At 40.2% G+C, this 144,179-nt stretch overlaps 1 protein-coding gene and 1 pseudogene across 1 annotated transcript; one reads left to right on the top strand and one right to left on the bottom strand.

Moving 5' to 3' along the window:
- Window positions 1-23,336: 23,336 nt before the first annotated feature.
- Window positions 23,337-116,891, bottom strand: LOC100684056 (annotated as a pseudogene).
- Window positions 69,704-72,666, top strand: LOC612247 (probable G-protein coupled receptor 173). Its single transcript, XM_038588472.1, is given in 3 exon segments — window positions 69,704-70,008; window positions 70,235-71,144; window positions 71,147-72,666. Coding segments are annotated over 2 exon segments (1,113 nt in total). The 5' UTR covers window positions 69,704-70,008; window positions 70,235-70,423; the 3' UTR covers window positions 71,539-72,666.
- Window positions 116,892-144,179: the final 27,288 nt, after the last annotated feature.

The raw sequence follows: 144,179 nt of genomic DNA, 5'->3' as shown, positions 1-144,179 counted from the left end.
AACAGATGGATTTTACAGATATATTCAGAACATTCCATCCTGAAACAGCAAAATACACAGTCTTTTGAAGTGCACATGGAACATTCTCCAGAATAGATCACGTATTAGTCCATAAAACAAGCCTCAACAAATTCAAGATCAAAGTCATACCATGCATCTTTTCTGACCACAAAACTATGAAACTAGAAGTTAACCACAAGAAAAAATCTGGAAAGTCCACAAATACATGGAGGTTAAAGGACAGGCTACTAAACAATGCACAGGTCAACCATAAACAAAAGAAATAAAAAAGTATATGGAAACAAATGAAAGTGAGAACACAATGGTCCAAAACCTTTGCGATGTAGCAAAAGTGGTTCTAAGAGGGAAGTTTGTAGCAATACAGGCCTACCTCAAGAAGCAAGAAAAATCTCAACCTAACCTTACAACTAAAGGAGCTGGAAAAAGAACAGCAAATGAAGCCCCAAGCAAGCAAAAGGAAGGAAATGATAAAGATTACAGCAGAAATAAATGACATAGAAACTTAAAAAGCAATAGATTAATGAAACCAGGAGCTGGTTCTTTGAAAAAAAATCAATAAAATTGATAAACCTCTAGCCAGACTTACCAAGGAAAAGGGAAAGGACTCAAATGAAATCACAAATGAGAGAGAAGTAATGACCAATACCACAGAAATACAAACAATTAGGAGAGAATATTATGAAAAACTATATTTTAACAAACTGGACAACCTAGAAGGAATGGATAAGTTCCTAGAGACATATAAACTACCAAAACTGGAACAGGAAGAAATAGAAAATTTGAACAGACTGATAACCAGCAACGAAATTGAATCAGAAATCAAAAATCCCCAAACAAACAAAAGTCCAGGACCAGATGTTTTCAAAGGGGGAAATCTACCAAATATTTAAAGAGGAGTTAAGACCTATTCTTCTCAAACTATTCCGAAGAATAGAAGAGAAAGGAAAACTTACAAATTCATTCTATGAGACCAGCATTACCCTGATACCTAAACCAGATAAAGACCTCTCTATAAAAGAAAACTACAGGCCAATATCCCTGATGTACATAGATGCAAAAATCCTCAACAAATCACTAGCAAACAAAATTCAATAATGCATTACAAAAGTCACTCACCATGATCAAATGGGATTTATTCCTGGGTTGCCAGGATGATTCAATATTCACAAATCAATCAACGTGATATATTTGACAAAGTATAACACCCATTCATGATAAAAAAAAAAAAAACCCTCAATAGGGCAGCCTGGGTGGCTCGGCGGTTTAGTGCCACCTTCAGCCCAGGGCATGATCCTGGAGTCCAGGGATCGAGTCCCACTTCAGGCTCCCTGCATGGAGCCTGCTTCTCCCTCCGCCTGTGTCTCTGCATCTCTGTGTCTCTCATAAATAAATCAAGTCTTAAAAAAAACCCTCAATAAAGTAGGATTAGAGGGAACATACCTCAACATAATAAAGGCCATATATGAAAAACCCACAGCTCACATCATCCTCAGTGGGGAAAACCCAAGAGCTTTTTCCCTAAGGTGAGGAACAAGACAAGGATGTTCACTCTCACCAATCTTACTCAACTTAGTACTGGAGTCCTGGCCACGGCAATCAGACAATAACTAAAAGTCATCCAAATTGGTAAGGAAGAAACAAAACTTTCATGATATGCAGATGACATGATACTCTATGTGGAAAACCTGAAAGACTCTACCAGACTACTGCCAGAATTTTTTTTTATATTTAATTTTTTTTATTTTTATTTATTTATGATAGTCACAGAGAGAGAGAGAGAGAGAGAGAGGCAGAGACATAGGCAGAGGGAGAAGCAGGCTCCATGCACCGGGAGCCCGACGTGGGATTCGATCCCGGGTCTCCAGGATCGCACCCTGGGCCAAAGGCAGGCGCTAAACCGCTGCGCCACCCAGGGATCCCAGAATTTATAAACAAATTCAGTAAAGTTACAGGATAAAAAATCAATGGCCAGAAATCTGTTGCATTTCTATGCACCAATGATGAAGCAGCAGAAAGAGAAATTAAGAAAACAATGTTTATAATTACACTAAAAATAATAAGATGCATAGGAATAAACCTAACCAAAGAGGTGAAAGATTTGTTCTCTGAAAACTACAAAATGCTGATCAAAGAAATTGAAGAGGACACAAAGAAATAGAAAGACATTTCATGCTCAGGGATTGGAAGAAAAAATGTTAAAATGTCTGTATTATCCAAAGCAATCTACACATTTATTCCAATCCCTATCAAAATAAGAACAGCATTTATAAAATAGAACTAGAGGGACGCCTGGTGGCTCAGTGGTTAAGTGCCTGCCTCTGGCCCAGGGCATGATCCTGGAGTCCTGGGATCGAGTCCCACATCGGGCTCCCTGCATGGGGCCTGCTTCTCTCTCTGCCTGTGTCTCTGCCTCTCTCTCTCTGTGTCTTCATGAACAAATAAATAAATCTTAAAAACATAACATCAAACAATCCTAAAATTTGTATGTAACCACAAAAGACCCAAAAAGCCAAAGAAATCTTGAAAAGAAAAGAAAAGAAAAAAGCTGGAGGCATCACAGTTCCAGTCTTCAAGTTATATTGGGAATCTGTAGTAATCAAGACAATGTGATACTGGCACAAAAACAGACACATAGAACAATGGAACAGAATAGAAAACCCAGAAATGGACCCATAACTCTCTGGTCAATTAATCTTTGACAAAGCAGGAAAAATCATCCAATGGAAAAAAGACAGTCTCTTCACCAAATGGTGTTGGGAAAACTAGACAGCAAGATGTAAAAGAATGAAACTGGGCCACTTTCTTACGCCACACACAAAAATAAATTCAAATTGGATGAAAGACCTAAATGTGAGATCTAAGATCATAAAAATCTTAGAAGAGAACACAGGCAATAACTTCTTTGACATTGGCTGTAGCAGCTTCTTTCATGATATGTCTCCTGAGGTAAGGGAAACAAAAGCAAAAATAAACTACTGAAACTACACCAAAATAAAAAGCTTCTGCACAGTTAAGGAAGCAATAAAAACTAAAAGAACCTATGAAATGGGAGAAGATATTTGCAAATGACATATCCAATAAAGGGCTAGTATCCAAAATATATAAAGAACTTCTAAAACTCAGCAACAAAAAAATAACACCACAAATAATCCAAATTAAGAAATGAGCTGAAGTCATGAACAGACATTTCTCCAAGGAGGACGTCCAGATGGCCAACAGATACATGAAAAGATGCTCAATATCACTCATTATGAGGGAAATACAAATCAAAACTACAATATCACCTCTCACCTCTCGGAATGGATAAAATTAACAACTCCGGAAACAACAGATATTGATGAGGATGTGGAGAAAGGGGAACCCTCTTATATTGTTGATGAGAATGCAAACTGTTGCAGCCACTCTGAGAAACAGTGTGGAGGTTCCTCATAAAGTAAAAAATAGAGCTACCTTACAACCTAGTAAGTACAGTGCTGGGTATTTACCTAAAAAATACAGGAACACTAATTCAAAGGGATATGTGCATCATTATTTACAATAGCCAAGATATGGAAGCAGCCCAAGTGTCCATCGATTGATGTTTATATATTTATATACACAATGGAATATTACTCAGCTATCAAAAAGAATGAAATCTTGCAAATGGTGGGTATTTGTCGTTTCTAATGGTCTCATTCATTTGGGGAATATAAAAAATAGTGAAAGGGAATAAAGGGGAAAGGAGAAAAAATGAGTGGGAAATATCAGAGAGGGAGATAGAACACGAGAGACTCCTAACTCTGGGAAACGAACTAGGGGTGGTGGAAGGGGAGGTGGGTGGGGGGTGGGGGGTAACGGTGATGGGCACTGATGGGGGCACTTGATGGGATGAGCACTGGGTGTTATTCTATATGTTGGCAAATTGAACACCAATAAAAAATAAATTTAAAAAAAATGAAATCTTGCTGTTTGCAATAACGTGGATGGAGTAGAGAGTATGAAGCTAAGTGAAATAAGTCAGAGAAAGACAAATACCACATGATTTAAATCCTATGTAGACTTTAAGAAACAAAACAAGCAAAGGGAAGGAGAGAGAGAGAGAAATCATGAAACAGACTCTATACAGCACAAACTGGTGTTTACCAGAGGGGAGGCTGGTGAGGGGATGAGTGAAGTAGGTGATGGAGATTAAGGGGTGCGCTTGTTGTGATGAGCACCAGGTATCATATGGAAGTCGTGGATCACTATATGGTATGCCTGAAACTAATATAACAGTGTAACTTAATTAACTGGAATTAAAATTAAAACTTAAAGAAAGATGTCCAAGTCAGACGTGTGAAGGAAGTCAGACGGGACCTGGTGGAAGAGAAGCTGCAGTTCTCTCCTCCAGAGCTCAGAGAAGAGTGTGCCCATAGGCACAGGGAAAAGGTATAATTAGAAAAACAAAAAACTTCAGAAAACTGAATCTTGACTGAGCCCCTGCCCCCGAGCCAGATTGCTGCTGGAAGCAGGTGCTGATTGGACATGCAAAATGAGGACTGCTAGTATTACTGGCCCCTAGAAAAGGGTTAATCTAAAGCAGTTAAATTCCTGAAGAATACATTACTGGCCTTGGTCCCATCCAACTTTGAGTAGGAATTTCAACCCCTAGTTAGCCTGTTATGGGTCTGGCAAAAGCATACTCCACACTTGGGTCTCCTGTGGGTTATATTCACTAGATTGCTTGGAAGGAATGGACTTTGCCATTTATCACTATGTTGATCATGAGCTAACCACAGAGTGCAAAATTGGGCTATTTTGTCTCTTTGGGTTGTTTTTATTATTGGAGAGTAATTTACATAAAGCACAATGTACTCTTTTCAACAGTATGGTTCTAGGAGTTTTAACAAACAGTTACAGTTGTATAATGGCAGCCTTCTCACACACAGCCCCTGACAACCACTCTAATCTGTTTTCTTTCTCTACAGATTTATCCTTTCTAGAATGTCATATTAATATATTCATATGTAGCCTTTTCAGTCTGGATTTTTGCACTTTGCAAAATGCATTTGAAATTCATCTGTGAGGGACCTGGTTGCTCAGTGGTTGAGCTTCTGCCTTTGCCTCAAGTCATGATCCCCGGGGTCCTGGGATCAAGTTCTGCCTGGGATTCCCTGTGGGGAGCTTGCTTCTGCCTCTGTCTATGTCTCTGCCTCTCTGTGTCTCTCATGAATAAATAAATAAAATCTTTTTTAAAAAATGAAATTCATTTATGTAGTTGCATGTATTAGTGGTCCTATACTTTGTATTGCTAAGTAGTATTACATGTTGTGCATACGTACATGTACCATAGTTTGTTCATCCATTTGCTATTTGGAGGCCATTTGTGTTGTTTCCTGTTTTGGGAGATTATGAATAAACATGATATAAACATTTGTGTGGAGGTACTTGTGTGAATACAAATTTTTGTTTCTCTCAAGTAAATAACCAGGAGTGGGATTCCTGGGTCATATAGGTTAAGTGTGTACTTATGTTTATAAGAAATTGCCGGCCTCTTTTCAAAAGTGGCTGTACTATTTCACATTTCAACCAGCAGTGCAAACAACTCGCTCAGAATTTTTGCTGGCACTTAGTATTGTTATTAAAAAAAAAAAAAGCTGTTCTAGGGTGACTCAGTGGTTTAGCGTCTGCCTTCAGCCCAGGGTGTGATCCTGGAGTCCCGGGATCAAGTCCCACGTCAGGCTCCCTGCATTGAGCCTGCTTCTCCCTCTGCCTGTGTCTCCACTGCCCCTTTCTTTCTGTGTCTTTCATGAATAAGTAAATTTTTTTAAAAAGCTGTTCTAATAGGTGTGTAGTGATATCACAGTTGGGTTTTAATTTGTACTTCCATGATGAGTAGTCAAATTAAGTTCATGTGCTTATTATTCATTCATATATGGGCTGGGTTGGAGACTTTCTAAATTATTCACTGGCTTTTTTGGTAAATTACTTAAAAATCTTTTGTTCATTTAAAAAATAAGCCTGTTTCTTTTTTTTTTTTAATTTTTATTTATTTATGATAGTCACAGAGAGAGAGAGAGACAAGCAGAGACATAGGCAGAGGGAGAAGCAGGCTCCATGCACCGGTAGCCTGATGTGGGATTCGATCCTGGGGCTCCAGGATCATGCCCTGGGCCAAAGGCAGGCGCCAAACCGCTGCGCCACCCAGGGATCCCCAATAAGCCTGTTTCTTTTATTATTCTGGATCCATGTCCTTTGTTACATAAGCGTTTTGCAAAATTTTCTCCCAGTCTGTAGCTTGTCTTTTCGTTATTTTAATGTGTCTTTTGAAGAGCAGTAATTTTTAACTTTGATGAAGTCCAACTTATTTATTTATTCTTATAGATTGTGCTTTGTGTGTTCTACCTAAAAAACTTTTCTTGGGCCAAAGTGGTAAAGCTTTTTTCCTATGTTATCTTCTAGAAGTTTTATAGTTTCAGCTTTTAGGTTTAGGTCCATAATCCACTTCAGTTTAACTTTTGTATGAGGTGGGAGGTATGGGTTGTGTTTCACTTTCTTTTCAAATAGGTATCAATTCCCACCAACAGTGCAGGAGGGTTCCCCTTTCTCCACATCCTCTCCAACATTTGTGGTTTCCTGCTTTGTTAATTTTCCCCGGTGGGAATGTGAACTGGTGCAGCCACTCTGGAAAACTGTGTGGAGGTTCCTCAAAGACTTAAAAATAGATCTGCCCTATGAGCCAGCAATTGCACTGCTGGGGATTTACCCCAAAGATACAGATGCAATGAAACGCCGGGACACCTGCACCCCCATGTTTATAGCAGCAATGTCCACAATAGCCAAACTGTGGAAGGAGCCTCGGTGTCCATCGAAAGATGAATGGATAAAGAAGCTGTGGTCTATGTATACAGTGGAATATTCCTCAGCCGTTAGAAACGACAAATACCCACCATTTGCTTCGACGTGGATGGAACTGGAGGGTATTATGCTGAGTGAAGTAAGTCAATCAGAGAAGGACAAACATTATATGGTCTCATTCACTTGGGGAATATAAAAAATTGTGAAAGGGAATAAAGGGGAAAGGAGAAAAATGAGTGGGAAATATCAGAAAGGGAGACAGAACATGAAAGACTCCTAACTCTGGGAAACGAACTAGGGGTGGTGGAAGGGGAGGAAAAAGGGGGGTGGGGGTGACTGGGTGATGGGCACTGAGGTGGGCACTTGACGGGATGAGCACTGGGTGTTATTCTATATGTTGGCAAATTGAACACCAATAAAAAATAAGTTTATATAAAAAAAACAAATAGGTATCAAATTGTTTTAACACCACATGTAGGGCTCAGGCTGCAAGATGGGAAATGAGTGGAAATAAGGCCTTTTAAAAGATAGAGGGGGGTTGGGTAGAGCAAAAGTATTTGAAATATTTCATCTTACTGGCATGGAGAAGAATGGGGGAGGAAATGGAGCATTTTGATATTTTGTTTTAGTGATATTTTTTAGAGGGGATGGAGAGGGAGGAGGAGAAAGAATCTTAAGCAGGTTTCACACCCAGCACGGAACCTGACATGGGGCTCAATCTCATGACTCTGAGATCATGACCCAAGCCAAAATCATGAGTCAGAGACTTAATGGACTTAGCCACCCAGGCACCCCTTAATATCTTATTTTAAATAAATAGTAACAAAATATGTGTATTAGAGGAAAGGAAAAACTAGCAAACAGCAATACATGATAAATAGTAAATATAGAGCAGATGCAAAACACAAAAACAAAAAACCAAGGACATCAGACTTCACGTTATATTTGAATAGACTGATTTCTTCCAGTAAAATACAGAGACTGTCAAATATACTTAGGGTCACCTGAATGGCTTAGTCAGTTAAGGATCCTGGGATCCTGACCTGAGCCAAGGCAGATGCTTAACCAACTGAAGCCACCCAGGTGTCCCTCAACTTAGATATTTAAAAACACATTTTAAAATAATCCTAGGATCAAAGAAAAAAAGAAAATTGGAAACTATTTAGAAAGGAATGGGGGAAAAAAGAAAGGAATGGGAGTAATTAATATGTATTTTCATAGGAAAACTCATGGCCTTAAATATTTTCTTTAAAAAAAAAAAGATTTTATTTATTTATTCATGAGAGACACAGGCAGAGGGAGAAGCAGGCTCCATGCAGGAAGCCCGACATGGGACTCCATCCTGGGTCTCCAGGATCAGGCCCTGGGCTGAAGGCGGCACTAAACTGCTGAGCCACCTGGGCTGCCCAACATTTTCATTTTAAAAAAGAATGATGAGAAATAAGGAAACTAAGAACTCAATATTTTTTTTAGAAAAAGCATAACGAAAGAAACTAGGAGAACTATGAAAAAATAATCAAGAAAAACAAAAGGTAGAATTAATAAATTAGGAAACAAATAGGGTAGTACATAGGATAAAAATCCCAAAACTTGTTATTTGAAAATACCTATAAATTAGATAAATCCTTTTGCTTGACTGATTAAGGGAAACAAGCAGAAAAAACTGAATCTGGTAAAATTTATAAGCAGAAAGAAGACAAACTCATGTAACATAGTGATAGAACTATAAGTCAATATTATATACAGATCTTTGACAGCAGATCTGAAAGCAGAGGGATTTTACTGATTTCTTTGTAGTATGTGATGACCAAAAAAGAAGAGTAGAAAAACTGGGAAAGAGTAATCTCATAAAAGAGATTGGAAGAGTGATTTAAGATCTACTGTGTCAAAATCCACCCTAGAATGTTGGACAAACTATTACAAGCATCCTTTGAAAAGCATATCTTTCAAAAGAAAGTAAGGGCAGTTCCTGGGGAATAGGTCAAATGGAGCTGAAAACCAGAGGGGTAACTGGAGAATGGGGCTGCATCTATCACTATTATGCATGCCAATCTCAGTAACAAAAGGTTTAGAATGTGTGACCAAGGCAGAACAGGAGATAAGCCCAGGGGACTGCATAACATGTAGAGTTGAACGGAGACCCCTACATAAAGCTAAGTGAGGCAGTCTAAATGAAAAGTGAACTAGAAAAATTTCATCTTCCAGGAAATGGGGAGAGTAAGAAAACATCTGTCTGCCAGGGCTCTGGGTGGTGCATGCACCTGTATACTCCTTCCCTCTTCCATCTTTGTGCCTTCCCATGAGGTAGCTATTACCCTGAAGTTTGTGTTTGTATAACTCTGCTTATTTTTGAGCTTTGTAAAAATGAAATACTACAGTAGTGTCTCTTTTTTCACTCCATATTGTCTTCATAAAATTCATGTTGCTGCATGTAGTTATAGTGAATTCATTTTCCCTGCTATATAATATTTCAGTGTCTGAATTTACCCCCATTTGTCTATATTCACCTGTTGTTGAATGTTTGATTTTTACCCTTTTTTTTTTTTGCTGTTGTAAACAGTGTAGGTATAAGCTTGGTGCTTATATACAAGACTATCTAGGCCATATTCCTAAGAGTAGAATTGCTGTTTTCAGTTTTTGAATTTCAATTTTATAACAGAGTGCCAAATTGTTTTCTAAAGTGTTTTTACCTGTTTGTACTTATACCAGGAGCTCTCAGTGATCTTCATCCTGACATTTGATGTTAACAGATTTCTTAATTTTTCACAACCTAGGGGATATGAAATGATATCCAATTGTGTTATAATTTGTATTTCTCTGATGATTAATGAGTTGAGATATCTTTTTATGTGGTGATGTGCTATTTATTTTTCTTCTGTGAAGTGTTGGTTCATGTCTTTTGCCCAATTTTCTGTTTGGCTGTTTTTCTTATTGATTTGTAAGGGATTTTTTGTATCCTACATGTTAATATTTTGTTAGGCATATTTGTGGCAAATATCTTCTGCTAGATTATCACTTATTTTCTTTCTTTGTTGATGAATAAAAGTTAATAACTTTAACAGAGTCAAATTTATCAATATTTTCTTTAATTGTCATTGCTTTGTGTGTCATTTTAAAGAAATATTTCCTTTGAGTTTATAAAGATATCCTCCTATACTGTTTCAAATTTTTTAAATTTATTTTTTCATATTAAAGTTTTAATCCAAAAAAAAAAAAATAAAAAAAAAAATAAAAAAAAAAATAAATAAATAAAGTTTTAATCCATCAGCAACTGATTTGTGAGTATGGCATATGGTAGCATATCCAGTTGTCTCAGCATCATTTGTTGAATAATCTATTCTGTCACTGTAATACTACTCTTGGCATTTATCATTTCTATATATTCATGGATCTCTTTCTCCACACTCTGTTCTGTTTTTTTTTTTTTTTTTTTTTTTTTTTTGTCAGTTCCCTATCCCTATACCAATGTTACATTAACATTGGTTTATAATAATTTTTGACATATGATACAGCAAAAGCAAACCTTGGATATTCTAAAGCATATAAATTTCAGAATGTACCTATTGAGTACTTTTAAAAATGTGTTGAGATTCTAGTTGCAATTATACAGAATTATAAAAAAAAAAAATACAGAATTATAGGTCACTTGACCATGAACAAGGCATCCCTTTTTTTTGTTTAAGATTTTCATAATTAACTTCAAGAGTTCAAGACAATGACAGCAGACCATTAAACCAAGCACTTAGTGCTTCTCGGCTCCTGTGTGATTGCACAGGTCGCATACCTAGGAAGCCAGCTCTGTCCACATTCCACCTTCTATACTGTCAATATTGCCTATATTTACATTCTGTCCAAGAGATACAATCAAAAGTTGATGGAAGTAGAAATAGAGCTTTAAGTACAGTATTTAAAGTTACCAAGGTAACCAGAGAGAGACTAAAAATAACAAAGATCAACAATCGGAGAGATGAGAAAGGGCCAGAGGGATCTTGTGAGTTAAGTGCTTCTTTAATTTCAGGGCTATCAGTGATTCAACAGATACAAATCAAGCAATAGATGTCTAAGAAGATCACCCATACTTCCAGAAAGCTAAAAGCAGAATTAGGAAAAATGGATTGCTTTTAAGAAGTAGGTTTAGGGTTGGGGAACTGTGTGGTGGGAGATCTGTAGGCTTTTGTCCTAGGATTTTCTGTACCCTTTGGTTTGTTACCATTTACATTCATTACTTTGATAAAATAAAAACAATGACAAAGAATGCTGCTTTTTTGTTATGTGTTGTGATAAGCTAATATGCATGAATTACCATAATTTACTCTTAGCTGATTGTGGACAGAGTATATTTGATTGCTTTTTGAATATGAAAATGCAGAGTTTATAATGATTAATTAGACCCAGATGTTTTCTTATTCTCATGAATTGGGTATTTATAACAATGAAATTTCCTTATATTTTACATTCTTGAAAATGGTTTGATCTGAATAAATGTTTACCGAATAGAAGAAGATTTTATTTTATTAGGTGGCTGATATTTCAACTTCTATATTAAAAGAGGCTTTCTTTCAGACAGGATGAAGTAAGATTTTTTTCTGACTCATCAGCTGTTTCCAGGGGACATTTTCTTTTTTTTTAATAATAAATTAATTTTTTATTGTTGTTCAATTTGCCAACATACAGAATAACACCCAGTGCTCATCCCGTCAAGCGCCCCCCCTTAGTGCCTGCCACCCAGTCACCCCCACCCCCTGCCCTCCTCCCCTTTCACCACCCCTAGTTCGTTTCCCAGAGTTAGGGGTCTCTCATGTTCTGTCTCCCTTTCTGATATTTCCCACTCCAGGGGACATTTTCAAGCCAGCTCTGAATTGTAGGCACTAGAGAGAGGTGGTTAAGATTATGGGACCATAGTGCTGGGAGTTCAGAAGTTGGTCATTCTATTTATTAGTTGTCAAACCTCTGGCAAGTTCATAACTTTATTTCTCTGTTTCCTCCATTCTAAAATGCATACAGTGATAGTTCTCCCCACATAGGATTTTGTGGCTTTTAAATGTGATAAAATATGTAAAATACTTAAGCAGTGTTAGAGACAAAAGGACTGTCTAGTTTCTATAGGTCATAGGGAAAATGTGCTTTCAAATATCTTCTTTTTTATCCAAAAAATGGTGACAGAACCAATGATTTCATGTATTTTACCTGTTTTGAAAGTCAATTCCAAAGAGTCATAGTCTAGTGATTAGAATATTGTTTGGTTTTTAACTTTCCTGAAAATCCGATTTGACTCTATCTATATATCCTCCATGGTGAGTAGCAGATAGGCAAAACCAAAAATCTGGATCAAGTGTTCAGATGACTCTAAATCCACTTAAACTGATATCACACGTGTCTAGTAATACATGGTTTGTTTGATTCTTCATTCTGGAAACAGTATTACCTTAAACTGCAAAAGTAAAGTTAATTGATTCTGGAACTTTCTTTCCTCTGAGTTACTGTAGTTGGGAATTGCATACCCTGAGTTACTATTTGTTTATACAAACTTAAGAACACATCTGTTTGGAAACCAGGCTTGATAGAATTACAATTATGCAAAACTCTCCTGCCTTGTATTTTTACACCCCAAAATTTTAAATTGTTTTTAATTAACTTTTCAAATTCTCCCTATTCTTTCCTTTCTCTTTCTCTCCTTCTCTTCCTTCCTCCTCCTCTCTATCCTTCCTTCCTTCTTTCCCCTTTTCTTTCTTTTTTTAAAAAGATTTATTTATTTATTTATTTATTCATGATAGACAGAGAGAGAGAGAGGCAGAGACACAGGAGGAGGTAGAAGCAGGCTCCATGCCGGGAGCCCGACGCCGGACTCGATCCCGGGACTCTAGGATCGTGCCCTGGGCCAAAGGGAAGCGCTAAACTGCTGAGCCACCCGGAAATCCCTCTTTCCCCTTTTCTATACCAAAATAGAATCTCACACTAATCTGAGTCCCACATAAACTCATTGTTTGCCAACAGTGCTTGAAAATGTCTTTCTCTTTTAATTTTGAAAATATACCCTGAAGAGAATATATATATGTATATACATATTATGATTATAACAGTTATACAATATACAATAATGTTTGAAAAATTTAAGAGATTTCAAAGGATTTGTGATACTTAGCAGATCAGAATTATAACCACCTTTTTAAATGTCTTCATCTGTACCATATATCTTAGAGTTCACCTTTAGGATATATGCCATTTCTGAAAATAACACTACCTTTAAAAAAATTAACTTGTTTACACACGTCACTCATGTTGTATTATAAATACAAAATTACTTGATTCTGGACCACTCTCTATTAACTTAAAAGATCTCATTGACGGGAATCCCTGGGTGGCTCAGCGGTTTGGCGCCTGCCTTTGGCCCAGGGCGCGATCCTGGAGTCCCGGGATGGAGTCCCGGGTCGGGCTCCCGGTGCATGGAGCCTGCTTCTCCCTCCTCCTGTGTCTCTGCCTCTCTCTCTCTCTCTCTCTCTATGTCTATCATAAATAAATAAATCTTTAAAAAAAAAGATCTCATTGAAACATGAGTGAATCCTGGGGGCAAAAGCTTTTATAGTTGTTACTTGAATTTCTTGAGTGAGCTAGGAATGCTTGCTACTATTGGAATCTACCCTTGGGAAACAGACAAAGTTAGCATATTCTGGTGATTACCCTCTCATATGGTTATTCTCCTCTGAAATACCAATGCAGTGAGTTATTGAATTTGTCAAGACTCTTGGTTTTAAGTGATAGAAACTTATCTCAAATGAGCTTAAGCCAAAAATGGGATTTGTTGGCTTACATAACCTTGAATGGCCAAGAGTAGAGCTAGTTCTAGGCGTTCAAACAATATCATTTCAATTCTATTTTTCTCTTTCAATATCTTGGCTCTACTTCCCTTAGTGTTGGCTTCATCCTCAAACAGGCCTCTTAGACTTGGCTGCAAAGACAGCCCTTGGCAGCTCTAGGCTTACATTGTTTCTGGTGCTTACAATCTCAGAAGAGGCCCTTTCATAACCAATGTCTATATCAGTCCCTGAAAAAGAGCTGGACTTGGCTTTATTTGTGAAATGTGTCCATCCCTGAACCAATCAGCATGTTCAGGAATATGAGGTTTATTGATTGACCTGAGGCAAGTGTCTTCTCCTGAGGTAGGGGAAGCAGAATTCTGTGCTGATAGATAATCTCCCTAGTAGAGTAGTGGAAGGTTACAACAAAAAAGGATATAGGGCAGTTGAAAAACTAAGAGAAGCTTGTAGGATCTTCTCTTTGACTTCAATGTTCTGAAACTTCTCAATGAGAGGACTTACTGTGGTTCTATTTTCATCTACTAGATTGGGCACCTTTCAAGTTGGAAAGGCATATCCTGCAGTTCTGGAAAATGTTCTTGTATTTTGATTTTTTTTTGAAGTTTTTCTCCTGTGGGGAAGATTGTATTTTCCAAAGATGGTGATGCCTATATAGCTCTCATTTACATACTCTATTAACAATATGACCTTGACATTCCTTCAAGGAGTGGTAGAGTCCATGTTCCCTCCCCTTGAGCAAGAGTAGACCTTTGTAACTGCCTCAAACCAATAGAATGTGGCAGGAATAAAACTGTGCAACTTCCAAGGCTAGGTCATAAAATGAAATATGATTTCTGCCTGGGTGTGTCCTATCTTTTTCTCTCTCTCTCCTTCTCTCTTTCTCCTTCCCCCTCCTTCCCTCCATCTCCCTCTTTCTCCTTCTCTCCTCTCCTTTCTTTCCTCTCTCCTCTCTCTTCTCTTTTTTCCCTCTCTCTCTCTCAGAACACTTATTCTTAGAATTCAGCCACCACATTGTGAGAAAGCCCAGCCCACATGGGTGTGCCACTTGACAGCCTCAACTAGACCTTCAGTCAACAGCCAGCATCAACCACTAGACATATGAATGAGCCTTCAGATTATTCCAGTCTCCAGCCTTGGAGCCTTCCAGCTAAGGCCCAGACATTGTGGAGTACAAACAAACAGTCCCTGCTATGCCCTGTTTGAATTCCTGTCCCATAGAAACCACAAGAGATAGTGATTATTGTTGTTTAAGCCACTGAGTTTTGGGAGAATTTGTTATGCAGCAGTAGATAACTAATACACTTTCCCTCTTTTTTCTCTACTGTCTCTATTACACTACCATTATAATTCTGGGCTGTATTTCTTGAACTGGTTCCCTAATTCTCTTAACCATTTTCCCTGTCATTTTGTTTCTTTTTGCTGTACTTTCTGGAAGATTTTCTCAATTTTATATTCCTTTCCTTATATCAAATTAAAAAATTTTACTGTAATGTGATTTAATTTCTAGGAGCTCTTTTTATGAAATTTATTTATTTATTTTAGAGAGAGAGCACAAGTGGGAGAGGCAGAGGGACAGGGAGGGGAAAGAATCTCAAGTAGACTCTCTGATGAACTCAGAACCCATGTGGGCCAATGAGACCCCACAACACCACCCAGGCACCCACCCTTTTAAAGTATACAATTCAATGGTTTTTAGTATATTCACAGAATTGGGTAATCATCATCTAATTCCAGAACATTTTCATGACTCCACCCCAAAACTCTATGCCCATTGGCAGTCTCTCCTTATTCCTTCCTCCTCTCATCTCCTGGCAACCACTAATCTACTTTCCTATCTCTATGAGTTTGCCCATTTCTGATTTTCATAGAAACAAACACTTATATTATGTGGCCTTTTGTGTCTGGCTCCTTTCACTTTGCATAACATTCTCAAAGTTTATCCATGTTATAGTGTTGATCAGTACCTTAGAAGTGTTTTTTTCCCATTCATGAATAGTTCCTGCTTTCTCTAAATCTTTTTTGTTTTGTTTCTTGTCTGTTTACTTTGGATTCTATCTTTCATGTTAAATGGGCTCCATGGATGTCTGAAAATCCTTGGATGTCTGCTAATGTTTAAGAGTGTGGGACCAAAAGTTGATTGAAAGCTCTGAGAGTGTGGGTGGGCTTTGCCAACCTTGAGTTTCACTGCAGGATGGTATAGCTGGGCCATTTGGGAGGAATTCTGGTACAGTACTATTTTAGTTTGTTGCTGTAACAAAGTAGCACAGACTATGGGTGACTTAAACAACAGAAATTTTTGCTCCCCAACTCTGAAGGCTGGAAGTTCAAGACAAGTTGTCAGCATGGTTGGTTTCTTTGGAGGCCTCCCTCCTTGGCTTGTAGATGGCCACTTTCTCCCTTTGACTTCACAGAGTCAATGTGTGTCTGTGTCCAAATTTACTTATAAGGACATCAATCAGATTGGATTAGGGCCTGTGCCAATGACCACATTTTTACTTCATTACCTCTTTAAGACCTGTCTCCAAGTACAGTCACATTCTGAGGTAGTGGGTGTAGGACTTCACATGGGAACTGAGTAGAAGAGAGCTGGACATTTGGCATTTCCTGAGGCCTCAGCCCACCACTATGTCCAATGCCCCCTGTCCAGAGACCTGCTGTTTTATTCTCTCCAGAAAATAAACTTTCAGCTCCAGCTGGGGTGAGAGAAGGGACCTGGAGTTTTAACTGCATTTTGAGTACACTTTCAAGTGACATTTCCTTTCATCCTGCCAGAGGTATCTGCTTCCCCTGATTAGTTTATCACCAGGGGTAGGGGTTCCACATTATAAATTGGGTTACTTTTTAGCTTTCCCTACTGTCAGTTCAGGATTTGGCTTTCTTGGTTCTACTAAGTCACCACTCAGATGCTTTCTAGCTTCCAAAATTGTGTTGCTGTTTTCTCTTCTCCCATTATTTTTTCCTTGTCAGTTTGGACCTTTTAAAAATCTTTTATTGTTGTTTTAGTGGCATTTTAGGAAGAAGTAAAAGCAAATGTGGGTGTGTAATCCATCATCTTTACTCAGAAGTCCCACACATTTATATTTTTAAATGAGCTCATGCTATACAGACTGTTCTATAATCTACTTTTATCATGAAAGAAATTCTAGTGAATATTTATGTTGTATCCATGTCAATAAATAGAAATCTACATCAGTGGTTCCTAAGCTTGGCTGCACAGTGGGATCTCAGGGAGGGGTCAGGGTGGGGGGAGCCTTATAGAGTACTGATGTCTGGGTCCCAACTCCAGAAGTCCTAATGGAATGGACATGAGTTATTGTGGCCCTGGGAATTATAAAATCTCCCCCAAGGTAGTTCAAATATGCAGCAAAGTTTAAGAGCCACTGACCTACATTATTGTTCATCGTGCCAATACAGTATTCTGTGGAAGGGATGGACAGCAATATGTTGAAACAAATCCCTTTCTCAATGCATACCTTATTTCAAATGGTTTGATACTCTAAAAAAAATGCTATTATGAATATCTTTGGACTTAAAACATTATTTTTCTTATATTTTATTGGCTCAATTCCTGGAAGTTGGATCACTGTGCCAAAGTATATGAATATGTATAAGATTTGGGGGTACAGTTTACCTTAGTTCCTCTAAAGTGGCTTGGCCAATTCAGACTCCCAACAGTAGTAGCATATGAAAATCCTTGTTTCCCCACACTCATAAATACTGTGTACCATCATTAACAAAATTTAAAAAAACACTTAAATTTAGTTTTTAAAATTGAAAAATACTATTGCATTGCTATTTTATTTTTTCTGATTTTATTGTATTTTTTACTATCATAAAATAGGCATAACATAAAATTTACCATTTTAACCATCTTAAGTATATATAGTTCAGTGTCATTAAGTATGTTCATATTGTTGTTCAACCATCACCAACATCAGGTTCCAGAACTTTCTCATCTTTTTCACCTGGAACTCTGGTTCACTAAATACTCCCATTCTCCCCTTTCTCTCTCCTCAGCCCTGGAAACCACCATTTCACTGTCTGTCTCTGAATTTCATTATTCTAGGGACCTCCTATAAAGAAATTCATAAGATATGTGTCCTTTTGTGACCAGCTGGTTTCATTTAGCATAATGTGTTCAAGGTTGCTATTTTTATTTTTAATATATCTTATTGTTTGTGAATTGGAACAGTGTTTATGCTTTTTGTCTATCTTACCTGTTCGGTATGATTTGCTTAATCATATGAGGAACATCAATGAGGAATGTTTTTGGCTCAAAGGATCTGGAGCCCTCATTAACAGTGGCTTAAATTCATAAGGATTCATTTTTTTCTTGACACAAACAGGAGTCTGGAGGTCTTGGTTCAGGAGCTCAGTGATATAGTATTTGCAAGATGACTGCCCCATCCTTGCCCAAAGCAGGAAGAATGAGGTAAGGAATATGGGTGACAGCTGTACTTTTAATCAAGAAAACAAATTTTCCTAGAAATGTCACTCTCTTTCAGCAGATACTTGCTTGCAAGATTGTGTCACAGTTCCTACCCCTGGTTGCCAGTGACACGGGCAAGAGATGGGTGGTGGGGCTGAGAATAGACAACAGTACAGGGTCCCTTGCCTATTTATCCATCAGAATGCTTACCTCTTCTCATTGATTTATAAAAGTTCTTTGTATATTAACAATATTAACCCCTTTCTGTGTATGTCACATTTGTTTGGCAAATATATTTTCCAGCTTCTTGTTTGCAGTTTAATTTTGTTTCATCACACAGAAGGTTGATGTTTTTTAAATGTTAGGTCTATATATCTTTTATGGTTTCTTCTTTTGTTCTTGTGCTTACAAAGGCCTAGTCCCTTTGAAGAAAAGATGAATATTCTTTCATATTTTCTTCTTGATCTTTTGTGGTTTTGTTATGATTTTAAAAAGCTGAAATGGTACCTTGTTTGACTTCTTAGGAGGAAACATTTAATCTACTACCACTGAACATGGACAAAACAACCCAGTCCTGCCAACTGTACAAGACAGCATCTCATGTTACAGTGTTGAGTGGTAGGCAGTGGTGGCAGCTGAATAAGGTAGATTCTTGGGGGCATATTTAAAAGCAAGACATGGGGGACACCTGGGTTTCTCAGCGGTTGGGCACCTTCCTTCAGCTCGGGTCGTGATCCCAGGATCCAGGATCAAGTCCCACATCTGACTCCCTGCAAAGAGCCTGGTTCTCCCTCTGCCTGTGTCTCTGCCAATCTGTCTCAGTTTGTGTCTCACATGAATAAATAAATAAATCTTTTAAAAAAATAAAAGCAAGACATGGGGCGCACCTGGGTAACTCAGTCAGTTGAGCATCTGACTCTTGACTTCTGCTCAGGTCATGATTGGGGTTGTGAGATTGAGTCCCGCATTGGGCTCTGTGCTAGGTGTGTACCCTGCTTAAGATTCTGGCTCTCTCTCTGCCCCTATACCCCCTTCCCTCTTTAAATGAATAAATACAAGCAAGAAATGTTTTGTGGTAAACAGACTTCAAGTGCTGATTGCAGAGAATATGAAGCAAGGACACTGGTTTAATTTCAGAAATAAGAGGTATGAATATACAAATGGAAGGACAACACAGAGATCGATTTTGAAAGCAGTTGTGCCGTGAAACATCTCACAAGCCTGGTGTACAGTCTGAAGTTTGCTGAGAGAGTGGCACCAGAAAAGTGCAGCTGGAACTGCCTTAGCACAGTGGCCAAAGGTAGTTTTTATGAAGGGCAAAGAAAACCTAGCCTGCTTTATAAAGCTGTTTTCTATATTCTTCATTAACCCAGGGCTGGACACTATGTCCCAGATGAAATTACTTTAAGGTGAGAGCCAAGTGACAACCCAGCCCTGTATAATAATGAGAAAATATACAAATATCCGAGACATTTTAGGCTTAGAAAAAAATATCTCCCCATATGTTTGCATCCAATCCCATCTGTCTTTGATATAGAAAGATGACAAACTCAAATTGACAATGAACTTCCAAATTATTTTTCTCTGCTCCAAATGGAAACTACAGAATGGCTTAAAGAGTAACCTGTAAATTCCCACCCCCGACATGAAACACAGCGACATCATGGTGTTTTCCAGTTATCTCAACACTGTAAGACTAACTCTGAGAAAAAGTATTATATGATGGTGCCATATCTTTCCATATTTGTCTTTCCTTTGTTGGATAGATTACTGGGTGCTTGAACTCATGGCTGCTTTGACAGAAATTAGTACAATTGATGAATATTAGCCTTGGAAGGGATCTTTGAGTTTAGTCACTTGTTTACTGACCTCTAGACATCCTATGTTACATCGGAAGCCTGTTCTTTAGGACTTTTGTTCTCTTCAGAAGTGCTTGCTTATCAGGGCAAAGGTAGAAAATCCTACAAAAGCGTCTATTTAACTAATTATTCCTTCTGAGCTGGTCTTTCAGTGACATTCTGTATTTCCTCAAGAGTTGAATTGTGCTTCTTCCCATGTTTTAATCAAATATTTTCCTGTCTACCACACTGGCTTCTTCAATTTCAGGTCATTTCAGAAAACTGCATGAGTCTAGAGCTTTGTTCCTAACATTTAACCTTTGGATTTACAAGTACACACATTTTCACTTTGCTTTTCTTAGTACAGTAGTCCTTGAAAAAAATGGGTTAATTTGACATCATACTATGTACCCATCTTATTACATTTGGTTCTCCCACAGGATGCTATTAATGACTAATGTTACAGGCTTTGCATAATCGGTTTCTTTCTGCTTTTGTCCTAATGGTTCTTTTGATCACAGCTAGATCCAAACAACAACTGGCTTAAGGTGACTTATTCTTTAAAAAAAAACAACAACAACACTCTATTTCCATCTGTATAAAAGAAAGGCTAAGGCACTTTAATAATGGGCACATAATAGAGAAAATTGGGACTTATCATTCATAAAGGTATTAGCAACAGGTCTCTCTTTGTCTGATGTCTACCAAACACCTCAACAACTTCTTCAGGTGCTGCCTTGTTGAATCATGGCTGCTGCCTTGTTAAATCTTGCAGTGCACATGTGGGTCTTACCTTCACAAAGCATTTTCGATTGTGGGGCTTTTGGCTTTGTTGGATCTAATTGCACTTCCTCCAACACAGTATATATGCATGGGAAGTGCGCATTTCCCATGCACAGTGTCTTTATGAACCTTGTATCTGTAAACTCTTGCCTTTTACCTGTCTTTGGCTGGCTGGGGACTTTGGGATAGATGGAGCTTCTGTTTCCTGATGCTTTAAGCAGGCTCTCCACTGCTTATTGACACAATCTGTGTCATTGGCTTTTGTGTCATTGCTTTTAAAATACAATGTTTGGACTGGAATGATACTACACTGTTAATGATCATGCCCTGACAATGGAGAAGCAGCCTTTCATTTTCTGGTGAACAAGTGACTGTGTCTGGTGTTCTACTAACAACATCAAAGAGGTCATCTTTTGAGGAGATGACAACATCTCGACAGATCTCCTGTAAGTTGGTAAGGGGGTCAAATGCTTGATTACAAGAGAGTGGAGTCTCCTTAGAGTCTCCATTTGTATTCATATCCTCTTTTATAAAGATGAAATCAAACTGTTGCTGTGGTATTGATTCATTACATGTAAGCCTGGGAGAGACAGCAGTAAGCTTCATGGTGATGAATGGGCACTTCAAGATGATGGGCCTTCAAGCTTTGTTTGGTAGCTTTTCTTCTTAATGGCTTCATTGTCTTCAGGCGTGGGTGGTGGTGGTGGTGGTGGTGTTGAGCTCCAGGAAAAAGAAGATAAGCAGGGGGAGGGGAATCTTGAGAGATCAGTGTTCTGGTCCAAGTTTTAGTAGATTTGTTCCTCAAAGCTCTCATGAAAGCAGACAGTAGATAAATGGTGAAGTATACCATGTGATCACAACTATGTGAAAAAAATATGCATTGTGAAACAAGGGGAAAAAATAAACCAAAATGTTAACAGTTGTTATCTCGTGGGTGGGAATAGCATTGACTAGCTTTTTTCTTATGTCTTCTGCATTTTTCCATATTTTCCATGCTGATTATGCATTGTTTTATAATAGAGAAATAAGTTTATCAATTAAAAATGTGAAGAAAAAACTTGCATATGCCAAGATAGATTTGCCTCTGTGCCTTAGTATAAACATATCATACCATGAAATATAATTACTAAATATTTTTTTCCTGTTCCTGGGAATAAATAACAACATGAAGTCTGGGCTTTGCTCAGCATCTTTGGAAGAGCACAGGCTTAAAGAGGCATAAGTGCATTGTCAAGTATTACTCCAAAACCAACAGTGTTTCATAAGCAATTTTAAAAATGTAAAAATGTAGTAGCAAATAAACTCAGTGTTGTATACACACACACACACTCAGTTATACTGCTTGAGACAAAACTCATACCTTCATATATATGAGCTTTATTGGGATATAATTCACACACCATATAATTCACTTACTTAAGGTGTACATTTCAGGCATTTTAGTGTATTCACAGAATTGCAAAACCATTACTACAATCAATTTGAGAACATTTTCATCACCCCCCCCAAAGACACCTATATCACCCAGCCATCACTCTTCATTTCCTCCCACCCAACTCACCCAGCTCCTGGTAACCACTAATCTACTTCTGTTTCTGCAAATTTGCCTGTTGACGTATCTTATAAATGGAGTGATACAAAATGTCTTTTGTGACTGGCTTCCTTTAGGTAGCATGATATTTTGGGGGTTCATCCGTGTTTTAGTATGGGTTGTACTTTATTCCTTTTTATGGCTGAATAATATGACTGTATGGATATACCATATTTTATTTGTCCATTTATCAGTTGATGGATGTTTAGATTGCTTCCATTTTTTGGCTATTATGAATAATGCTGCTATGAACATTCATGTACAAGTTTTTGCATGGATATTTTTGTCATTCTTCCTCTCAAGTTTATACCTAGGAATGTAATTGCTGGTCATATGGTGACTCTATGTTTAACTGTTTGTGGAGCTGCCAGCTTGTTCTACAAAGCAGCTGCACCATTTTACATTCCCACCAGCAGTGTATAAGAGTTTCCATTTCTCTACATAATCATCAACACTTGCTGTTATCTGCCTTTTTGATTATAGCCCAACTAGTGAGTATAAAGTGGTATCATCATGGTTTTGATTTGTATTCCCATTATGGCTATTGATGTTGAGCATCTTCTCATGTGCCCACTGGTCATTTTTTTTAAAGATTTTATTTATTCATGAAAGACAGAGAGAGGCAGAGACATAGGCAGAGGGAGAAGCAGGCTCCCCATGAGGATCATGCCCTGAGCCAAAGGCAGACAGATACTCAACCACTGAGTTACCCAGGTGCCCCGCCCATTGGTCATTTTTATATCTTCTTTGGAGAAATGTCTGTTCAAATCCTTTGCCCATTTTTAATTGGGTGTTCTTTTTATTGTTGCATTGTTAAATAAGGGAACGGACTTGGAACTTGGCAATCCTGCATGTGAACCCAAGCACAGGCACTGAGGGAAGGTGCTCAGTAGGGGAGAACCATTCTTACTGTTTATCATAGAGCTCTATAAGGGATGGAATGTTCTCTGTGAAGGAGAGGGGTATTCTCTGCAACTGCATTTTTCACATAACTGAAGTTTATCCCTTTGCTTGATGAAAGTTGAAAAATTTCTGAACTGCCTTATGTACTTTCTGTGTTTTGTTCAACAGAGAGCACTGAGCCTGATTTAACCCTTTCTTGAGAACTATGTGGAATATCCTGTATTGTATTGTATTTGTAAGCCCTGTCAGGGCACTCAGGGGCCACTAACGTGTGGAAGGTTGTTTGCTGAGGCTCTTGTGGCTCTTGTAGTGACTTCTTTCCTCTGTTTGGGGTTCATTTTTCAGTTAAACTATTTCTCACAATGTTCTTCCTTCACCAGCTAACTGTGTCTAATTTGACTGTAATTTTAGAAGGAATGGAAGTTTACCGTGGGAAACCAGATAAGGAAATTCGTTAAATATCACACAAAATTCAAAAATAATAGTTTCTAGTTCAACAGTCAGAGGGTAGCTTTTTGGTCTCCTGCACAATAAACTCCATGCCCTTTGTTACAGCTGTTTCATTAAAGGTTCAGATACATTCTCATTTACTCTTAAGGTCCTGTTTGAACTTCAGTTGGTTAAAGTTGCTGGAAGTTATATTATTAGGCAGGTGGAATATTGGTACTCATTCCATATTTAATAAGGGCTTTTGCTTCATTGTCAGTATTCTTTCAGGTATATATGTAAAATTTCAAAATTCAAAAGTCCCCAGAATCAAATTCTAACATTTAATGAAAATATCAACCAAACAGACCCCAAACCTTTCATTAAATGGGAGTTTTTTTTTTTTAAATCAGACTCTTATATTTATCTTTTAATTATCTAGAGGTAAAACATCTGTATTTGGGATTTCCATGGGGAAATGTCATCAGAGTACCCCATTTGGGCACTTGGGTCAACTGACAACCCTCCTTCTTGAAAATTAACACCTATTCCAGACAGAGCCATTCTTTTTTGCATGTAACCTCCACCCTAATGGGAAAGATTGAAAAATATCACCCTCGTTCCAAGGGAGGGTTGGGGTGATGACTGACACGTAAGGGTTAATTGCACGGGCTGGGGCCCACTCACTAGAACTGCTGTGTGGAGGCCCAGTGCTCTGGGGGAAGGCTGTCCTGCAGGTGCCTGGCTGTGTCAGATATTATGCTGTACTGTTTATCTGTTCAAAATATTTTTTGAGGATTATAGGATTATGTTTTTGGTCATGAGAAACCAGCTTGAAAATTTTCTGACAGTTTTAGTAGATGTGGGGCTTAATAAACAAGCCAATGGAATGCAGGAGAACTCCGCCTGGGATCTTGCTAAAACTGCGAACCAGGTGTCACATCCCTCGAGGGAAACCGTGACCTATAGGGTTAACTGCTGGCACCAGCTTGCCTGGAGTGAGTTCAGCTGCAGGCTGGAGGTGGCTGAAGTGGCTTGCAGCTGAAATCGTGACCTACCCAAGAGCCAGCTGGGGTGGGGCTGGTTTGAGGGAGCGGTATCTGCTGGGAGGGTCCTCTCCCTCAGAAGGTCGTTTGCAATCCATTTTTATCAGAAATCCATGCCCCACCATCGCAGGCACACCTTGTTCTAGATCCTGATTCTATCCTACACAATCCCATTGCACTTAATTCTTTCATGCTCAGCCATGTCAGGAAACTTTAAAGTGATAGCCTAGGTCTCAATTCTGGGTGTTTGTTTGTCGGGGGGCGGGGGAGGGGTTGGTCTTTTTTTTCCTTTTGGTGGCACATGTCATGCCTATTTTGGATATCTCATTAGTACTTGCTAGTGGACATCTGGGGCTCCCAGATTCCCTCTGCATTTCCCAGTGTCTGTGATTGCGATGCAAAACCATATGCTTTATCTGCCAATTCTCTGCTCCTGGTGTTACCACTGCACTTGTGACTGCTGTCATTTGTACCCTGGCCTCTGCACATCTGTGCCATGAGCTATCTTTTGGGTTCAGGCTTCCTTGTGTTCCTATCTTTTGTCTGATACAGTCTCTCGGTACTGCTCTGCTCCCCCAAAAGGTGGGGGGAATCTCATGATTCTCCTGAGACCCCCCTCCCCCTCTTCCCCGGTGGCATAACCATGGAGTGGGACCCTCACTGTTGAACACTGTTCTCTGCTCTCTGTGACTGCCCTAACCCCTGTGGGTAGTGGAGCCTCCTGGCCTGCCTTGCTCTTACACCAGTCACCCCAGCTTTGCAAAATGCTGACTTCCATGAAGCTCTGTTTCCCACCATACTTCGGCTCTGTTTGTTGGACTCCGCTTTTCATCTTCTCTGTGGCTTTCGCCAGGAAGGAATAGCAGCTTCTGGGCAGCATGCCATGAGAAAGGCTATTCCCTCAGGAGCAGCACTTTTTCTGCTTCTCATTTTCAAATGTTCCTGCTTTAAATCTTCCTTCCCTTCCCCACCATGGCACGCAGGTTCCTTTTCAATCTATACAATCTCTGACAGAAACTAGCAGTTTCTTACCATCTGTAACAGAAACTAGTAGTACTTGTATACCACAGAAGGAAAAAATTCGAAGAGAGATCAAGATAATCACAACTGCCACGTTGGAAAAACAGAAACAGAACAAAAACTCATGAAGAGCAAAGAGGAATTTCCAAGAGCTTCTGATAACCCTGACCTAGGAGGAATTATACTGAAATGTACTCACGGAAAATCTCACCCAGAAAGTAATGTGTCACTGTGAAATCAAATGCAACGCTCCTAACACGAGACAACCAAGTACTGAATTAAACTAACTTTTGATTTCCCCACTAATGTGAACGTTCTGTTGTTTGTTTACTGGAAAGCTTCGAGTGGGGCAGATCTGACTTTTTTCCTTCTCCTCGGTGAGTTTTTAGTCCAAATAAATGTTAAAATGAGTGAATGCGCAGCGGCAGCTTAAAATCGGTAAATGTTAAATACAGCGGAGCCTCATGTTACAAAACGTGTATTCCTGAAAAGCTTTGTACTAGATACAATTTTGGAAAACCCAGTCACATCTTAAGGGCACGGAGGGATCAGGCTGTTTAAAGGAACTCTGTGTGCAGTGAACTATTTTTTGTTATGTTTTGTTTTTTGGTAACATGAATAATCTCTTCATAACCCTATTTTGTGAGTTTTGGTTTCTTAAGGCATGGGGCCCCTACATTTTTCTTTTACCTCAATACTTTCACAGGAGAACACTGAAGCAATGGAGACTCCAGTTTTAATTATTTATTGATTGATCCGAAAGCAAACCTACGTGAGAATGCTTTAACAAACCCACACCAGGGCCTGAAGGAACAGGCATTTAATTGATTCCGTCAACAGCAGAGCTTGACATGTAGCTTTCTCTTAGGGTTGATGCTAGTCAACTTTCTTAAGAGCCTCAAGTCGCTTTTGACTACTCCCCCAAATCTTTGCCTTTAGTATTTGACCTAGGTTTTTGCTGCAGAAAAATCCTTTACTGAATGCTTTTAAATAGTCACACAACAAACAGTCTTTTTCATGAGTGAGACGAATCTAGACAGGAATGCAGCATGGCTTTTGAAGCACACATGGCATGTGCTAAGATTTCAGCACTTCTCTGGATGGAGAAGTGTCATGGCAGGGTCTCTGAGAAATGGGGGCTAGGATAATTTAATTTTTTACCCATTAATTTAGCCAACAAATATTTGTTAAACATCTACTGAGAGCCAGGTATTATAGTTTTTAAACATTTCCTGCCTTCTGTAGGGAGAATACCAGCATAGAGGTAATAGAACTGTAAGCTGGGAGAAGAAAAAAGAAAAAAGGAGCCAGGTCAGTGTTCTCCCCAACCCTGCACAAGCATGCCATGTTAGGTCAGTGCTGACTTATCACCACCACAGCTTATAGAATGTTCAAGTTGTAAAGAAGTCTTGAAATCCCCAGCCAAATGCTTCTTTTGTTCAGAGAAGCAAACTGAAGTGCAGTGCAGAGAGGTGACTTGGTCAGTGTTACATGGTGAGGAAGTAATAGAGCCAGAGCAAAACTCATAATAGTAGTATCCACCTCGGGGCACCTGACTTAGCGGATATCTTTAGAATCACAGGAACATCAAAAAATAAAGCAGAGGGGCACCTGGGTGGCTCAGTGATTGAGTGTCTGCCTTTGGCTCAGATTGTAATCCTGGGGTCCTGGGATTGAGTCCAGCATCAGGCTCCCTGCTTGGAGCCTGCTTCTCCCTCTGCCCATGTCTCTGCCTCTCTCTCTCTCTGTGTCTCTTATGAATAAATAAAATCTTTAAAAACTAGTATCCACTTCATAGGGCTATTAAGAGGATTAAATCAAGTTAATATTTATAAAGTGTTTAGACTAGTGCTTGGTACTAAGTAAGCATGAAACTAATATCTGTTAAATAATGACTGCAACAATAATAATAGAACCATGCTGCATCTCAAGCAGATCTAATCTTCCCTACTTTATTCTTTCCTGAGGCTTTCTGAGACTTGGAGGCTCAGGGAAGGCGCTCATCTCATTTTGGTGGAGTCAGACTTGTCCATTGGAAGGGGATCAGATTAATGGGGTCAGAATGTGACTCTGGGAGCTTGGAAGGCCACAGGTAAGAGAACCACAGCCACATATCCTGCATTACTCAGGTCATTCTTGACTTTACCTTCTATTGTGTTGTAAGCACATTTGCCCTTTTCAAACCACACATAATATTTTTTTAATAAACTCTCTTCAAGTGTTGCTCAATGAGATGGATGCTTCATATTTATTATTTTATTTGACCTCAGGGCAGCATTTGACTGTTTTGATTATCCCCTCCTGCTTACAGAATGGTTTCTGTGACTCCACATTCTTTTGCCTTCCATCTCTCTGGCCAGCCTGCCTTTCTCCCGTTCTCTCCTCTCCTCCCCTCCCTTCTCTGCCCCTCTCTGCCCTCTTCTCTCTCAGTTTCATTCCCCTTTCTCCCTCCCATGGAAAATTAAAAATGTATATGAAAACAGAATCGTATTGTTTCTCTCTGTGAGGTATACCATGAACTCAGTATACAGTTAGGTTTATTTGCTTTGTTTAGCTCTCAGTTGTTTTTTTTTTTTATAGTCATACACACACACAGAGAGAGGCAGAGACACAGGCAGAGGGAGAAGCAGGCTCCATGCACCGGGAGCCCGACATGGGATTCGATCCCGGGTCTCCAGGATCGCGCCCTGGGCCAAAGGCAGGCGCCAAACCGCTGCGCCACCCAGGGATCCCAGCTCTCAGTTTTTATAGGTGGTTGTTAAAAATCACTTTTATAATTATATAAAATATTTCTGTAGTGGGACACCTGGGTGGCTCAGCAGTTGAGTGTCTGCCTTGTCTGCCTTTGGCTCAGGTCATGATCCCAGTGTCCAGGATCGAGTCCCATATTAGGCTCCATGTGGGAAGCCTGCTTCTCCCTCTGGCTGTGTCTCTGCCTCTCTCTCTGCGTCTCTCATGAATGAATAAATTCTTTAAAAAAAGGTCTGTAGTTCTGAAAGAAGATCTACAAAACAAGACATATTCAGAGAAGTATAGCTTCAATCTTGGTCCCTCCCACGGTGTTTCCTCTTTCCCTCTATATGTAGCCATTTAAGTATTTATTTTTAGTTCATTCTTCCACTTAACAAATACAATATGTATTATTCAGATTTTACCCTCATCTTTACACCTTTATTTACATCTGTTTCCCTGCCTTCCTCTATACATATGTACTGGTGTCAAGTCATGTTGAATGAACTGTTTGAAGTTGTGGTCTGTGTGTGTGTGTGTGTAAACCTCTCCTGCCTAATTTCTTGCCTTTAACCCCATCTTTACACCTGTGTTTCCATCTGCCTCCCAGTTCCCCCACCCCGAATACTGTACTTCAACCAGAACTATCTAAAAGGTCCCAATATACTATGGTTCCTGTTGCCTCGAGCTTTCTTAAGTGCTGTCATTTCACACAAAATCCTGCTTAGAAAGAGTTGAAGGTAGAACGAGAGGAAAGGGTGTAGGGAATCAGACACTGGCACACACTGCCAGTGTGATGCATATGGTACAACCTCTGTAATGGGTGAGCCTACACATTTCAGCTGATTCTCGGACCGTATTTATCAATTACACTACACATGTACACAATTTACATGTGTATGTATCTCTGTGTTTATCTGTATCAGCATTATTTGAATAGCAAGAGTCCAAGTCTTCTGCTACTTGTAAACTATTTAAATAAACTATGGAATATCCCCAAGATAGAATAGGATACAGCTGGGGAAAAAAATGAGGTTGATCTTCATGCAGTGATATTGGAAGATCTCTAGGATATGTTGCTAAGTATATAAAACCATGTATGGAACAGTGCATGCTACCTCTGGCATAAGAAAGGATGGGGAGGATAAGAGTCTGCATTCATAAATGCTTTCTTTTTATAAAGAGACACTGAAAGATAAGAAAGAAAATAATACATATAGCTGCCTATGGGGAGGAAAAGGGTGGATGGGGCAGGGAGAGTTAATAAAACAAACTTATGAAAGAAGCAGAAGAATTAGAATTGAAAGGAGAGGGATTGGAGTGAGTATTATTGGCAGCTCTTTTGAGGAATTTTGCTGCAAAGCAAATGTAAAATTGTATTTACAAAAGGAAGCTTAAAATTGTCATGATTTTCATCAAGTTCAGTATTTAACTTCTTCCATGATGCTTGGTATTTTATTTTTCTTAATGTATTTCCTAATTATATAATGTCAAGAAAATGTAGTGTTTTTTTTTTTTTTTTAGACAACTCCCTCCTAGAGGCCCCTGAAGCCCTCCACTTTACCCCAGGGCACTGCAAATAGCAATTCCTGTGTGTGCCCTGCTATGAAAAAGGTGGGAGGCACTGCCTTCCAGAATGGTGCTTGAAGGAGATTCCCCATGTGTGGGTAACAGAACCCTTTGTGGGGTCTTTGGAAGGTCAGATCAGCACAGGATGTCATTTGAGTATGGATCCCTGGACCTCTTAAAAGAACTGCAGAGAAGACTGTAGAAGGTGACATTAGTCCCACAGGTATTCTGACCCTCAAGGCAAATAGTAGAGATGAGAGCAGCACCACTTTTAGAAAAAGGTGCCCCAGGAAGATAGAGATCTCACCATTGTGACTTGGGGATTGTGGGCAGACTCAAAGGTCAGGAGATTTTATAAAAAGATCTTAGGTAAATAGGTACAGCTCAACACTTTTTCATGAGAATATACTGTTTCAGCCTAATTGACAATTTTCCATAATCCAGGTTAGGAAAGTCCCAGCCTAGTGGGATTTGGTCTTATTCTCTGTGAATGAGGGATTCGGATTGGGGGGGGAGGGGATTGAAAACAGATCTCTGGTGGAGATCTAGGAGCAATGAAGCAAACATCCTAATTTTTGTTTTAATATTAAAACAAATTGTTACAGTCTGATCAATGAAATGAATTCATACCACCAAAAAATATTATAGGGCTCAGTCCTCTTGTTTCTAAGATGAGTCAATGGTACAATATGTTATAAGAAATTGAATTTCTTTTTTTTGCAGTTTTATACCTTTATTTGACAATCAGTGATTAGTTCTCACCTATAATAACTGTAGATTTTTGAAAGTGGTGACAAGTACATGGGTAACTAACATATAGAGATTGTTTGGTGAATCTTTATCTTCATTATATTTTCTGGACAGTCACACAAAGATATGGTACAGAACATTCCGGGGGTCCCTGAGTGACTCAATGGTTTAGCGCCTGCCTTCGGCCCAGGACATGATCCTGGGGTCTCAGGATCGAGTCCCACATCAGGCTCCCTGCATGGAGCCTGCTTCTCCCTCTATGTCTCTGCCTCTCTCTCTCCATCTGTCTCTCATGAATAAATAAATAAAATCTTTTTAAAAAAATGAACATTCCTTATTCCTTTAGCCCAAACAACTTTGTTGAGCCTGGTGTCAGTGTGTACATCTGGAGTTCCCATCTACTACATGGCAAATTTCTGGATCTCTTTGAGTGCCCCAGGGGCATGCTTCTTGAAACCCACTCCATGGATGCACTTGTGAATGACGGTGGTATATTCCCTGGTCACTACCTTCATTGATGGCAGAACGGCCCTCCTTCTTGCCACCCTTCTTTGCGGGAACCATTCTGCTAGGCTCTGGTTGGAAAGGAGAAGGTGAATTTCTTGTTCAGAAGTACATTTATAAATAGAGTTAGGCAATAGTTTTTACACCTGCTTCAACCTCTGGCATTGTGAGGGACGAGTTTTTTATTTGTTTTGTTCACTGCTGTATTCCATTCATTAGACCAGCTCTAGGCATAAAATAGATATTCAATAAATGTTTGTTGAAGGAAGGAATAAAGATTTTTATGCTTGAAAGGTTTCTTGTGATGTTGATCAAGACTTTTTAGATTATCTCTTCAAATTCTGATAGTCACCATTGATGAAAATCTTTATTCAAAATGGAAAATCATTTCTTATAATTCAAAATATACAATAGTTGAAACTATATAAGGAATTCAGCAGTGTTTTTATTTCACTGACAAATGTAATACTGAATTTTGGTAATAAGTGTGTTTTGGTATACAATGGAATATTTTCACACAACAATATTCAAAGTAATGCAGAATGTATTTGCTTTTTTAGAACAATCAACATGCAGCTACCTTGGGCATCACTAATAGGTCATATTGTCATAAAATAGAAACATCCAATGTATAGGAGGAAAGGGATTGGGACTGATGCTTTGAGGTGTGCCAGCTAGAAGTCTCTGCCTTGTTGCTGGTCCGCTCCCAACAACTGCTACCCTGAGTATAGGAATTGGGGGGTTGGGGAGTGGCAGTCCATGTCATTGCATATTATGTTCCATTCCTTTTTTTTTTTTTTTGAAAGAGAACCTTTTATTACTTTTATGTACAGAAAATTCAACAGTGTCCACTCAGCCCAGCTTGGTGGCCAGTTCTTTAGCCTTTGCTTTTTCCAGCTTGGCGATGCGAGCCACTGACTTCGGACCCAGGACGTTGCTTTATTCATGAGAGACACAGAGAGAGAGAGAGAGGCAGAGACACAGGCAGAGGGAGAAGCAGGCTCCATGCAGGGAACCCGATGTGGGACTCAATCCCGGGTCTCCAGGATCAGGCCCTGGGCTGAAGGCGGCACTAAACCGCTGAGCCACCCAGGCTGCCCTATGTTCCATTCCTGTGCTCTAGTTGGGATACAGAACTGTAAAAGATGCTGCTTGGACTATGATGAAGATTAGACCTAAATATGACCTTGTTCCAGGTGTAATATCCCATATATAGATTATCTTTGCAAAACAGTGTGTCTGCTAGAACTCCATGATTTTAGAACATTCTAAAGCAGTGCTATCCAAGAGAAATATAACATGAGGTACATATATAGTTTAAATGTCCTACTAGTCACATCACCAAAGTACAAAGAAACAGGTGAAACTAATTTTAAGATTATATTTTATTTAAAGCAATGTACTTGAAATTTATGAACATGTATTCAGTATAAAATTATTACTAAGAATTTGACAATCTTTTTTTCATATTAAGTACTTGAAGTCTGGTGTATATTTTACATTTGCAGCACTTCTCAATTCTGAGGCTAAAATTTCAGTGGTTAAAGAAAAATGTAGTCCTATCAAAATAATGAAAGTGTAACAGAAAAATATTTCACATTGCTTCAGTTTTTTTTTTTTTTTTTGCTTCAGTTTTTTAAAACAGATTTATTTACTTAAGGTGGGGCAGGGGGAATGTGTGAGCAGGGGGAGGGGCAGAAGGGGAAGGAAAATATTGAAGCAGACTCCCTGCAGAGCTCCGAGCCTGACTGTGACTCGGGGCCTCATCCCAGGACCTTGAGATCATGACCTGAGTGGAAATCAAGAGTCGGACACTTAACTGAGACACCCAGTAGTTCAGTAGCCACATCTCACATGTTCAGTAGCCACATGTGGCCACTACCATAGTGGACAGCACAGATCTACAACATTTCCATGATGTTGGTCAGTGTAGCTCTAGTGGTATCATCTCACAACTGAAAATCAGGTAGAAACGTCATCCAAAAGACAGATATATTATGAATTATCTTTTAGCTATTGACATAATAACTTAAAAAGCAAATTTAAAAAGTTGTCAAAAACATATTTCTTAGAGAAAAGTTTCCAGACCTTTAAAATGCTGACTTTTATCTTTTATCTTTTACAATTCACTTTTGGAAAATCTCCAAAAGTATAAGAGAACTAAAAGATCCAAACTGTAGTAGTTGAGTTGTACCACAAGAGGACCTGCAAAGACAAGTTGAGCTCAAATTTCAGCCACGCTGATATTATTAAACTGAAGTGTAATTAGGAAAACATCTCACTGTCAGTATTAATATTTCTCATATCTGCCTTCATTAAAATCTAAAAAGGTAATCCGTTTTAATCTAATTTTAAAATCACACATGGTATGGGGGGCTATAAATGGTGAGCTGAGGCTACTAAAAGTTCCATTTTGTCAGGAATCAAGAGACAGTATTTTACGGTTAAGAACATGGGGTCTGAAGTCAAAGAGGCCAGAGTCAAATCGTAGTGTGACCCTACACCAGTTTTATGACCTCAGGCAAGTCTCTTCAACCTAAAATAGAATTAATTATGCTACCTATATCCTAGATTTTTTTGAGGATTAAATGCAATATCATGTATAAAATGCTTATCACAATGCACATGGTAAGTACTCAAAAATATTAGTTGCTATTATGGTTACTAGTTGTTATTAGTTCCTAATCCTCTCAGGATTTAGAACTTTTTTTTTTGGTAGAGAAGGAACATTGCTTAGTCCTACCATAGTTTATACTGTAGCTCTGCATAAGTAGTGACAGGAAGGCTTACATACAATAAGGTATCAAGACAGGAAGTGACTATATTACATGTGTAAGGGTTCCAGCCCTGCCTGGCTCCAGCCCAAATTTGCTTTTCCCAGACTTAGATAGGAATCAAGTTTCTTGACCCCTTCCAAGTACCTATTTTCTGTCCTAGGATCAGTTTCCCTGGCTGCTAACTATATAGTTCATGCTCTTACTTCCATCAGAGCTGCACCTTTTTGAAGTTTGATGTTTAGTACCATTTTCCCTCCTGTGACCTTGGCCTTACTCCTTGGCTTTTCCTTCTTAGCCTGCTTCAGATAAACATCTTTCCTAGTTTGATCTGGCATCTTCCGGTTGAATCTTACCTTGTTTCCTAGTTTGATCTGGCAACTTCCTGTTGAATCTTACCTCAATCAGCAGTGCTCCCGGTCCTCCTTTATAAGCAAGAATTTGCTGTGACAGAACAAAAGAGCTTGGATTACAGAATGCCTATTAAATCACTTTACCTCATTTACAAAGATTTTTGTTGAATCAAATAAAAGTATGGGCCTTCTGAATTGGTCATGTGTGCATTTTGGATTTGCAATATTCTGTTAAAATGTGTAAAATACCTCCACCCCACAACCCAAGCAGGTACTCTTTCCCTCTATTCTTTGCTAGATTTGCCCCCATTGCACTTATAACTGGATATTTTAGTTGTATTTATTGTCTGTCTCCCTCAACTAGAAGGTAAGCTTCACGAGAGCTAAGAATTTTGGCTCTCTTGGTCACTGTTATATCTTTAGTAACTAAAACAGCAACTGGTATAATGTAGGAGCTCCCTAAATATTTGTTATATGACTAACAATGCTGACAAACAAGAGAGTGTACCACCAGTGGACCAGAAATGATGAGGGATTCCTAGAAGATAGAAAGCAGACAGGATCAGATAGACAAGAAGAAAGGAAACTACATCGCAAAACATGTATGGGAGAAAACTGCTGAAGTAAGAAGAAACCCAACGCAGCTCTAAATGCAGCCAGTAAATTCTGGGAGGCAGAAGGGACCCTGGTAAAATTCACTAAAAACTACATTAGAATCATAGGACTAATTGCAGTTCTTCCTCAATCCCTTTTCACAACACCCTCCCACTCCTACGGAGCTGAAGACTGCCACACATTTAACCACAGGGGGGAAACAATAAGGAAACTGCACTTTACAGAACGGAATGAGCCACCTAGGAACTGCTGTTAGTATGGATACAGGAGTCAGAGAAAAGTAGAACACAACGTAGCTTTGGCCTTCATGGCAGATCCGGTAGGGTGGGATAGGAAGGTAAGATAGTTCTACTCAAAAGAGGCATTCTTTAATATGTTGGCAATTGTGGCAACAATGGTCTACTTTAGGTTGACACACCTTGAAGCCAAGGTGTCCAAAGCCATGCTTCATGCCCTATCCAATTATGCAGAGCTGAGCTCACAGAACTTACCTCCCACTCACCCGAGCAGCCTGTTGGGGGAAACGTATTTACACCACTGCAGAGAAAAATCATGCTAACTACATGTATTTGGAGCCTAGTCCTTCATTTATAAACATGAACCAACAGTCAACACTGGAAAGAGAAAGGCTGATCCCAGAAGGAATAGCAGGAATGGAGGCAACACACAAGGGATGAAACATTAACAACAATATAACTTCTTCAGAGACATTTGAAAAGATACTGCACCCGATAAACAAAATAGGCTTCACTGCAAAAGGAAAGGTCACAGAACAAGGAGTTCTTGGAAATTATATTTTTACCAAAATAAGGAAGATGTGATAAAAGGGCTAAATAACAGAATTTACATGACTGAAGACCAAATTAGTGCTCTGGACAATAAAATCAAAGTTAAAAAAATGAAACAAGTGAAAAAACCTGATAAACCAAAAAAAAAAATTTAGAGAAAAGTTAAGCAAGATGGTCAATTACTCTAGGAATTTCACTCTCCATTTAATAAGAGGTAACATAGTGAGGTGGAAGAAGTAATAACAGAGGATAACTGTTGGCAAGGATGTGAAGAAAAAGGAACCCTAATGCACTGTTTGTGAGAATGCAAACTGGTGCAGCCACTGTGGAAAACAGTAGGAAGGTTCACAAAAATTAAGAAGAAGGCTACCCTGGTGCACATGGGTGGCTCAATCAGTTAAGCGTCTGCCTTTGGCTCAGGTCATGATCCCAGGGTCCTGGGATAGAGCCCAGAGGTGGGCTCCCTGCTCAGCAGGGAGTCTGCTTCTCTCTCTCCCTCTGCTCCTCCCCCTGCTTGTGCTCACTTGTGTGTTCTCTCTCAATAAATAGATAAATAAACAGTTTTTTAAGATTGCATTTATTTATTCATGAGAGACAAAGAAAGGCAGAGACATAGGCAGAGGAAGAAGCAGGCTCTCTGCGGGGAAACCGATACAAAACTTGATCCTAGGATCCTGGGATCACGACCTGAACCAAAGGCAGGCACTCAACCACTGAGTCACCCAGATGTCCCCTCCTCTTTTTTTAAGAATACTATCCTAATTGCACTATTGGGTATTTACCCAAAGAGTACAAAACACTAATTTGAAGAGATAGATGTACCTCTATATTTACTGCAGCGTTATTTACAATAGTCAAGATATGGAAACTGCCCAAGTGTCCATGGATAGATGCATAGATAAATAAAGTGTGTGTGTGTGTGCATATACATATACATATACATATATATAATGGAATATTATTCAGCCATAAAAAAGAACGAAATCTTAGCATTTGCAACAACATGGATCTAGAGAGTATAATGCCAAAAGAAGTAAACCAGAGAAAGAAAAATACCATATGACTTCACTCCTATGTGTAATTTAAGAAACAAAACAAATGAAGAAGGAAAAGAAGAGACAAACCGAGAAACAGACTCTTAACTATGGAGAACAAACTGATGGTTGCTAGAGGGGAGGTTGGTGGCAGGGATGGGTGAAGTTGGTGAAGGGGATTAAGAGTACACTTATCCTGATGAGCACTGAGTAATATTTGGAACTGTTGGATTACTATATTGTACTATATTGCCTTCACAATATAACACTGTACATTAAGTATACTGGAGTTAAAAAATCCCAAACAGATCCCTGGGTGGCGCAGCGGTTTAGCGCCTGCCTTTGGCCTGGGGCGCGATCCTGGAGACCCGGGATCGAATCCCATGTCGGGCTCCCGGTGGATGGAGCCTGCTTCTCCCTCTGCCTGTGTCTCTGCCTCTCTCTCTCTCTCTCTCTCTCTCTGTGACTATCATAAATAAATTACAAAAAAAAAAAAATCCCAAACAACTCCTTCTGACAAAGTCTAGTTGTATACCATGAAGAGATACTTCAAGAAAAAGGCCAAATGAATAAATCAACACTGAGAAGTTGAAAATAAAGAGATATAAATGAATTCCAGGCAAATGCTTTTTTTTCCAAGCAAAACCATGTATAACTATATTAATACATTCTATTATATATTCATTCTTAATATATATGTAATATATATTCATCAAAAAAGACTTCACATTCATTTCAAGCAAGTACAAAGCATTTAGAAGGGTTAACGATGAATTTGGCTACAAAGGAAAAGACAATAAATTCTTCAAAGCAGAAATTAAGCTAGTGATTTTCTCTTACCACAGTATAGCATAAAGAATTAAATGAATAATATGGTAAATAAATCATCTGTGTATGAGTTTCTTTTTGCAGCTATAAGAAATTACCATACAATTAGTAGCTTAAAATAGATTTATTATCTTACTACTCTGGAGGTCAAAAATCCAAAATCGTATTATGGAGTTAAAATCAAGAGACAAAAAAAAAAAAAAAAAAAAGACAAAAAAATAAAATAAAATCAAGAGACAGTAGAGCTCCATTCCTTCTGTAGGCTCTAGGGAAGAATACTTGCCTTGCTTTTTCCAGCTTCTAAAGGCTGCCTGAATCACTCCTACCTCTGCTTTTGTCGTTTCATTTTTTCTGACTTTTCTGCCTCCCTCTTTTATCTTTTAAATGCCATTGTGATTTCAGTGGACTGTCCTTATCTTAAGATACCTAATTTAATCACATCTGTAAAGTCCTTTTTGCCAAGCAAGGTACCAGGTTCTAGGAGTTAAGATGTGGACATCTTTGGGGGTAGGACATTACTGTGTCTACCACAACCTGGACATGAAAAGACACCTTTGGATAACTGAAAGCACAATTTATTTACAGATGAAAAACGATGCAATATATCCAAACCTATGGGATGCTTAAAAGTTGTACCAAGAACAAGGTGTAGCCTTGAATGTATCTATTAGAAAACAAGAAATACTGGGAGAAAGGAATTAAGTGCTCAATTCAATAAGGTAGAATTAATAGGAAAGCCCCAAGAAATCAGAAGAAATTAAGACAGATAATACAATAGAAAAACATTGAAACAAGTTAACAATACACTAAGTTATATAAATGAAACCGAAATCTGATATTGAAAAGAAGAAAAAAAACCTTTGACAAATGAAACTATGAAAAAAAGAACAAACACAGAAATAACACAGAGAGTGAGAAAGTGGGAAAAAAGAATGGGAATATGGACTAATGAAAGATCTAGAGGATATTTAAAAATTTATAAGAGGAATTCTATGTCTAATGTCATACCCCACATCAAAACCCTAGGAAATGGATGGTTATCTATATTAACTCAAGAAGTAGTAGAAAATGAATTAAAAATAGCAATGTGAGAATCTGAGAAGATATTTAAAATATTTTATCTTCCCAATGAACTTGACTCAGATGATTTTACAGTTGAGTTCTATCAAACCTTCAATAGACATGTGATTACTGTGCTATGCAAATTGTACCCGTCACATAACAAAAATGAAAAGCTTTCAAATTCATCCTCTGTAACCACTGCCAGCACTCCCCACACAGGCACACTGCCTGTTTTTCCTTTTCTCTATCCCCCTCTACATTAGTTAGATCAGTATTCAGTGTTTACATTTTTATGACACTAGGGATATTAATGTATATGGGCTTTTTTTTGTTTTTTGTTTTTGTTTTTTTACGTTTTCTTCTCCCTGCCACACCTCAGTTTTCTCTAGGTTTTTCCCCCTCTGCTTGCTTCTTTTGGTCTCTCTCTTTTGGTCTCTTTCATGTTAGAGTTTCCTCAGATACCTGTGGTCTTTGGGTATCTATTCATATTACAAGGGAGGCACCAGAAAGATTACTAGAGCATGTGGAGTGTGGGGGCAGGGCTGTTTGGCTGCCAGTGCCGAACTGGGTTGCTTCATTGGGGTACCCCCGGTTGTACCTTTAGACTCAATATCTTTAGAGCTTTCTTCTTAGGCTGGTTGTATTGTACAGAGAGAAATTCTCCTATCTCCTGTCTAGTGTGTACAAACTGGCTGCTGGTGTTCTGGGAACCCAGTTGATAAAGAAGGCTGTGGGCCTCAATATTCAGTGCTCAGAGACTTGTACTTCACATTAGTTGCTGGTGTACTGTCCCCCCCCTCATCTGTGCAAAGTGTCTTCCTGTCCAGACACCATTGGTCTCATTCTCTCCGTAGGCTATACCTTTGGCCTTCTGAGGAAGTTGGGGAATGGTTGTCTGTCAAGCACTTCTCATGTTTTCAGTCTCTCCTATGTCCCTCTTTCCAGAAGTACCTGGTATAGTCAATGCCTGGGATTTAGGGAGGCACTACAATTCTGGTGGTTTCATGGCTTCTCTTATTATCTGTTTCAGATTCAGTTTTCTTGTGTTTGCTAAGCCAGTTATTGTTTGTTTGTGGTATTTCATGAGGTGATGTAGGCATATCCTGTTCCGTTCACCATCTCTTTCAAGCCCCATACTTTAACCACCGTATAACAGTCTGGCAAGCTAGGCTGAGGAGTTGGTTGAGAGTACTAGAAAGTCATAATGAAATTGTTGTTTTAGCAAGATTATTCCAGCATGGAATGGGAGAGGGGATGGATGGTGGGTAGGGAGTGATAAGAGAAGCAGGTTTTTATTTTATTTCATTCTTCCGTGTTGGTAGTATCCATCCTCTTCCTTCATAGTTTTTATTTTAAATATATATATATATTCATATATATATAAGGATTTTATTTATTTATTCATGAGAGACACAGAGAGACAGGCAGAGACACAGGCAGAGGGAGAAAGAGGCTCCCTGTGGGGAGCCTGATGTGGGACTCAATTCCAGGACCCCGGGATCATGACCTGAGCCAAAAGCAGATGCTCAACTGCTGAGCCACCCAGGCATCCCATCCTTCATAGTTTTTAAAATCCACAAGACCTTTAAGATTTGTCACATATAAGGTCGTCTTCACAAAAATACTCCTGGCTTCTTGGGTGTTGGGAGTTAATCCCTCCCCAGAATTCCTTTAGCTCTCTACTTGTGTTTTGTTTGGATATTAGCATATTATAACTTCTTTACACTATTAACTACCTTTTACTGTACATCTCCTATTTTTTAGGTGAGATTATGAGCTCCCATGTTATGGCCTTTTGGCACCATTCATTGAATACCTCCTAAATGAAGAGGGCTGTCTAAGAAAGAATCATCAATAAAGATGCAGTGATGTGCCTTTAATAATAGGTCATGTAATGATGGTGGGAAAATATTTTTGAGATATTAAGCTGTGTTTTTCTCCCCTTTGAGTAGTTACCTCTTTCTCATTTCTCTTTTCAAGCACACAGTTGCCTCTATGCCTATTAGGGATGGATATGACAGGGCAGTAAGAAAAGTATGCAAATCCTTTCTCTAGTTTGTGCTTCCAAAAAACGAGTCCTTAGGGTTACTTAGAAGATTCTGGGAGAGGGCAGGCAAAAGGTAGCAGAAGGAAATAAATGGGGGATCTCCTTCACTGAAACCAGAAAGAGATTTCTTCCATGCTGGAGGGAAGAAACAATAGAGGGAATCTGATGAGAGCAAAGATGTTGATGGGTCCTGGAGAGAGAGACATGCACCCCATGTTTCCCATTCCCCTGGCAGAGTCCCAGAGAAGGAACAAGGGAATGACTGTGAGAACTATCTGCACAGTCTCACTGTGCTTCATGTCCTTCTAGGACAGAAGCAGCCAGATGACTCCTCCTGTGTGGGGGAGAAGGTGCAGAGGCAAGGCTTTAAGGTAACAAAAGACATTGTCAGGGATGTGTACTTGTTCCAGGGCCAGATTCCACACCCCTCTGTTGCTTTAGCACTTTAGAAGGTCCTTGGAATGTAAACATAACCTGGGAAAATAGAGACCTCAAATTGACCAAGATTATATTTTTGCCATCCAGTGAAATGGAGCTCAAAGTAGAAATTAATTTGCATTGTAGAAAAACAAAAAGTAGTATTTCTTATGCAATTGGCATTGTGGACTGAGATTCGTATCCAGTATATAATCATGAATAATTTCAGTTATCAATTAGTATTAATAGTCTACTTGTGCAGAGAAAATTGAGCGTATCTTCCTAGGAGGAAAAAAAACAAAGAGACAACAGTGTATATATTATATAAATCTTTTAGGAAAAGGTAGAATAATGCTTTTCTTTAGATGCCTTAGATGATGACATGCAAATTCAACTGCTTTTGAACTCTAGTCCAGCATCATTCACTTGAATTAATTGGGAACAAACTTGTTTTAATTAATGAAGCATCAGAATTATAGACAATTCTCCAATACCTGCAGTAACTTGGGTTGACTGTAAAGCCCATCAATTACAAAGGCTGTGAACTTGAGTAAATCATTTAAAGGCTCTGAGCTCATTTCCTCAGTCCTGTAGTTAATATAATAATCCTTATATTACATGGTTGTTGTGAGGACTAAATGAGAGACTGCTTATGGAAGTCCCCAGCAAGAAGCTATCACGAAATAAACTATAGTTTCTTTTCACCTTTTCCTGAATGTAGAATTGATGGAAATGCCTTGGTTTCTCTGAAAGCCCAAACTAAACCTCAGAACACAATAATGGCATAAGTCCTAGGAATATGGGTTCCATACTACAACTGGGAAATTAGAAACCAAGGTCTTATGTTTTGAGTTCTGAACCCATCAGTTAGCTTGCTGCTATTTTTCTGATATAGCTAATGTATCTGATATTTTTCACACTGTACCTGAACCTTTTAACCAATTTGGAAGGAACTGATGTTTATTTTATTTCACTTGATATTTATTTTATTGAAAATGATGTTTATTTTTTAATTTTTTTAGATATTTTATTTATTTATATGAGAGAGAGAGAAAGAGAGCGAGCACAAGCACAAGTAGGTGGAGCAGCAGGCAGAGGGAGAGGGAGAAGCAAGCTCCCCGCTGAGCAGGAGCCTGATGCAGGGCTGGATCCCAGGACCCTGGGATCATGACCTGAGAAGGCAGTTGATTAATGGAATGAGCCATCCAGGTACCTTGAAAATGATGTTTATTTTAATTAAAAATGTGTCAATTAAAAAACTTAAATGATGTAGAGAAAAACAACCAACTAGCTTCAACTCTGTAAAGGTTTCACCTAAGAAGTTAAATGTCAGGGTTTCAGTTTCTTTTGCCTTGACCTAATCACATTTGTTTTAAGCAGCAGCTGAGTGTAACATTGAACAGCTTGCTTAAACAAAATCTTATTATAAAGAGAACAGGCTGAAAGGGGAGTATTTGGCAGTCTGTGATGAGTGTGGTTTTTATCTACTAGCTCCAAACAACCTATGAATAAAACAAGTTTTACAAAAGGTAAATAAAACCTTGATGGTGAACTCTGTGAGGCTTATGGTTTTGTTAAGAGAATTAGAGCTGTTAGAAAGGCTGAAGCTCATCTCAATTTGTGAGACAATGCAGTGGTAATAACCCACTATTTACTGAATGTCTGCTATGTGCCTGGTGCTTCAGTAGCTCCTTCACATATGTATTTGCAGGTATATTTGGTCGAGAGGATCGTAAGTCCTCATTTTGCTACTCTTCATCTTAGAGAAAATAGCTTGGTGACACCTAGGAATGTGACACCTAAGTGTAGGAAAGAGGTTGTTTCTAACCTTGTGCAGGCTGTTTATAGAGACATCACTAGGTGGATAATAGCCCTGTAATTGCTTCCCTTTCCCTTGTCCTGGGTGTCACACTGCCTTTTCCTGGTGTGGGCAGAGATCCATGCAGACCATGTTTAATTTAGGGAAATTTTCTTCTTACTCAGACTGGAGCTGGTTTGTATGTATACAATGTATGAATATATGTATAGATAGTATAAATAGGTGTGGTGTGTGTGCATGTGTAAGGTGTGTGTGTAATTGTGTACATGTGTAATGTAATCGATAAATACGGTCCGAGAATCAGCTGAAATGTGTAGGCTCACCCATTACAGAGGTTGTACCATATGCATCACACTGGCAGTGTGTGCCAGTGTCTGATTCCCTACACCCTTTCCTCTCGTTCTACCTTCAACTCTTTCTAAGCAGGATTTTGTGTGAAATGACAGCACTTAAGAAAGCTCGAGGCAACAGGAACCATAGTATATTGGGACCTTTTAGATAGTTCTGGTTGAAGTACAGTATTGGGGGTGGGGGACTGGGAGGGAGATGGAAACACAGGTGTAAAGATGGGATTAAAGGCAAGAAATTAGGCAGGAGAGGTTTACACACACCCACACACACACACACCCACACACACCACAACTTTGTTTTTTAAAAATTTTAAATATTTTAAAAAATTTATGGGAGAGAGAGAATGAACAGGGTGGGGAGGAGCAGAGGGAGAAGGATAAGAAGACTCTATGCTGAGTGTGAACTCCTACATGAGGCTTGATCTTATGACCCCGAGATTATGACCTGAGCCAAAATCAAGAGTTTGGAAGCCTAACTGAGTGAACCATCCAGGCGCTCCCAGAGTGCAATATAGCAGTATGTGAGGGAGTTTTTAGGAGGGAGGGCTGAAGTGTATATTTGGTTTTGTATTGGCCACTGGATGGCTGAATGACTTTTCATTCTACTCTTGGCACTGGCATGGAGATCTTGGAGTCGGGGGGCCAGATTTAGAGGACAAAAGGCTCCCCAGATTATTGTGCTGACAGTCCAGGAGGTTGGACCTACAGAATGAGCCGAAAGGCTGGTAGCTGGCAATGTCCTAGATGGGAACTCTGTGAAAAGCAGCCCGGGGGGTGCTTTCCTCCTGGGCCATGGAAACAGTCACATGGAGAATAGTTTCAAATCTTTTCCCTCCTGTGTTGCACTCTTCTGTAGTTACTCTTAACTTCTCAGGAAACACTCACTTGCTGCCGCCTTGGGTGGTGGAGGTATGAGGAGTAAAGGGACAAAGCTGCATAAGGAAGTGTGAATTGGCCCACATTGGCCCTCCTGCCAAAGCCCACGTGCAGGCGCAGCGTGCTGTGTAGTGGGCGACTGTGTTCAAGTGGTTCTGGAGGCGACCAGAGCCTAAGAAAGAGGTGGCTCCTGGCCAAGTTGAGAATAGCAAGGAAGAGCAGCTGCGAGGTGGGAGATTCAGGAGCAGATGTGAGATAAGCCCTCTCTCAGTATATCCTAGAAGGTGATCCTTGCAAAGGAAAAGACTGACTTGGACTTGACACAGATCATCTTTTATTTTCTCAGGAAACCTGTGTGATAAGTATTATTCTTCCTATTTTATGTATTAGAGAATAATAATAGTTTTCTTATCTCATGCCGTAAATAATGATAATAGTAACAGCTATTACTTGGTGTGTACCTACCACGTGCCAGGCCCTTGGCAGTTTTCTTTATGTGCATTATTATGCTGGAAAGCCTGCTGCAAGGAAAGAATTATTTTCTCACTTTTATAGGTGAAAAACTGGAGAGTAAAAGATATACTCAGGGTCATGGAGGTAATCACTGCCTAACTGGGACTAGAAGCAGGGACTGCAGAGCCAAAGCCTTGCTGACCGCCTGCATACATCGATGAGATAAGACATGAGAGAGGCAATTAGGGATGAGCTTCCCCAATTCCACCCTCTAGCCTTTTCTAGACTTACTCAGAGCCTTACCTTCTTCTGATGTCTGTACTTCCCTTCTCTCTGGGTTATTTTATACAAGTATCATTTGGATTCCATCTCTTTCTGCCTGCTCGAGACCTTTCTCCAGCAATTATCTCTCTTCTGTCCTAATCTTATGAGTATTTGAAAAAGAACTCCTTCACTCACTTTTTTTGTCTCTTTCAAGCTAGTCTTCTGCAAAGAAAAGTTTCCATTCACATGTTCTATTCATTTGTCAATTCACTTCAAAGAAGTGCTCACTGAGGTTATCATGGACCTCCCAATTGCCAAACCCTGTGGCCTACTTTCATTCTTCATGCTTTTGAACCTTTCTGAAGCTCTTGACACTATACTGTTGACTATCTCATAGTTCTTGAAATTCTCTCCTTCTTCAGTATCCATGACACCAGTCTCTTGTCCTTCCCTCTACTTTTCTTAGCATTCCTCTTTGGTCTCATTCAGTGGCTCCTTCTTCCCTGCCTATTTCTCACATACAGGTTTTACTCAGGGTTTTCTCCTCTTGGTTAATTCCTTCTCTCCTGAGATGAATTTATTCTATCCCATTGCTCTGATGTCCAAACCTGAACTAGACTTTCTTTTTTTTTTTAAAGATTTATTTATTTATGATAGACAGACAGAGAGAGAGAGACACAGAGAGAGAGAGGCAGAGACACAGGAGGAGGGAGAAGCAGGCTCCATGCCGGGAGCCTGACGTGGGACTCGATCCCGGGACTCTAGGATCACGCCCTGGGCCAAAGGCAGGTGCTAAACCACTGCGCCATCCAGGGATCCCCTGAACTAGACTTTCTTTCTGCAATCCAGAACTGTATTGGCAATTGGAATTGTTCTAAAACTGTGTTTAAAAAGAACCCTCATCTGTGGAACCTTTTGACTCTCTCAAGTGGATGTGCTTTCTCATTCTTTTGTACCTCCATGGGATTTTGCTCTCACCTCTTAGCTGACACTCATCACCTCAGACTTTGTCTGGCAGCTATTTGTATGCTCGTCTTATTCCTTCTGGTAGATTACAAGTTCCTTTAGGGCCAGAACTTTGCTTTTCTTATCATTGCATTTTCTTTAGAATACAATGCCATGTCCATGATAGGAAATTAACATTTATTGAATTGACCTTTATCTACTTTCACAATTAAATGGACTCTGATTCTACCTTCTAGAATTTATCTGAGTTGAGACCCCTGGTGAGCCAGGCACCACTTCTTGACAGTGACAGGGCTGACCTCCTCATCAAGCTGCTGTAGTTTGAGGGTCACAGTTGGATCTCTGCAGAGGATGTATGAAACATTCATTCTTCCTCAGTATGGGGAGAGCATATTCACAAACACCCTGACAGTATGTCCATATTTACAGTAAAGGAGATCCACTTCCAAAAGGAAGCCAGCCTGACCCAGGCAGGCCAGCTTTCCACAAGGTAGACACTGAGTTCTATAGCCATAGATCTAGGTCCAAGCAGGCAGTGTCTGGAGGGATTCCACACCCCTCACCTCACAGGGAAGCCCCTGACTGTGTTGCCCTTGCCAATTCCTTGACTACCTGCCTGACTCAGGCTGACTCCCACTGCCTGCCAAACACCTGACTGTTGGCCTCTTGGCCCAACCATTGGCCTGTCTACTGCAAGCTAACAGAACTTTCATCACTTCTTAAAGGAAAAAGTATAAGTTGGTGGTTAGTTGTCCTCCAAAACAAAAAACACATAACCCTTGTCTTTCTTTCTTTCTTTTTTTTTTTAAAGATTTTATTTATTTATTTATTCATGAGAATACACAGAGAGGAGAGAGAAGCAGAGACACAGGCAGAGGCAGAGGGAGAGGCAGGCTCCATGCAGGGAGCCCGACGTGGGACTCGATCCCGGGTCTCCAGGATCACGCCCTGGGCTGAAGGCAGCGCTAAACCGCTGAGCCACTGGGGCTGCCCAACCCTTGTCTTTCTTGTCACTACTCACTATTTCTTGTGTATGAACAAATGTAAATATATAATTTTAATTTTTCTTTACTTAATGCCTACTCTTAATATGTGTGTCTTGGTCTAGATTGGTTACATTTTGTTGTAAATTCCTAGAGGGTAGGGATGAGTCTGGCTAGCTAATTTGATGAATTCTTACCTTTGCATCATTTGAAACGTACACTTAATAAGCAAAATTGCCTTTGATGATGATTTAACACCATCTACTGGTCTTTGATCGAATATATCAGTCTTTAAAATCTATGGTGATTCATAAGTGGTGCAACTGTAGCCTGTGTTCTTGTAATCTCAACTGAATGGGTATGACTTTAAGACAATAACTGATAGACACCTTTCATCATTTTGAAAAATTAGAATGGAGCGAGGGGGGTGTTACATTGAGCCAAACATAGATAACTGCAATGTAACATGGCAAAATACATGTGCCTCCATAAGGGCAGTGACAACATGCTCTCTAAAACCAAGCAGGAGTGCCAGATGCCTGGCAAGGAATTTAGGAAAAGACTTCATGAAGGAGTTTAGATGTGATACAATTAGATTTGTGGTTTCGATAGCATTCTCATGGCTGAAGTATGGAAGATGAATCAGAAGAAGACAAGAATTAAAACAGGCATACTAATGAGACAGAAAAAATATAAATAACAACCACTGATAACCTGGCCTGGCATTAATGACCTGTTGGACATAAACAATTTCACAGAATACTAACATCAGGCATAATTACTCTGAGACCATGATAAAGTGAAACAGAAAGTACATGGCTACTCCATAATTTGGTCTAAGCACAGACAAAAATAAAGTGCTATGCCACCTATGGCATACCAAACATCCTCCTCTTTCTGTTAAAATGAGTGACTGATACTTCTTTACCAATCACAACTTTATTTCTGATTTAGCCTATTCGTGTAGATAAGATTTATTGAGGTACATAATTATAAAATTGCCCCAATCTTCTGACAGCATCCATTCAGAGTGAAGCCCTACTTTTTTGGACCAACTAAGCTCAAATCCTGTAATAGGTTCTTTTAATACCCTCTTGCTGAGATAACCCAGGGTGCACCATAGTATGTGTTCTTCACTGCAAAGAGCAGTAAGCCCAACTTGTTCGACTACAGGTATATTCGTGGTGATCTTTGGCTAGAGGACATTGACACTAGCAAGAGGACAATCACAGAAGTCTATGCAAGCTATGGTGACAGCATGAAATATGTAGTGACACCAGAGATGGAGAAGAGTGTGCACACTCTAGAAACATTTAAAAGATAACAGGTTAGATTTGGAGGTTGAGACAATGAAAAGATCCAGGATAAAGTGAAAGTCTCTAGTATGGGTGACTAGGTGAATAATGGTGCTATATTCATGAATAAGAGGAACGCAGAAAAAAGAGGAACTTTCAGGAGGGAAGATTTTGAGTATTTACAATGGAAGTACCTATGAGATACTCAGAGAGGTCTAGCAGGCAGTTGAGTGTGTGGGTTAAAGCTAGGAAAGATCTCATCTGGTAGTTAAACCCCAAAGAGGAGATGAGATTACCCTGGAAATATGTATAAAGTGAGAAGAGGATCTGGCTGAGATTGAAACTCTGAGATTTATTAACATTTAAAGAATAGACAGAGGAAAAAGGAGAGCCAGGAGAGATGAAGGTTATAGAAGCAAAGGAATTGAAGGTTTGAAAAAGCGGGGAGCCAACCAAATGCAGTTGAGAGATCAAGCCTTTTAGGTTTGGAAATTATGAAATTTTTGGTGACCAGAGAAATAGCAGTTTAAGTGGAATGGTGCATGTATATGCAGATAGCAGTGGGTAGGGAAGTGAATGGTAAGTAAGGAAGCGGAGGTAGTAAGTGTGAACAACTCTTTTGAGACATTTGGATGAGAAGAAAATAGAGGGCCAGGGTAGAAGCTAGGTAGAAATGTGGGGTTAATAAATAAAGAAGGGTAAGATAAAAAATACCAGTGAAAAGTCTGTTTTATTCACTGATATGTCACCAATGACTCCAATAGTGTTTGGCACTTATGTAGGCATTCACTAAGTATGTGTTGAATGAATAAATGACAGAGGAAAATTGGTAAAGATCCTTACAGAAGATGTCGAAGGGGTTGACACAGTGGAGCAAATTATAAGGTTGTTGTTAACCAGAAAAGTACAGATCTTCCTCTGTACTGAGTTCGGAAACATCATGCCATTTAATTCTATGGCCTTTTTCTAGAATCATTTGATGTCTTCTGTTATCCCATTATTCATAGTTTCACGTAGTTCAAAATGTTGAATTTTATCACCATAGACTTCTTTTGGTAATTGCACAAAACATCATTTAGAGAATGTTTGTGAATTGATTTACTTCAAATGTTAATAACTGTCTTTAATGTTCTACTTGTGCAACATTTCCTTTTTATGAAGCTGTCATGATTTTGTAATTTTATGAAGAACTTTATGCAATCTAAACTTGGCACTGATAGATTGGGTTTTCCCAGGGTGTGCTGATTTCCCCATCACTGGAGGGGCAGTCATGCAAAAGCTACCTGACCCCTTGCTGAAGATAAAGTAAATGGCATCATGTAAGAATTGAATTAGGGGATCCCTGGGTGGCTCAGCAGTTTAGCACCTGCCTTTGGCCCAGGGCATGATCCTGGAGTTCTGGGATCGAGTCTCACATCGGGCTGCCTGCATGGGGCCTGCTTCTCCCTCTGCCTGTGTCTCTGCCTCTCTCTCTCTGTGTGTCTCTCATGAATAAATAAATAAAATCTTAAAAAAAAAGGAAAAGCAAAAAAAAAGATAACTTCGAAAGGTCCATTGTAATGCAGAGCTTCGGAGATTCTGCAACTGTATATTCAAATAATACCATTTCCTATTTTAAAAGAAATTGTGCCTCCAAAACTGTCATCTGATATTTTAGGCTGTTTGAGTTAAAGCTGTGATATTGGAGAACAAATTTTAGACTTTGATAATTACATCATACGTAAAGGAGTTTACCTCAATGACCAATGCTCTAAGTAGTCTTTCCTAGGAATGTGTGTGTGAGAGAGAGGATGAGAATGAAAACAAACTACTGAACTTCACTTGCTTTCTACTAACAAGTTAGAATTTTCCCTCTACTGATATCCAGAAGCTCTAGACTAAGATTAGGGATTTTATTTTTCAAAGAAAGAGTTACTGTTAGGAAGCTATATATATTTTTTTCTAGTGGAGCATAACACTGTGGCTGTTCTCTTGAGGTCCCTGAGAGATTTTTTGTTTCATGGGACTGATTTGTCTATTTCGTTGGCTAGTTTTACTAACGCAAACTGAATGGCCTTCCAGAAAAGCCTGTTGTCTGCTGGCTGCCAGGTGTCTATTGATGAGAACAGTATGAGGCTGTTATGGCAGAAAAAATAAAGTGCACACATGACAGAGGGCAGATGGTGAGAAGGGGTAGACTATGGAAACCTTACCTCCTCCAAATCTGTCAGTGTCCACCTAGCCCTAGTCCAGAATACAATCTTTTTCAAAAGCCAAAATCTTGGCCCCTGGATAAAGAGAGAGGAAGGCCTTGATGGAAAAGCATGAGTCTTGTGAAGTTATCTGTGGCTCAAATAGGAAGTCAGTGTAATGGGGCTTCTCCAACCCAGTGCTCTCCTTACCATTGCCATTGTCTTCCTCCTGGACCCTACAAAGCTCCTTGGATAAGTTCAGTCCTGATAATGACTGAACTCCTAATATCTTTTCCTCTCTAGTGATTGAAACTTTGTGACTCTTGCTACAGCACAAAGTCATATAGAATAAGTACTGTTTATTGAATGTGTGTACACAACACCCACTCTACAGACTATCATCATACTAACTGTGCCAAGCTGATATCATTGCACAAATGAGTAAACTGATGTGCAGGTTAAGTGACTTGCCCGTGGCCACACAGATATTAAGTAGAAGATTTAAGATTTCAGTTCTGGTCTGTTTGGCCCCAAAGCCAGTGTTTTCACTACATTTTTTATGAATCAATAAAAGATGGTTCTAATGTGTTTTTACATTTAAATCACCAAATTTGATTTCTTAATGTTTAAATTGATAAGTCAATTGTCCAATGTGGTGTATGCCTCCTGAATAGGAGATACACAATTTCTCTCTCTTAGTTGAAAGATAGTTTCACAGTAAATATAGTTTTTCAAACTACCATTACCTTTTAGCCACTGGTTAAATTTTAAGCTTATGATAAAATGTAATTAACATTAGTGTTGGCTGGCAGGTTTTCAGGCTCTCAGCAGCTCAGAAATCCTGAACTTGAGCTCCTGAGCACTTTATTCCTATCCCATCACTCCATCCTCTCAGGGCCACCTCGGATGGGTTGTAGGTTGGACACTGACACTCCAGGGAGCACCATTCACATCATAGTCTATATGGATGGCACCTGACCTCCTCTCTCCTCCACTTCTATTTCTGAACACACATGAGGATCATCTGACAGGGAAACTAATTAAGGGATAAGTGGTGATAGTTACAGCATTAATTAAGTATTGTCCTGTTAAATAATACAGAAAGAATGGCACCTGAAATTTTAAACTTTGACGCTAAGTCTACCTCAGAACTAGAAACCAACAAAGTGGCAAAACAAATTATGAATTCTCTGGGATAGTTTGTTCCTGAAAACTCAGACACATATACATCCAGTCAGGTCAGCAGCCTATTTCTGGTGTTGAATGACATGTTTTGAAATTTTAGCTGTGCCAGAAGAGAGGGAAGGATAAGAAAAAGCTGACTAAAGGGTTCCCCTTGACCTAAATTCCAAAAAGATTTCCATTAATAAATGGCTTCCTGATCTGAAGGACTGCAAACGTTCCTTCTGGGAGACATTTTAGATTAGGTCAATAGGACAGAATTTAGAAGTTGATTAACCATATACCTAACTAGTTGCCACCATTGGAGTCTTTGCAGGAAAGTAATTGGATGCTCTCAAGGTACACTCTCTGTCCAAAAGGGAGAACAGTGGCAATGGTAAAGGCCAACTAGAGGGAGTGAGCAGATCAAATGGCATTACTTGAAATTTCAGATAATGTAGAAGAAGAAAATTATGCTGTGTTGGGATGAGACAGTTTTTTTTTATATGGGGTATATAAATGTCAGGACACTGAAGACTTCCATTTTGAAAATCTTCCTTCAAGATCCTTGTATTAGTTTGTTAGGGTTACCATAACTAAGTACCCCCAAACAGCCCATGACAGAGCCCTTATGTATTTCTTGGATATGAAGATGTATTTCAAATACAAAAGAGATTCATGAAAAGAAATATTGCATCTATAGTTAAAAGCATATTTAGATATCATTTTTGGAGAGTTAAGATGGTGGAATAGTAGGAGACAGGACCCTATTATGTTTGCCTCATCCCTTGAACACAGATAACTATCAAATCATTCTAAAACCCAAGAAATGGATCTCAGGCCTGAGAGAACAAACTGTACAACTAGAGGGAGAGAAAAGGCCACATTGTGGAAAGTAGTAGGTGTGGAGGCATAATTTGGGGGAGAAAAGGATCATGAGTGCTGCAGAGGGGAGGGGGCCCTGATCACAGAGAGAGAGGAGAGAGAGAAAAGGAAAGAATGAGTGAGAGTGAGCAGCATACAGCAGATCACACAAGAAAAACACTTAGCCAAAACCATTGACTGGGAAAATGGGAGGGGCTGATTAATTTTGAGCTTTTACAACCAGCAGAGCTCAAAGACTGGAGTTTTAGAGGTCTTGCACTGTGGTTGCTATGGAGCCCTGTGGGTGGTGCTCCTGTGGAGGAGGGTGGAGGCCTGGGAGCTGATGGTACAATCTGAGTATACCCTGGGACACACTGGGAGAGATGTTTCCCTCTTCTTGGAGTGCATCTGGGAGAGGTGGCATTGTACCTAGTGGGGCAAAAGAGCCAGTGGGCACCATTACATGGCCCTGTTCTTTAGCATAGGGGCAAAGACACCTGCTGAGGGCAGCTAACCTGGATGCTAGCTTTTTACTGTGCTTTACTCTATACTCCAAGCTCCTTTGCATTGGTGTGACTCCTCTTTTGGGACAAACTGGCACCAGCCCCAGTGCAGTGAAACCCTCCTCCAGAGGACCAGCATGGGTCTGAGTTTTGAAACTCTGCCAGTGCACTGTAGATAAAACAGAGGTACACTGCACTACTGGGTGGGCAGATGGCCTAGACACAGACAAGTTAGGGATCTGAGGGATGCTTGGGACACAGGAGGTGAGATTGTTCACTCTTTTCTGAGGGCTTCCCGGACAGTGGTGGGTGCCAACTTCCCTCTCTGGGGATGAAAGAGAGGGCAGATATCATTTTCTTTCTCTACCCATCATCACAGACAGACTTCAGTGAGCAGAACAACACCAAGAGTGGAAGCCTGAGCCACTTACACAGAGCTGCCCTCCCCTTCCCACTGCAGGTGCTTCTTTACTAGAACAAGTGTGCCTGAGAACCAGAGCAACAGCTCTTTCCCCAGAAGAGCAGCACAAACTCCAGCATGCACCGAAGTCTACTGACCATAGAATGTGGCAGAGCTTCAGCTCTAGTGGAAATAGGGTCAGGCCTCTTTTAACAAGAAGACAAGAACATACCTAGTTAAAATTTGCCACACTCTGGACAAGGTTCAAACACTCTCTACTGCAGGCAAGGAGAAACTCTGTAGAGGACTGATGTGAGGGAAAGGGCTGCCAAAACACAGCAGCAAACACTAACAGCACATAGCATACACTAGAGACACTTCCTAAAGTGCCAGGCCCTGGAGAGTATATGCCTTCTTCTTGATAAAGCCATTACTCTCAGGATCAGGAAACATAAAGGTTTTCCTAATGCACAGAAGAAGATAGAGACCTAGGCAATTTGCAAGATGGAGGTATTCATCCCAAAGGAAAAAAAAAACAAACAAGAAAAGGTTACAGTCGGGGATCTAATAAAAAAAGTTATAACTAATATGCCTGATCCAGAATTTAAAACAACAATCATAAGGATACTGTCTGGGCTTGAGAAAAGCATAGAAGACAGCAGAGAGTCCCTTACCACAGAGATAAAACACCTAAAAACTAGTCAGGCTGAAATTTAAAAAATACTATAATGGAGATGTGAAACTGGCTGGATGTAATGACCACAAGAATGAAAGAAATAGAGGAATGAATAAGTGATATAATTATGGAAATTTTAGATGATAAAATTATGGAAAATTATAAAGCTGAAAAGAAAAGAGAAAGAAAAATATTGGATCATGAAGGGAGATGTAGGGAACTCAGTAACTCCATAAAGTGTGACAACATTCGTATCATAGGAGTCCCAGAAGAAGAAGGGAAGGAGAAAGGGGAAGAAGGTTTATTTGAACAAATTATAAGTGAAAATCTGCCTAACCTGGGGAAAGAGACAGACATCCATATCCAGAAGGCATGGAGAACTCCCATCAAAATAAAAAAAGCAGCGCCCCCCCCAAAAAAAAACCCACAAAAAAAAAAAGCAGGCCAACTCCAAGACATATAGACATATTGTAGTAAAATTTGCAAAACACAGAGATAAGGATAAAATCCTAAAAGCAGCAAGGGAAAAGAAAACCCTAACTTACTAGGGAAGACAAATAGGTTAGCAGCAGACCTATCCACAGAAACTTGGTAGGGTGGATGAGAATAGCATGATATATTCAACACACTGAATGAGAAAAATATGCAGCCAAGAATGCTTTATAAAATAAGTCTGTTATTCAGAATATAAGGATAGATAAAGAGTTTCCCAGAAAAACAAAAACTAAACATGTTTGTAACCACTAAACCAGAAATAATAAAGAGAAGTCTTTCAGTGGGAATGAAAGACCAAAAGTGACAAACAGTAGAAAGGAACAGAGAAAATCTCCAGAAACAACAAATTTAAAGGTAATACAATGGCACTAAATTTATATCTCTCAGCAATCACTCTGAATGTAAATGGATTAAAAGCTCCAATTAAAAGACATAGGTTATCAGAATGGATAAAAAACAAGGTCCATCTACATGCTTATGTTGTGTTATTATAACATAAGAGGTCTATCCAACAAGAAGATATAATAATTGTAAATATTTCTGTCCCCAACTTGGGAGCACTCAAAATATATAAAACAATTAATAACAAACATAAAGAAACTCATTGATATAATACAATAATAATAGGGGACTTTAACACCCCACTCACAGCAATGGACAAATTAACAAAGAAACAATGGCTTTGAATGACATACTGGATCAGATGGACTTAACAGATATAATCAGAGCATTTCATCCTAAAGCAGTGGAATACACATTCTTTTTGAGTGCACATGGGACACTCTCCAGAATAGATTACATAGTGGGTCACAAATCAGGCCTCAACCAGTACAAAAAGATTGAGATCATACCATGCATATTTTCTGACCACAATGCTATGAAGCTAGAAGTCAACCCCAAGAAAAAAATTTGGAAAGACCACAAATACATGTAGGTTAAAGAACATCTTACTAAAGAATGAATGGGGTAGCCAGGAAGTTAAAGAAGAAATAAATAAAATACATAAAGGAAATGGAAATGAAAATATGACAGTCCAAAAGCTTAGGGATGCAGCAAAAGCAGTCATAAAAGGGAAGTATATAGCAACACAGGCCTACCTCAAGAAGCAAGAAAATCTCAAATATATCACCTAACCTTACACCTAAAGAAAGTAGATAAAGAACATCAAATGAAGCCTCATGCCAGCAGAATAAGAGAAATAATAAATATTAGAGCAGAAATAAATATACAGAAACAACAACAAAGCAGTAGAAAAGATCAGTGAAACTAGGAACTGGTTCTTTGAAAGAATTAATAAAATTGATAAACCCCTAGCTGGACTTATCCAAAAGAAAAGATAAAAGACCCCAAATAAGTAAAATCATGAATAAGAAAGGAGATATCACAACCAACATCACAGAAGGATAATCAATTATGAGAGAATATTATGAAAACTATATGCCAACAAATTGGGCAATTGGAAAGAAATGGATAAATTCCTAGAAAAATATAAACTACTAAAACTGAAACAGGAAGAAACAGAAAATTTGAGTAGACCCATAACCAGCAAAGAAATGGAATCAGTAATCAAACTGGCCCCCAGGACCAGACAGCTTCCCTAGGGATTTCTACCAAACATTTAAAGAAGAGTTAATGTGTATTCTTCTCAAATTGTTCCAAAAAATAGAAGTGGAAGGAAAACTTCCAAACTCATTTTACAAGGCCAACGTTACCTTGATTCCAAAACTAGACAAAGACCCCAATAAAAAGGAGAGTTACAGGCCAATATTCCTGATGAATGTGGATGTAACAATTCTCACGAATACTAGCAAATCTAATCCAACAGTACGTTAAAAGAATCATTCACAACGATCAAGTGGAATTTATTCCTCGGCTGCAAGAGTGGTTCAATATTTTCAAATCAATCAATGTGCTATACCACATTAATAAAGGATATAAACCATATGATCCTCTCAATTGATGCAGAAAAGGCATTTGACAAAGTGCAGCATCAATTCTTGATAAAAACCCTCAACAAAGTGGGATAGAGAGAACATACCTCATCTTATAAAGGCCATGTATGAAAGACCCACAGTTAATATCATCCTACATGAGGGAAAACTGCGAGCTTTTCCTCTGTGCTCAAGAACAAGATAAGGAGGTCCATTCTCACTCTTGTTTAACATAGTACTGGAAGTCCTAGCCACAGCAGTCAGACAACAAAAAGAAGTAAAAGGCATCCAACTTGGCAAAGAAGTCAAAACTTCACTATTCACAGATGACATGATACTCTATGTAGAAAACCTGAAAGACTCCACCAAAAAATTGCTAAACTCATACAGGAATTCAGTAAACTTCCAGGATACAAAATCAATGTACAGAAATTTGTTGCATTTCTATATACCAATAATGAAGCAGCAGAAAGAGAAATTAAGGAATTGATCCCATTTACAGTTGCACCAAGAACTGTAAGATACCTAGAAATAAACCTTATCAATAATGTAAAATATTTGTACTCTGAACACTGTAGAACACTTATGAAAGAAACTGAAGAGGACACAAAGAAATGGAAAATCATTCCATCCTCATGGATTGGGAGAACAAATATAATTAAAATGTGTGTATTACCCAAAGCAATCTACACATTTAATGTAATCTCTATCAAAATACCACCAGCATTTTTCACAGAGCTAGAATAAACCATCCTAAAATTTGTATGGAAACACAAAACTCCCTGAATAGCCAAAGCAATCCTGAAAAAGAAAGACAAAGCCAGAGGCATCACAATTCCAGACTTCAAGCTCTATTACAAAGCTGTAATCATCAAGACAGTATGGTACTGGCACAAAAAAACAGACACATAGATCAATGGAACATAACAAAAAACAGAAATGGACCCACAACTATGTGGGCAACTAATCTTTGACAAAACAGGAAAGAATGAATATCCAATGGAAAAAAAGCAGTCTCTTCAACAAATGATGTTGGGAAAACTGGACAGCAACATGCAGAACAATGAAACTGGACCACTTTCTTGTACTATACACAAAAATACATCCCAAATGGATGAGAGGTCTAAATTTGAGACAGGAAACCATAAAAATCCTAGAGGAGAACACAGGCAGCAACCTCTTCGACGTAGGTAGTACCAACTTCTTACTACACACGTCTCTGGAGGCAAGGGAAACAAAAGCAAAAATGGACTATTCAGATTGCATCAAGATAAAAACCTTATTCATAGCAAAGGAAACAATCAACAGAACTAAAAGGCAACCTATGGAATGGAAGAAGATATTTGCAAATGACATATCTTGATAAAGGGTTAGCATCCAAAATCTGTAAAGAACTTATCAAACTCAACACCTCAAACCAAATAATCCAGTTAAGAAATAGGTAGAAGACATGAATAGACATTTTTCCAAAGAAGACACCCAGATGGCCAACAGACACCTGAAAAGATGCTCAACATCTCTCACCATCAGGGAAATACAAATCAAAACAACAATGAAATACCACTGCCCACCTGTCAGAATGGATACAATTAACAACTCAGGAAACCACAGATGTTGGCGAGGATGCAGAGAAAGGGGAACCCTCTTATATTGTTGGTAGGAATTCAAACTGGTGCAGACACTGTGGAAAACAGTAGGGAGGTTCCTCAAAAAGTTAAAAATAGAACTACCCTGCCATCCAACAATTGCACTACTAGGTATTTACCCAAAGGATACAAAAATACAGATTCAAAAGGGGCACATGCACTCTGATATTTATAGCAGCATTATCAACAATAGGCAAATTATGGAAAGAGCCCAAATGTCCATCAACTGACATATGGATAAAGAAGTGGTATATATAGGGCAGCCCCGGTGGCACAGCGGTTTAGCGCCGCCTGCAGCCCGGGGTGTGATCCTGGAGACCCGGGATCGAGTCCCACATCAGGCTTCCTGCATGGAGCCTGCTTCTCCCTCTGCCTCTCTCTCTCTCTCTCTCTCTCTCTCTGAATATATAAAAAAAGAAGTGGTGTATATATATACAATGCAATATTACTCAGCCATCAAAAAGAATGAAATCTTGCCATTTGCAATGAAGTGGATGGAGCTAGAGAGAATTATACTAAGTGAAATAAGTCAGTCAGAGAAAGGCAAAAACAATGTGATTTCACTCATATGTGGAATTGAAGTAACAAAACAGATGAACATAGGGGAAGGGGAAAAAAGACAGAGGCAAACCAGGAAGCAGACTTAGCTATAGAGAACAAACTGAGGTTTGATGGAGGGAGGTGGGTAGGGGATGGGGTAAATGAGTGATGGTTATTAAGGAGGGCAGTTGTTGTGATGAGCACTGGGCATTATGTGTCACTAAATTCTATACCTGAAACTAATTTTACACTCTATGTTTATTAACTAGAATATAGCCTTTATTTTTTTTTACAGATACTGATATTTCATTTTAATTTTTTATTTAAATTCAATTTAGGTAACATATAGTGTGTTATTAGTTTCAGGGGTAGAATTAACTAGAACTTAAATAAAAACTTGAAACATTAAAAAATTAGATTAAAAAAATTGGATAAAAAATTAGATAACAAAAAAAAAAATTAGATAACATTTTTGGCAAGTCACCTATACTCAGCATGTCAAGACAGGCCCACTCCTAACATTTGCAGAGCCTGGGACAAGAGTACAAATGGAGGTCCACATATCACTTTATCTAAATATTTAAAAGTTATAAATCACACTAATAGGCTATGAAATGCAATATGTTCTGTCCTTCCACCTTGACAAATATACCTTCATAATAATCTTGAGGGCAGGATGCAATTTAGAATTCTCAGACTGCTCAGAGCTTTGTGCCCGAGGGTGATGGGTGTACTTCTCTTCCCATCCCAGCTCAGCCACACCTCAGGAGGGATCTCCTGCACCAGTGTGTGGATGCCCCAGGCCATGAATTCAAGTCCCTTCTAAATGGCCACCCATTGGCAACCCTTAGAACCAGGGTGAACATGCCTTGGTGTGGTTGGCCCCAGGAGGACAGACCATAAGAAGACATGTGAGCAGGTCTCGGAAGGAGGCTGAAGTCATTTAGGAAGGGAATTCTTAGGTCCTGGGTGCCCAAACTGGTACCTGAAAGGACGTAGCATGGACTCCAGGGAGACACATCCTCCTACCTCTGTGGACTCTTCTCCCCTGGAGAAAAGTTATAGCCAACGGAAGGCCAGAGCAGAGTTTGTTATGTAAACCAGGGGTAGGGTCACAGGCAAGGCACTGTGAAAACCATGTCAGAGCTCTGCTACTGTTCAACACTATTCCTAGGACTTTCTCTTTCTGGGGAAAGAAACATGGTTTAAAGGCATTCCAGTTAAATAATAGAATGCAATGCCCATGCTAGGCACAGACAAGGGACGTTTGAGTCACCTTCTGATGAGGAAACCAGATGAAATCAAGCAAGAACAGATGGAGAAAGGGTCTGTTAGCAGTAAGCCACCTGATGGAGGGCTGGGCCTTGCTGCTGCTTAGACCTGGGTGGGTAGAAGAGGAGCCCCGGGTGTCTCAAAGGTCTTCCTCTCTGAGACTGGAGCAGTCCCTGATCTCAGCCAGGGAGACCCACTGGAACTTATCCCAGGCAGTGCTGCGCTGTCCTAACAGAAGGGCGGGGCGTGAATGCAGCTGGAAAAAGGAGCGAGGCCTAAAGAGAAAGCATTTGGCAGGTGGCTCCCACCAGCCCTGGCCAGGAGAGATGGCAGGCACTGTGTCTTGCAGACCACTGCGCCGCCTCCAAAGTGTGCTTGAGAGTGTGGAGTGGGGGTAACTCCTCCTGCAGCCCTCATCCCAGCCTGAGGACGATGCTCCCACAACTAGGCCCATCCCTTTTGCTCTCATTCCAGACTGGAAAAGTAAGCTTTAGAAACTTGGGTTTCTAGGCTACCTCGTTACCAGTGAGGCCTCACGCGCCGGTCACGTAGCACAGAGCTGTTTCTTTCACACATGGACCCATGGGTTTCTGCTTTATCAGTTAAATTCGTTGGCCTGAATCAGGTCCTCAAGAGGATGACTGACTTTGAGAAAATGAAGTGCCCCGGTGAGCAAAGCCAAGCTGCTGGCTCGGGCTTTCCCTCTCTCTTCCTCTCTTCTCTCTTGCCTTCTCCTGTCTCTGTCTTCCTTTCCTCCTGCCCCCACCTTGTCTCTCTCTCCCTCCTTCCTCCTTTCCCTGCTCCCTCTCTCTTTCCTCTCCCTGCTTTCTCGCAGTCTCTCTCACCCCTGCCCTCCTCCCTCTGGTTCTTTCCCTGCTGGCTCTTCTCTCCTTGCCTTCCTTTCTTCCCTTTCTGACTCCCTTTGGAAAGCATTGTGGAAGTCGGTGGATCATTTACCTTTTCAAATGTTGCAGTCTATAGTTTATTAATATTTCACCAGAATCTAACTTCCCTTTCAACCAGAGAATTTAATGGAGTAAAACATAAAAGGGAACAGGATATTTCCAAAGGAGCATTAGCTCAAAGCCCTCATCCTCCCACCCACTCTCCCCATACTCATAGCCATCCCGAGATTCAAGGGACAAACTCAGAGAGATCCTACACCCGAAATTCTGCTCAGATCTGTTTTTTTTCCCTCTCAGTTCTGGATGAGGCCTCATGGGGGAGCTGCTATCTCACTGTAGATAAGAGTATACTGTTGTTTCCAGCAGGGACTGACTGACCTTTACAGGTTGGAATGAAGCGTGACTTTTGCTACAGAGAAAAAGGTTCTTGATTGTTATTTTCCTGCAGGTGTCTTTATTTCCTTCCCTACAAGAGCCCATAAACACGTTTTAATCAAGTTTAGAGCTCCATGTTGCCTGAGCAAAATAAAATCTCAAAATAAAAAATAAGATGTTCTTTGTGGAAAGATTTTATTTGTTGAACATTCAAATCAAAGGCAATTTCAAGCATTTTTTTTACTTCCATAGGAGGATTTCACATGTAACGTCCTCAGAGAAAGAGTTCATGTATATTAATTTTGTTGTTATAGCTACATCAGATATCTAAATCATAAAAAATATCCAGGATAAGAAAATGAAAACAAATTATATAGGCATATCTTGCAGATTAATTTATAAGTACAAATCTTGTCAGTTTCTTTTTTTAAAAAAAAAATAAAGTTCTAAGATAAAGTAAATGAAAGTGATTGCTGCCAGAAATTTATTTGATTTATGTAATGTTCAATTAATTGGAAATTCCTACAAATTCACAGTTTGGTGCAGCTCCAGGACACAAGGGTTGATGTTCCTATTGATGCAAAGGCAGTAAAGATCCTTAGCATCTCCTGAATCATCAGAAAAAAACCTGTTTTGCCCAGCAGAGCTTTATTGCTAAGCAGAGTTTTTTTCTGCATGTATATTTTTAAAATTTTTGATTGATCAGAACACTTAACCAGATTAAAGATTGTTTAGTTCATGTTCCTCATTTTGCAGTAGAGGAAACTGAAGTCCAGAAAAGGAAAGGGACTTCCCCAGGGTTACCCACTTGTGGTCCTTTTCCTACTGTTTTCCAACGGGGTCCTAGTAAGTCCTGGACATACTCTCAGGGCCATGAGTGAGAGAGGGATACTTATTAGCTGTCCCCGGGTCCATTGTCCTATTTCGAGTAGAGTATCTTTGCTTTTACCTGTGTGGTAGATATCATATTTTGGGAATATTAAGCCAGTGTACTTGCTTCCTTGCTAATCTCTAGTTCCTAGCCATCCCAAGGTTTCTGAATCAAAACCCATGCCTGGCCAACACAGGTCATGGGGTTTCAGCCATAATATGTGTAGGTTCTTTTTCTACCACTAAGGCTTAGTTGTTAGCCTTACTTCCCCAGAAAAAGGAGTTGACTGTGACCCAAGGGAAGTCTCTACCACCAAAGTAAAGGAGGTAAAACAAAGTCCATTCCTTCTGGTTAAGTAGACTTTGGGAAGAGAAAGAAGGCTATTGTAAGGGAAGGTAGTATGAGATACATGAGTCCTGACCCCCCTCCATAGGCTCAGATCCTGCAGTTGGGAGGCTATTCCACAGGGAAAGCTAAAAGCAAAGAGACTTCTTCCTCTCTCTCTGTTTAGAGCCCCAGCAAGTGATGGAGGAAGGTGGCTAGATATAAGGATTTGGCTCTCCATGGCCTGCATATGGTATGCAGCAGATCCAGAAATTTCTAGGTGTCCCACACATGAGATCACAGAAGCCTAGGGTCAGGCTGAGGAAGTGGTTGTAGGTAGGGACTTTAAGATTGTGACAAATGGGCTCCAGGGGTGAGTATATCAACCCAAAAGTCCAGATGGGACTGGTTACATCTTAGTGGTCACCAGTTCAAGGACCATACTAGTGCAGCCATTCCCCCACAGAGGCCAAAAAAAGAATGAGAAGCGCCAAGGGAGGACCGAGGTCCTATTTCTCTCCTTCCACTGTTGACATGAAGTAAGCCACCCCTTTTCAACAGGAAGAGGATCAAAGGGTCAAGGAAACAATATGAAAGAACAAGCAGTTACCTGAAAGAGACTGTCATCCAAAACCAACTGCTCGAGCCAGCGCTATTTCAGGGGTTGAAAAAAGCCCCAGGGCTTGCAGGCCCTCACTGTTACTTCTGCCTTTGCTTCTTCTTGAATATGTTCAGTGTTGGGCCACTCAGTACTGCCTGGACACAAGAGGCAGTGTGATGACGTGGAAAGGCAGGAGAACTGAGGTGGTTTTTTTTTTTTTTTTTTTTTAAGTCAGCTCTACACTCAACATGGGGCTTGAACTCACAACCCTGAGATCAAAAGTCATATACTCCACCAACTGAGCCAGCCAGGCACCCGAGGAGAGCTGAGTTTAAGTACTGGCTCTGCAGTTAAGTCCCTGTAACTCTGGGGAGTGACCTCACTTTTGGGGGGCTGCAAATTCTGTATCTTTCAAATTGAGATGACTAGTCCTGTGAGATTCCTTCTGGCATTTGCATACAATATTATAGAAATCCCTGTGCCTCCTTTGATGGAGCCCAAGAGCCCCTTCTAAGTTGTTCCTTTGGCAGGTAAGAATAAAGTTCAAGAGAGAGTCAGCCTCTGGGGGTGCCTTCAGAAGCTCTATGGATGTCACGAGGACTTCCGTACCATGGAAGTTCGGATGTTAACGTTTTCCACCTAACCCCAGAGTGCTACTCACATTTAATACTTCAAAGATGTTTGTTCCAGGTGCTTTGGTATCTTGTGATAGGGAACTGAGAGGAATGGGGCTTCCTCAGTCACCATGGTGATCGATGTGGGCCCTTCCCCTCTAGCCAGCATCAATAAATTAGTCAAATTCCCAGAATTTTAGAATTCCTGCATATCACATAGAAGGGAAACTATTTTAGGAGAAACAAGCCACATATAGTCACCCAGTGGCTTTCTTTATCTTTGATTAGATAAAGAAATGCTAGAGTCCAGGAGGACAACAGGGAAGAAATAGGCTGGCTTTGAGACAAAATCCTTAAGAATTAAGTGTGGGGCCCAAAGCAGAAATCTAAATCTTGCTAAAGAGACCCAACAGTATAGACCACAATGCAACAGTGTAATTTAGACAGAAATACAGCCACATTTTCTCTGCCCTTTAGGAAACTATACACAAGGAAGCAAAGCTCCTATTGGGAGATGCCTTGGTGTGTGTGGACTCAGAGTAGAGGAAATCTGCTGGCCTCCATGGTCGGTGTCATTAGCTGTCACATCCTGATGATACTAGAACTGAGATGAGAATTAGTTTTTCAATGACCAGAACCCCTGGGGTTGGGCAAAGCTGCAGACCTGGGACTCTTTCCAACTCTGGATTCTTTGGCTGAGCTCCAAACAGGCCTCATCCATCTGTTGCCACATGGTTGCTTCAGACAGCCCAGTTACCATGCAGTTGAGTAAATTTCATCTTCACACTAGTTACATTCTAGTTCCCAGGAAATAGTTTGGGTTTTTGATGGATGCTTTAGAAATCCCTAAAGCCATAAGCAAGATATGTTGTCTCCTTGTGTCTTATCTCCTCTACTACCTGCTGATTTGTAGGAGCCTCAACCTCAAAGGATGGCGCTTTGTTCTGTGGCTCCTTGTTCATAAAACTGTCCCTACTGCCACCTTACTCCCTACCAGCACCAGCTGGAACCAACCTCCCAGGTTCCCTTTACTTAGTGCATTCGCCCAAAGCACCTCTTTTCAGGGTGGTGGTGTGTGTTTGTGGTAGAAAAGAACTCTGCCAGAAATGTAAGTCCAAGATCTGACTATAGAGGGCATCTCCTACATATATGACCCTTTAGCTATCCTGTCATTTTAGCCTCATTCCAGACCTGCCAGATGGAGAATTCTTCTCATTTTATAAATAGGAAACCAAGGTTCAGAGAGATTAAGTATCCATCGAAGGCACCTGTCCACTGTTGATTGATGAATAGTCCTCTTCTGCCTGGGATAATTGTTTGCTTTGAGCTATTGATGAAGCTTCCAGCAGGATGCAAATGAGGTGGAAAAGGAGGAAGGCAATATCTGGCCAGTCAGATCTGACTCCTTTACCCTGGCATCCAATGGAGGGAAAGAAAGAATAGCCAGTTCCATCTCAGCTTTAAGGCTGTGCACTAGTAGGTAGCTAGTTCCTTCTAGAAGGGGAACTAGAACCCCAGTCAGCCTGACTCTGAAGCCCAAGCTTTCCATACCATCCCACACTGCTAGCTACACTCATTCTTAGGTCTAAGAATTCATTGCTTTTCTCTAGAGGCATCCATTTATTCTTGTGAGGATCCTTGCCAACTGGCAACCAAGTGACTAGGTCTTCACTCTGCTGCTGAAGAATCCATTCCTAGCATTGGCTTCTTATCCTTCTCCACTTTATTTGGATGCCACTGGAAACTGCATTAATAGGTCAATGAGGATATTTATTCCAGATACAGGAAAACCATTCATCAGTAAAGACCAGGGCAGCAGGTGCTTCCCCTTAGGAGTCATGCTTGTGATATGGTCACAGCCTTCAAGGGGAATCCTGAGCAAACTTATCTTCAGCACTGGTCTAATTCCACCACATGGCATCATTAATCTTTTGTCCTCTGAATCTCCATTTGTGAAATTGAGGTTTTGGATATGATTGAAAGCTTTAATTTCCTCTTGAATCCCTCTGTCTCCCTTTACATTGTTGTTGAGGAACTATCCTTGTAAGCAGGATGGGGGAAATCAGTTAAGGAAGTTGGAGTGCAGAGAGAGTCTCCTGCACACCATTAGCAGCATTTGTGTGGTCCAAGGAGTTTCCAGTGCTCGCTGCAGAGAGAAACCCTCTTACTGATCATTCATAAACAATAACCAGACCACAGACTAATTGAAACCTTCCCTGACTGCCCTGTGTCTGGATGTGGGAAATAGACCTTCATTCTTGGTGCCAGAAAGGAAAAAAAAAAGGGTGAGGGAGTGGCTGATTATATCAGTTACCAATTCAGGCATAGACAGAAGATGAGAACTCCCAGATTTACTCCCAAAGAAGCGTGAAGCTGAATTGGGGGTCTGAGAGGGACAGGTCAGAATGTAGGCAGCAGACAGATCACATGACTAGAGGGTGGCCCTTGGGAGTTTTGGTCACCTGGATACCCTCTCCTTAGGTGCCTAGTAGATGTCCGTGGTATGTTCAAAGCAGAGGAGCCATGCAAGCCCTGTCACCAAGCTAGACAGGGGGACTCATGGTGTCTTGTCTAGGCAAAGTAACTAAAAAGAAGAATCTTCATTGAGAATCAGCACACAAGTCTGTTTCTGACTTCTCCCTGTATGTGCGTTTGTATTTTCTTTAAAAACAAACACCTTTCATGGTAGTTACATGTAACCAGCAAATTATTGAAATGTGAATCATGGTTCCTAAGGAGGTGATAAGATGGTGGCAACGGCTGGAATAAAAGGAAGGCAATGAGATTTCAAACTTCTCTTTTTTCTGCTCCATTGAAAATGTCCCACGTTGAGCAGACCCTGGTGGGGTGTGTGGTGTACCACTTATCTACCAATTCCTTAGAGAGAAATGTTTTTGTTGAAGAGGGAGTTGCATTTATTCCTTTAAAATAGAAAGCACTATGGCAACTGAAAACATGATTTGCAATAGCCTTGTGCCTATGACTATTCAGATAAAAGTACCAGGCAATAAAAATAGGTAAGAAAATATGGGGAATGCTATAACAGATTTGAACCCTAAAGTGTATTTACCTCAACATTTTGTGAGAATATCTCTCCAGTTTGAGTCGCACATTTCTTAAGAATATCAAGTTGAAGGACAAATTCAGTAACTTGGACAGGCCTCAGATTGATCTGGTGAACAATCATGAACAATTTACTCTATAATCTCCTAATAACCCTTTGCCTTTACACATATTAGGCACGATGTAAACCTTCTACAGAAAACAATTTGTGTACAGATTCTAGAGATTGTGGGCAATCTCAACAGTTTAGTAACAGTGACAGCTATTTTGAAAGTCAGTAAAATGTTATTTTAAAAAATCCCATCTTGTACTATTTTCAAAACCTATAGTTGCTGTATATAAGTTATTGAATTAGTGTTGGGATTATATTGTTGCAGCAAAATAAATCTGCTCTGTTATTCCCAGGCACTGATTTCCTTCTTGGCTAGAGCCCTGGTTGGTGAACTGACTCTTTAAGCCACAGAGGTACAGCTTAGGGTGAAGGTTTCTAGAGTGTGAATGTGAACTATTGGCGGGGGTTTGGGGGGTCCCTACTTTGGTTGATGGGGCTTCCAATCTGGCATTCATAGATGTAAGGCTCCCGGGAGACCAAATACATGCACAAGACATTCCCTAAGCATGTTTTCATTCCTAAGCCATGTTTTTTTCCCTGAAACCCCATTTTCTTTGCTTTGATGAGTTGGGATAGGCAACCTATAGGGAAAACTCATATATCTTGTCTCTATCTTCTTAAGAGCCTATAGCCAGTTTTAGGAATCCAGCTCCCTGCCCTCTGCTATTTGGGCTGTGCCTTGTTCTCTTAGTTCTCTAAGGCCGAAGATAATTCTAAGAAGTTGACTTTCAAACAAAACTCAGAAATGGAAAGGGAAAAACACCCTTCACAACTTCCTTTTAGCTTTTAATAATTCTTTGCTTTAGTCTTCCCTAGAAAGTTTCCATCTAATCACAGCATTGTGACACCCTCCACTAGGGCTAAGGTGAGAACATACAGAGCCCTTCTCTCTACCCAGTGTGGGGCTACCACTACTTTGTTCCAAGCTTTATCATTCTCTATTTGTAGGTCCTTGATGTCTACTATGGTGCCCACTCCCAAAAGAAGCTGGAATGGGATATGGGATTTGCCAAGGGTGCTTCTATTTTTTTTTTAATTTAAATTCTAGTTAGCTGTCATACAGTTTAACATTGGTTTCAGGAGTAAAGTTCAGTGGCTCATCATTTACCTGTAACACCCAGCACTCGTCATAACAAGTGCCCACCTTCCTCTATCAACCCTCAGTTTGTTTCCTGTAATTAAGAGTCTCTCATGATTTTTTTACCTTTCTCTCTCTCTCTTTTTTCTTGCCCTTTTGAATGTTCATGTGTTTTGTCTCTTATAATTCACGAGTGAAATCATATGATATTTACCTTCTCTGATTGACTTATTTCACTTAGCATAATGTACTCTAGCTCAATCCATGTCATGTCATTGTAAATGGCAAGATTTCATTCTTTTTGATGGCTGAGTAGTATTTTGTTATATGGAATACATTACATATATATACATATTTATAAACATTTTTATATATTTTATAAACATATATATATAAAATGTTTTATACACACACACACATACATCACTTCAAATGTGTATTTTTGTATCCTTTGGTTAAATACCTCATAGCACAATTGCAGGATCACAGAGCAGTTCTATTTGTTGACTTTTTTTTTTTTTTTTTTTTTTATTTGTTGACTTTTTGAGGAACTGCCATACTGTTCTCCAGAGCAGCTGCACCAGTTTGCATTCCCACACAATGCAAGAGGGTTTCCCTTTCTCCCCATTCTCACCAATACCTGTTGTCTCCTGTGTTGTTAATTTTATCCATTCTGACTGGTGTGAGTTGGTATCTCATTGTGATTTTGATTCATATTTCCCTGATGATGGGTGATGTCGAGCATCTTTTCATGTGTCTGTTAGCCATCTGGATGTCTTCTATGGAAAAGTGTCTATTCATTTTTCTCTCCATTTCTTAACTGGATTATTAGTTTCTTGGGTGTTGAGTTTGATAAATTCTTTTTTTTTTGATAAATTCTTTATAGATTTTGAGTACTAACCCTTTATCAGATAGGTCACTTGCAAATATCTTCTCCCATTTTATAGGCTGCCTTTTAGTTTTGTTATTTCCTTTACTGTGCAGAAGCTTTTTATCTTGATGAGGTCCCAATAGTTCATTTTTGCTTTTGTTTCCCTGCCCTCAGTGACATGTCTAATAAGAAATTGCTAAGGCTGAGGTCAAAGAGTTTGCTGCCTGTGTTCTGCTCTAGAATTTTAATGGTTCCTGTCTCATATTTAGGTCTTTCACTCATTTGGAATTTATTCTTGTGTATAGTGTAAGAAAGTGGTCCAGTTTCATTCTTATACATGTTACTGTTCAGTTTTCCTAACACCATTTGTTGAAGAGACTCTTTTTTCCATTCTATATTCTTTCTTGCTTTGTCAAAAATGAGTTGCCAATATAGTTGTGGGTACAATTCTCGGTTTTCTATTCTGTTCCATTGATCTATGTATCGTTTTTTGTGTGCCAAGGGCTTTCCTAACCATTTCTGGTAATTCTTGCTTTACCATTCTCTGCATAAAGTTTCTGAACTCCAAAACAGAGAGGAGATTGTCAAGCCTGTAAATTTTTTTTTAAAGTAGGCTCCATGCCAAGTGTGGAGCCCACTGTAGGGCTTGAACTCATGACCATGAGATTAAGACCTGAATTTAGATCAAGAGTCAGGCACTTCTGGCGTCCATCCCCTCCCCAACACCACCTCTGCTGCTGCCTCTGGCTGTAGACCTGCACCTTTTCCCCATCCCCATCAGGCCCAGGGAGCGGGGTGAGCCTGGATGAGAGCCCCCCAGCCTGGGGCTCTCCCAGGCCATGGCCAGAGTGCTCCCAGAGAGGAGCCTTGGCCCCTGAGCATCTGCTAGAGGCTTGGCAGAGGCCCCGCGGGGACCGTGTCTTTTGAGGACAAAAGGCGGCGGCCAGCAGGCAGACGGGGCGGGGGAGGGGAGACCGGCAGCCAGGCGGGCAGACGGGTGGCAGGGGCCAGCGCTGGCCCCCCTCCCAGCTTGGCGGTGGCATGAAGATGGGAGTGGGAGTGTGTAGTGGGGGAAGCACCTGCCTGGACCCTCACCTGCCAGCTAGCTGGGCACCCCAATGCTATGTGCTGCCCCCCTGGTGTTCCCCAACACCCCCAATCCTGCCTGGTGCACCCCTTCGGTGCCTGCTTCCCCTGATGTCTGCGTTTTAGACCCGCCGGCTGCTATATCCACGCAACAGAAGCAGGAGTGCCACTGGCCGCCAGATCACTGAGGGTCCCACAATGTAGCCTGGGCAGTGTTTTATCGTGGGTGAGACAGCCTGAACCCCCTCCCTGGATTCCAACACAGCTCTGCTGCGAGAACCCAGGTAGCACAGATTTGTGCTCACTCCCCATTGAGGATATTGCTGTGATTCTCAGCTAAAGGGAGGAAGCCACTGCTGGGAAAGTGAGAAAGCGAAAGAGAGCACGAGCAGGGAGGAGAGGGAGAAGCAGGCTCCCTGAGAGCAAGGAGCCTGATGCGGAGCTTGATCCCAGGACCCTGAAATCATGACCTGAGCTGAAGACAGATGCTTAACTGACTGAGTCACCCAGAATCTTTCTTGGTCTGACTCCCTGCTATGGTATGTGCCCACCAGCCAAGCAACTCTGCTGTTTCCACCTGTGCCTGAAGGAATTGGCTGGTGCAGCCGAGCAGGACAACTGATGGAGTCCCCCAGGGCCCATCGAATAATACTGGACTGGCTGATCCCATAGGGTTGGGAGCAGCACCCGCCCCTCAGTATGGCCAACACTACTGGAGAGCCCGAAGAGGTGAGTGGCGCACTGTCCCCACCATCGGCATCAGCTTACGTGAAGCTGGTGCTGCTGGGACTGATCATGTGCGTAAGCCTGGCAGGCAATGCCATCCTGTCCCTGCTGGTGCTCAAGGAGCGTGCCCTGCACAAAGCTCCTTATTACTTTCTACTGGACCTGTGCCTGGCTGACGGCATACGCTCTGCTGTCTGCTTCCCCTTTGTGCTGGCTTCTGTGCGCCACAGCTCCTCATGGACCTTCAGTGCGCTCAGCTGCAAGATTGTCGCCTTTATGGCCGTGCTCTTTTGCTTCCATGCGGCCTTCATGCTATTCTGCATCAGTGTCACCCGCTACATGGCCATCGCCCACCACCGCTTCTACGCTAAGCGCATGACACTCTGGACATGCGCAGCTGTCATCTGCATGGCCTGGACCCTGTCTGTGGCCATGGCCTTCCCACCCGTCTTTGATGTGGGCACCTACAAGTTTATCCGTGAGGAGGACCAGTGCATCTTTGAGCATCGCTACTTCAAGGCCAATGACACGCTGGGCTTCATGCTTATGTTGGCTGTGCTCATGGCAGCTACACATGCTGTCTATGGCAAGCTCCTCCTCTTCGAGTATCGTCACCGCAAGATGAAGCCAGTGCAGATGGTGCCAGCCATCAGCCAGAACTGGACATTCCATGGCCCTGGGGCCACCAGCCAGGCTGCTGGATCGCTGGCTTTGGCCGTGGGCCCATGCCACCAACCCTGCTGGGTATCAGGCAGAATGGGCACGCAGCCAGCCGACGGCTCCTGGGCATGGACGAGGTCAAGGGTGAAAAGCAGCTGGGCCGTATGTTCTACGCAATCACACTGCTCTTCTTGCTCCTCTGGTCACCATACATTGTGGCCTGCTACTGGCGAGTGTTTGTGAAAGCCTGTGCCGTGCCCCACCGTTACCTGGCAATCGCTGTTTGGATGAGTTTCGCCCAGGCTCCTGTCAACCCGATCGTCTGCTTCCTGCTCAACAAGGACCTCAAGAAGTGCCTGAGGACTCACGCCCCCTGCTGGGGCACAGGAGGTGCCCCGGCCCCCAGAGAACCCTACTGTGTCATGTGAAGCAAGCTGGTAGGCAGACAGGCAGGGAGAAGGTCATGGCTACCGTGATGGGGCCAGCAGTAAGGGAAGGGTGAGCCCCACACAGGAGCCTTTCTTTCTGAGCTCCAGCCCTAGCCCCTCGAACCACCTGGAATCTAGGCACCTTTGCCAACACCTCCCCAGGGTTGGAGCCTGGAGTGGGAGACTGGGAAAGAGGTGTTTCTAATTCTGTGGGGCCTGTCTTCCCCTGCCTCCTTCTCCACTTCTACGATCTCTCTCCTTTCTTCTCTCTCTTTCTCTCTCTCTCTCTCTCTCTCTCTTTCTTCCTCTTTCTCTCAGAAGTGACAATTCAGAAAAAGAAAACAAGACTGAAAATGCAGGGTTTTCTACTAACAGTTGAGAAGACAGGCTTTCTTGCTTTAATGTCTCTCCTTCTGACATTGTCCAGAAGGCAGAAATTTGTCCTGTAAAATAGACTTCCAGAGCTCTTATTGCCCCCTCTGCTCCCATGCACCCTCCCCTCCTGGGTCCTTTAGCAAGGCCTGGATGTTGGGGAGAAATTCATCTGCTTACAACAGGGACCAAAGGGGGTGCTGGGTCCCCAGGGAGCAGAGATGTTTAATTGCTATGTTGTGTGCAATGTTGTTTTAAGCTAACCCTGGTCCCAAGCCTGGTTTCTTCTCCCTTCCTACCATGTCCAGACCTCCTAAATGTTTCTTGAGCAGCTGTTCAAGAAGCCAGAAGCGGAGGGAGAAGGACCCCTAGGATGGGCCCAGGCTAGGACCTGGGATGTGAGCTGCACGCCTCAAGCTGAAGAGACCCAAGCTTGGCTGCATTCTTTCGAGCTGCCTCCTGGATCCCCAGCCCCCAACTCCTCTTCCTGAGGATGGAAATCCACTCCAGCCCCACTAAGGCTGATGTGGGTGCCATACAGGCAGGAGCATTTCTCCCAGGGAAGTGTAGGGAGAGAGCCAAACTCCCCAGAGTAACTGGATCCCAGTGCCTGGGGTCAGAGCAGAACTCAACCCCAGAATTGTCTCCTGGGTTCACACTATTCTATGGAAGATGAAAAGTTAGGGGGTGGCCTTGGTGTAACACATAGTGGTATAAGCTCCAAGGCACTGTGGACTTGATCCATTCCTATCTGACCTCTTTTTGTCCCCTTCAAGCCTCAGGGGCCTCAAGCCCCTCTCGGTAGCCCTTGGCCTCCTGGGCCCTCAGCGCACAACTTCCTTCCCCTGAGTAGCCTTCTCCCCCTTCCTCCCTCCACCCAAAGTGGAGCAGACTGCAGCCAGATTCTCCAGGTGGGAGAGCCCAAGCCTCCCTTCCAGGGCAGAGTCCACTCTGGGCTTACATCACTGCCAGTTCTTATGGACTGGTGAGCTAAGCTGGCATTCCTTTGCCTGGCCTTGCCCAGATTCTTTGTCCCCCTATCATTTCCTGGGGGAGTGGGAGATCTGTATTTATCTACGCCCTTTCCCTTCCTGATAGAAGCTGTTGTCCTAAGCTCCCTCCCTATCCCCAAGACAGCCCCAGAACTGGGGAAGCCTTGGCCCAAGAGGAATGGGGAGGGCACTCTAGGCAGGAGAGACGTTAATGAGCCTGGCTGTGGGGTGGCCCTGGAAAGGCAGGCCAGAGTGGCTGAGAGGCTGGGGTGAGGGTACCTGTTCTCTCAGTGATAGTGATGGGAGTGCCTTTCCCAGGGAGTGGGGTGGGGGGACCACAGGGGTGGGAGTAGATAGGGTACATTCTGGAGGGTTTTCCTCCATTTCTTTTTTCTAACTGCCTGGATTCACCATTGGATTTTGTAAATGGAAAACTGAAAAGAACAATGCTATATTGGATGTTTAAAAAAAAAAAAAAACAAGAGTCAGGCACTTAACTGACTGCACCCCCTAGGCACCCCCGAGTCTGTGGGTTTTAATGTGACAATTGAATTTTACCCTATCTCTGGGAAATGAAGAACAGCTTCTCATGCATTTCTTCAAGGGACTGAAATAAGTACTTTGAAAAATCTCATCTTTTAATTAGTTTTCCCATAATTCTGCTCGGCATTGGAAAATAGGGAGTGCTACTTAAAGCATTTAATAAAGATAAATACTCCAGTGATAAAAATGGAAACATCCACTTGAGAAACTGCCTTAATGCAGAAAAAAATGTCTATATTAGCACAATCTACTGCCTTCAAGAGTTGAAGCAAAGCTAATACTATTGGCTCTGTATATCAGTTCCACTCATGATGGCCAAGACCTGCCCAAGATACACAGTAATGTTTGCCTATGAAAGCACACCACTATATACAAAATTTCCTAATCACTATAGCATGGTGGTGTGAAGTTAAGACTTGGATGGAAGACTAAGCTGGAGGCAGGTCAACAGAATGTCATTGCTAGGAGTGATGTTGGTGGCTCTTATCCTTTACAGTTTTAAGATATAGCAACAGGCTTTGGGGTGCTTTTTGCCAAATAACCTATGAAGTGCAACTTATTTTAATGTGTGGATACTTAATAAAAGTCTCATGGATTTTCTACCCTAATTTCTAGCCCAGGCCATTCTATTCTTCCTCCCCCAAGGTAATGCTTGGAGCGTTAATTGGAAACATTGGATTGGAGGAACCTACAGGTAGCAGTGCTGTTTTGCTGTCAGATAGTCCTGCATTCTCTCCCAAAGTTTGTTCATAATAGTTTTGGCTCTAGGTCCCATAATTAAGTTCTTTCCACCATTTTTTTTCACCCTGAGAAAGAGGCTTGCTGATGTTCCCCTGGGTTTTATATAATGTGAATCAATTTAACAGGCATCATATTTTCCTTGTTGTGCCATTTAAATTAGTTCAATTTAAGAGAATTGGGTTCACTCTGGTGTTTGTTATGCAGACCTAAAAACAGTCACTGAAATGCTTAAAATAAGAATCTATTTTGTATGCTATGGAACTGTCCTAAGGGACTTATCTTTCCTTGGGGTGCAAGTGATTATTAGAACCCAACTAATACTTGATATTGTTATGTAAGTCTTCATTGAGAATTAGATATTAAGAGCTATGGCAGTTCTTTCTAATTTGATAAAGAGATAAACATTCAGAGAATCCAGTGCCGAGTACACTTTATGAACCTGACCCCTTGAGGACTTCTAGTATGTGCCAAATATGGATGCAATAGTTGTTTGCCCTCCAAATAAATAGATTATACTGAGCTGGAAATATTTTTGAATTAGTATATCTTGAATGGATCTTTTATTCAGTGAGTAATATAGTTTCACACTAAATTTGTTTAGCTTCTGGCAGTCCTGTGGAAGTAAGTCTGCTGTTGTTTACAGGCAATAATTATGAAAATTTATCAGATAAAATTATACATGAAAGCATATAAGGAATAGTTCCTTGCTTTTCATTTTTATAATTCACAATCACGTTTGCATATTTTCTCAACATTTGTGATGTTTCTAGAATAGGTAATAATATGTATAAAGGAAAGCACATTGGAAACATAAACAGGTGGAGAAAAAGGAATTCATAACACAGAGAAGATTGTATAGTCATTACATTTCACTGAAGGCAAAATGTCTCCCCTTTGCCCATTACCTTCCATAGGCTCAGTGTCAACATCAGGGAACTTATTGCTGGGTATGGTGTTTATTTCCATGATGTATGGGCTAAATCATCAGTTGAAATATTTTGGGCTCATCAACAATGCTGAATTTGTGTTTTAATGTGAGCACCCTCTAGAGTCCTGGTTTATGAACTTCACAAATTATTTGTCTTTTAGTGTCTTTAATCTCTGGTCTTTGAAAACAGACAGCACATCTAATGTCCTACATTTCAAAGCCCCTTGAGAGAGATAGTGACTGCAAGGCAGAGCGCTGCAGGTAGAGGGAAGAGCATGGAGAAAGGCATGGGATTGAGAAAGTATGTTCAGAGAAGTACAATATACCTAATGCTTGTTTAGAAAATAAGGTTTATGTTGGTAAGTAATGGGCTATAAATTTATGGTGGACTTTTTAGAAAGTTATTTATTTACTCATTCATTCATTCATTCATTCATTCATGAGAGACAGAGAGAGAGGCAGGATCCCCACGAGGAGCCTAATGTGGGACTCAATCCCAGGACCCCGGGATCACAACCTGAGCCAAAGGCAGATGCTCAACCACTGAGCCACCGAGGTGTCCCTTATGGTGGACTTTTAATGCCAATCTTCTTGGAAAGTGAATTTATTCAGTTTAGACTAGGGGTAGGAAAACTATGGCCCTTGGGCCAAATCTAGTTGACGACTTATCTTTATAAATAAAATTGAATTAGAACACTGTGAGGCTCATTCATTTATGAATTGTCTATGGCTGCTTTCATGCTACAACAGCATAGCTGAGTAGTTGGAACAGAGGCCATATAGCCCGCAAGGCCAAAAATATTTGCTATCTGGCTCTTTATAGAAAAAAAATTGCTGATACTTAGGCTTGGCAAGGGGGGATTGAAAATGGTTGAGCAGAGGAATGACAAGATCAAAGTGATAACGCATGAGAATTCTGAAAGTTACAGGTAGGAGATTTGAGACTCAAAGATTAATTCTGAGGCTTTTGGAGCATAATCTAAATTTTTAAAAAAGATTTTATTAATTTGTTCATGAGACACACACACACACACACAGAAAGAGAGGCAGAGACACAGCCAGAGGGAGAAGCAGTTGGGAGCCCAACACGGGACTCGATCCCAGGACCCCAGGATCACAATCTGAGCCAAAGGCAGATGCTCAACCACTGAGCCACCCAGGTACCCCAATAATCTAAATCTTAAAAACTAAGATGGGGGCAGTAAGAAGAGAATAGAGGAAACAGATGTGAAAAACAGCAAACAGGAAGAATCAGCTCTACTTGGCAACAGATGAAATGTAAGAGATGAAGGAAGTAGAACCAGATGATTGGAGTTTTATTCCTGAGTCAGTAGGTGATGTTGGTATTATGGAATGAGATAGAGAGCATGGTAGGACAATCAGATTTCACGGGCAAGCGCAGGGGAGTATGGTTTGGGACATGCTGAGTTTGACATGTCGGTAGAAATGTCCAATAGGTATGAGTTTAGAACTCAAAAAAAGAGACCTGGGCTGGAGATTAGGAATTATATTATCTGTATGGAAAGACTTTGTGAAGCCAAGAAGAAACCGGGTGTGCCGAGAAGAGAATGTTAGAGAATGGCCACATTTGCAGTTAGAGAGAAACGGAAGACCATGTAAATGCTGGGATAGTGGCCCAGGAGATGAAAGGAAAGGTGAAAGCATGAAGTGTTTCAGAATGTAAAGGAAGAGGTTGAAGCAAGAGGGCATGGTCAGCAGTGTCTGAGCGGCAGAAGTGTCTGGGAAGTTGAGGAATAGGAAGACAACTGGATTTTGCACTCAGGAGTTCACTACTAGACTTGGAGAGCAGTTTTGAGAAAATAGGTAGGGGCAGAAAGCCAGGCTTCCGGAGGCTAAGAAATGAGTGGAGGTAAAAAGATGGACTCTTCTTTTGGGAGATATGGCTAAAAAGGTAGGGCAAGAATAGGAGACTGAGAGGGTGAAATGTGTCACCTCCCCATATCCTTCCTCAGATTCTGTTACCCTCTCAAGCCCTTATATGCTGTGAGAGGAGGTGGAGCTGGTGGGAGGAGAGTGGAAAGGAGGTAGGGCTTAAAGGATGCTTTTTGGAGATACTGTAGGTAAAAATTCTGCCTTGCATGGAAGGTTTCAAGTGGATGATGCCTTCTTCATTTCCTTCACTCAGAGATTCTGGATTGTGTGGCCAAGCTGAAGTAGGGATGCTTTGAATGCCAATAAGGCACATTTAAATGCCAATAAGGCACATTTAGAGCATGACTACAGATCTCTAAAGCTCCATACACGTACACGAAGTTGAGGCAGAAACCTCAACTTCGTAGCTTACCTTATAAGGCTTTTTCTACACCGATCAAGTGCAGAAGGCACTGGAAAATGAGCTTGTACAAAAGAGCGTCAGTCCCTATAAGCATCCCTCTCTTTCCCAAGTGACTCCTGCATTTTCGGAATCTAGTGCCTTGCTCATTTTGCGATTTTGGAAAGTATTGCTTGGGGGCTCCATGTGTGTACTGCACCTACTGGAAAGATCTGATTTTCTAGTCTGCCTTACTCAAAGGCCAACTGGGTCAGATTGCATTACACTGTCACTTGAGACCATGAAAGTATCAGTTGGGCCATAGAAAAGCAGACAGCACAAACTGTCATTATGCAGCATAAATTAAAGTTGCAGAAGTTATGAGGAAATGAGCACATGGGAGGCATAAGACAGCTAAATTTATATCCCAAACTCAGATATTTTCCTGGCTTTAAAATTGGAATGTCTGAAGAATGTCTGAATATGTCTCCAGGGAGTCAAACCAGGACTGATGGGGAGGGAGTTTGAGGGAAGCAGAATTTCAGCTCGACATATGGAAGAGCTTTCAGGCTCCTAGGACACACGATTCTAGGAACTGTTGTTTAAGCATACAACTAGATATCTAGTGGCAACTTACCTTTTGGTGTGAACATGGAGAGCATGCACAGAAAGAGCATTACCCCAGAAGTGGGGGTCCATTGACCCTGCAGGATGACCCACCTTTCTTTAGACCTGTTTCCCTGTTTGTGGATTGAAGATGGATTAATGACCCCAGAGGACCTTCTAGCTCTATTAGCCTCAAATTCAATGTTCTTGGTAAGACACAGAGGTACAGTGCTATATTTTGGCTAGGGGAGAAATCTGATATTTCATTAATTTTTCTTTTTGAGGGGAGCCTTCATGAGGCAGATCTTGTAACCCTGTCTTTTCCCATTAAAGTTTCGAAAAACCCCAGGGATCCGAAATACTGTAGTTTAATTAAAACTTCTTTTTACGTCTGTGATAAACAAAGATTGACTAAAACTGTGTCAGATGGTTAAGAGCACAGACTTGGGAGTAAAACTGGGTTAGAATCCTAACTCTGATTTCTTTTTTTTTTTAAGATATTTTATTCATTTATTTATTTGACAGAGAGAGAGAGAGAGAGAGAGAGAGAGCAAGAAACAGGGGGAGCAGCAAGCAGAGGGAGAGGGAGAAGACTCCCCGCTGAGCAGGGAGCCCAGTACAGGGCTCAATCCCAGGACCCTGGGATCATGACCTGAGCCAAAGGTAGACACTTAACTGACTGAGCCATGCAGGTGCCCCTAGAATCTTAACTCTGATTTCTAATTGCTGTGTAACCTAGGTCAACCTGCCTACTCTTTATGAGCCTCAGTTTACTTGTCTGAAAAAAATGGGATGATAATAGTGGCTCTATCTCAGAGTGTTGCTGAAAGAATCAGGCAAGATTGCAACATTTGTAGGAGGGCTGTGGAGTGTGGGCAAAGACCATACAACAACCTTCATTCACAGAGAAGTCATTTCCTAAAGGACCCAAAATCTCACAGGAAGTATAGCGGGCATGCAGAGATGGAGAGGAGCAAATTTGGCTTTCCAAGACCACCAGGGTCCCAGGCCAGCTGCTGGGGGAACTGTCTCATTCAAGATGAAGTTCAGTCAGATCTGTGAAGCTTCATTTTTGTGCTATTCCACATCCTTCTATTTTTGTGTATTGTGGTCTTGCTGAACTTGTTAAGTTTTAGAAGGTTTTATTTGTTGTTGCAGATTCCTTTGGATTTTTAAATATAGACTATTATATCATTTGCTAATGGGGTTGGTTTTAAGTTTATTTCATCCTTTAGTATGACTATTTGTTTCTTGTTGCACTGGCTAAAACTTTCAGCATTATGTTGAATAAGAGTTCTATTATATCTGAGAGTTATGCCACCATTCCTAAAGAACTGACTCAAATGGTCTAACCACTAAATTTGCCTATTTTAAGGAAGATTTGGAGACATCTAGCCTTTCCTGGTACCAAGGCCAAAACCAGGTATCACCTTTTTAAACTTGACTTAAAGCACAGAATCAGCTCTCCTAGGTTCCTGAGCAGTTTCCCTCCCTCTGGCTCTCCTGGCATTCAGGGAAGCCTAATTCACCACAGGAAAATGTGTGGAAACCACTAAGCAGAGAGCCCGGCAACAATAAACACGGAATAGATGTTGGTTGCTATTATCATTATTAGATCAGGGCTTCTCAGACTTTAATGTGCGCACAGACCGCCAGGGGATCTTGATAAAATTCAGGTCCAGGGAGCATTTTGCATATCTAACAAGCTCCCAGGTTGATGTCAAGTCTGCTGGCTTGAGGATCAGACTTGGAGTAACAGGATATGGGGGATATCTTATTTTTCAGTTGGTTTAGCACCCTCCTTCTTAGGTGGAAACTACGTCTCACTTGGTGCCTATAATTCAGAATTCTGACAGAGCCCATGCTCCCATTTTTCGCTGGTCCGTGTCACCTGAGGTAGTTAAGCAGGATACAGGGACCTATTTCTTATTGGCCTATTTATGCTGAAGACCTGCTCAGAGCTGTGGGCATCTAATTTTTGTTAGCTCAGCCACTGTATCTAGCACAGGAAAACCGAGTTAGCTAATATGAAGAAGCCAAGCTTTGGTGGCCAGACCTCACTGAGCAAGTCATTATAAACTGAGACATGGTTGGTATGACTTGTTTTCCCCACTATTAGGGTAAACACAAATATAATTTTAAGAAGCATCTCATGGACCATTACTGAAATCACAACAAGACCATCAACAAGCTGCTGTAAATTTCTCATTTTCCAAGGTTACCTTTGGATCCACACCCCTGTGCTAATACACAAATCCACAGCATCTCATGAGAGAGGTATTATGTCTGGCCTACTTGAGTCATTTAAGCTCCACCATCTGTTCTAGAACACAAACTAATCATTGTGTATGAGGATAGTTTCAGACCACACTCACCCTCCTAGGCTTAGTTCTGAACCACTTCTCAACCCACTGGATTTTATCCTGCTTGGATCTTCTTGCGCTGTTGACATTACAGTTGCTTTCCCATTTCTGCCTTTGTTTTGCTCTTGGACTTGTGGGTTGAAATGTCCTGCAAAGCAGGCATTCGAGGGGAATAGGTGATCAGGAAATACACTGAATGTATGAGTGTCAGGGAGCATTGTTGGGTGGCAGGGCTCAGCCCTGGGGCACCATATTCCAGGTGAGACTCACAGAGATAGGCTTCCAAGAAGTACATAAAAGGGGAGGGGGGAGCAGTGGTAAATAATTTTCTCTCTAATGACCTTGAGAATAATTGCAGGCATGTATTTGCTTCATTGTTTTGTGTTGGCTGGACAGTAAGCTCCTAATAGGAATTCAAAAGAGCACATGGTGTTGGGGCATCTGGCTGGTTCAGTCAGTTAGCTCACGTCCTGATCTCAGGGTTCTGGGATCAAGCCCCATGTGGGGCTCCTCCCTCAGTAGGGAGTCTGCTTCTCCCTCTCCCTCTGTACTTCCCCCAGCTCTGTGTTCTCTCTCTCTCTGAAATAAATAATTTTTTTAAAAAAGAGCACATTGTGAGTCTGGAGTTCTGGGCTTGAGTCCCAACCCTTGTAACTAGCTCAAGGACCTTGGCTATGCTATTTTCCTTTCTCAAGGTCTCATTCCTCCATCTCTAAAATGAGGCAAAGTGGCCGTGGACTCTGTCTCTGTGGGCTTGTTCAGCCATGAGAGTCTAGGATTTTATGTGCTACCCAGCCACAGAGACTAAATCTAGTCAGCTCAGTACTTAAACTGCTAATCTGTTTTTTCTTTTTATCACATTTCCTTAGATGGCTTGACTTTTAAATGAGTAATGGTGCTTGGGTTTACCCCAGGTCTATTAGCTTTGCTAATCCACCAGAGCACCCACCAGGCAATAGATTGATTGATTTTTCTTTCTGAACTTTTGTGAAGAATGTTTTAAAGGCAAGTGCTCTGTTGCTCTCTGTATCATCATTTACCAACTACTTTCTTGTTGAAACTTGTTAAATTCAAAAACTATTTCTGCAGCCATTTAATTTCTTCCATTAATTCAAATATTGATTTTGCTTTTCCCAGAGACATGAAATAGATGACATGTGTTTTTATCTGAGAGATTTAGAATGCTTTACACTTTCTCAATTAGAGCCCTCTCTATTAATTAAAAAGTACTTATACTAAGTTGGGTAGGGTGGATTTATGGAGCTAAACGCCTTCCCTCCTTCCCTCCTTCCTTCCAAATATAGAGAACAAAAACATTGAGCACCTAGCACACAAGACCTTGTGCTAGATGCTTTCACGTGCACTTAATAATCACAAAAATATTTTTAGGTAAGACATCACTATTTCACGGATAAGACTGAGGAACACTGACGTTAACTGATTCATTCAAGGTTATATGACTAGTGTATCTACTCCACACATGCCTGTTCTCTCTGGTGTGCCAAACCTGAATCAATTTCCCCACCCCAGGGCAGCCCAGGTGGCTCAGCGGTTTAGTGCTGCCTTCAGCCCAGGGCCTGATCCTGGGGACCCGGGATCAAGTCCCACGTCAGGCTCCCTGCATGGAGCATGCTTATCTCTCTCTCTCTCTCTCTCTCTCTCTCTCTCTCTGTCTCTCTCTGTCTCTCATGAATAAATAAATAAAATCTTAAAAAAAATTTCCCCACCTCAAATCTATTTCACTGGATTCCCTGATCCAATTTATTGAATAGAAACAATATCTATTATTTGCATTGTAATTCATAAGAACATGTTATTTTTCTCTCTAGCTTTCTGTAGAAATCTGAAAAGTACAGGTGAGCATAGTGAAGAAAGTAAAAAAAAAAAAAAGTTATAGCCCTATCATGCGAAATGACCTCTGCCAGTATTATAGTGAATATCCTTCCAGTATAAAACACATTCATATAATATCCTTTGTGCATCTCAGCAACCCCATACAGCTTCGCCTCCATTAAATGGCAGTGGAAGCTGAAGCTCAGATAGTTAAGGAACTTGCCCAAAGTGTACAGCTGAGATGTGGTTGAGCCCAGAATCACCCCAAGGTTGACCACGGCTGATTTTAGCACATAAGCAATTTATGTCAAGGAAGAAGAAAGGAGAGCTTTTCAGGAATCACTTATCCTCATTATTTGAGCAGATGTCAATATTTGGTAAAACGCAAATTCTGTCAGAGCCCCACTAGTGATTATTTGCCAAGCACTCAAATGAAGCCAGTACTCTTTTGCAGTTCTAGAAAGAGATCAAAAGATGGCCTCTGAAAAAGGTACTTCATTAGTGGTTTCCAGTGGACGGAAGTGACTCTAATGCCTCGCTTATTCTATAGCCTTTGGCCATACCTCAGCTGGCCACCAACTTGAAAGGTATCTGTCCTCTTAGGAGTTTTGCAAGCTGACTAGGGATCTGAATCCAAGCTGTGGTTTCCTTTAGCCATATATAAATACTCATTGGAATATTTAAGAGTAGCAGGTAACTGAAGGTACCACTGTAGTCTGATGTCTGTGAACAGAAGTCCTTTAAAAAAGGGCATTTTGGGGTCAGAGACTACCATCAAGTGTGCCTTAAGCTTAGTAGCCATCAGGGCAGGAGACTCCTCCTACTGCCTTATAAGCCTGTATACATCTCCTCCACCTAAATAAGGGTTTTGCCCTTTGGGAACAGTGTCTAAGGGCAGGTACTCTCTGAATTAAGCGCAAATAGAATTCAGGATATAGATCCCTGGCTACAGTTAAAGATATCTTTTAAAAAGTAATGCAAGATATATGTGTTTATTTTGAAAAATTCAAGATGATAGGGAGGCATAAAAAATTATAAGAAAGCCCCCTTTCATCCTATCCCCTCTCGAATCTAACTCCCCAAGAGTAACCTCTGTTGGCAGTTTGATGTGTATATTTAAAATCTTTTATCAGTGCACAAAGTATAAATAAAGATATATAATATATATATATATAAACACATATATATTACTTTTCTTGAGAGAAAGGTAGCATGAAGTGGGGGGAGGGGCAAAGGGAGAGGGAGAGAGAGAACCTTAAGCAGGCTCCATATCCAGTGCAGAGCCTGATGTGGGGCTCAGTCTCATGACCCTAAGATCATGACCTGAGCTGAAATCAAGAGTCAGATGCTCAACCGGCAGAGTCACCCAGGTGCCCTTAGTTCCTTTACATTCATACAAACACTTGTTGTTTTCCTTTTTTTGATATTATAGGCATCCTGGTGGGAGTGAAGTGGTATTGCACTGTGGTTTTGATTTGCATTTCTCATTGTTGGCAAATTGAACTCCAATAGAAAAAATTAAATAAATAAATAAATAAATATTTATTTGCATTTCTCTAATAACTAATGATGTTGAGCATCTTTTCATGTTTTCAATGATTCAAACTATTATTTATTCAACAGATATGTACTGATTCCTACTTTGGGCAAGTCATCCTTACCCTTTTATATGGCTTAGAATTCCCCGACTAGACCATGAGAGTTTTGAGAGCAAAGACCATGGCCTGTATTGCTGTGCCTCCAAAGTCTTGGCCAGTGATGGCCATTTCAAAATACCTAATATAAATATTGAATAAATAAATGAATAAATCATCATTGATATGGGAATTCATTGATGAAGTCAAAAGCAAGCATTCCTTTTTTTTAAAAAAAGATCTAATTGGATTTATTAAACAATCCATGCGTTGGGTAGCAACCTGTCTAGCAAGTAGAGGAGGCTCTGAGGAGATATACAAAATGGAAAGTTTTTGTAGCAGGAGGGTGAGGCAAGAAAGTTGTCAGCAAAAGAAAATAATTAATTCAGGGAAGTTCAGTTTTTCTTGGGGAGAAAGGCAAGAGGTCTTATCATGCAGATTATTACATTTTTCTTTGGAGGATAGAGAGCCCAAGTGTCAGACTCATTGGTGCCCATCAGAAAAAGGGCTGACCTGTTACATTATCAGGGAGGGGACATTCAAACTCCAATAAGATTATGTATTAAGCCCTGGATTGGGACCTTGGTCTAAATGACACCATGTTACACCTCTGGTTTTCTTTTCAATAGTTCCTCCCTTTTGGTCAGACATTGATTAATTGAGAGGTGTGATTTAAATTTAAGAAGTTAGAGTTCTTCTCAGCTATTGCTCTGACATTTCCAGAGATTTATAAGCAAATCTTAATCACCCTCTTTGTGTGAGCCTGTTGTCTGTGGTTGACCTTTAGTGACAGGGAAATTAACTCTAAGAGAGATTTCTCATGGCCCCAATCATTCTTCTGTTCTACGTTACAATTTTAGCTCTGACAAGGTTCTGCCAATACCTGGATCCAGGTAAGTGTGGGTACTATATCCAAGCTCATGGTAAGAGGAAAAAAAACCCTGCTCCTACCAGTAAGTCAATGCGCCCCCTTCTGGGAAATACTGTGAGGCTTGGGTAACTCCTGACAATTGGGGGCAGTGTGTGCCTGGTGTATTGAAACCCTTGTACAGTATCATGTCCTCTGTGAAGAGGTAGAATTTGACTTCTTTGCCAGTTTGAATGCCTTTTATTTCTTTTTGTTGTCTGATTGCTGAGGCTTGGACTTCTAATACTATGTTGAATAGCAGTGGTGAGAGTGGACATCCCTGTCATATTCTTGATCTTAGGGGAAAGGCTCTCAGTGTTTCCCCATTGAGAATGATATTTGCTGTGGGCTTTTCATAGATGGCTTTTAAGATGCTGAGGAATGTTCCCAATATCCCTATATTCTGAAGAGTTTTGATGAGGAATGGATGGTGTATTTTGTCAAATGCTTTCTCTGCATCTATTGAGAGGATCATATGGTTCTTATTTTTTCTCTTGTTGATACTATCTATCACATTGATTGTTTTATGAGTGTTGAAACAACCTTGTATCTTGGGGATGAGTCCCACTTGGTCATGGTGAATAATCTTTTTAATGTACTTTTGGATCATAGAAAACCCAAAAGAGTCCACCCCAGGATTGCTAGAACTCATATAGCATTTTGGCAATGTAGCAGGATATAAAATCAATGCTCAGAAGCCAGTGGCATTTCTATATACTAACAATGAGACTGAAGAAAGAGAAATTAAGGAGTCAATCCCATTTACAATTGTGCCCCAAAGCATAAGATACCTAGGAATAAACCTAACCAAAGAGGTAAAGGTTCTATACCCTAAAAACTATAGAACACTTCTGAAAGAAATTGAGGAAGACACAAAGAGATGGAAAATATTCCATGCTCATGGATTCGAAGAATCAATATTGTGAAAATGTCTATGCTACCCAGGGCAATTTACACGTTTAATGCAATCCCTATCAAAATACCATGGACTTTCTTCAGAGAGTTGGAACTAATCATCTTAAGATTTGTGTGGAATCAGAAAAGACCCCGAATAGCCAGGGGAATATTGAAAAAGAAAACCAGAGCCGGGGCATCACAATGCTGGATTTCAAGTTGTACTACAAAACTGTGATCATCAAGACAGTGTGGTACTGGCACAAAAACAGACCCATAGATCCATGGAACAGAATAGAGAACCCAGAAATGGGCCCTCAACTCTATGGTCAACTAATATTCAACAAAGCAGGAAAGACTATCCACTGGAAAAAGGACAGCCTCTTCAATAAATGGTGCTGGGAACATTGGACAGCCACATGCAGAAGAATGAAACTGGACCATCGTCTTACACCAGACACAAATAGAAACTCAAAATGGATGAAAGATCTAAATGTGAGACAAGAATCCATCCGAATCCTAGAGGAGAACACAAGGCGACACCCTTTTTGAACTTGGCCACAGCAACTTCTTGCAAGATACATCCATGAAGGCAAGGGAAACAAAAGAAAAAATGAATGATTGGGACCTAATCAAGATAAAAAGCTTCTGCACAGCAAAAGAAACAGTCAACAAAACTAGAAGACAACCTACAGAATGGGAGAAGATACTTGCAAAAGACATATCAAATAAAGGGCTAGTACCAAAGATCTATAAAGAACTTATTAAACTCAACACCCAAGAAACAAACAATCCAATCATGAAATGGGCAGAAGACATGAACAGAAATTTCACCAAAGAAGACATAGACATGGCCAACAAACACATGAGAAAATGCTCCGCATCACTTGCCATCAGGGAAATACAAATCAAAACCATCATGAGATACCACCTCACACCAGTGAGAATGGGGAAAATTAACAAGACAGGAAATAAAAAATGTTGTTGAGGATGCGGAGAAAGGGGAACCCTCTTGCACTGTTGGTGGGAATGTGAACTGGTGCAGCCACTCTGGAAAACTGTGTGGAGGTTCCTCAAAGAGTTAAAAATAGACCTGCCCTACGACCCAGCAATTGCACTGCTGGGGATTTACCCCAAAGATACAGATGCAATGAAACGCCGGGACACCTGCACCCCGATGTTTCTAGCAGCAATGTCCACAATAGGCAAACTGTGGAAGGAGCCTCGGTGTCCATCGAAAGATGAATGGATAAAGAAGCTGTGGTCTATGTATACAATGGAATATTCCTCAGCCATTAGAAATGACAAATACCCAGCATTTGCTTCAACGTGGATGGAACTGGAGGGTATTATGCTGAGTGAAGTAAGTCAATCGGAGAAGGACAATCATCACACGATTTCACTCAAACAGGGAATATAAAAAATAGTGAAAGGGATTAAAGGGGAAAGGAGAGAAAATGAGTGGGAAATATCAGAGAGCGAGACAGACTGTGAGAGACTCCTAACTCTGGGAAACGAACAAGGGGTAGTGGAAAGGGAGGTGGGCGGGGGGTTCAGGTGACTAGGTGATGGGCACTGAGGGGGACACTTGATAGGATGAGCACTGGGTGTTATACTATATGTTGGCGAATTGAACTCCAATAAAAATACATTAAAAAAAAACCCTTGTGCTGACTTTTGGCATTAGTGGATCTAAGAGACTGTTTTGTGTTTAAAGTGCTTTCAATTCCATCAGGAATAAGAATACTCAGTCTTGGATGAATTAGAACAATTCTGGCAATTTTAATCTACATTTATTATGAAAAGTGTATGTATATTTAATACACACTCTTACTGTTCCTTTAGAATATGGAGTGAAACAGCATTGATTTATTTGCAACTTTGACTATTTTGAGTACTTTATTCCAAAGGTATCAGTCATGTTGAAAACTGGAAACAGACTTTATTTACTAAATATGTTTCTGCTTTGTTTAAGACATTTTCCTCCTATTTATTATATGCTCTAACAAATTAAACATATTAGAAAGGCAGAGTAGACACATGGGAAGAGCTTAAGCCTTAATGCCAATAAGACTTGTTTCACACTGACTTCAGTCACTTGCTAAATATGTGATCTGGGGGAATGTGGTAGGTAGTATAAATTCCCCCAAAGGTGTTCACATCCTAACCTTCAGACCCTGTGCATATGTTATCTTGCATAGAAGAATTGACTTTGTAGATGTGATTAAGGTTACAGATCTTGAGATGAGGAGTGTCTTGGGTTATGTGGATGGGCACCATCTAATCACATGAGCCCTTAAAAGCTGAAACTTTTTTCCAGCTGAAGGCAGAGAGATGCGGGGAAATGGGAAGCAGAAGAGACTAGGCAGGAGGGGAAGTCTGAGAGATTCCAAGTGTGAGATGGATTTGCTTTTGCTGATTTGAGAATGGAAGGGCAATGAGATGAAGAATGCAGGGGCCTTATGGAACTGAGTGAGGCTCATGGCTCACAGCCAGCAAGGAGATGGGAATCTCAGACCTACAACCACAAGGAACTGAATCCTGCCAACAAGTGGAAGGAACTTGGAAGCCAATTCTCCCCTCCATAAAGAGCATAGCCCTGGCCACACCTTGACTTCAACCAGTGAGACCCTAAGTGGAAGACCCCATTCAGCCGTGCGATGGCTGATTCTGATCCACAGAATTTTGAGGTAAGAAGTGGGTATTGTTCTAAGGTATTAAGTTTGTAGTGATTTGTTATAGCAGCAATAGAAAGCTTATATAGTAAGTTAGTGACTGTAAATTGGGAATAACACTGTCTACCTCGAAGGGTTGTTGTAGAGATTAGAAATCATAGATATAAATTGTAGATATAAATTGCCTGGCATATGATAGGGAGCTAATAAATGATAGCTTCATATGTGGAAGAACCAGAATGAGAAATAGGGGAGAAGAGATGTTAATAGAAGGACAAACATTATATGGTCTCATCCATTTGGGGAATATAAAAAATAGTGAAAGGGAATAAAGGGGAAAGTAGAGACAATGAGTGAAAATATCAGTGAGAGTGACAGCCCATGAGAGACTCCTAACTCTGGGAAATGAACAGGGGGTAGTGGAAGGGGAGGCAGGCAGGGGGATGGGGTGACTGGGTGATGGGCACTGAGCGGGGCACTTTATGGGAGAAGCACTGGGTGTTATGCTATATGTTGGCAAATTGAACACCAATAAAAAATATACAGAAATTTTAAAAAAGAAAGAAAAAGGATCTTTGTTCATATGTGAAACAACATTTGCATAAGGTCAAGTTTAGCTGACTTTTATTACACTGATTGACCACTGGTTGTTAACAGCTTGAGAACATCTGCTCACCTGCTTCTACTGCTGAGTATTAAAAAAAAAAAAAGCATGTTCCAGTGATAAGTGATGCAAGGATGTGTTGTGAGGCAGTGAATACCTAAATGAAATTTAATAAATCACTGGAGATACTATGCTGGGTAACTGCATCCTTTTCCCGCCGCTGCTTAAACAAGTCAGTTCTGATTTCCTGTTTTTGCAGTGAGGATAGTGATAGTAGGAGGGAAAAAAGTCCATTCATGCAAAGCTCTGCTGACATGAATATCCTCATATAGGGGAGCCAAGTAATAGAGGATGACTCCCAGGAATGAATAGTAGAGCATCCAGAGACACGGTAAAGCTCCAGTCCTGGGGACAACAGTGAAAGATCTTATGCCTCTCTATGATACGAGGACATAGAATTTTCCTTAGTGGATCCTGGGAATAGAGAAAAACTTATTGCAGCATACTTGTCTCCTATGTCCCCTCCTCTACCCTTCAGCTTGTCTTGGGACACAGTCTTAGCATCCCTTGTTTTTAATCAGCTCTGTTGCAGTGACAAACAACTACAAGCTCTTGGTGACCTATAATGGTGATTTTTTTTCTGGTGGGTCTGGGGCTGCTGGTGGGTATGGGGCTGCTCTTGGCTGTGAGGTGGCTTTATGCATGTTCTCATTCTAGGACCTAGGCTGAAGTAGCTGTCCCTGTTTGGGATATGTTACATTCATGACCTAGGGGGAGAAGTAAGAATCAGTCATACAATGCAATATAGCTTGAGACTTCTGCTCAGATGTGACAGATGTCATGTCCACTCATATCCCATTGGCCACATACAACATCAGTGGACTTAGAAAGTAACCCGCTGGCCCTCGCTTATGAGATATTGCAGGTCACATGGCACTATGGGTGTGGATGTATAATCCTTTTTAAGGGGAATAGAAAGGCAAATCCTTGGGAACCTGTTATCTAACCTACCCTACCTTATCCTTTGATTTCCTAAACTAAGACTTCCTACCTTACTTCTGGTCTCTGTTCCATTAGACTGACTTTAACAAATCTTTCTCAAAGTATAGATCCCAGAGTTCCTATTCTATCCACAAGGGACCTTGTCCTGGTGGTTTAGAGTTTCTTTCCTTAGATAGGATACACTGTATTCCTACTGCCATGCATGGAGGAATGCAAATTGTATGGGGACTTACTGAGTGATAATAGTAAAAAAGTTATGTTTTAGTTTTGGGTGGTATGAAATTGGCCGGACAGATCTGCATGGCTGTCCACAGGTCAGATGACCCAGGCACTGACCCTTATTATTCTGGACACAGGTCAGCCTCACAGACATTACTTCACCTGGATGCTTTGCATTCAAAGCTATTTTGACTTAAATGGAAAGAGTATCAAAGGAGCCTTAGTTTTTGCTTTGCATTAGAAAGCACTTTGTGGTGGAAAGAATCTTGTCATAATGAGCCTGTTTGTATTTGACGGAAAAGAGCCGGGTTCATTTCACCGAATGGACACGTGGGAAAGGAGTGGGAAAATTCTTTACAACAGTACTTGCTAAGGCTAAGGCACAATTAAGACTGAATTCTGACTTTCACCACAACTGGTCATAACCCCCCCACACACAACACACACACACACAGCTTGCCGATTAAAGATCATGAACCTAGAGTGACCCCTGTTTGGTAGACCCTGTACTCGATCTATTCATGAAGACTCTTTATTGACCCATGAAAATGAGACTTAAGTTCCATTCAAAGACCTATTGATTCACCAGAAGGCAACTTTTTACTCCCATTTCTCATTTACTCCCATAACCATCATGAGCTTCTTTCTACTAGTTAGAGTTTCCTGATTTTTATTATACCTCAGAAAACTCCTTAGGAAATTTCTTCACTTGTGTGTCAGGGACAGAAACTCCATTTCTTTTCCTTTAAAAAAAAGTCTCTCGGAGAGGGTCTTTTGATTCTTTGCAAGGTAATTCCATATGGGCAGAATTTTCTTTATGAAATCTTTTGTTCTGGGGCAAAAACTCAGTCGGTTAAGCATCTGCCTTAGGCTTAGGTCATGAGAGTTATGTCATCAAATGGGATTTTAAAAAAACACTCTCTGCTGAGGCACACTACTTACTACTTGCTGAACATAGAGGAAACAGTAAAATTACCACTTTAAAGTTTTAAGGTGGATTTGCTTCAACGTGGATGGAACTGGAGGATATTATGCTGAGTGAAATAAGTCAATCGGAGAAGGACAAACATTATATGGTCTCATTCATTTGGGGAATATAAATAATAGTGAAAGGGAATAGAAGGGAAGGGAGAAGAAATGGGTAGGAAATATCAGAAAGAGAGACAGAACATGAAGACTCCTAACTCTGGGAAACGAACTAGGGGTGGTGGAAGGGGAGGAGGGCGGGGGGTGGGGGTGAATGGGTGATGGGCACTGAGGGGGGCACTTGACGGGATGAGCACTGGGTGTTATTCTGTATGTTGGCAAATTGAACACCAATAAAAAATAAATGTATTATTAAAAAAATTAAAAAATAAAAATAAAAAAATAAAGTTTTAGGGTGGGATGAAGGTGGGGGAGAGTAATGTTTTCCTATGATTCTGGTATTCTGAGTTTGTTAACCAGTCTAGGCTCACTCAGTCCATATTTTCAGTTTTATAGATTTTAAACCTATCCTTTTCTCAATCTTCATCCTTCTATATAAAGAGCCTGAGCATATTTTAACCTATTCTCGTAAGTCAACCCTCCTCCATGCATACATCCTTTTGATCATTTATATTACCTTTTCTGTAGCAAAGCCAAGTATAGTACACCTTTTTTAGGGTGTAACCTGAGCACTGCCTATGATGTGCCAGGTGGGAGAATGCAAATGAAAGGGCCTCTGAAGAAAGGATTCTACCTTCTAGAAAAGTAAGACATCCAGAACAATCATAGACCCCAGACCACATCTGTCTGTAGCTCCTGGATAAGTGAACATTGTGTTTTCTTTCCTGTTTTCTCCTTAGATTATAATGACCCTGAACCCTTACCCCTACAAATGCTCAAGGAGTCTGATCTTTCTCTCTGGGACTTAGCCTCTTGTAGTTCCCAAAGTTCCTGGGGTTCTCAGTCCAAAGGGGTAATCTTGAATGTTCTTATTTGTTGCTGAAGATTAAATAAACTGTGAAAAGAGATGTTCTAATTGCTGTTGCTATTCTGCACTGAAGGTCTAGGATCTCTAGAGAAACTAAGCCCTGATTCCCACTGCTTGTTCTGCTGTTGCCTCTGCTGCCCCATTAGAACTTGGAATAAAAGATAGCACACTCCTGGTCTTGCGATCATCTTAGTATATTCTACATATTAATTGGTATGGGCATCGAGATTTATAACTTGTGATAATCTCTCTCAGACACACACACACACACACACACACACCAGTTGTTTTCCCCAATGTACAACTATGACACTAATATAGTTAAACCAGCAAAAGTTGATAGACACATCAACCACCATTCCAACTAGAATGAGCTTGACTTCTAGTTGTCTCATTTGAGTCACTAATCCAGACTTTTCTCCCAGGAATCCTTTTTGTCTTTCACCATCTGGCCTCATTAGGGGCCATCCCACCCATCATATTGACTTTGCTACTATATTTTCGAACTGCAGTGTGGTAGGAGGTGGAAATTCTACTCATTCTGCCAAAATGATCCTTGGTTCCTACATAAACTTAAGGGTATAAATCGATATATATGGGAATCATAAGGAAAACACTATCTACTATCACTCAGTATGAGTATTGAAAAACGAAACCATTGTCAATTTTTCCTCCCCCACTTTATGACACTATCCAATTAGGTCCTTATCTAAGAACAATGTTAAAGGGGGATCCCTGGGTGGCTCAGCGGTTTGGCACCTGCCTTTGGCCCAGGGCATGATCCTGGAGTCCTGGGATCGCGTCCCACATCGGGCTCCCTGCATGGAGCCTGCTTCTCCCTCTGCCTGTGTCTCTGCCTCTCTCTCTCTCATGAATAAATAAAATCTTAAAAAAAAAAAAGAACAGTGTTAGAGTACTGATTACATTTACATAATTTAAAGGAGATATTGCAATATTTTTTCCAGAGTAAAGAAAATCTGTTTTTTTAGATTTGTATTTATTTGTTTATTTGAGAAAAGAGAGACAGAATGAGAGAGAGCATGAAGGGGATGGAGGAGCAGAGGGAGAGGGAGAAGCAGACTCCCTGCTGAGCAAGGAGCCCAATGTGGGGCTCAATCTCAGGAACTTGGGATCATGAACTGAACAGAAGGCAGATGCTTAACCAACTGAGCCACCCAGGCACCCTCAAGAAAATCTGTTCTAAAGGTGAATTGCTTTCTAACTCTCAAAAAAGAAAAATAACTGCTAGGAATTTTTTTAGGTGTTTATTAAAATTTCAGTTACTTAAAATACACTGTAATATTAGTTTCAGATGTACAATATAATGGATCAACACTTCCATACATCATCACCCAGTGCTCATCAGAAGTGCCCTCCTTAATCCCCATCACCTATTTCCCCCATTCCCCCACCCCCCCAGTCTGGTAACCATCTGATTGTTCTCTATAGTTAAGAGTCTGTTTTTTGGTTTGCCTCTTTCTTTTTTGTTCCTTTGCTCATGTGTTCTGTTTCTTAAATTCCACATATATGTGAAATCACATGGTATTTCTCTTTCTCTGACTTATTTTGCTGACCATAATACTCTATAGTTCCATTTGTGTTGCTGCAAATGGCAAAATTTCATTCTTTTTATGGCTGAGTAATATTTCGTTGAATATATATATCACATATTCCTTATACATTCATCAGTTGATGGACAGATGGGTTGTTTCCATAATTTGGCTATTGTAGATAATGCTGCTATAAATATCAAAGTGCATGTATCACTTTGAATTAATTCTTTTGTATTTTTGGGGTCAATTAGTACCCAGTAGTGTGATTGCTAGATTGTAGGGTAGTTCTATTTTTAACTTTTTGAGGTACCACAATACTGTTTTCCAGAGTGGCTCCAACAGTTTGAGTTCCTACCAGCAGTACAAGAGGATTCCCCTTTCTTCACATCCTCACCAACACCTGTTGTTTCTTGTATTGTTGATTTAGCCACTCTGACAGATGTGAGGTGATATCTCATTGTGGTTTTGATTTGCATTTCCCTGATGAATGATGATGAGCATATTTTCATGTGTCTGTTGGCCATCTGGATGTCTTCTTTGGAAAAATGTCTATTCATGTTTTCTGCCCTTCTTTTTTTTTAAAGATTATTTATTTTAGAGAGAGAGCAGGGAGAGGGGAATCAAGAGAGGGAGAGAGACACCCAAGCAGACACCATGCTCAGCATAGCCTTACATGGTGCTTGATCTCATGACCCTGAGATCACAACCCATGCCAAAACCAAAAGTCAGATGCTTAACTGACTGTACCACCAAGGCAACCCTTCTTCTCATTTTTTAATTGGGTTATTTATTTATTTTTCTGATGTTGAGTTTTATAAGTTCTTTTTATATTTTGGATATTAACGCTTTATCAGATGTGTCATTTGCAGATACCTTCTCCCATTCTGTAGGCTGCCTTTAGTGTTGTTTATTGTTTTCTTTCCTCTGCAGAAGCTTTTTATCTTGATGAAGTCCCAATAGTTCAGTTTTACTTTTGTTTCCCTTACCTCAGGGAGACATATTTAGAAAGAAGTTGCTATGGCCAAGGTCAAAGAGGTTACTACCTATGTTCTTTACGAGGATTTTTATAGTTTCAGGTCTCACATTTAGGTCTATCCATTTTGAATTTATGTTTGTGTGTGGTATAAGAAAGTGGTCCAGTTTAATTCTTTGGCAGGTTGCTGTCCAGTTTTCCCAACACCATTAATTGTAGAGACTTTTTCCCAGGATATTATTTCCTGCTTTGTCAAAGATTAATCGACCATATAATTATGGGTTCATTTCTGGGTTTTCTATTCTGTTCCAAGGATCTATGTGTCTATTTTTGTGCCAGTGCCATACTGTTTTGATTACTACAGCTTTATAATATAACTTGAAGTCTAGAATTGTGATGCCTCCAGCTTTGTTTTCTTTTGCAATATTGTTTTCACTATTCAGGGTCTTTTGTGGTCCTATACATATTTCAGGATTATTCTAGGTCTGTTAAAAATTCTGTTGGTATTTTTTTATTTTTATTTATATTTTTTAAGATTTATTCATTTATATATATATATAAATGATATATATATTATAAATATATATATAAATTATATATATATATAGAGAGAGAGAGAGAGAGAGAGGCAGAGACACAGGAGGAGGGAGAAGCAGGCTTCATGCCGGAAGCCCGACGTGGGACTCGATCCTGGGACTCCAGGACCGCGCCCTGGGCCAAAGGCAGGTGCTAAACTGCTGAGCCACCCAGGGATCCCCTCTGTTGGTATTTTAATTTTTTTTAATTTTTTAAAATTTTTGTCTAATTTTTTGGTCTATATTTTTTATTGGAGTTCGATATGCCAACATATAACATAACACCCAGTGCTCATCCCGTAAAGTGCCCCCCTCATTGCCCATAACCCAGTTACCCTCTCCCCCTCCCACCTCCCTTTCCTCAACCCTTTGTTTCCCAGAGTTAGGAGTCTCTCAGTTCTGATACCCTCTCTGATTTTTCCCACTCAGTTCCCCTCCTTTCCCTTATACTCCCTTTCATTATTTCTTATATTCCCTGTATGAGTGAAACCATATGATGATTGTCCTTCTCCGATTGACTTATTCCACTCAGCATAATACCCTCCAGTTCCATCCATGCTGAAGCAAATGGTGGATATTCGTCTCTTCTAATGGCTGAGTAATATTCCATTGTATATATAGACCACGTCTTCTTTATCCATTCATCTTTCGATGGACACCGAGACTCCTTCCACAGTTTGGCTACTGTGGACATTGCTGCTATAAACATTGGGGTGCAGGTGTCTCAGCTTTTCACTGCATCTGTATCTTTGGGATAAATCCCCAGCAGTGCAATTGCTGGGTCGTAGGGCAGTTCTATTTTTAACTCTTAGAGGAAACTCCACACAGTTTTCCAGAGTGGCTGCACCAGTTCACATTCCCACCAACAGTGCAAGAGGGTTCCCCCTTCTCCACATCCTCACCAACATATTTTTTATTTCCTGTCTTGTTCATTTTCACCTTTCTCACTGGTGTGAGGTGGTATTGTGGTTTTGATTTGTATTTCCCTGATGGCAAGTGATGCGGAGCATTTTCTCATGTGCTTGTTGGCCACATGTATGTCTTCTTTGGTGAAATTTCTGTTCATGTCTTCTACCCATTTCATGATTGGATTGTTTGTTTCTTGAGTGTTGAGTTTAAGAAGTTCTTTATAGATCTTGGATACTAGCATTTGATCTGATATGTCTTTTGCAAGTATCTTCTCCCATTCTGTAGGTTGTATTACGGGTGGTGAGTGGGAGGATGGGTAACATAGATAAAGGGATTAAAAGCACGCTTATTTTGATGAGCACTGAGAAATGTATAGGATTGTTGAATTGTTATATCATATATCTGAAACTATTTAACAGTGTATGTTAATTATCTTTCAAAAAAGAATAAAAAGTTTTCTCTACCAGATGCTTTCTGACATTTATAAAACAGAGGCAGCCCCGGTGGCTCAGCGGTTTAGCACCGCCTGCAGCCCAGGGCATGATCCTGGAGACCCTGGGTCGAGTCCCATGTCAGGCTCTCTGCATGGTGCCTGCTTTTCCCTCTGCCTGTGTCTCTGCCTCTTTCTCAATCTCTCTCTCTCTCTCTGTGTCTCTATGAATAAAATAAATAAATAAATAAATAAATAAATAAATAAATAAATATAAAACAGTAGTAGGATTATAGTTCCAGGCATTTTTGATGAAGGTCCTTAATGTCACCACTTCATGGGCCATTGTTTTCGGGCAAAATCTAGAGTTCTTGATCTATTTCCAGAGTTGGAATATGAGGAATAAGTATAGTTTGTATTGTCTAAATATGTGCACATCTAGCTTTTTAGGACTGCAGTGATTAGGTGACATTAATGTACCCGGAATTATCCTCCAATCAATCAGATTGCTATAGAAAATGAAATGAACCTGACTAGTTAAATAGAACATCCCTCTCCAAGGTGATGTCAGGCTTCACCCATCATCCTCTTTCATTAATTTTCAATTTGCAGTCTGGAACTAAATGCAATTCTACTTATTCCGTTACCCACAATGAATTCATTGAGTAGTGCCTAGGATACAGGCAGTTTTCTGTTTTTCAGTTTTTTAAAATGGAAAATGAATACATTAATTTCAGGCTACTTGCATGGTGACTTAGTGTCTTATTACCAATTGGAATAAATAAAAATCTCATCTTCAAGTCTGAAGAGAACAACACATCTGAATAAAAATATTAAGCACCTGGGAGTTCTGGTTTTCATAGTTCTAGCAAGGGTTGCCAGATTTTGCAAATAAAAACACAGGATGCCCAGTTAAACTTGAATTTCAAATAAATAAGTTTTTTATCATAGGTATATTCCATGTAATATTTGCAACATATGTATACTAAAAATTGTTTTTTCTAAAATTCACATTTTACTTGCATCCATATTTTTCTGACAAACCTACTCCCAGCTTTGTTGGTCTCTTGGGGTAGGTGGCTAGTATAAATCTTAGGAACAAGCAGTCAGCAGGCAGTTGGTATCTGACTGGTCCAGCAGCAAGCAGACATTTTAACATTAGGTAGAACTTGGCAGGTAGAAAGTATGACAGTAAGTATTAGATAGGTAGGTCAGGCTGGTAGATAGGCATGATCATGGTGATTCTGTAATAAAGATACTGCCTCAAGATCTGAAGACCTAAGACCTAAACAAGAACCCAGTGAAAAAGAAATCGAGGTATATACACATCATCAGATTAAGGCAGCCCACAGGATTTAGGCAGTAATTGGACAGAGCCCGATTTTTAGAATGGTGGTATATGAATAGGCCTTAGCTCCTACAACCAGGATAGAAAGTTAAATAAAGCAAGATTAAAGACAAAGTTATTCATATCCAGTTATTGGCATTCAGCTCTTTCCATTTCCTGATCAGAATAGATTGTCAAGTACATGGTCCCAAAGCCTTGGCTGGGACTGAGGGACTTAATTTAAGATTAAATAACCATAGCTTCATAGATGAAAAAGCTAGTATGGTGTTAGGGGATTGGGCTACAGAAGGTTACAAGAGTCATTTACTGACATTCACTTCAATTTTCAGCAAGGGGTATTTATAGAGCCTCCAACGTTATTTACAGGTGTCCAACACTAGGTTGGGAACTGTAGGCAATATGAGACATCCCACTAGTCTTTATTTTTCTGTGAACACATTACTTGACTGAGTAAACAATTGTGTTTGGACTTTAGTCTGGACCACATGGTTTCTTCCTGCTCCTCTTTGCTGAGTATCATGGTAATCCATCGAATTAATGTAAGAGGCAACCAATAAGAACTTGGAAAAGTAGGAGAAAATTGGTAAGAACACAAATTGATATTTGGACCCCAACATCCCACCTTTTCCCTTACCGAACAGCAGAGGTTAACACAGACTTGGCAGTTACTGACCCCACCCCCCACCACAATCTAGAAACCAAAAGAAGTAACTTAGGCAATACCAGGTGAACCAGTACTTCCACTCGGTGGATAGACTGGTAAGTCCCCCTGTATTAGTTTGTGAGGCCTGCCATAACAAAATACTAAAGATCAAAGCAATGCTTGCAGAGTGTGCATCTCTTTTTTTAATGATTTCTTTTTTAAAATTTTATTTATCTATTCATGAGAGACATAGAGAGGCAAAAGGAGAAGCAGGATACCCCCAGGAAGCCTGACGTGGGACTGGATCCTGGACTCCTGGGATCATGCCTTGAGCTGAAGGCAGACCTTCAACTGCTGAGCCACCCAGGCATCCCTGTACATGTCTTTAAAAAAAAAATATTTTATTTATTTACTTGAGAGAGATATTTAAGAGAGAGATTAAAAGATTTTATTTATTTGGGTGTGTGTGAGCAGTGGGGGAGGGGCAGAGGGAGAGGGAAAGGGAGAAAATGAATCTCAAGCAGACTCCACATTGAGTGCAGAGCCTGTGATCCTCAGATCATGACCTGAGCAAAAATTAAGAGTAGGACGCTTAACCTACTGAGCCACCCAGGTGCCCCATAGCCTGTACATCTCTTAAATTCCAGACTCGGTTTTCTAATTAATATATTCAAATGGTTGGCTAATAAACATCTGAAATTCAAAATGTTCAGACCTGAATTGTTTTCATTATTAAACCTGTTCTTCCAACAGCATTCCTTTTCTCCATTGAGAGAAATTCCATCTTTGTAATCACTTAAGCCAAAAATTTCAGGATCACTTCTTGCATTTCTTCTCTCATATTCTACATCCAGTTTTTTTCTTTTTTTTTTAGGAAATTCTATTGACTTTAAAATAGATACCGAATCTCACCATTTTTCACAACCTCTTCTTCTACTATACAGGTTCAAGCCATCATCATCTTCTTCCTAGATTACTGTAACAGCCTATTAATTGTCTCTCTGCTTTTCTCGTATTCTTTAATTTATCCTAAATGTTAACACTTGAATGATCCTTTAAAAACCTAAGTCTGGTCATATTATTCTTTTAACTCAGAACCCTCCAGTAGTTCACTGTGCACTTAGAGTAAAACCGAAAGTCCTTAAAATGACTTGCAAGTCCTTAAGTATTCTGATCTCTCATCATCTCTTGGATCTTCTTCCTTCCCACTCCCCCAGTCACTCTCCTCCAGCCAAACCTTGTGCTATTCTTCAGATAATCCTGCCTTTGCATTGGCAGTTCTACTCTTCTACCACTTCTCTGTGTAACTAGCTTACTTACCTCCTTCAAATCTTTGTTCAAATATCACCTTGTCAGTGGGGGCTTGCTTCTTGAACCATTCTTCTTAATAATGCAATTGGCCCTCAGTCTAGCACTCCTCACCCCCTTTATATTCTCCATTTATTTCTCTATAGTATTATCCCTTTTTAATATACTGTATCACTGATTTGTTGTTTATGCATTGCCTGCTTCTCCCCACTAGAATGTAAGCTCTTTGAGTGCGCGGATCATTTCTGTTTTGTCCACTATTATACCCCAAGTGTCTAAAACAGTGCCCCTTGCATAGTTGGTAATCAATCAGTACTTATAGAATTAATGAAAGAAAGGCCTGTATTCCTGAAAATGAGGTCTGTGGCACATTTATGCAGGAAGAATTAGGCCTTACACAATAGTAATATTATTAATTAACAGTTATTGTTATCATTATTGAATGTATGATATATGCCACAAACCTTGCTGAGCAAGGTTGTCTGCTTCCAGTTAGATGGGGGATTTTTTCATTGGGGTTGATGTAAAGACTTAATATTTTTCTTAAGACACAGTTAAAGTCCTCTTTATATCTAGACAATATTTTAGCTACTACACAGGTAATATTGAGCCTTCTAGTCAATTTAATACTTTGTAGGACACATTAATGCTTGTATTTGATTCTGTATCCATAGCTACTAGTCAGGTGCATATTAGGTATTCAGTAATTGTTGGTTGATTGAGGGAGTTGGCTGAATGAATGAATAGAATAATCTCCTGATTTATTTTCCCATGTACCTCCACCTCCAGTCACATTGGGTTATTTGCCTTTCTTCATGTATTATTTATCCTTACACCTTAACACCTAGCATTTTGCCTGTCACATAGTAAGTACTCACAGTACTTTGGATGGGTGGATGAGTGAATAATGAATCACTGATGTACTAGAAATGTTTATTAAATTCAGTTAAGTCATTGCTTTGTCAACATCACTTGACCACATAGTATCGACATAAGTTAAACCCATCTACACTGTTGAAGGATTCATGCTGCATCCTTCACTGATTTTGGCCTGTACATTTTCACCTATGAAGACAGAACGTAACTTTACTGATTTTAACTTGGTTACAGTCTCAGCATTGTCACTCTTTTTAAATAATTCAAAAACTCCTTAACTCCAGCTTTTCCATTCATTCATTGTCATTCGTGCAAACTATATTGCCTCCTTGAGACGGTTGCCAGCATATTAAAAATAGGAATATAATATTTCCATGGAAGAACCTTTTAATATTAACATAAAATGTGTAAGCATTGACAGAACAATTAGATTAATTCACCTCTTAGGGCTAGCATGTTGGGAGCTGACTCATCTAAAATGGTGTTAAATGATTCAGTTATACAATAAATCTGTAACGAGCTGACATAAAATATTAGCTTCATTTTTATATTTACCTTTGCATTTTAACATTATTAAAGTAAAAAATGAAAACATTCTTCATAAGAAACATTTGTATTAATTTAGGTTTATCATTCATGTAACAGCAGCATTAAACTTACAAAAAGATGTGTAATGGCTCAAAGACTATTAGGCACTTGTCTTCTAGTTTCAAGATGGTATTAGGCTGTGTATTCACAGAGAAAAGGCCATTAGGATTTTTAATTCAAATGAAATAAGGTATACTTATTAAGTACATCTTTTGGATCAATTAGGATCAGGTTCAACTGTGAGTAACAAATATGTGAAAATTAGTGCCTTAAACAAGAAGTAGATTTTTTTCAGTCTGGAGAGAGACAGCTCAGGGATGGGATGGCAGCTCAATGGTGTTAGAGACCCAAGCTTTGCTTATTTTGTTGCTCACCCATGCTTAGACTTAGATTCCCATCGTTGCCTCAGAGACCAAGATAACTCCAGCCATTGCAACCACATTCCCTATAGCAGAAAAGGGGAAGAGGGAACAAGAAGGGTGTCACCTCCATTTTTCATGGAAGTGCCATGCCAGATTTCCTGTTGTCCTGAACTCAGTAACATGGCTGTTCCAAACTGCAAAGAGGTCTTGGAAATGTAGGTTTCCTAGCTAAGTGGCAATGTATCCAGTTTAAAAATTGTGGTTCTTTTCAGTAGCCAAACAGTGGAAGGAGCCTCGGTGTCCATCAAAAGATGAATGGATAAAGAAGGTGTGGTTTATGTATACAATGGAATATTCCTCAGCCATTAGAAATGACAAATACCCACCATTTGCTTCGAAGTGGATGGACCTGGAGGGTATTATGCTGAGTAAAATAAGTCAATTGGAAAAGGACAAACATTATATGGTCTCATTCGTTTGGGGAATATAAAAATTAGTGAAAGGGAATAAAGGGAAAGGAGAGAAAATGAGTGAAAATATCAGTGAGGATGACAAAACATGAGAGACACCTAACTCTGGGAAATGAACAAGGGGTAGTGGAAGGGGAGGTGGGTGGGGGGTTGGGGTGACTGGGTGATGGGCACTGAGGGGGGCACTTGGCGGGATGAGCACTGGGTGTTATGCTGTATGTTGGCAAATTGAACTCCAATTAAAATTTTTTTTTTAAATTGTGGTTCTTTTATTAAGAAAGAAGGGGAAAAAAAAAAAAGAAAGAAGGGGAGAATGGATATTGGGAAGGAAAATGGGTCTTTCCCTATGCAACTGATGAATCACTGAACTCTACCTCTGAAATGAATAATACACTATATATTAATATTAATTAATTGAATCTAAATAAAAATTAATAAATTAATAAATAAAATATTTTTTTAAAGTCTCAAGAGAAATTTAATCTATTTCTAATGTTTAATTGACCCACTGACTACACAGGACTTTCAAATTACTGAAAATCTGATAGAGATTGAGTCCATTATAACCAGAATATTTTTTAAAAATTTAGCTCTCTCTCCAACTCCTCCCAGATAAACAGACAAGAAGGTTAGAGAAATATCATTTGTTTTGATATTAAGCATTTTCCCACTGATATAATAATAAAAAATATATTCATACTAAAAATGCAGGATTGTTTGGCATGATGTAATATGGCTGGTATTATCAGATCATTGATTTAGTTAACATTTGTTCTTTTTTAAACTTTATTTTATTGTGGTAAGAATACTTAAAACTTTAAGTGAATAGATCCCATGTTAAGGGTATAGTATAACCTATTATTGTTGACTACAAGTACAATGTTGTAGAGCACATCTCTAGAGTTTACTCATCTTGCTTGACTAAAACTTTATGCCTGTTGATTGGTAGCTCCCACCTTCCTCCCTTCCTCAGCCTCTGGCAACCACCATTCCACTCTTTGATTCAGTGAATTTGACTATTTCAGATACCTCAAGTAATTGGAACCATGCAGTCAGTATGTGTCTTTCTGTGACTGGGTTATTTTAGTATAGGGCCCTGAAGTTTCATCCTTTTTTTTAAGGCTAAATAATTTCCCATTGTATGTTTATACCAAATTTTCTTTATCCATTCATCTGATGATGGGCATTTAGATTATTTCTGCATCTTGGCTGTTGTGAATAATGCTGCAGTGAACATGGGAGTGTTATTACCTTTTGAGATTCTAATTTCAATTCTTTTGGATAAAAACCCAGAAGTGGGCTTTCTGGATTATATGGTGTTTCTATTTTTAATTTTTAAAGGAACCTCCACATTGTTTTCCATAGCAGTTATACCATTTAGCATCCAATTTCTTCGCATTTTTATGAATACTTGTCTTTTGTTTGCACATTTATTATTTAGCTCTTTCTAGAAACCTGTCCTACCTTCCTTTGGGTTTTTTTTTCTACCCTCATTGCACTTTACAGGTGGGTAGAGAATCAAAGCCAAGCCAATCATAATACTCCATCCTCCTGGCCATCTCAGTTGGTTCAGTGCTAAATTGGAAGAATTAGAATTGAGGGTTAATCATAGCCATAATTTCTGTGACAAGGAGGAATTCATACTGCATTAGAACAGAATGGAGTCAAGCAAAAATCTGTGATCACTGGCAGAAATGGGAGAGGGAGAGATCCTATGCAACTCAGTAGCATGAAGTTTCTAGTCTAAGCCCGTGGGGCTCATTCTTTGATTCTGAAAGCCAGTCTGTCACCCTTATGCTTAAGCTGGTTTGGGTTGTTTTTGTCACCTTCAACCAAAAGAATTCTAACCCCATACAATTTTACTTTTTAGAGCATTTGGCCAGATCTCCCTTGGATTCTAGTTATTTGCATTTTCATCTTATCTCTTATACCCAGATGTGAACTTCTTCAGAAACAGATTCAGGACTGACTTGTCCTGTGTCCTAGATGATTTCTATTTCATACTAAGTGGGTCTTAGTAAGCATTGGCATTTGGTAAATAAGCTAAATAAACATATATTTTTTATGTATAGAGTCATACTAGCTACTTTTTGTGGAGTGTTTGCTATGTAGTAGGTATCTTCCAGAGTAATGCATATGTTATTTAATCTTTACTACCCATTTGGGAGACACTATTACTGATTTTACAGATGAGTGAACTGAGTTTTAAAGAGGTTACAGCCACTTGTCCAAGGTGTCCTAGTAAATGATGAATCTTAGACTTGAGCCAGGATTCTTTTTTTTAAAGGATTTTATTTATTTATTTGAGAGAGAGTGAGAGAGCACAAGCAGGAGGAGCAGCAGAGGGAGAGGGACAAGCAGATCCCTCACTGAGCAGGGAGCCCCATGTGTGGCTGGAACCTAGGACCCCAGGATCTTGTCCTGAGCCAAAAGCGGATGCTTAACCACTGAGGCACCCAGGTGCTTGAGCCAGGATTCTTGACTACAAAGCTCATGCCTTCAGTTATTGCCTATCAGTATCCATCATTTCTATCCTAAAAGTTAAATTAGACATGACTCCCAAATACCTATCCACAATGTGAGAATTTTGTTGCCTTTAAAGTAAGTTCTGATGTTTATTACTCTTTACATGATTATAATTGAATTGAATATAGGCCTCAAAGGTAAAATTATTCCATCTTTCCCCCAAATTAGATTAAATTTAGACAAGTAGGCTATGTATATCAAAAAGTCCTGCTCTCTGAAGGAAAACTATTTGAATACTTATTGTGCTAGAGATCAGGACTAATTTAACCACTAATATTTAGGCCTATAGTATACTTTTAGGGATAGAGTTTCATGTTCTCCTCATACCATAATACTAGGTTTTGATTAAAGGGTGTAGAAATATTAACTACTTATGAGAAACATGCTCGTTCAAAATGCCTCAGTTGAATATAGAAGTACTACAAAAAGCAAACTTCACCATTTATATTTACTCAAGTAAGTCATATCATGTGGCATTCAGTGAATTCAAGGTGTTTCCAATGCTGTGACTAAAGTAAAAGAGGGAACTGATGCATTCTCATTGATAATGCTAGTAAGTCTCGGGACTAAACCCTGTGTAGGCGAATTAGTGCTTTTCAATGCCACAGACTCCACAGGCACCCCTGGGGTACTAGATGTGAGAGATAACATAAAAGAGCATGGGTCATTCAGTACAACCCAAAGTACATGTTTTCTCATGGCTCATTTATTTCAAACCATTTACTTCAAACCATTACTCCTATCTTTCAAACCATTACTGACTACCTGATGTGTGTCAGGTACTATGCTAGGGGCTGGGCAGTCTCATGATGAACAAGACACATACAGTCTCTGTCCTCATGCAACTTAGTTAAGGAGACAGACAATAAAGGATGGGGTGACTGGGTGACAGGCACTGAGGGGGCACTGGATGGGATGAGCCCTGGGTGTTATACTGTATGTTGGTAAATCAAACTCCAATAAAAAATATACAAAAAAAGAGCTAAAGAAATAAAGAAGAAAATATCAGGTGCTGTTAAGTGTTATGTTGAAAATACGATAGGGTAATCTGATTGGAAATGATTAACTTCTAATATGAGGAAGTTGGTAAAGGAAGGTTCTTCTCAAGGAGCAGAAGCGTGAAATACCAAGAAAGAATTAGCCTGAGAAGGCGTAAGAGAAGTACGCCAGGCAAAGGAATGACTAGTGCAAAGGTCCTGAGGCAGAAATAAACTTGGTGCTATCAGGTTTTGAAAAGATGATTGGTTAAGTGTCATTTTTTGATAGAATAGGGAACAACGATCTAATGGCTCTGCCACTGTTAACTACAGGAAAGACTTCTTTTTTTAAAATTTTTATTTATTTATGATAGTCACACAGAGAGAGAGAGGCAGAGACACAGGCAGAGGGAGAAGCAGGCTCCATGCAACGGGAGCCTGATGTGGGATTCGATCCCGGGTCTCCAGGATCACGCCCTGGGCCAAAGGCAGGCACCAAACCGCTGTGCCACCCAGGGATCCCAGGAAAGACTTCTAATGATTCAAATTATCCTCAGAAAACTTTGGGAATGTTAGCAGTGGCAATTCCAGAGATGGTGGGATTAGGAATCATTTTTATTTTTGCTTCTCTTTATTTTCTGTTTTCTTGCTTAATAATAAACATAATTCTTTTTGCTTAATAATACAAACATATCCTATGGAAGGCAGAGAAATGTACTTGAGGGCCTGAGTAAAGGTAGATTTTGGGGGGGCACCTGGGTAGCTCATTGGTTGAGTGTCTGACTCTTGATTTCAGCTCAGATCATGATCTCAGGTTTGTGAGATTGAGCCCTGCACTGGGCTCCATGCTGGGCATGGAGCCTGCTTAAGATTCTCTCTCTCTCTCTCCCTCCGTCTGCCCCTCTCTCTCTTTAGTGAGAAAAAAAAGGTAGATTTTGGAATGACAATAAAATTTATTGCCAACTAAAATGTAATTTACTGGAAAACATAAATATGATTTTGGTAGAATTGGAGAGGTAACACTTCAGGAGAGCATGGGGCAACCTGTCAGGTAAAGGGGACTTAAAATGAGTAAATGGTGTATCCTGTCACCTAAACTGGAGTAAGAGCTCAGCCTTTCATAAGAAAGAGGGTGATGGTGTCCTTCTGGATCTATGTGCTTAGGTTCTAGTACTATTGTTTTCTTGGTCAATGGATTCAGATAGGTGAGCTGGGCTCTATATTTATTTAAGTAGGCTCTATGCCCAACATGGAGCCCAACACTGGGCTTAAACTCAGGACCCTGAGATCAAGACCTGAGCTGAGACATCAAGAGTTGGACACCTAACTGACTGAGTCACCCAGATACCTCAAGGACTCTATTATCTATTAATGGCTGTTTAGACTGGGGCTTGGCCTCCTAATTTGTCTTTAAGTTGGATCTGCTGCAGTCCCCAGAGCCTCAGTTGGCCAGTGACCAAGCTCCAGAGAAACTCTGACTTGAGATATAAGTCAGAGTAGGTAGAGTGGAAGAGCCAGCCTGGGTCACCTAAATATTGTGTATTCCCTGCCACTTACTAGGCTATGTGTGGGCAAACTACTCTCTATCTTAGTAGTCTCCCAAGTTCTCATCTCTTAAATGAAGAGGCTGGACTAGAACATCTTTATGATCATTTCTAGCTCTAAATTTCTATTTCTATTCTAAACCTCTTACTATGAAAATTCTTGTGGCTCTATTTCTCCGGGAGGAGAATAGCACTGACTGATAAGCGGAATTGGGGCCAGTGAAGCATTCAAGCTGCATTCAACCAGAGAGAGAAAAATAGTTGATATGCTAATTTTTACTTTCCCTTTCCTTAGCCCTTTATACCGAAATGTTAATATTGGTGACATTCTTAGGGAACAGGAGCTATTCAGTAGGCCTTGGATTCTGGCTTACACATATGGAGAGTAGTTCCTCATAAGCAAAGGCTGAACATCTCTATTCTCTCCTAAAATAATTAGTATCAGGTCCTCTTCTGCTTTGATGGAAGGTTTAGAACAGGAAACATAGGGAACCTAAAGAGGAGGAGAGGTGTCACTGAGATGCAGTGGAGAGACTTGCCAGTGACATCACACTTCCGCTGAGGACTGATTGTGTATGCCTTCTATTGTCTGGGAATGTATAGAAGCTATGGAGGAAATGGCTTAATTGTGTAAAGACACATAGTAATGCAACATAGTAAAAACATTGCCATGGAGTGGCACAGTTCGTACTAATATATGATTTGGCTTTTTTCTTTGTTATTGCAATATTGATAATATTATAAAGAAAGCTTTATTCCAGAAGGGCTTATTAATTGACTGAGGTGGGATGAGGAACTGCAAACCTCTTCCCTTCTTATTCTATCAGAAGATTCTTTTGGAATAAAAAAAGAATAAAAAATGAGCCATTCCGTGCTGTGAGTTATTGAGTAACTGACAATAGCACTGAGCACTGCTCCAGGTACAAAAGATATTAAAAACATTAACAAATGGGAGAAATTAACCAACTCTCTCTATCTTGATTTCCTCTTCTCTAAAGTGGGAATAGATTTTACGAATTGTAAAGCCTTTAAAGATATGTACAATAATAGTTTATTGAACATTAATAAATATGACATAGGACCTTCGTGGAATGAAAGATTTAAGCTAGTTCCTGAAATAATTAATTCCTTCAAGGAAGCTCATTTATTTAGTGTGAGAGTTTCACTGATTATTTGACTACTGCCAACTATAGTTTACCTACTATTTGCAGGATATTTGGATATAAGCAAGTATATATACAGGTTTATATTGAAAAACAATCATAAGAACAGGGTGCATCAATAATTCATAGGAAACTCAAAGTTTCCACAATCTTTCCTGCTTATGTCACACCAGAAGAATTTTGGCCACCATGGATTGAATTTCTCTTAACCACTGTCTAGGGTTTGGGGAATTGCTGGTGCCAGTCAACTTGGGGGGGTGACGAAGGAAGGATTTCTCCAATTTATTGTCATTAAAAGAAACTTTCAATTGGAAATAAGTGTTCATGTAAATAGGTATCATGTACAAGCCTGGGGAATAGCATTTCATTAACTGATAGTTGTAGTTTTGTATCTTACAGTGAAATTCGTCAATTCAGGAAGGGGATAAAGAGTTAAAATGTTTGAATGGCAAAATAAGGTCTCTTCATATGTGAATGGTGCTTGGTGACCATTTGAGGGTGAAGTGAGAATGGGGACAGAAGAGACTTGCAGCAGTTTGTCTTTGACCTGTATGAATTAATGATTGAGATGTGAGTCACAAGGGAAGTAAGACTGTCCCCAAAAGAGGTAACTGAGGGGACTCCCAGGGAAGGGGAATGTGAAAGGCACTATGAAATAAGATATTCTTAATCTTTTCATAAAATCCATCGGAACGATTGGACAGTCCATTAAAAGTTGGCATGTTACCAGACACGTCTAGACATCCGGAGAGCCTGCTGCCATCAGTCACAAAGGACATTCTGTCCTAGACACCCTAACACCAACACCACGTAGTAATGGGAGTGTTAGTGACTGTGTGTCAATGGGATCATGGCACGAGTTCTGTCTAATATTAGTCATGAGAGTTTTTGTGCACCACATCCTAGGTGTTATTAGAACCATAACAGGAGAACATAGAGATCATTTTATCAAGTCTCTTCATTGTATGGAAGGGGATAAAGGCACGCTGACTTAACCGAAGATGCACAACAAGTATCCTGTTTCTTAATCTGATGATCTTCCTACTACAAGAAATAACTCACTTCAACTCTTGCGTGGGTTCCTTAAACATATCACATAAAGTGTTTAAACTGTATGTTCAATATGTACAAGGCAAATCAATACAGAAGGAAAATCATTGCAAGTGCCCTGGCCATATAATAGCACTTGTCATAGGCTGTTGTGGTGGTCATAACTAAAAGAATAGGAGGTTTATTAAGGAGACCAGTTGTCATGGCTCATTATGTGCCATCAGCCTTCTACCGAACACAATCTTTCCTGCTTTTGTCACACCACCTGAGAGCTTTTGGAATATATGTCCAACAAAAGAAAAAATGCCGAGTTCTATTGCCAGTCACTTCTAATCAGGGTCATATCAAAGATTGCATAATATTGACTACATGCTCAGCATATTCCCAGTGGGAAAGAGTAATAAGTGCTGTCTGATGCATATTTTGTTTCTTGACCACATTCCCTTTACGCCAATATCTTTGGTGATCTGGTGGGCTCCAGGGCTAAAGGCAAGGACCCACAATGATTTCTTCTTGGCAAAGAAGCTGCTATTACTTTCCCTGTGCACCCTTTTCCATTACCAAATGATCTCCCTTGTGGATCTCCCATGATGACCACCATCCCCTTCCCTCCCCACCCCCTACATCCCCCATTCTTGAAAGGTATCTGTTATATTACATGAGTCCACAGTGTTACAGCATTCTGGACCCAGATCCCTGACAGATGTTTGCTTCAGGAAATACTTGCCAGAACACAGACTCAGCTTATACCCGTATGGGATGAATGAATTACAAGAGGAAGTCTTCTGTTCATTTGCCAAGTCCACAGTCCAAAGGCGCAGAATACTTTTAAGCATGTATTGACTGGAAATGTATGTTAGTGTATGTTTTAATTCATGGAAGCATCTTTCCTTCCTTGTAACACCTCATTTGTTAAACTTTAGTGGGAAATGAGCTATTTCACATATGTGAGTTATTCAGGTAGCTGCATGTTACTCTTTAAGTTACTAAGGCTTGGTTTATTTTAGCCTCTTTTATGGACAGGTTACTTAAATGAATTGTATACTCCTCTGCCTCATACATCGAATGTCAGAATAAACCATACTGGCCCTGTCATTAAAACTTAAGTGTGAGTATGAGCATCAGTGATTGTATTGTGTCCTGACACAGTACTCTTCTGTGGAGGGTACTATTAAGGGTTGTGGGACAACTCATCCCTAAACTCAATGGCCCCTGCTTGTCACACCAGGATATGTAAATTCTGGTTCCTGCTTCGGAAAGTTCTCTATCTTGCTTTCATTCCTCAGAGCTACCATTTGCAAGAATCTCTTCCTTTTTTTCCTGCATCTTAACTCCCCCTCCCAATGCACAACACCCATCTTTCAGGTGTTGCAGCTGATATTCTGTGCACTGGGAAGCAACAACCAAGCATGTTAGAATTATATATGCAAGAAGAGGGAATGAACAGATTTTGTAAGGTCGCAGAGAACACAAATAGGAGGGAAGCATGGGAACAGAAGCCTCGGAAATTTGACACATCTTATTTGAATGCTCAGGGATTCTTTTTGTTTCCTTCCCAATTTGAGACTGTGTTGTAGAGAAGTGTTGTTTACACTGTTTAATGTCACAGGGCCCTAGGATTCTGCTAAGATGCCAGATGCAGGATAGCTGTTTGAGTATGTATAGGGGGATGGTTGCAGTGCTAGGGGCTGTGGCTGGTTGCGGAGGGAGGCCAGTGATCACACTCTGCCTCTATTCTAACTAGAGCAATATCCCATTACTTTTTTTTTTTTAAGATTTTATTTATTCATGAGAGAGAGGGCAGGGTGGGGAGGGGAGGCACAGACACAGGCAGAAGCAGGGAGCCTGACATGGGATGTGATCCTGAGCTGAAGGCAGCTCTAAACTGCTGAGCCACCTGGGCTGCCCCAACATCCCTTTACATATCTTGTGTATTGAAGGTAAGATCTCATTAACAGATATGCAAGTGACAAAGAACAAAAGCAAAACTACAAAAATAAAACAATTTCCATTCTTAAAAAAAAAGATGAATGGGATAACTACTGTGGTAGTATAATCAGGTAAATAAATGCTCAGTTGGGGAATCCCTGGGTGGCTAAGTGGTTTAGCGCCTGCCTTTGGCCCAGGGGGTGATCCTGGAGTCCCAGGATCGAGTCCCACATCAGGCTCCCTGCACGGAGCCTGCTTCTCCCTCTGCCTGTGTCTGTGCCTCTCTCTCTCTCTCTGTGTCTTTCATGAATAAATAAATAAATAAATAAATAAATAAATAAATAAATAAATAAAATCTTAAAATAAATAAATGCTCAGTTACCCTGCTTTACAATCTGGTGTTACCATGGGTAGGAAAGGCATTTAACATTTTCTAGGTATTAGGAAGCCATCTAGGCCAAAGAGTCTAACTCACTATTAAGGATAAATAACACAACATTTAAAAATTGCAAGTGCCATTTTCCTTAAACTGTAATTTCTTTTATCTGAGTTGAACAATGGAGCGTGTTTTGAAACAATGAAGTCCAGTAGAAATATGTTAACTACATGTGGAATTTAAGATTTTCTAATGGCCATGATAAAAAAGTAAAAATAAATATGCAAAAATAATCTTAATAATTTTAATATTTCATTTAACTCAGTATATCCAAAATATCCTCATTTTAACATATAATCAATATAAAAATCATACTGCTTCAGTTTTTAAATTTTAATTACTTAGAATGATGTAAAATTAAAGATGCAATTCCTCATTCATACTAACCACATTTCAAGTGTTCTGCTACATGTGTCTAGTGCCTACTACATTAAACAGTATGATTTTAGAACATTTTTGATACATCTAAATTGGTTGGCCCTTTCATAGGAAGAACTTAAAGCAAAATCTCATTAATTCGGGCTCCACTAGTTTGGAATTATGATAATTTTATCAGAGTTCAGCTGAAGTTTACAGCCTGATTGCTCTGTGGAGAAAGGTTTTACTTGGCACATTCACCATATAAATCAGATCACAGGAGGCATGCTTAATCCACTTAAGAGTATTAAGCGTTTTGTGGGACTTTAGCACATTTATGAATGCAAAGATATTCAGTATGCATAGCAGAGTGTCCTATATTCATCAAAGGGCATCTAACAGGAACCTTTCCTTTGGGACACTTTGTTAGCATTTAGTTATTATTACACTATTTTTGACAGATTTATATGTCAAATTTATTTTAAAATTGTCTAAGAACCTGATTTGTTGATATTTCAGATCATTATTACTTAAATAAAACTTCACAAATGTAGTCTATGTCAACTGAAATGTAATAATAACATGGTGCTTTGTTTCAAGGTGATACTATCTCATAGGGTGGTGAAGTGAAAATGAGGTACGGCACTTTATAACTTGTAAAATGTCTTGTGCATGTTATTCATTCATTCAGTATTTCTTTATTGGCTTTTATAAGCCAAGCTTTGTGGTTGATAGTAGTGATATAGCTGTGAACCAGATGGACAGACATGATCCCAGCCCTCAGGGAGCTTACCAGCTGGTGGAGAGACACAGGCAAATAAATAGGCAATGAAAGCAGAGGGTGGTAAGCAATACGATAGAGGAAGAGCCAGTTGCTAGGAAAACCTAGAGGAGAGCCATATAACTCAGACCAGTTGGAGAGGATAGTCAGGGAAGCCTTCCTGGAAGAAATGGCATCTAGGCTGAAACCTGCAAGTTGACTTGTAGTTAGCCAGGTAGGAGAGTGCACAGAATGCTTCAGAAAGAGGAAATAGCATGCACAAAATCTCAGAAGTGGAAATGAAAGCGTGAAGCAGTCCTGGAACTGAAAGTAGTTCTGCGTGACTGGAATAGGGAGTCCAGATGAAAGATGGAACCATGACCAGGGTGGGAAGGCCAGGAGGAACCTGATCACAAGGGTCCTAAGGAAGTTAGATTTTATTTATTTAATATAAATATAATTTTATATGAATTCCAGCTCACTAATACAGTGCAATATTAGTTTCAGGTGTACAATATAGTGATTCAACACTTCCATATATCATCCATAACCCAGTGCTTATCACAGCAAGTATGATCCTTCATCCCCATTGCCTATTTCACCCATCCCTACACCCACCTCCCCCCAATAATGTTCTCTATAGTTAAGGGTCTGTTTCTTGGTTTGCTACCCCCTGTTTTTTCCCCTCATTTGCTCATTTGTTTTGTTTCTTAAATTCCACATGAGTGAAATCATATGGTATTTACCTTTCTCTGACTTATTTTGCTTAGCATTATACTCTCTAGTTCCATTAATGTTATTGCAAATGGTGAGATTTCATTCTTTATTATGGATGAATAATATTCCATTGTATATATACCACATCTTCTTTATTCGTTCATCTGTTGATGGCTATCTGGGCTCGTTCCTTTTTTTTTATAAATTTATTTTTTATTGGTGTTCAATTGCCAACATACAGAATAACACCCAGTGCTCATCCCGTCAAGTGCCCACCTCAGTGCCTGTCACCCAGTCACCCCACCCCCCGCCCACCTCCCCTTCACCACCCCTAGTTCGTTTCCCAGAGTTAGGAGTCTTTATGTTCTGTCTCCCTTTCTGATATTTCCCACTCATTTTTTCTCCTTTCCCCTTTATTCCCTTTCACTATTTTTTTACATTCCCCAAATGAATGAGACCATATAATGTTTGTCCTTCTCTGATTGACTTATTTCATTCAGCATAATACCTTCCAGTTCCATCCACGTCGAAGCAAATGATGGGTATTTGTCGTTTCTAATGGCTGAGGAATATTCCATTGTATACACAGACCACATCTTCTTTATCCATTCACCTTTCGATGGACACCGAGGCTCCTTCCACAGTTTGGCTATTGTGGACATTGCTGCTAGAAACATCGGGGTGCAGGTGTCCCAGCATTTCATTACACCTGTATCTTTGGGGTAAATCCCCAGCAGTACAATTGCTGGGTCGTAGGGCAGGTCTATTTTTAACTCTTTGAGGAACCTCCACACAGTTTTCCAGAGTGGCTGCACCAGTTCACATTCCCACCAACAGTGCAGGAGGGTTCCCCTTTCTCCACATCCTCTCCAACATTTGTGGTTTCCTGTCTTGTTAATTTTCCCCATTCTCACTGGTGTGAGGTGGTATCTCATTGTGGTTTTGATTTTTATTTCCCTGATGGCAAGTGATGTGGAGCATTTTCTCCTGTGCTTCTTGGCCATGTCTATGTCTTCCTCTGTGAGATTTCTCTTCATGTCTTTTGCCCATTTCATGGTTGGATTGTTTCTTTGCTGTTGAGTTTAATAAGTTCTTTATAGATCTTGGAAACTAGCCCTTTATCTGATACGTCATTTGCAAATATCTTCTCCCATTCTGCAGGTTGCCTTTGAGTTTTGTTGATGGTATCTTTTGCTGTGCAAAAGCTTCTTACCTTGATGAAGTCCCAATAGTTCACTTTTGCTTTTGTTTCTCTTGCCTTCATGGACGTATCTTGCAAGAAGTTACTGTGGCCAAGTTCCAAAAGGGTGGTGCCTAGAGGTGTTCTCCTCTAGGATTTTGATGGAATCTTGTCTCACATTTAGATCTTTCATCCATTTTGAGTTTATCTTTGTGTATGGTGCAAGAGAGTGGTCTAGTTTCATTCTTCTGCATGTGGAAGTCCAATTTTCCCAGCACCATTTATTGAAGAGACTGTCTTCTTTCCAGTGGATAGTCTTTCCTCCTTTGTCGAATATTAGTTGACCATAAAGTTGAGGGTCCACTTCTGGGTTCTCTATTCTGTTCCATTGATCTATGTGTCTGTTTTTGTGCCAGTACCACACTGTCTTGATGACCACAGCTTTGTAGTACAACCTGAAATCTGGCATTGTGATGCCCCCAGCTATGGTTTTCTTTTTAAAATTCCCCTGTCTATTTGGGGTCTTTTCTGAACTCTCTGAAGAGTCTGGACTCTGAAGAAAGTCCATGGTATTTTGATAGGGATTGCATTAAACGTGTAAATTGCCCTGGGTAACATTGACATTTTCACAATATTAATTCTGCAAATCCATGAGCATGGAATATTTTTCCATCTCTTTGTGTCTTCCTCAATTTCTTTCAGAAGTGTTCTATAGTTTTTAGGGTATAGATCCTTTACCTCTTTGGTTAGGTTTATTCCTAGGTATCTTATGCTTTTGGGTGCAATTGTAAATGGGATTGACTCCTTAATTTCTCTTTCTTCAGTCTCATTGTTAGTGTATAGAAATGCCACTGACTTCTGGGCATTGATTTTGTATCCTGTCTGGGCTCATTCTAAAGCACCTGTGGACATTTCTGCTATAAACATTATGGTGCATGTTTCCCTTCAAATCACTATGTCTGTATCCTTTGGATAAATAACTAGTAGTAAAATTGCTCGGTTGTAGGGTAGATCTATTTTTAACTTCTTGAGGAACCTCCATAATATTTTTCAGAGTGGCTGTAGCAGTTTGCATTCCCACCAACAGTATAAGAGAGTTCCCCTTTCTCCGCATCCTCACTGACATTTATTGTTTCCTGACTTCTTAATTTTAGCCATTCTGACCCATGTAAGGTCATTCTAATTGTAGTTTTTATTTGCATTTCCCTGATGATCAGTGATAATGAGCTTCCTTTCATATGTCTGTTGGTCACCTGGATGTCTTCTTTGGAGAAATGTCTATTCATGTCTTCTGACCATTTTTTAATCGGATTATTTGTTTTTTGGCATATTGAGTTTTATAACTTCTTTATATATTTTGGATGAAAATGAAAACGCAGTGGTTCAAAAACCTCTAAGATATAGCAAAAGTAGTTCTAAGAGGTAAGTTTATAGTAATATAGGCCTACTTCAAGAAGCAAAGAAAATCTCAAATAAACAACCTGATCTTGCACCTAAACAAGCTAGAAAAAGAACAATAAACAAAACCTGAAACCAGCAGAGGGAAGGAAATAATAAAGATTAGAGTAGAAATAAAAGATATGGAAACTTAAAGAACAATAGAGCAGACCAATGAAACCAGGAGCTCGTTTAAAAAAAATCAATAAAGTTGATAAACCTCTAGCTAGACTTATCAAGAAAAAAAACAGAAAGGACTCAAATAAAGTTGCAAATGAGAGAAGAGAAATAATAACCAACACTACAAAAATATAAGATAATATTATGAAAAATTATATGCCAATAAATTGCACAGCCTGGAAGAAATGGATAAATTCCTGGAGACATATAAACTACTGAAACTGAAACAGGAAGAAATAGAAAATTGAATACACTGATAACCAGCAAAGAAAAATACTCTGAAAAGTCTCTCCCACAACACTTGTGCTTTTCCTTTCCAACTAGGGCCTGGTGGAATGGCTCTTACAAAGAATGGTGGTGAGAAGAAGGGCTGTTCTGCTATCAGTGAGATAGTGACCAGGGAATACAGCATCATCATTCACAAGTGCATCCATGGAGTGGGTTTCAAAAAGCGTGCCCCTGGGGCACTCAAAGAGATTTGGAAATTTGCCATGTAGTAGATGGGAACTCCAGATGTACACATTTCACCAGGCTCAACAAAATTATCTGGGCCAAAGGAATAAGGAATATTCTGTACTGTATCCATGTGTGGTTGTTCAGAAAATGTAATGAGGATGAAGATTCAACAAACAAGCTCTGTGTGTTAGTTACCTATGAACTTGTCACCATTTTTAAAAAATATGCAGACAGTTAATGTGGATGAGAACTAATCGCTGATTGGCAAGTAAAGGTGTAAAGCTGCAGAAACAAACAAACACATCCAACAAACAAAAGTCCAGGGCTAGATGGTTTTATAGGCAAATTCTATGGAACATTTAAAGAAAAATCAACTGATGAATTATCGAAAACTGCATCTGAAACTAATGAAACTAATATGTTGGCTAATTTAATTTAAACAGATAAAAAATAAAAATTTTCAGAATTCTTCCTTCTGCCGTGTATTACTTTTATATTTATGACTTGATTTTTAAGATTTAAATGTGCCTTTGTTAGATTTTATGTAAATCGTCTTTTAGCAAGTACATATATATAGTACATATACATATATAATAGTATATATTTTGTGATGAATATTTCTTATAGCAATAAGTTATTAATATATTTCCAAGTTTTCTATAAAATAATTTTTAATGGTTGCATGTTCTTTTAGTTGACTATAATGTAATTTATTAAATCAATCCTTTATTATTGTCTCTATAGATGTTTTCTTTTCCCACTATTATAGTCCTGAAGTCCTTATACTTGTTTGTGAAATATAGCTAAGTATTATTACTGGTACAATATTAAGATTTTTTAGAAACAAAAAAGGAAATAAAAACAAAACAAAAAAAAATGAAGAAGAATCAGCACGGGAGTTTTGACTTGCTCCGTTTCTGACCGGGGTGGTTCATCCCTCCTCCTTAGGCAACCCGGTGGTCCCCTGTTCCTGGGAGGTCACCATATTGATGACTAACTTACTGTGGATGCCGGATCAGCAGAGCCGCACTATATCCCAGAACTCCTGTGCTCAAGCTATCTGCAAATCGAAATTAAATTTTAAAAACTTTAAAAAGAATCAATACCTATTCTTCTTAAACTATCCCAAAAAATAGAAAAAGAGGGAAAATTTTCACATTCATTCTATGAGGCCAGCATTACCCTGATACCAAAACTATATTAAGACACCACTATAAAAGAGAACAGCAGGCCAATATCCCTGATGAACATAGATACAAAAATTCTCAACAAATTACTAGCAAACCAAATCCAACAATACATTTAAAAAATCATTCACTATGATCAAGTGAGATTTATTCCTGGGATGCAAGGGTGGTTCAGTATTCTCAAATTAATCAGTGTGGTATATCACATCAATAAGAGAAAGGATAAGAACCATATTATTTATTATTATTTATATTTAATATTATTTAATAGATGCAGAAAAAGCATTTGACAAAGTACAACATCCATTCATGATACAAACCCTCAAAAAGTAGGTTTAGAGGAAACATACTTCAACATAATCAGGGTCAGGAACATGACAAGGATGTCCACTATCATCAATTTTATTCAACATAGTACTGGAAGTCCTAGCCATGGCAATCAGACAACAAAAAGAAATAAAATGCATCCAAGTGAGTAAGAAAGAAATAAAACTCCCACTATTTGCAGATGATATAATACTACATGTAGAAAACCCAAAAAAACCCCACCAAAAAACTGCTAGAATTGATAAATGAATTCAGTAAAGTGGCAGGATACAAAATCAGTGTTGCATTTTTTGTGCACCAATAATGAAGCAGCAGAAAGAGAAATTAATGATACAGTTTATAATTGCACCCAAAATAATAAGATACATAGGAATAAACCTAACCAAAGAGGTGAATACCTGTACTCTGAAAACTATAAAATGCTCATGAAAGAAACTGAAGATGATGCAAAGAAATGGAAAGACGTTCCATGCTCATGAATTGGAAGAACAAATATGTTTCAAATGTCTATGTTACCCAAAGCAATCTACAGGTTTAGTGCAATCCCTATTAAAATATTAACAGCATTTTTAACAGAACTAGAATAACCAATCCTAAAATTCCTGTGGAACCACAAAAGACCCCAAATAGCCAAAGCAATGTTGAAAAGGAAAAGCAAAGCTGGAGGCATCACAATTCCAGAATTCTACTTTTATTACAAACCTGTGGTTATCAAAACAGTATGGTACTGGCACAGAAATTGACACATAGATCAATGGAACAGAATAGAAAACCCAGAGATGAACCCACAATTATATAGTCAGTGAATCTTTGACAAAGCAGGAAAGAATATCCAGTGGGGAAAAAATTATCTCTTCAATAAATGGAGTTGGGAAAACTGGACAGCAACATGCCAAAGAATGAAACTGGACCACTTTCTTACACTATACACAAAAATAAATTCAAAATGGATAGACCTAAATGTGAGACCTGAAAACATAAAAATCCTAGAAGAGAACACAGGCAGTAACTTCTTTGTCATTGGCTATGGCAACTTCCTTCATGACATGTCTCCTGAAGTAAGGGAAACAAAAGCAAAAATGAACTATTGGGACTTCATCAATATAAAAAGCTTCTGCACAGCAAAGGAAACAATCAACAAAACTAAAAGACAATCTATGAAATGGCAGAAGATGTTTGCAAATGACCTATCTGATAAAGGGGAAATTGGACTTTTTTTATTCTAAGGACAATGAGTGATCATCCAAAAGTTTTATGCAGTAGAGTCTCATGATCTGGTTGCACTTCAGAATAAACAGTAACTACTTCAAGGTGAAGGGGGGCAGTGGGAGGGTGAGAAAGAAGCACTGAAATCAGTGAGGCCTTGGCTGGAGACATTGGGGCCTGAACCAAGGGAGTGAGAGGAGGGAGTCATAATTTGATTGCCTAGTTAGGAGGCAAAAATAATAAACTTCAGCGTTGGATGGGATGTAGTTGGGGAGCAAGAAGGAGGGATGACATGGGCAACTGGGTAAATGGTGGTACCTACTGTTCATTAAAATACAGAAAAGTGCTGGTGGAGCAGGTTTGGGGGTGGGGGTGTAATGACAGCATGAGGTCCCTTGTGGCCATTCTGCAGCTGATGTCCCATGGGCAGTCTCCAAGTGGGTGTGTCCTGCAGTCTAACCAAAATCTGCTGAGATACACTGGCCTTTGAAATTCAAATGGAATTGATTCCAACCACATTCCACACGCAGTGGGAGCTCTACTTCCTTCCCAAAGTCTCTGTAGGTTCTTGAGGGGGTGATTAATGTTTTTCCTCATTGCCTCTAGACCTCAATTCTGAGCTCTGCTGAATTGGTTCAGTTGATGGATCGTGTTTCTGCCCTGGTTTTGGGCACATTACCCCAGCTGTTGAACTAAGCTACCTCCTCTTAATTTTCACAAAACTCAAACCAAAAACTCAATCATACAAGAACACTGTATATGCAGCAGGTTTGACTCAGTGATTTGTGGAGATGCAAGGGGTTTGGGTGGCAGCAATGCAGAACAATTTAAAAATGAATAACCATCATCCTTGTTCTCAAGAAGCCCTGGGCCAACCTGCCAACCTCAGCTACCACCTCCTCCAGAATTGCTTTGCCCTCTCTACTCTCTATCTCTCAGTACCTAGTAGTAATGGAAACAAAAAAAGCAGAACAGAACCAAACCTCCCATTTTATTATGCTAAATTCCTCTGTGGTTCTTTTCTTTAAGCTGTCTTTGCATATCTAAAGATTCATAATGTGCTCTGCTAACCATGGTATATATCTTCTGGGTTCTCCCCCTTCGTCCCTCCTCTCTTCCAACCACCACATCTTTGTATGGAGAAGGAGGGGTAGGAGTTATTTCGCCACTGATAGGAATGTTACCCCCTAGAGAAGAAATGGCCACAGGTATTTTTTATTTTAAATATCCCTTTGTTTCCCATCATTAGATTAGTCTGGCTCTTGAGAGTAGGCTGGAGGTACAGGTTTGACAGTCAACAACAGAGAGCTTCTACTTGAAGCAGTACAAGGGGATGTGATCACCCAAAGGGAATGCATAAAATGAGAAAAGAAGGTGGCCTAGGATGAAAACCTGGTATCCACAAACATTTAAGCCTTAAATTTTAAGAAAAATATGGAAGCACAGGGGCCTTCAGAGTGGATTGAGGAGGAGGAAAAGAAGCAGAGTGTTTTGTCATGAATACCAAGGTAGGAGGGTACTATTTCTTAGAAAGGAGGTGAAATCTAGATTGTGTGTCTTTGTAACCTAGCACCTGTCAGAGTGCCTGGACTATGATAAATGCTCAATGAATATTCGTTGATTGAAAACAAGCAATCCGGGACGCCTGGATGGCTCAGTGGTTGAGCGTCTGCCTTTGGCTCAGGGCGTGATCCTAGAGTCCCGGAATCGAGTCCCACATCAGGCTCCCTGCATGGAGCCTGCTTCTCCCTCTGCCTCTGTCTCTGCTTCTCTCTCTGTGTGTCTCTCATGAATAAATAAATAAAAATCTTAAAAAAAAACAGCAACCTTGGGACACCTGGGTGGCTCAGTGGTTGAGCATCTGCCTTTGGCTCAGGTCGCGATCCTGGGGTCCTGGGATTGAGTCCCGCATCAGGCTCCCCGTAGGGAGCCTGCTTCTCCTCCTGACTATGTCTCTGTCTCTCTCTGAGTCTCTCATGAATAAATAAATAAAATTTTTAAAATCAAATAAAATAAAAACAAGCAGCCTTATTAATCTGACTTCTACTTTTTCATAGTTGAGAGAGCAGCCGTTTCAGTTCTTTTCCATATATTTCCAACGTACTCCTTACAATCTCATCACATGACTTAGCTTGAGGTCCTGTGACAAGTTCCCTCAACATCTTTTTTTTTCAAGTTTACAGCTTACATCTGTCTCTACAGGTGCCCTCTCTACCTCAACATTTCTTTGTCTGTCTCTTCTTTCCCTTGTGTCTTCGAGAAAACAATGTTTTGTTTTGTTTTTTTCTCTTTTGGCAGGGCTCACTATACTATCCAGCTCTTCCCTTCAAGGGAGCTCTGATTTGCAATAATGAGAAGCTCTAGTGAGCAACTAGCCTAGATTAAGAAAAAGTATGAACTCCATTATCGTTAGACTATTTGATAAACAGTAACTTTCAAAACATTGCCTCCAGGATAGTGGTGCCAGTGAGGGGAGAGAAAAATGAAAAAGGCTCATGATGGGCACCTGGGTGGCTCAGTGGTTGAGCTTCTGCCTTTGGCTCAGGTGGTAATCCTGGGATCCTGGGATCGAGTCCTGCATCAGGCTCCGTGAAGGGAGCCTGCCTATGTCTCTGCCTCTCTCCCTCTGTCTCTCATGAATAAATACATAAAATGTTTTTTAAAAAAGGCTTATGGTGATGAAAATCATGGAAACTTCTGGTTAATATAACCTCTTTTCTTCCCTTGAACTGGAAACTTCTGGAGAGAGGACTATACTCAGTTCTAGTACAACTCACTTGTGCTTAATTAACCCTTTGTAATCTTACTTCCTCTGTGGCCCAAACTGCTCTCCAGGGGATTTGGCTCACCAAATAAATGGATTTTCCCTCAGGCCTTATCCACCTCATCTGATTCACAGTATTTGATACTGTCAGCCTCTTCTTTTCTTCCTTTGATTCACTAATTTTCCATTCAATAGCTTCTCAGCTTTTTTCTCCTCTTATGGAAACTCATCATCCTCTAATGTCCTTTCTAACTATAGACCGGACCTGCACTTTGGACCATTTCACATCTAAATGGGAACAATAATTTTAAACGACGTACCTAAAAATAAATTTGTACTTGATTGGATCCTGATTTAAAAACCAGCTTTAAAAGTCATTATTGTAAAATTGGGTAAATTGGGTAAATTTGGACATGAACTAACTATGATATTAGGGGATTGTTAATTTTAAAGGTGTGACAGTATTGGAAGTTTGTAAGAAAATAATCTTATTCTTGGGAGATGCATGCTGAAGTATTAAGGGGTAGAGTGTCATGATATCTGCAACATACTTTTAAATGGTTTTAAAAAAACCACATATATACACACAGACATGCATAGAGACATAAAGCAAACATAACAACAGTAACAATTGTTGAAGCTAGATGGTTGCTCAGTGTCATTGTACAACTTTTTTTTGTATGTTCAAAAAAATTGATATTAAAAAATTGGGCAAAAAAGTTTATAAACCTCCCATCGGTCCTAAACCAGCTCTTCCTCCTGTTTTTCTAATAGCACCATCGTCTGCAGTATAGTGGATACCTATGAGTTGCTTGCCTAGCACACCTTTCCAGAAACCACCTCTCTCAACCCTTCACATAGCTGCACAGTGACATTCTGTGTTGTGTGGCCCAAAGCACCCGACCAAGTCTTCACTGATAAATCCATTCTCCTGGATTTTTTGATTTGCGACTTGGATGGCCACTTAAGGACTGAAGCCAAAAATGTAAAACTTAAGAACATTGGTTGCCAGTTTTCTGCCATGTGAAAAAAGAGAGTTTACAGTGAGAGGAGACAGTGAGCAAAGAAGGCCAGAGACGAGGAAGAGAGGGTCCTGTTGACATCTTTAATGACTTCTTCTCTGTGGGCCATAAAATTTTTAATTGAGAAAATTCAATCTCCATGGGTGCAGAGATATCTGGTAAATTCAGAACAAAATTCTGCTAAATGGAGGATAATCTTAATTCTTATTTTTTCCTATTTAATTTTATAAGTATTTTAATCCAAACTTTTTCACAAATATTGACTTTCTGTCTCCACTCAGAGATGCTTTCTTTCTTTTTTTTTTTTTTAAAGTAAGATCCACAAGGAGCCTAATGCAGGGCTTGAACCCATGACCCTGAGATTAAGACCAGAGGTGAGATCAAGAATTCGATGCTCAGCTGACTCAGCCATCCAGGCACCCCTTAGAGATGCTTTCTTAAACAAAATTTTTATAAGGCAAAATTTGTCAAATGAGTTGTCTGAATTTATTATTCTTTTTGGAATTCCTTGCCAATTTTAAATGGTGTAAAATCAGCCCTTCTAGATTCTATTCCATTATAATGTAGAATAATAAATATATGTCTAAGGATCCCTGGGTGGCGGAGCGGTTTGGTGCCTGCCTTTGGCCCAGGGCGCGATCCTGGAGACCTGGGATTGAGTCCCACGTCAGGCTCCCGGTGCATGGAGCCTGCTTCTCCCTCTGCCTATGTCTCTGCCCCTCTCTCTCTGTGACTATCATAAATAAATAAATAAATAAATAAATAAATAAATAAATAAATAAATGTCTATTTATACAATTAAAAATGGAACTCCTTGAAAAAAATTCTTTTCCCAAATAGGAATAATCCAGAACACAATTATATAACTTAAAAATCAAAATTTGCCCACCAAATACACTATTATTATTTGATTTGTTTCAATCTCTTCTTTGCTTTTGTAGAAATATTTTTTTTGTAGAAATATATTTTAATATGTTTTACAAACTTCATTTTCAGTAAAGGGAAATCACTAAAAGCTCCAAAAGGTAAAGTTTTTATCAGCCCACTTTTCAAGACTCAGATAAAATTTTTAAATGATTTTTAAAATTTTTAAATTTTTATTTATTCATGAGAGACAGAGAGAGAGAGAGAGAGAGAGAGGCAGAGACACAGGCAGAGGGAGAAGCAGGCTCCACACAGGGAGCCCAATGTGGGACTCCATCCCAGGTCCCCAGGATCATGCCCTGGGCCAAAGGCAGCACTAAACCGCTGAGCCACCAGGGCTGCCCAAAACTTTTAAATGAGTTTTATATGATTTTGAACAAAATGCAACAAAAATCTAGGTAACTAATTCACAAGAAAGTTCAATTTTGGGAGATGCATGCTGAAGTATTGAGTACAGGACATTTAGGCTGATTTAAAATGTAGTTCTTCAAAGGCTCAAACATGTCTAAAATGTAATAGATGATGGTTATCAAAGTGAGAGAGCACATACCAATATAGTGGCGTAATTTTTGGTGTTTCAATTAGCTTCTTGATGAAGATGCTGGAGTTGACTTATATAACTGTGTATATGTAAAAAAATATTTGTACATTTTGGCAAGTACAGCTTCTACTTCAACTGGAAGATATCCAACTTCTTTGGGTATACATATGAATTATGTGTGCACCACAAATAAATCAAAGTACATTTATGTTCCATAGGTTTCTTTTTAAATTAGTAAAAACAATATTTTTACAATGATATTGTGCCTTACCTGTGTTTTGTATTTGTATTGCTGCTCAAATACAAATATTTTATCTTCAATGTTGAAACTTCTAATTGAATTTACAAATTCTCAACAAAGTCGATGTTTCACCAGAATTAACTTCCATAGCTTTATGTGATTCCATGAATTGAATGAAAGAAATAAAATACTTATTGGATATTCTATTTGGAGCATCTGACAGCCCAGATATGGTTAGCATCTTTTAACTCTTTGTGAAGTTTTTCTGCCAATGGGGCCAGTATATTAACAGCTATAGCTTTACTTTCCCTCAAAGTATTAGGAAATTTGGAATTGAAAATGATTTAAATTAATTAAGAGCAGTCATTTGATTTAAATGAAAATAACATTTCACAGAGTGTTATGTAAGTCTACCCTCTGCAGCTGCACGTTTTCTTTGGGCAGATTCTTCTTAAAATAACTACTCATTTTTTGGAAGGAGATGCTGATGCTTGTTCAGCATATTTGTGTCTTCTGGTTGTCATGTGGGCACAGTGATATCACTTTGGCTTCCATGGTGGAGAGTAAATGCTGGCAAGCATTTTGTGAGAGTTTCCCATTTATCATCAATTTTTTTGAGAAACGGAAATTTGGTACTTAATTTTTCATTAAATATGCACTTTAATATTTTGCATTTATTTCTTCCCAGAGGGATTCTCGCAAAATAAGAAAGCATTGCCAAACAATAAAGAGTTGTACATTTTAAACCATACAGTAAAAGATTCACTATAGAAGGAGCAATCAGACTACTTTCCATACACTAGTGCAAGGCTACTCTCTCTAGTCCCTATTTATATACACCAAACATATCCTGCTTTGAGCGACTTGTAGGTCAAGGACTGGACCCCGGCAGAACTAGCTTGTACATCAAGTGTCTGGCTAGGGCAGCAGAGGCAAATAATTCTCCTCTTCCACCGGAAACCAGGAGGAAATAGCTGTCACTGGCACTTTCCGCCAGAGACCACCTCACTTCATCAGTGAGTGCTGCAATCATGTCCTTGAATGGGAAGTGTTCATCATGGGTCGGCAGAGATGGTCATCTTCATACTTTACTTGGTTATCTTTTAGATTTAACACTTTTTTTTACAGTGAGCAATCTGTGCACTGTATATACCTCTCACACACTTCTAGAGGAAACCATGGTAGAAGCTGGATCTACAAAGTAGAGGGTACCAAACACACCTCAGCTTATTTTACGCTGCTACTACTACTACTACGACTACTACTACTACTACTACTACTACTACTACTACTACTGCTTCATTTAAAAATCACCAGGGCAAATGCTAAACTAAATGGGATTCTGGAATGATAGGCACATACATACTAGGACTGTCCTGGACAACTGGGATATATAACTATCTTATGCTCGATCTAGGAAAACCCATACATTCATGCATTAAGTTCCTTTAAACTTTCGTGGAACATGGACTATATTTGTTTCTGATCGCTGTCCCCATAGCCTCTCACATCTAGTAAACATGGTCACTTCTCTTTGAAAAGGGCAGTTTGACAAAATAGGAAGAGCCTGGTTTTAACTCTATTGCTTTCTAACTGTGTGACCTTTGAAATGTACTTAGTTTCTTCATCTGTAAATAGGGGTAAAGATGCCCATCTTAGAATATAAAAAAATAGTGAAAGGGAATAAAGGGAAAGGAGAGAAAATGAGTGAAAATATCAGTGAGGGTGACAAAACATGAGAGACACCTAACTCTGGGAAACGAACAAAGGGTGGTGGAAACGGAGGTGGGCGGGGGCTTGGGGTGACTGGGTGATGGGCACTGAGTGGGGCATTTAGTGGGATAAGCACTGGGTGTTATGCTATATGTTGGCAAATTGAACTCCAATAAAAAAATTTTTTTTAAAAAGATGCCCATCTTATAAATGGGCTGGATTGTTTGTTGTCAGCCTAGCATCACCCTCAGTGTTTTCTAAAATTTCTCTGGCTCACAGGGGAGAAACTTAGAGCAACATTTCACAGAATCCCTTTTTGGCATGAGTCTGAGTTATAATCTTCCAGTGTGGCAGGGAGGACTTGTGTGAATTTGGAAAGGGGAAAGAGGAAGAGAAGCTGGATCATTTGCAGCTGCTTTCCTTGGTTTTTCAGAGTTCTCCTGAGATTCCCCCACTGAAGTGCTGTATTAGCTGAGATCATCAAAGTGGCCTTTTTAAGATTTCTCCTCTTTTGGATTTCTGGAAAGTGGTCTTCTTGACTTTGATTTTTTAGCCCTGCCAAAGGTTGTAAAGCTTCTAATTTCCTGCATTCAACCTTTCTATTTAATAAACAGAGTTTATTATAAGCTCTAATAGACACATGGAGTAATTGTAAGGATGAAATTACAGGTAAAGTGAAAAGAACCTACTACAGAACCTGACAGGCACCAAGTAGATGCTTAAACAAAGTAGCTGTCCTTATTGTTATAATCATCTGTAGAATTGTTTAATTTATTCTGTTCCTCATTCTGTTGCTGAGTGAACTGGGGAGACCTTTGGGCCCTGAGGACTCCCCCAGCCTGTCCCTGGAGGCTCTTAGTCTTGTTGACAAGAAAAGAATTCAACGATGGACCATACACGGTGTTTGAGTGGTACAAGTGAAGAGTTTATTATGTGAAAGCAGCAAGCTCAAGGGAGAGCTGTGCCTGGGATTTGTTTGGGTTTCTCCCTTTTATTGACAGTTGTTCACTAAGCGGTGGGATATTTATTATCTGGGGGTGGGGGGGGGGCGGATTTCTCTGGGACCAGGGTTTCATTGCCTTTTCTCCCTTGCTTGGTCAGGTTTTTAGCCTGCTTTGTCTTGGGCCTGCTAGTTTGATTTGGCTTCTTGTGGCTTTGTTTGTGGAATGCTTCCAGACAAGTTGCTAACTTTCCTGATAACGGACCTAGACTCCCCCTTTGCTGGCCTCCAGGTAGCCTGTTAAAGTCTAACTAACTGCCTACTCTAACAATTCTATCTCAGGACAAAGGCCGATGCTCTAGCTTTGTACCTTTGAATCCTTTCTCTGCTCAGAAGCCCTGGAAGTGTGGCCAGTGTTTGGAAGATGGTTTTTGCTATCCATGGCTCCCATCTGCTCCATCTCTGGCAGTCATTGGCCCATGGTTCTCTTTCCTGACTGCTGGACCAGGCATAGTAGGTCCAGGTAAAGAAGCTTCACAAGGATTAGGTCTGAACTTCAGAAGAAGAAAGTCGGATGAGGAGAGGAAAGCCTAGGGCCTTCTGCTTAGTGAGTGACTGATAGAGACAGCTAGCTAGCAAGGGATGACTCTACCTTGTCCTTGTCCTAAAATCCACCTAATTCTCAAATATTGTTCCAGACTGATTTGTGGTAACACTATTCTGCATCAAAGAAGAATAGATGGGCCTGTCCCTCCTTATTCCCATGTACACAATTTGTGACTTAATTTTTCTCAAGATTCTGATCGATCCTCACCCATAGGGATGTTGATCAGATAAAGAGGGAGAAGAATAGTGTTTGCTCTAAACTCTAACATCCTCCCGTCCCCCTTTCCCATCCACAAACCACCTCTTGGAGTATAACTCTTCTCTCTTTTGAAAACATTAAGCGAACAATGGGGACTAAGGGAATTGGGCTCTTTTAGCCTGCTTTTCTGTCTGTCAAATGATGCAAGACAAATTTCTCTTACAAGAAACCCCAGGTAAGGGCCATTATCTCTAGGGTAGTAGCATGATATAATGGAAACAACATTGATACAGTAAGAGAGCTGCATTTTCTTTCTTTTTTTTTTAAAGATTTATTTATTTATTTATTTATTTATTTATTTATTTATTTATTTATTTATGATAGACATAGAGAGAGAGAGGCAGAGACACAGGAGGAGGGAGAAGCAGGCTCCATGCTGGGAGCCCGACGTGGGACTTGATCCCAGGACTCCAGGATCGCGCCCTGGGCCAAAGGCAGGTGCCAAACCGCTGAGCCACCCAGGGATCCCAAGAGCTGCATTTTCAATCTAACTACGATACCTTAGACAGTTCATTTCCCTTTTCCTGGAACTTTAGTTTTTTTCATGTGTAGAATAGGGAGCTATATAGGTCTATAACCTTTTACTCAAAACTCTTGAGTCCAGATATGAATGAGATCTCAAAATTTTTTAGAATACTAGAAAGATAATATATCTTGCATTTTTAAAAAGATTTTATTTATTTATTCATGAAAGACACAGAGAGAGAGAGAGGCAGAGACACAGGCAGAGGGAGAAGCAGGCTCCACACAGGAAGCCCGATGCGGGACTAGATCCCGGGACTCCAGGATCACGCCCTGGGCCAAAGGCAGGTGCCAAACTACTGAGCCACCCAGGGATCCCCTATATCTTGCATTTATGTAACACCTTCAACAGGGTTAGGGACAATCTCCTATAATCAGATACATTAACATTTCTGCAGCAAAATGTATGAACATTCATAACGATTGAGATAGACACTATAAATAGCCTAATGTCTAATCAGGTCAGATCTTTGCTTCTTGGAGGAAGGAACACTTGAAGTGAGATCTGAATGACCGGAAGGTTTTGACCATGTAAAGATCAAGGGGAATTAGGGTGCCTGGGTGGCTCAGTTGGTTAATCATCTGCTTTCATCTCAGGTCATGATTTCAGGGTCCTGGGATCAAGCCCCTTGTTGGGCTCCCTGCTCAGGGTGGAGTCCGCTTCTCCCTATCCCTCTAACTCCTGGGTCTCCCTATCCCTCTAGCCCCTAGTATATCTGTCTCTCTCATTCACTCTCTCAAATAAATAAATAAAATCTTTTTTGTATATTTTTTATTGGAGTTTGATTTGCCGACATATAGTATAACACCTACTGCTATAACATCCCATCAAGTGCCCCTCTCAGTGCCTGTCACCCAGTCATCCCATCCCCGCCCACCTCCCTTTCCACTACCCCTGTTCCTTTCCCAGAGTTAGGAGTCTATCATGAGTTGTCACCCTCTGATTTTTCCCACTCATTTTCCCTCCTTTCCCCTATAATCCCTTTCACTATTTTTTATATTCCCTATATGAGTGAGACCATATAGTGATTGTCCTCCTCCGATTGACTTATTTCACTCAGCATAATACCTTCCAGTTCTATCCACATCGAAGCAAATGGTGGGTATTCATCATTTCTAATGGCTGAGGAATATTCCATTGTATACATAGACCACATCTTCTTTATCCATTCATCTTTCGATGGACACCGAGGCTCCTTCCACAGTTTGGCTATTGTGGCCATTGCTGCTAGAAACATCGGGGAGCAGGTGTCCCGGCGTTTCACTGCATCTGTATCTTTGGGGTAAATCCCCAGCAGTGCAATTGCTGGATCGTAGGGCAGATCTATTTTTAACTCTTTGAGGAACCTCCACACAGTTTCCCAGAGTGGCTGCACCAGTTCACATTCCCACCAACAGTGCAAGAGGGTTCCCCCTTCTCCACATCCTCTCCAACATTTGTTGTTTCCTGTCTTGTTAATTTTCCCCATTCTCACTGGGGTGAGGTGGTATCTCATAGTGGTTTTGATCTGTATTTCCCTGATGGCAAGTGATGTGGAGCATTTTCTCATGTGCTTGTATCACTTGCCATCAGGGAAATACAGATCAAAACCACTATGAGATAAAATCTTTTTAAAAAATCAGGGGGAAGAGAAGTTCAGGTAGAGGATCAAGCTAGGGCAAAAGTCATGAGGTGAGAATGAGCTTGGCACATGTGGAATAAAGGGAAGATCATTGTGACAGAACACAGGCAAGGATGAAAGTGGCACAAGGGGGTTAGTGAGGGAGTTAGGCTCACATTGCAAAAGGCCCTGCTGGCCTAGCTAAGGAGTAGGGATGCCTTTTCAAGATACTAGGAGTAGGGAGTAGGAAGATTTTTGAGGGCTTCAAGCAGGGGAGTAACATAATCTGCATTAACTTTGAGCAAGTTCCCACTGACTGGCATGTGAAGAATGGAGATGAGCAAGGGAGACAGGAGAAGAAGCCAGGGAGGTGAGAGGGAAACCAGGAGTTGAGGAAGTCACAAAAAGAGTTTCAAAAACAAGCATGTCGCCAACTTTGTTGATAGCTAGCGTGGGGTTAAGTCAAATGAGAGTCAGAAACTGGTATTGGACTTGGCATTGTAGAAGAAGTCATTGCCCTTGGAAGTGGTTTCCGTGGAGGGATGGGGACAGAGGCCTGATTGGAGCAGGTTGAGGAAAACATGGTCCTGCTGTTAAGGGGAGTAGAGAAATAGGCTGTGGTTGAAGAAAGATGTGGGGTGACGGTCAGGGAGTGCAACAATCCAAATATGGGGCTGGGATTGAGGGGTGGGACAAATGTTAGGGACATAGAGTGAGAATGGGGCAGAAGAAGTCACGTAGCTTGAACCCAGTATCACAAAATGTGACCAAGCCATAGCTAATGGGCTCCAGTCCCAACTGATGCTGCCGGGATTGCCAAGGATAATTCCTGGTAGCTCAGGAGTCTGCTGGAGGCTTTCTCTTGCAAATGTACTGGGAACAATGATAATTAAAAGCATTTGGGAAAATGTCAATGCCTGAATACAAATAAATACTCCAAGCTCACCGTTCCCATGAGATTACCTCTTCCTTTGGCCAGTTTTTATCTGAGGTAATTTATCTATTACTTAAGAATTTCCAAGCATCTTAAACCTGGCTGGTTTTCTGCTTTGCTCATGGGTAAAAGCTCATTCTTATGAAATTGGAACAATCTGGCACTTCTCAAAGTGAACAGCGGCTCACTGGAAGCCTCCACGATTGTTTCTCTGTGAAATAGGAAGCATCAAAGGCAGTCTGGTCTGCTTGGGTACAGTTTGAAAAGGGCAGTTGCATTTCGTACCCAACTGTTTTGTCTAGCAGGACATCCTGTAAATATTTGCCAACTCTGTGCCCTATGCAAGACTCTGGAGAACACGCCAGCGAACCAGACTGCATGGTATCTCCTTTCAAGGATTTTTTAGTTTACTTGGAGAGATGACTAATCACTGTTATGTTATGTGCCTGACATTTTGCCGAGTACTTTACTTTCATGACCTCACCAGATCCTTATCTGTGAAGTTCATTCTCCTCATAGCTTGCTTCACAGCCAAGAAAACCGAGGCTCAGAGAGCTAAATTAATTTGCCCAAAGATACAATTAGGAAGTGGCAGGGCTAGCATTTCAGGCTCTAGAGCAGCACCGTCCAAAAGAACTTTCTGCAATAATGGAAATGTTGTATATCTGCACTATCTCGTATAGTACTCATTAGCCACATGTGACTATGGAGTAGTAGAAAGGTTGCTAGTGCAACTGAGGAACTTCATTTAAAATTTTAATTGAATATCTTTATATGTAGGGACGCCTGGGTGGCCCAGTGATTGAGTGTCTGCCTTTGGCTCAGGTCGTGATCCTGGGGTCCTGGGATCGAGTCCCCCATTGGGCTCCCCACAGGGAGCCTGCTTCTCCCTCTGCCTGTGTCTCTGCCTCTCTCTGTGTGTCTCTCAGGAATAAATAAAGTCTTTAAAAAAATTTCTTTATATGTAAATAGGTACTCGTGGCTTGAGAGGCTGTATGCTTTCTACTATACCATGCTGGGTCACTGTAAGAATGGTGGAACAAAGATGGCCATTCCTTTGTTCTGCTACCTTTGGGTGCACTAGCATACTCCAGTCCATCCCTACAGTGGGGAATGTAAGCTCCAGCCCCGGCACACATAGCAACTAAGGGAAATAATGAACACTGCCACCTAAGTATAGAAATGGGGAGGTTTTGTGACCTAGGTGGTGACTGGTGATGGGCTAGCTTTGTCTCTTGCAGCAACCATGATTGAGAATCATTAGGGTGGTGGACAGCTTAGGTGGGCCATGACCCAGGTTGTGATACTGAGGTAGATCTTTCTTGCAGGTTATTGCTCAGCACTCTGGTATAGTTCCCTCCCTCAGGTGCTAGCTTCTCCTGGGCCTCAGCCCATAGTGTAGGGCCAGATACACTCAAGTGCCCATCCTTTACTGGCCTGAGCAACACCCTACATTCTTTTCTCAGAATCCTAGTATATCTTAAAAGGTGGGACTCACATTTTCCACCTTGTTTGGGTGGGGGAAGAAGAGGAGGAGTGGATTCTCTATCTCTGCCCATCTCTCTTTTGTTTGTTTACTGTGAATGTCTTTTGAGATATGACCAAGGTGAATTCCTGGTACTTTTCTCAACTAAAGCTGAGGTTAAAAATCTTTCTATATTCATCTCCCTCTTCAGTTTGTCCTCGGGGAATGGAGAGCATTCTCCCAAGGTCTTGCTAGCTCTGTTTTCCATCCAGCTCCTTAGAATGGAAATTTGCACATACAAAGCAGAGCTCTGGTGTGTGGGTGGTATTTTCCCCAGGCTTCCCAAGTTCTGTGTAGCTAAACCTGAATGCTAGATGATTTTCTTGGTTCCCTTTGCCCCTTGGGGCCAGAATTTTAATTTATATGCTTCTCAGTTTACCTCTATATCATTCCTATAATTTAAACGCAGTTTTCTCTCCCTCTGCCTCTCTCTCTGTCTCTCATGAATGAATTTAAAAATAAGGGGGGGTGGGCAGCCTGGGTGGCTCAGCGGTTTAGTGCCACCTTCAGCCCGGGGCCTGATCCTGGAGACAGAGGATCGAGCCCCGTGTTGGGCTCCCTGCGTGGAGCCTGCTTCTCTCTCTCTCTCTCTCTCTCTCTCTCTCTCTCATGAATGAATTAAAAAATAATAATAAACACAGTTTTTCTGCCTTAATATCTTTGCTGATTTACTAATTTACAAATTTCACTCCCCTTTCCCACATCCCTAGTCTGGAAGCACATTCTCAAGTTCTGCTTGCATGGCTACATCCAGATTCTTCCTTGACTAACTCTGATTATCATATATGGGGGCAACTTGCCCTACTAGTTCTCCTTGGACAAGAAGTACTTTCTGTGGCTGGCCTTCACCTTTCTTGCTCAATCTAGTATTTGAGCACAGGAAGGCTCCTGAGTCTTCCTACTATGACTTAGGTGTGTCCTTTCAGGACTTGGCCAGCATGATTCCTATCACTGGCCTCTAAGCTCCGATGCATACTGGGTCAGGTCCCCAGAAATCCCTCAGTCCTTACTTAGTCCAAAGTAGAAACTGATTAGCAGCTACAGGCTCCCCCATACGTATCAAGAAATATGAGGCAAATCCTGTGGTGTTAATCCCAGTAGTTATCAGTCATGTTCTCAGAATATCATATTGGTTTCTTTTTGCTCAGTCTGAGATTGTGCCCACAATTTATTTTGCACATTTAAAAAAAAAAAAACAAAACTTTGTGCTTCAGAGATTTCATATGTGTGGTAAATAGTGATTTTGGATTTCCACACTCCTGCTAGCTGAAGTATTTCTCACAGTGAATGACTCTCAATGTCTTTCCCTTTATCTCCATGGCTGAGCAATCCATTGAGATTTTCAAATTTGGTGTCTGTGTGCACAATGGAGGACTTCGTAGAGCCATTAAATGCTAGAACATACACCTATATACCACATCCGATCACTATCTTAACATCTGATCACAGACCTCTCACTCTGAAGAAGTTGGAGAGAGGCTGAAGAGGCTGAGAATCTTGTTTTGGATCCTACTTCCTTTATTGGCTTACTGGTCTTGCCTAATAACTTTAAGGTACATCTACTCAGGAAAACCAATCCACTCTAAGTGTTTCTTTTTTTTTTTAAGATTTTATTTATTTATTTGAGAGAGAAGAGAGGACAAACAAGGGAGATGCAGATAGAGGGAGAAGCAGGCTCCCTAGGTGAGCAGTAAGTCCAACTGGGGACTCCATCCCAGGACTCTGGGATCATGACCCAAGCTGAAGGCAGATGTCTAAATGACTGAGCCACCCAAGTGCCCCAGTCTAGGTGTTTCAAATAGCAAGGACTTAATACGGGGAACTGGTTACACCGATGTCGGAGTTCCCAAATAAGCAAGAAGATAGAGCCAAAGCTGTTCTTTATTGCTGAAGTCATGCATGTCTAAGCGCAAACAATTAAGGAAGTCCGTTATCCCCTCCTCCTACCTTCTAGTCTCTTGCTAGTTCCTCTCATCAGTAGAACCATCAAGGAACTGGCCAGCATGGCAGTCTGGAAAATATGCTGTGCAAAGTCCCAGCCCCAGAATCACAGAACATAGTACAGACAGGTGGGCTTGGAGATGAGAGAAATTTGGGGAATAACACGGTCATGAAATGTCTTGGCAAATCTTGACTGGTTGTTCATAACTATTCCTTATGGTACAGGAGAGCTTGGTTCTTGTCTCATGGAATCAAAGAATGAATCTCGCAGACACAGGAGAGTGAGTAAAGCAATAGAAGTTTATTAAGCAAAGATACAGAGCTCTCAGAAGTGAGAGGAGTCCCCACAGGGTTGCCTCTGAGGGCTTGTATCGGCAGTCTTTTATTGAGAACTGACTGGAAAGCTTGTGGCCTGGAGATTCTTGTGCTCTCTTGGTTTGAGTTAGGACTGGTGATAACATCTTTAACGGCTTACTTCTTTGGGGTCTGATTATTCTTTATTGGTCACAGATGACTGTCGTAAAGAAACCCTCCCCGCCCACACCTAGGGCAGGTTGGTCTGGCTTGCTTATCTCTGGTTTCCTTACACCTCAGCATTTTTGGGATATCTGTGAGCCTGATTCTGTGGCCTCCTACCTAGCCCTGTTTGTCCCTAGCTCACTTAGAATCTCTTGCATTCAGGAAGGTCTTGAGTTCTCTGGGGCTAGTGGGATAGAGCTAGTATCATTTTGAAGGCTGTGGCTTGCCGTGTGTGAGGACTCTATATGTCCAATGTGTTTCACTGAAGTCTTTGGAACTGATGTTTATCCAGGGACAGCTTCAGACATGCCTTTTCCAGATACTAGTATCTTAAGGGTGTGGATTCCTTCAGGGTCCGCTCAAAGGTCCTGTCATTTAATCTGATACTTCAAAATACTTTTTGTCTCTATTCTCTAGCCACTGAGACAACTAGAGGCATCATTTCAACTGAAAGCCCAGAATCTGTGAAAACAGTTTTTTCTTTGTTCTTAGTTGCCATGCTCATTTGAGAGGGACCAGTGCAAGACATTTGAACTTAGGGTACAGTGTATATTTTGTTATGCCTGTTCAGAATATGGTATTTTATACATATCGGTACTTTGTGTGATATGGGCTATATATGGGCTATAAACCTCAAAATTTTAATATGTTCTCAGAGAATGGAAAGAGTAATTGAAAAGGAAAAATCTAAGCCACAAATAACATTTTCTCTTTCCATGAATTGAGCCTGAGTTGGGCTTACAGTAAAAAGTTTAGGATAGATCTATAAGACCCTCAACCATTTTGGGAAGGGTCTAGAAAATTGGACAATATAACTTAGTCATCCCCAAGAAAGCCTAAGATCTATGAAAAATAGTAGTATTTAGGGATGCCTGAGTGACTCAGTGGTCTGCCTTCAGCTCAGGGCATGCATGATCCCAGGGTCCTGGGATCAAGTTCCCGATCGAGCTTTCCATAGGGAGCCTGCTTCTCCCTCTGCCTGTGTCTCTGCCTCTCTCTGTGTGTATCTCATGAATGAATGAATGAATGAATGGATAAATAAATAAAATCTTTAAAAAATAGGAGTATTTAATATTTCTGCACAGATTTATCCTTCCAAATGTGGGAGTTTTCTGGCATCTCTTCTACTAGGAAAAGTGGAGATAAAATGCAAAACATTCTATTGCACTAGCTACTGTTTATGAAGAGACAACTCTGTGCCAGGGACCTTGTGAGGTTTTAAATATACTTTGTATATAATCAACAAGTGTGCAAGGTAAATGTGTTGCCCTCTCACAAAGAAGATAAAAGAACATCTCCTCGTGGACTTTCCACAGACATGGGAGTGCTCAGTGAATAACCCAGCAAGCTGATCAGAATTCTAGATCTTCACTACCCCCGTGGTGGTCTTTGGAGTAGCAGCATGGGCATTAACTGAGAGCCTGTCAGAAATGCAAAATCTCTGGTCCTAAGTCAGACCCCCTGCCTCAAAATCTACATTTCAACAATATACCCTAGGTGATTAATAGGCTTCTCAACCTTTGAGAAGCATGGCTCTTGGGCTGAAGTCAGCACCTTTTGTTGTTGTTGTTGTTGTTGTTTTTGTTTGTTTTTACTGTAAAGAGCCACATAGTAAATTTTTGAGGCTTTGCAGGTCATATGGCCTTTGTCGCAACTGCTCTGCTCTGCCATTGTAGCACAAAAGCAGCCACAGACAACATGTAAATAAATGGGTGTGGCTGTGATTTCATAAAATTGCATTACAAAAACAGGCAGTGTTGGGCTGCATATTGCCTATGGGCTATAGTTTGCCAAACTCTGTCCTATATGGACTATAGTTTGTTTTTCCCCTAACCATATTAGATTGTAACCTCCATGAGGGCTATGATTATTGTTTTCTCCAGCACAGTCTTTGACATGTACCAGTGTTCTCTGCATTCTTGCTGGTAGGTTCCTTCGCCATGTGGGGAAGATGCTTTATTCATTAAAAATTCAAATGAGAGGAAAAATATGTGTGCTGGAGGCGAGGCTGTTGTTCTAACACAGGAGGCTTCACAGCATTTGGCATTTGTCCAGGGCCATCTGTCAATCTTTCAAGCACAGGAACATGCTTAGTTAGCCCACTGAGAGCGAATCCAATTCTCAGAGCTGAATTCATAGTGGCCAAATTCATAAGACTGATGTATAAAGCCAGAATGAGCAGTTACTAATATACACTGAGAAATAATTTTCATCAGAGTGAAAATATGCACTGGCATGACCAACACAGTCATTTCCCTTAACTTGGCACTTCTTAATCTGAGGTTTTGGGATTCAGATGCTCATAGGGCACCTGAAAATTGTATGCAAAATATGCATCTGTTGCATTTTTCTTGAGGGAGAATCTATAGTTGTAGATTCCTAAAGAGGTCTATGAATGATGCAAAGGAGGTTAAGAATCACTGTAGGTACACTGACATGAAAATCCAAGTTGTAATTTAAATTCCCTTCTTACTTTAATGAGAACTGTTAATGTTATGAGAAGATAATATTTTTGACAGATTAACCTCTGCTTATTTCCCTGGCATTTTCAGCATCCCCTCTCCTCTTCATTTCATCTGCTACAGCTGTACTATTCTTTGCCTTAGGGGAAGGATGACAGACTAGATTGGAGAAATCAATTCTTGGCTTTTGAGTTTCAAAAGTCTAGCCCTGGGAAAGGTGGTGGGTGGGAAATAAGAACCAGAGCAGTAACAGTGAATACTAAAATTGGCTATGATGAGAGCACAATTTGGCTGCTCCAGCTACGGATTCTTTAGACCAAGGAGACAGGAAGTCCATGTGTGAAAACAGAGAGTTTGGATTTTGGTGGGATCCTTGAGTAAGTGGCCTTATGCCTGTCTCTTTGGGTTGAGCCCTGGAGGTAGAGGAGCACAATTGTTAGTGTAAATAGTTTTAGGTAATTGGGGGACAGAGAAGACCTATGCTTTCCACTCCCTTTTCCCAGATAGAGTCCAGTGTAGTGGTGTCACCCCAAGGTAAAAATGTCTGAGTGGTGTGGCTTGTGGGTGGGCTTGAGAAAGCTTTATAGACTATTCAAACTAGAGCAGGAGCAGCAGGATATATCTTATGTGGGAGCTACACAGACATGGCACAGAGCAACAGTAAACTTGAAGAAGTCTTGCGGTCAGGGCAAGGAGGACGTGGCAGTGAGCTGTGTGAACAGATGACCAAAGATGAGATGGAAATGAAGACAGCTCCGTGGATGTGAGTGAGGAACATGAGACCAAGGACAAGCCTGAACCAATCATGCTAGTATCTTCTCACCAATTTAGCAACTCAGGAGAAAGGGAGGCAGCCAAGATTAAATTTTCCCCACCTGGGATTCAAAATGGCAATTAATCACAGCTATGGGAAAAAATAAAAGCATTTTTTTTTTACCATACTTCTGAGTTTGTGGATACTAATTCATACCTGTCACCTGTCACAGAGTATACCTAGAGTACCCTAAATCTGTGGAAGCACATATTCTTTTTTAATAAGTCAGTGATTCATGTCCCTGCTCGCATATTAGATCCACCTAGGGAGTCTTAAAAATCCTCATCCCAGGCCATTTTGCAGATTAATTAAATTAGAATCTCTGGGGTAGGACCCAGACGTCTGTATTTTTTTCAATTCCCCAGGCGATGCCAATTTGCAAACAAGGTGGAGAATGGCAGCCGTAGGCTAATCTCCATGGGAAGTAGACCAGAATCAGAAAGTTATGTGATGAGAATGGAACTGAAACCTAGTGGATAAGTTATGTGAATTGAATGCATAATACTTTCAGGCATTCATCTTACAAGCATCGCCTTGTTGATGGAGTTAGAAAGTCTTAGCCTATGACAGAGTTTGGATGATGCTGCCAACTTTTGCCTCACCTACTCTTAATGTTTTCCTGCTTTTCTAGGTAACGAGGCCCTCTTCTGACAAACACATTCTTTAGTTCCATTAATGGGTTCAATCTGGTATAGTCCTGCAGGTTTGGGAGATCTTCTGTATCTTAAAGGTGATTGCATAGCTCTGCTCTGATTCATTACATATTGGTTTTAAAGTTTAACTCAGAGAGTAGCCTTATTTTCCCCATTTCTAAATTCTTAGGGATGTTTTACTGTAATTCACCCCATCCTAGTCCTGACTACAGTCACATCACAAACTACATTATCTCTTCATGAGGACTGTTAATCAATAATATTGCCAAACACACATCTGCACTGGTTTTCGAGGAAATTCCCATGAGCAACTTCTTTCAGAATATTGTTCAAATATCATGGTAGACATTCTCTTGTTGTGTTAGATAACAAAGATGGAGAAATAGCTTGCAAGCATGACCATGTAATCTTACATCAAATCATACGGAGCAGTGTTCTTAAATGCCAAGCAGATGAATCTGCTAGCAGCCATTTATTGAGCACCCATTTTGTGTCAAAGACTGTACTTGTAAAAACGAAAGTAAGAAACCTGGCCCCCTGCTGGAGAATGACTGGATCTACTCTACCACCTATCTTGGCACTGTGTTTATTTCAATGTGTGCATTGTAATCACTTAAGAATCTGGCAAAATGCCTGCATTTTGAAAGAGCTAATGGTAAGTTTTGATGATAACATAAGGTTTGTTACAGCTCTCTCTCACTCTGTCACACACACACACACACACACACACACAGCCATTCTTTTTGTCTAAGCCTGGCTGATATAACAAAAAGTCTTAGGTGACACTTTTTTCTTCGCAAACAATGAAGTGAGGCCATTTTTGCTTAGCCTTTTAAAGGTTAGAAATGTACATTTTTTCCCTTTCAGAATATTATTCCTCAAATATATTGTGCTTTTCCCTGCCTTCAAATCCACATAGCAGCTGGAGTGATTTAAAAATCATTATGAAAGTTTCATTATTTGTAAGATTCAATGTTTCCCATTGTCCTTAGAAGAAATTTTAAATTTTTAAACGTGATTAACAAGTCCCCTCCCCCAGCTCTTGTAAGAAGCATTCCATAATTTTGCACACCATTCCTATTATCCCTGGACTAGATGTTATTTCTGGATTCTCCAATCATAGCAAATATCATGCTTCATTATAATTGCCTGTTAAATTTCTTGTTCCATTTTCCCAATAGACTCTAGGACCATGTGTAGATATTTACAATTGTGCCCCAGGCACCTACCCCAGTTCTTGGCACACAGTTGATGCTCAATGAACATTTATCAAAAGACTGACTGACTGAATGAATCAATGAATGTCTCAGTCGATTTGGGCTGCTACAACAAAAATACCATAGACTGAGTGGCTTAAATAACAAACATTTATTTCTTATAGTTCTGGAGACTGGGAAATCCAAGGTCAAAGTGCTGGTATCTAGTGAGAGTGCTCTTCTTTGTTCATAGATGGTTGTGTTCTTGCTGTATCCTCACATGGCAGATGGGACAAAGGAGATCTGGAATCTTTTTTTATAAGGGCACTAATGCCACTCATGAGGGGACCCTCATGATGTAATCACCTCTCAAAGGCTCTGCTTCCAAAGACTATCATACTGGGGACTGGGTTTCAACATATGAATCTGTGGGAGAGACATTCAGTTTGTAGCAGCCTTCATATAAGCTTGTGTTTTTCGGGATCCCTGGGTGGTGCAGCGGTTTGGCGCCTGCCTTTGTTTGGCCCAGGGCGCGATTCTGGAGACCCGGGATCGAATCCCACATCGGGCTCCCGGTGCATGGAGCCTGCTTCTCCCTCCGCCTGTGTCTCTGCCTCTCTCTCTCTCTCTGTGACTATCATAAATACATTGAAAAAAAAAGAGTAGTTTAAAAAAAAAAGCTTGTGTTTTTCAAGTGTCTTCTCTACTAGAGTATAAATTCCTGGAGGGCAGGAGTTGTGTTTTTCATATTTGGGTCCTCACTGTGTCTAGAACAAAGCAGGAGTTCAATATCTGGTAAATGAATGATTACATGCTATTCCCTCTTTGTAGAATGCCTCTCTGTTCTCAGGGTTCTCCTCCTTTATTTCTCTAGGGAAAGCCTCTTCCTCAAGACCCTGCTCACTTATTATCTCCATTAAGCAACTTCCCTAACACCCATAGGTAGAGCCAAGTCAATGTTCATCACTCCCTCTCTATACTCTGATAGAGCCCCAGCCAGGGTGTACAGTCTTTATGGTCATAGAGACTCCCACACTTAGAGGAGTCCCTTACTAGGTTTAATGCTCTGCTGTCATTGTCTTCAAATACATAATGAGTTTGAACAAGGGGCCCTGCATTTTCATTTTGCCCTGGGCTCTGCAAATTACATAGGCATTCTTGATCCCAGTGCAGTACATGGCACCTAGCATGGGGTTCAGTAAATGATTTTGAATTTGAATTTTGAATTGTCCATAGTTTTTACTGTCCAGAAAAGGAACCATAAATATATTCCTGTGAAATTCCTTTGCATTAATTATTTCAACACTTTTATCCAACTCTTAGTACTCTCATGGATCTTTCTCCATTCACACTTGGCCTTCCATTCACTGAAACCACAAAGGAAATGTTCTCATCCTAGAAGAACGAATGCTACTCCAACTTTGCACACATTCATATGATCTGATAAAAAACAGAAAGTACTTTATGGTTTATCTTCAAGAAGTTTCATTTTGATTCCCTGAGGCACTCATGTGAGAAAGCAAAGGCAGGTGATCTAATGGCATACTTGAGAAATACATTTTGCCACTCTCCATTCTTCACACATTCAGGAGAAGTGCAGGGCTTGGCTTCCAAGAACGGCAGAAGAGCGTTCACTGTGATAACACCTCTAAGAGAGGGCTGTCAAGAAATTGCTTTTCAGTTGAAATAGGAAAACATGTTGTGAAACAAATGAATGCCCTCTCAACCTGGTTTGATGTAGAGATATGATTTAGTAGTTCTGCTCGATGATTCTATTCATTTGTTGTGATTTGTAGAGAACTTTGGTTTTAGGAGTGTATGGGAGTCATCAAGGTCAGTTACAAGAGTCAAACAGTCTCAATTCTCAGATTTGGATGCAACTGACAGAGTGTAGAGTACTGTGTGATTAGAAACAGCTTGAGTGGTATATAGCACTGTGTTTTCTTTTCTTTTTTTTTACAAATTTATTTTTTATTGGTGTTCAATTTGCCAACATATAGAATAACCCCCAGTGCTCATCCCATCAAGTGCCCGTCACCCAGTCACCCCCACCCCCTGCCCATCTCCCCTTCCACCACCCCTAGTTCATTTCCCAGAGTTAGGAGTCTCTCATGTTCTGTCTCCCTCTCTGATATTTCCCACTCATTTTTCTCCTTTCCCCTTTATTCCCTTCCACTATTTTTTATACTCCCCAAATGAATGAGACCATATAATGTTTGTCCTTCTCTGATTGACTTACTTCACTCAGCATAATACCCTCCAGTTCCATCCACATCGAAGCAAATGGTGGGTATTTGTCATTTCTAATGGCCGAGGAATATTCCATTGTATACATAGACCACAGCTTCTTTATCCATTCTTCCTTCGATGGACACCGAGGCTCCTTCCACAGTTTGGCTATTGTGGACATTGCTGCCAGAAACATCGGGGTGTAGGTGTCCCAGCGTTTCATTGCATCTGTATCTTTGGGGTAAATCCCCGCAGTATAGCACTGTATTTTCATTGAATTGTTTAAAGTAGTATTGGTTCAGTGGTTGTACTGCTTTATTTGTTTTCAAAGCCTTAGTAAGGATGTGATGGACATTGCGGAAAGGAAAGCTTAAGTTTTGCAATCAGCATTGATATCAGGACCATGTTGCTGCCATCATCATCATCATCATCATCATCATCATCATCATCATTGTCAAGTACATTATTGTTAGGGCTTAACAGTTTCCAGGCATGTTTGAATCCACTGCCAGTCTGTTATTGTCAAGAGAGCATGCATTTCTAGGAAGGGTATGTTTGTCATTTTTGCTTCACATCCACTTACTGGAGATGTTTCTTTGAAAAATGAAAAGGAAAACTGGAAGAAGGAAGAAAAAAAAAACCCTGGAAATTCAGAACATAAATTCTGTAAGAGATATAATTAGTTTAGGAGGAAACAGTCTAAAATAGCAGGAAAACATGAATTATAAACATTAAAGGAAGGGATTTGGACTCTAAGAAGGTTGCCACAGGTGTCCTCCATGGAGGTGCCCAATCACCCACAAGCACTGAGAGTTGATTTTCTTTTTTTTAAATTTTATTTATTTATTTATTTATTTATTTATTTATTTATTTATTTATTTATTTATTTATTTATTTATTTATTTATTCATGAGATACAGAGAGAGAGGCAGAGACACAGGCAGAGGGAGAAGCAGGCTCCACGCAGGGAGCCCAATGTGGGAATCAATCCCGGGACTCCAGGACCACACCCTGAGCCAAAGGCTGGCCCTAAACCGCTGAGCCACCCAGGGATCCAAAGAGTTGATTTTCATGAGTTGAAGCTGTTCTCTTCCATCAGGAGGAATGGGTTAACCCAATTAATTGCTCTTTATGCAGGCTCCCAGAGTAAATGATAAAGAGAGTGGGGGTAGGAGGTAAAAGTCTTGTTAATTGCTGGTTGGAAGCAAATGAATTGGGAAGATAAAAGT

This window comes from Canis lupus, chromosome X (genome assembly GCF_011100685.1).
Source record: "Canis lupus familiaris isolate Mischka breed German Shepherd chromosome X, alternate assembly UU_Cfam_GSD_1.0, whole genome shotgun sequence".
NCBI classification, from domain to species: domain Eukaryota; kingdom Metazoa; phylum Chordata; class Mammalia; order Carnivora; family Canidae; genus Canis; species Canis lupus.
Note: the sequence above shows the minus strand (reverse complement) of the source record. Positions and strands in the feature narration are given on the sequence as shown.